General features: G+C 42.8%; 3 protein-coding genes across 7 annotated transcripts; 2 read left to right on the top strand and 1 right to left on the bottom strand.

The window, feature by feature from the left end:
• The first annotated feature begins 7,305 nt into the window (after nt 1–7,305).
• Nucleotides 7,306–71,353, top strand: MTMR2 (myotubularin related protein 2). Of its 2 annotated transcripts, XM_063394521.1 has the most exons (16): nt 7,374–7,502; nt 17,923–18,033; nt 30,280–30,385; nt 46,024–46,099; nt 49,328–49,422; nt 49,600–49,710; nt 51,714–51,815; nt 52,512–52,595; nt 59,342–59,491; nt 60,276–60,464; nt 62,515–62,700; nt 63,557–63,763; nt 65,342–65,434; nt 66,731–66,844; nt 68,241–68,417; nt 69,375–71,353. In XM_063394521.1, exons 4-16 carry the CDS (start codon nt 46,054–46,056, stop codon nt 69,534–69,536), a joined length of 1,716 nt encoding a protein of 571 aa, XP_063250591.1. In that variant the 5' UTR covers nt 7,374–7,502; nt 17,923–18,033; nt 30,280–30,385; nt 46,024–46,053; the 3' UTR covers nt 69,537–71,353. The 2 variants fall into 2 exon arrangements, with proteins under 2 accessions (XP_063250589.1, XP_063250591.1); XM_063394519.1 differs by lacking the exon at nt 17,923–18,033 and having other exon boundaries at nt 7,306–7,502.
• Nucleotides 71,354–73,966: 2,613 nt separating this feature from the next.
• CEP57 (centrosomal protein 57) lies at nt 73,967–95,919 on the bottom strand. Its single transcript, XM_063394522.1, has 11 exons — nt 95,780–95,919; nt 91,529–91,685; nt 88,262–88,441; nt 87,821–87,942; nt 86,821–86,937; nt 81,601–81,678; nt 80,379–80,483; nt 80,140–80,220; nt 79,551–79,795; nt 75,962–76,109; nt 73,967–74,581 (listed from the first exon to the last, which is right to left on the bottom strand). The coding sequence occupies exons 1-11, from the start codon at nt 95,816–95,818 to the stop codon at nt 74,345–74,347; spliced, it is 1,509 nt and encodes a 502-aa protein (XP_063250592.1). The 5' UTR covers nt 95,819–95,919; the 3' UTR covers nt 73,967–74,344.
• Nucleotides 95,920–96,109: 190 nt separating this feature from the next.
• On the top strand, nt 96,110–109,121 carry FAM76B (family with sequence similarity 76 member B). 4 transcript variants are annotated; one of them, XM_063394516.1, is made up of 10 exons: nt 96,110–96,644; nt 96,751–96,815; nt 97,296–97,350; nt 98,867–99,022; nt 99,921–100,117; nt 102,052–102,099; nt 102,299–102,379; nt 103,050–103,182; nt 105,829–105,930; nt 106,562–109,121. In XM_063394516.1, exons 1-10 carry the CDS (start codon nt 96,540–96,542, stop codon nt 106,649–106,651), a joined length of 1,032 nt encoding a protein of 343 aa, XP_063250586.1. In that variant the 5' UTR covers nt 96,110–96,539; the 3' UTR covers nt 106,652–109,121. The 4 variants fall into 4 exon arrangements, with proteins under 4 accessions (XP_063250586.1, XP_063250588.1, XP_063250587.1 ...); XM_063394515.1 differs by having other exon boundaries at nt 96,360–96,644; nt 103,047–103,182; XM_063394518.1 differs by lacking the exon at nt 102,299–102,379.
• The last annotated feature ends 19,469 nt before the right edge of the window (nt 109,122–128,590 follow it).

Genomic DNA, 128,590 nt, shown 5'->3' with positions numbered 1-128,590 from the left:
CAGCTGCTTTTGTAGCAGAGTTGGCCAAAGCAAACATGTCCCAGCCAAAGCATCAGCTTCCAAACTGTCTCTGCTCCCCAACCACCTGAGCTTGTCTGTCAGCAAGCTGAGGATGGGCTGAACCTGTTGGCAGAGCGGCAGCAGATATTGCACAGAGACTCAGCTGAGCTGCCAGAGCAGTTGCAGCTGGGAGGTGGTGGAGGACTGTGCTTCATGTCACCATCTTGTCACATCACCCTGGAGCCCCTATGACAGACTGAGGGATGCCATCCCTGAGCGGGGGAAAAAGAAGAACAGTTGCCTTAGGTTTCTTTGTTCTCTCTCCACAGCAGTGCCAACATATCCAGCACTAAAATTCACTTCTCATCCTTCTTCTTTGTCAGGGTCAAAAATTCCCCAGCTAAGAAATGAGGCTAGCATTTTCCTTCATATACTCACCACCACCAGTGTACATCCCTCTTAATGTCCCAAACTGCAGGCACCTGAGGCTCTTGTCCTTCAAGGGCAGGAAAGAGGACACTGGACTGTGCTCTCTCTCCTTATCCTTTGAGCCAAATGCATGAGACAGAAATCTTCTCAAACATCCCAGACTCCGACCATACAGAGGTGAACAAGCAGAATAAGGGTACCAAAATCAGCAAAGTCTCTGAGTTACCGTACCAAAGGTTCAGAGGTGACTCACACATAACATAACTAATGCTAATTTTGGCCTTTACAAGCTGCAGAAGGGTATATTTCAACACTGCATCAGAGCCTTGCTGTGCAGGGTAAAAGTTCTTGACATCCAAATGCTGAACTATGACCAGAAGTGGCACGTTTGGTGTTGCTTGTGAAGCCTGCACTTATGTGCAGGCATAAAACTGGTTTCTAATTGCACAGTTCCTTTACTTTTTTTGTCCTGAACCTTCCCTGCATCCAGCACTGAGATGGGATGTCTGAGTGGGGTCCCTTTATTTTATACTGGAAATTTGAGAACCAGGCATTTCCTAACTTTTTGGTACATATGGCATTGCATCCTAAATATTTCTTTCATGCATTACTTTGACGAATACAACACAGATTTCATCAATCAAACAGGTAGCAGAATGGATAAAAGTTGGCCGCTCCCTTCATGATCTAAAGCCAGCTTCAAGAGGAGGGCAGAGCTGTTCATGCCTAGGAGAACAGTAGCAGAAACTTGTGCTTTCAGCTTATGCCAAAACTAGAGTCTGAGAGCACTTCTGGGATACTGCAGGCTCCTGCAGTTGTGCACTTCCCTGACTAGCCACCCACTACCACCTTCTTGGGAGAAGCACACATTCCCCTTTCCAGCTGTCTGGTGCTCCTAGTATTGCCCAGCACCTTACTGGGTGTGTAATGGTCTTGGAGTCAAAAACAACTCCCTGGGTAGGTCCTCATTGCTAAAATAAAAAGTGGTCAGGGGGATGCTGGCCATGGAGCCAGGTGCAGCAAATTGGCTTCTGCTCACAACAGAACCAGTTCCTTCCTCCTGCCTCATCTCTGTAATATTTAGCCTGGTTCTCCTCTGGCCCCATTAAGGCCCTGTGATCTTCCTCTTTCAAATTTTAGTTCCATTGGAAATGGCAATAAGCTTCTTCTCTCATTCCATGGGGTTAATGTGTCTTCAACAGCTTCCTGAACATTTTCTACAGCTCACACACTGCAGACAGATAACTTACACAGAGCAGACAATCAAACACTCTCAAATACTTCATTTTTATTGTACTCATTGTTAAGCTCTCCAGCTCTTTCATCACTAGAGTGTAACACTTTGTTGCTTTTAAAAGAAAGTATGAGCCTTCCACATGGAAATTTGAGCCATCAAGGTAAATAAAATAGAAACCAAAAGGAATTAATTTGTACTGCGTTTTATATTCTAGAAGTGTCCTTCTCATTTTAATATCATCTGCAGATCTTACTATCAACATTTTATTGTGTTTCATTAAAAAACACAAATAGCTGCCACAAATGTGCATCTTCCTTAACAGAAGAGAAAGTCTAAATGTGATAAAATCAAGTATTCTTAACTATTTCCTTAATTGTAGATATTAAACGTAACAGCTGCAGATTAAAATCTCACTTTGAGAAGTCTCTGTGCACATAGGCAGTATAGACAGTACTATTTCAGACAATGTAGACATAAAATTACTTAATTTAAAATGAATGTTTGCTTGAAAATCAGTGTATAAATAAGGACTATAAATCAGGATCTCAATAGATTTGAGATCCAAGAGGTACAGAGACTTTTCTCCTCCATATGAACCTTTCCCCATCTCAGAGACTGCAAGTTCTGGGACTTCAGACACTCTGACAGTACCAAAGCAATTTTTGCCTCCTCATCTTTCCTTTGTGCTTGATCACCCTACAACTTCTGGAAATATATTTATTTCCATCAATAGTGGTTTACCAAGCACCAGAAATTTCAAATTTAACTCCTGTGAGTAATTTTTTCTTACTTCATGTTTGCCAAACTGGAGACCATTACAGAGAGGCCAAGGAGCTGCTGGAGTGCAGCAGCCCAAACCTGCAGACAGCCAGACAGCTGCTGTGATGTATACAGTCCTTCAGGAGAAAAGATGATTTGCATTGACACAAAAAAATTGATCTGTGTGTTCTGCAGCATGTAGAGGAAGTTCTGCCGCTAGAGCCTGATGCCCGCATCCCTGCAGGTGCCCACAGCCCTCAGGCTCCCTGTCTGCTCAGCCTGCAGTCCGTGCTGTCAGCAAACACAGGCTACAGAGCACTGCAGTACTGCACAGGCCATTGAGAATTAAAAGCATCAGGCAATTAAAAGCCAGGTGAGTTGCCTGACTCCAGCAGACTATGCACACCGAGCACACTCTGGGATGGAACCTGATGTACTCATTAGCCTGTGGCATATTTAACGCCTGAGTGTTCTGTGGGCAGCCATGAGCTGGTGGTGGGTGTGAGGACAAGAAAGCAGTACACAGACAGCAGGAAGAACAAAACAGTGTGCCATCCAAAGTGCTTCATAAACAGGTAACAAGCTATAGTGTACAGGGTTAGGTACAGGTTGAGTCCAGAGCCCCACATCTGTAGCACCTTGCATCAATACATGCATGACTGCATAAAAAATGAAAAACAAGTGACCAAAAAGGAGTGTTAAAGGATCATTGGTCATTAGCTTTTGTTTCTGTCAAACGCAGAGGGGGTGCAAGGCAAAAGCACTGTCACAGTGCACAGCCAGCAAAGAACCACGCTGTGAGTGAGCTGAGGTGACCATGCTGATCAGGTTAACCAGAAGTATAGTAACCTTGGAGGCACAGTGACAATTTAAATGTAGCCGTAAGTCCTAAGTCCCTCTCTTTGTTTTGACTAGTTTCCAACTTCAACAGCACAGGCATTATGCATCAGCAGGACCAAATCTGTGCATGTCCCCTATGACCATCTTGTAACAGATGTTCTTGCAACCACAAGCAGCTCTAGTTCCAAATCACAGCCACAGTGAGTTGTTCTTCATCAGCCTCTCTGCCTGTGCCAAAGCTCTTGCTGTTTCTGACCTCATACTTTATCAGCTGATGGGGTTTGACAAAAGGAACACATACCACCTCCAGTGTGATTTGATGATCATACATCACAGTGGGATCTTACCAGTGACAATCCGCCCTTCCCAAAGCACTGAGAATCTTTTATCAGCTGCCCACTGCCCTTAAGCTGTAGATCAAGAAGACAAGAAAATGTAATAAATCTCAGAACCACTTTAGTGAATCAAAGAAGAGACAAAGGTGTCTCTGGCTGTGTGGTTTTCAGAACAATTATGGGACTGAGTCATGCTGCAAATTTTTTTGACTCATTGATGGGGACTAGACTAGAGAAGGCACAGTGTGTGAAGCTGCCTTTGCCATGAACTGTTTAACGTGCTGTCTAAGAGGGCACAGGAATATATGAGTATAGTGGCAAAAACATGGGAGATCCATAGAGCTGCAGCAAAGAGAGCTAGTTTTAGGATGGGTAAGATTTTAATGTTGGGATTGGAGCAAAAGGGACTAGGCGATCATTTTCAGAAGGGATTAAGGCTCTGACTCCCTAATTATTTATTGGCTTTTCAACCATGGGATGAGTTGTGTGATGGGAAGAGGGAGAGAGGGGGATGTCTGATGAGCTGTACCATGTAAAGACAGGTTATCACAAAGACTGCGGCAGGGGAGCAAGCTTTCTCAGAGTGGAGCATTTGAGTACACGATCCTGCTTCATGGTCTGCCCCTTGACCCTGTAGAAGCATGATCCCTGCTCTGCTCCAGGGACATTTAGAGAAGCAGTCACAGACCATGGCCAAACATCCCCACAAGACCCCTGCAAAAGGTTGTGCCAGGATGTCTGGGATGTGTGACTGCCCCTAGCTTTGGTAAGCCCCATGCTCTCAGTGTGAGACACAACAGACCTGTGTTTGGCTGTGCAGCAGCAAAACTGAGGAACTAATCCAGGAATGAGAACATCTGGATTCATAACATCTGGCACATCGATATAGCAGATGTATGGACCACACGTACATCCAGAGCTAGAAAGCCCTTAATTCAACAGACACATAGTTTAAATACAATGGAAACAAATAGTATCTCACTTTCACCCAGGACTGAAGCAAAAGTCTTACTTCCCCTCACTTAATCATGTTTTACATGGTACATAAAATTATCCTCTTTGTGCTGTGTTCACCACAGCTTTGACAGCCTCTAAACACCTAAGAAAGCCTGGGGCTATGTATTTTTCACTTTGTATATGCTACAACTGCATACAATTTCAGGAAGTACAGGAAGATGTCTGCTTGTCTTTTACTTGGAATTAATCTTTTACACCTTTGATTCAAGGAAGTTCCTTGTCATTCTCTCAGATACCACTCAGCTGTATCAGCCACACGGCATTAAAGATGAACACAGATAATTTTATTACTTATCCATGATGTTAGTTTTATTTTACTGTTTCCTGTGTTGAAATCATAAAATGACAGAACAGTCCCTCATTAAAAAAAAAAACAAACAAACCCAAATGATGATACTTGTAAGATAATGGTACGGGATGTGACAAGCAAAAGTAGATTAACAGACTGAACTGCACTTATTTTGCATCAGTTATACAACAGTCTTGTGAATTATCCTTAATTGGTTTTGGTTATGTGAGGCCTTTATTTAATTCTCCATCACTTTTAAGAGCCCTGAGGTAACACACTTCACAGAGAGAATATTCTGACTGACTTTGAAAATGTGGCATTGTTGAGCAGAAAGACTCGCTGGGCAGACTGCTAGTTTCTTTCAGCAGCAGGAGAGATGCAGGAGGTGATTAGCTTTGTTCTCATTTACAAAGCACCAGTGGGAATTTCTAAAGGGTTTCACAGGCCCTGGGGATAAGGCCAAGAACAAAACGGGGCAGTGAAAAGCAAATAGAGCACTTCATCAATAAACTACTTAGAGATGCCACATCAATAGCAAATTAGGAAGAAAGGAAGGCACTCTAATACTTTCATATAGCAATGGAGGTTTATATATTGTTTTTATTCCTACTTGACTTTTTTAAACAGCTGCACCTCTATCAAACTAAGCTTAGCAGAGGGAATAGAGGTAATACCAACTCACCACAAGGGTATTCGATAAGATTTGGAAGGGAGACATGCACTGCTCTGTGCTAGTTCTACAGCGCTGACCTCTCCCAAGGGTTACTAACGCCAGGAACTCCAGCCCCGGAAAGGCTGGGAAGAGAGTGCACCAGAGGGAAAAGGCTACCAGGAACTGCCTGACTGCTGAGCAAAGATGCTGAAGTGCTGCTGCCACAGCACTCCCTGCCCACATGTCCCCACAGAGGACACCATCTGCTCGCCGGACACAGGCGTGGATGGAAAGCTAAACAGAAGAGACAGAGAGACACTATGCTATTCATACCTCGGGTTTTATTAATAAACATTGCTTCTAAAACTTTCATTGCCCTTACCAGAGGGGAGAAAAAAACCTGAACATTTAAAATAATTTTATAGCTGGAACAAAATCAGCACAGTTATGTGGATCTTTGAATAGTAATGATGTCGAGGCATTTTGTTTGGATTTTAATGCTGGAATAAACCACTAGCAATTAGCTTATTTTTCAAACAAGGATCTCACTTATAGCCATAAAACAGAGTTTTCATTTTTGAAAACCCCCCACCAACTCAGTTTTCTAGGCTGAAACCTTCTCTCCCCAAAACTCATTTGCCAATTTGGTAACTTTTTGCTCACAAGATCAAACGAAAAATATAAAAATAAACCCTTCTTCAACAAAGCTGCATTTTCAAGTTTAAACCAGCTTCAAAATCATCCCACATCAACCTTGCTCAACAGCAGCTGATAGGGAGCAAAGGAAGGAGCAACAGAGGCAGTTCCACAGCTGGATCATGCAGTCTCAGGTGAGGATGCTGTGAACCTGCTTCAGCATCCTGCATGACTTCTGACGATAGGAAAAAATGGGGAACAACAGAGAGAAACACACCAACTAATTTACTCCTTGGAGCATGAAGAGGGATGATGTTTCGGTAACCATTCTACAGCCACAGAGTGTACAAATGCTTAGAAGATATAGGGTTTATCCTGTTTTGAGGTAGTATTAAAACAGGAAAGTGCATCTGGACGGATGCTCCTGACATCAGACCCTCTTTACCAACAAGCAGGCCTTTCAGGAAAGCCACCAGCCTCCTAACACATCCCCAGTGGTTCATTCTTTTTGCCTCATGAGATTCTTGCCAAAACTAAACATTTGAAACACATCTGCATCCTTGATATGGGAGGCTTAAGATGCAGTCCCCTTCAGTCTTTGTGAGCAATGCCAAGAGCTTTTCCCCTGCTCTTCGATTGCTTCAGGAACTGGACGCACCACGGCTCTTCCCGCAGAACACTCGATACCGAACTGTGCCTGCAAAGCCTTCCGGACACAGATCGCCAGGGACGCTTTCGAGCTTTCCCTCGGGTAACTCGCAGAGGCTCCGTGCCAGCGCCCCGCAGCCTTGACCGTGTGACAGTGACCTGCCACCTTCACAGCCCCTGCTCCACCCCAATGTGAGGAGCACAACTGTTTTAACTGTGGGTACACAGCCCAACTGGAAAGCCTAACGCAGGTGAGCTGACTGCCAGAGGGATGCTTGAGAGAGACCATTTCTTTGCTCTTCGCAACGACCACCGCGCTCCGACGCCCGGGAGCTGCCACCTTGCCTCGGTTCCCAAGAGGACAAGAGAGACATGGCGGCCCACCCTGGCCCCTCACGGTCCGAGCCCCGCGCCCACCGCAGGGGCGGCCCGAGGGCGGCCCCGGCGCGGCCCCGCTCCCCGCCCCGCCCCGGCCCGCCCCCCGCGCGGCACGCCGGGCCAGCATGGCCGCCTCCCGCCCCGCCGGGCGCCGGCCGCGGCGCTGAGGGAGCGGGGACCCGCCCGCCGCGGGCCGCCCGCCATGGAGGGCAGCTCCAGCTGCGAGAGCCTCGGCGCCGGGCGGGCGGCGGCGCGGCCGCCCAGCGGTGACTCGCTGTCCAGGTACCGCCCGCCGCAGAGCCATCGCCCCCGCCCGCGGGCTCGGCCGCCGGGAGCGCCGCGGGGCGTGGGGGCAGAGGGAGGGAGCGGGGAGGGGCCGCCAGGGAAAGGGAGACCGAGGGGATGGGGCTGGTGCTGCTCGCTCCCTCCGGGGGCAGCAGGTTCCTGCGTTTCCCCGGGGCCGGGTCTCTCCCCCAGGGGTGTCCCTGCGCCGGGGCTGCTGCGGAGCAGGAGATGCTACCTCCACCAAGCTCTCGGTAAATCCCTGCACAGCCGAAGCAGTGCCCGTGCCCTTGGTGCCTGCGGCGGAGGGATTGGGAGATGGGCAGCACGGGTAAGCGTGGCTGGAAGGGCAGGAGCAGCACCCGCTTGGGAGCCGCCTTTCACCACGCTGCCATGGCCATGCCAGGCCTTGTCCTCTTCAGGAGCAAATTTCCTGTGGCCTGTGGTTTTGCCATCATGGTTTTTTCTGAGAGCTTGACTTTGCTGTCTGAATGGCTTGTAACGCCATATGAGTAATGTTCAAGGTCCTTAAGCCACAGAAGCTGAAAGGAGACTTTTGTGTTCTTCCCACGGTCCATGAGCTGCCAGTGAAATTTGAATTTTGTGATTGAAAGCACATCCTGCTTGGGCCTTGTGTTTAATGGAGAAGGTTGCGGTAGGGTAGCAAGGGCAGGCACTGAGAGACTGATAGGGCTGGTGGTGTATGAAGCCTCGTGTTGTGGCAGAGCCCAGGAGCAGGATATCCTGATGGCTGCTGAAAGCTGTCCTGTCCCGTTTTGTCTGCCCTTGCCATGCCCAGTTTGTAGGATCACAGGATAACTCAGGCTGAAGAGATCTCAGCATCCCTGAGTCCAACCACCTGCTCATACCAGAGACAGCTTTAAGATCAGATCAGGCTACTTCTGGCTTTTACCCAGTTTGGTATTGAAAACCTCCAAAGATGAAGTGCACACAGCCTCTCTGGACAGCCCATCAGCATCTCCTGTGTATCTTCCACTGGCACTGGGGGCACTGGGGCTGCTTTTTTGGTCCCCAAAAGCAGTAATTCCTCATGGGCAGGGTACTCCAGCTCCGCTATCCCAGTGGTGCTTCCCTGTATTCTCCCTAGTGACTTTCCTGCACTGTGGGGCCAGTACCTGGATGCAATATTCCAGAAATGCTTTACTGAAAGCTGAGTAGAGGGGGATCCTTCCCTGGATCTCCTGGCTCTGCCTCTTGGGTTCTCAGAGCCCAGGATGCTGGTGGCCACTTTGTTGCCAGCATCTCAAAACTCCCGTGCTTGGCTGTTACCCAGCTGCTCCTCAGACAGGCAGTGCCCAGTTTGCACTCGGGTTTCTTCATTCTTGAGTCCTTCGTGACTCCTGACCCTCATTTCACCCTTCTTCGTCAAATTCTTCTCTTCCCTGCTCTCTGCACTGGTTTCCTTGTGCAGTTCTACCAGTGCCCTGCCAGATGCCTGCAGGCTTCTTTCCCCATACTTAACTGACCCAATATATTTATTCTTCTTTTTATCTCCGCATCAGCTCAGGCAGCTTGGACCCATCTGGAGGTCATTCACTGTAAGAGGCCTATGGACACTAAAGAGAGCTTAACTGAGAAGAGCCAGTGGCTACAAGGAAGCTCCTGTTGAGCCTCTCGGCAGCATGCCCTGCACAAATGGAACCGTGGGGAAATTGAGATGATAAATCTGTTTCTGTTGAGCATGCACAAAGCTGTGTCCTACAAGCCCTGGAAAGGCCCAGACTCTAACAGATTTCTTGGGATGTGAAGAAAGCTTATCCCAAGGCTTTCAGAATCTCAGGTCTCTGCTTGAACATCTAGCACCCATAGAAGAAAGCTGGCCAGTTGGGGGGGTTTAATGTATTCCAAACAAAATACAGGTATTTGAAACAGATTGATGTTTTTCATCTGTAATTATTAATAAAAATACCCTCATCTTGAGTTGGTGTATGCTGTGAAACTTTTTAGTTGAAATGCTTCAAGGTTAGGGCAAAATTACAAGAAAATAAAACTAGGGTCTTGTAATGAGAGATGCCTGGTGGCATTCAGAATGTTTATTATCAGTTTCCCTTGCCAATCTACTGATGCATATGCACAAATAAATAATTGTCTATGAATTGGACAGTAGATTGATTATCATCAGGTTTTTTTTTATTAAAGCTGTATTGCAATTTTATTTTATACATCAGACTAACTCTCTGAAGCTAATTGGACTATTTGTATGCATTGAAATATACTTGTTTTAATCTCTGTGATTGTGATCTAACAGCTAGACCAGCTTCAAATTGTAACCTATGACACATTTTCACCAAATGATTTTGTTTAAAAAGAAGAAGTTAGCTTTGGGGGTGATGTGAGGAGCACAATGAATCATGAGGATGCTGTCATCAGTTTTGATAATCCATTTTATTTGAAAGGAACAAAAACCAAAAAATGACTCAAAGGTCACTCATCCCAGAATCACCATTACCTAGCCATGTGAAGCCTTACTGAGTTGTAGTTACTGAATTGTTTTATGCAAGATTTAGAAGACTTGGAAAGGTGCTAATATGAAATACATACAGCAGTGCATTCTTGGAGTCTCTCAGCTCCTGGTTAGAAGTGTTATTATTTCTAGAGGTACTTAAGATCTAGCTCCTCAAGTAGACATGCTTGATAGAGTTTACTTATACATAAGGCTGCTCACATTTGAATAAGTGTCTTGAAGAACATTATAGCTTGGTCTTTTGATAAAGCACTTCAGATATGGCAGTAAGGGCATTTTAACAGAGAAAGTTGCTTTGATATTTTAGTATACCCTAGTAATGTGCAATACCTGTGGTCCTTGAGGAAAGATGTGGGAATAATTAAATGTTACCTACTTTCTGTCCCAACTAGAAAAACATTTGAAAAACCCCTAATGAGACTTCCAGTGTAGTTGTTTGTACAGGGTAAAAAATCGCCATCTCTCTGTGAAAACACCGAGTTAGTTTCAGATGAGCAGATCACAGCGAATTAACTCAGCTGCCCCCATAGTTGTGCTGAAGCAGCTGTTCTGCTTTTCAAGGCTCAGCCGTCTCACCCAGTGCTGGCTTTGTGTGGCACAGCACCGGGTTCTGCCGCTCTCTGTGGTTTCCAAAGGTCAGTACTTAGGATGGATATTCCACTTCCATCCTGTCATCCTGGAAGACACATGACCATGAGCCAGCTATTCATGAAGAGCTGTGGTGGTATTTGACTAGCAGCTTGCAAGAAGTGTTTGTGTGTCTGCAGTGTCTGTCCAGGAACAACCCGTGAGACAGGAGGAGTGAGGTAAAACACTGATTCGAACATTTGATGAGCTACAGTATTGGTTATATCCAGAAGAGCAAGGTTTGCTCGGGGTTATGGACTGCTTTTATAGCTCTAGAATGGCTTGAGGATCCTAGGTGAGTGAGTGATAAACACAGTTCAGCTGTGCCGGTTATTCAGACTTCTTCCAAGACCATTCTTAAAATGAATTTGTGGGTGGGTTTATTGTATTGTTGTTTTTGCAGGTTTGAGGTTGCATATGCACCCTCTGACCTCTGGAATTCAAAGGAACAGCCTACAAAATTCCACCATAAGCTTTTCCTCTTGTGAAAGGAAAGCCAGACAGAGTTGTGTACGACTTTAGCAGAACACATGACTTTAGGGAAAACAGTGGTGGCAAACTTCATATATTTACTTTGCATGAGAAGTGATTAGGCATTTTGTTCATGCAGTCTGTGTGGTTATGTTCTGTAGTTTCTGAATGAGCGTACATCTCTCTGTGTTCCTCAGGAAGAGCATATCACAGTTCAGTCTGAGCAATGGTCCAGCAAGATATCTAAGAGGCTTTCTGTTAGGTCTGCCGAAGATAAATTTGTATTGCCTGTGCAAAAGTGTGGAGGTGATTGTACTGTAAAAGAGCTGCTATAGGAGATGTCAGTGATATTTCAACATCAGTATAAAATGAGAGAAAGATAAGGCAGTGGGTAGATGTTTCCTACCAGCATGACTGTAGCAATGCTTGATGTTACCGCTTTCTTGGTTGCTTTTTATCACCTTTGTTCTGGTGTTTATCATCCCCAGAGGTCTGCAGACATGATGGATCCTATGCGCTGCACTTTTACTGAAGCATATGAGAGCAATCATGCTCCTTGTCTGTATGTTTGCAGGGATAACTCTGAAAACATAAACTTGGTGTAAATCAGTGCAGCAAGGTCTGTTGAACCAGTAACTCCATGAGGTATGAACTCCCCTCTTGTCTCAAATAAGGCCCTGTCAATACCTGGTCTGATTTAGGTCTATGTTGAAGGAATTCTTTCCCCATGGGTGAGAGTGATACTGGAAAGAGTTCATTCTGAGAGCTGTTGGCTGAGGAGGACTTGAGCTGTAGCACCACATTGCTACCAGATGTATGAGCTTTGCTGATTGAGTTGTTTTGTGATGAGTCATTGAAGTTAGAGTTTGAAAGGGAAGATTTTTGCCAGTTTTGGTGTTCGGTGAAATGCGAGTAGCTTTCATTTTCCTCATGGGCTTTGAGAGCATTTCTTGCATTTGATTTCTTGTAAGTGCAAAGCAAGATTTCTCAAGAGTTGTTACCATTAAAGACAAGTACATTGCTGGCTGAGTGTTGATAATGAACTGGTTTTGCACCTCAGGAACTTGACACTATGCCTACAACCAATTAGCAGCTCCAGATGGGCTCATTATCATTGATTTTAATAAATGAGTGATAATTTCTAACACTTACTTGCAACTGAAGTCCATTCTGAGACAGGGATGTTTTTTCTGGTGTACTGTGTATTGTGAAGATAAATAGCAGTTGTGCCTGCATATAGATTTGCAAAATGAGGAGAATCTTTTTCATAGGATTTGGGGCAGAAAATAGTGAAAATAACTTTAGTGGAAAAGACTTTGGAGCGTTTAATTTATAGCAGTGAAGAGAAACCATTACCTCTAAAGAATTCACAAATTATTTTTACTAGAGGTCTTTGTCATGCACATTTCTGCTCCTGCATTCTGTAGAAACCATTTCTACTTGTCTCACAGTGCGAGACCTTCAGCTTAAAAGTTTTCCTCTGTCAGGCACGTGCACATCTCTTGGTCCCAGTTCTGACCGTTCAGTAAAATGCTTTTTACTGATGACAGAAATATTCGGGTTTAAGCATATTTTCCATTTGAGAAAATAAGATACGATTGACACTCACCTGTTCATTGTACTGTAATTAAGGTTACACTGATGTTTAAAAGCCTCACAGGAATTTGCAGTCTTGTAGTTCTAGCTGCTGTACAGATGGTGATGCTTTCTGTGTTGACGAGATGGGGACCAGCTATTCAACTGTGCCTAAGCCAGGACTATATTTTTAATAATGCCTGGTGGGTAATTTTACTAAGCTCTTGGAAGTGCAGTTGAGTACTGGGACTCCTTGCAGGGAGATTGGGCACAGAGTGAGAAAGTCTAAGGATGAGATGAGAAACTGCAGTGGAGACATGAGGCAAGATCTGACAACTGGCGAGGAGTGCAGCTAGGCTCAGAACACGACTCTCTTGGGTCCCATCAAGCACTGCCTTCTCCAAGGAGAGATGGTAATGCTATGTTGACTAGCAGTCTGTTTGCTAGACAGTGCTGAGTTGTACACGTAGTTCCTTAACTACAGGCTATTTACAGCATGGGCGCAATTGCAGAACCTGAATTTTAAGATTGTGGATGACCTGACAGTGTCAAATCACACAATTCCTATCTGTTGCATGACTGTACTCCTGGTAGGTTAACACCTGTCTCGAACATATTTTGTTACTTATTTCTGATGATTTATCATCTGCCTTCCTTTTCTAATTCTTTTACACCTCATGCGTACAGGCAAGAACTGCATTTGGAAAGGTCATAACACCTCTTTAATGGCTCAGCAGATCGATTGTCCACATCTTCTTTTTCATTACTCTTTTCCTGATGACCTGCTTTACTGTTATTGGGTTTTCAGTGCCGAGGGTATCAGCAGCATAAAAAGAGACCTGATCCATACACCAAAGGGCTTTTGTTGACTCAGGAGTTGGACTCAGTGATCCTTGTGGGCCCCTTCCAGTTCAGGATATTCTGTGTTACCAGAAAGCTTAGTCAAGGAAAACAAACAACAGGCCCTCATTAGAAATTAAGGAAAATGTCCAGAGGTCACCTTGATGTATGGGTGTTATGTACAAGTGTAGTTGTAATACAGCACATGGAAAAGTCTTTTTATTTGTCCATGGGAAGCCCATTCCACCACGAGAGAAGAGTGTGACAGGAAGGGGATGAAGTGCTTGGTTTGTAGAGATGTCTGGGATAACCCAGGGAAGTGAGAATACAGGAGAGACACTGCCACAGTAATTACCCCATTTTCATTCTAAATTGAAATAACGTCTGGCTTTTTTATTGCCCCAGTAACTGTGAGCTAATTGAAGAAAAAATCAGTGGAAGACAACAAAAAAATCAGTGGAACTTTTCAAGTATTTGCTTTTCCCTTTCCTACCATCTGTAGTTACTTTTGCCAGAGAATGTTCTCACTCAGTAATTTTCCAGTGATTGCAAGGTAGCTTTTTTTTTTTTTCTCTCTTGCCTCTCTGCTACGTGAATTCTTTGTCTGTGCTTTCTTTCTTTCTCTTTGCTACGTGAATTCTTTGTCTTTGCTGATATATTTGATGAAGAGAAAGTGTTAGCAGTTTTTAAGTCCATAACCCCTTCAAGGTTATTTTCTAGTAATTTTGTTAGTAGTCTTCTGGCCATGGGTCCAGAATCATTAATGCTGGGTCACCCAATGATACAAATTTGATCTGGGTCAGGTGTGGGTGTGTGATCATATTTCTGCTGAACTATTTGGAAAAACAGAAGTTTATGTGGTTTTTTGCCTTTTTTTTTTTTCTTTGTTCTGGGAAGACTGGCAACACCTGTTTAGAATAAAAAAACATTTTTATCTGGATTTATTTACTGTGATGTGGAGACTGCATGTCCAGACAAAGTGTTACACTCAAAACCTTGTTCACAGCCAAAAAGGCAGCATGTTTTTATATAGCAAAGAATTTATTCTTAGCGTAACTGAATTTTTTGAATTTTAATCATCATTAGTCCAGATGCAATTCTTACAGGAAAAACAAAGAATAATAATGCAATTCAAGCTGTGGTACCTTTAGTTCTTGGTTTCTCTCCTTCTTCATGCTGTTATGTTCACTCCTCTTCTGCTCCTCTGGGTTCCAATGTCGCTGATTTATTCTGGTAGTAGCGAATGTTAGAGCAAATTGTCAGCATCTGGAGTCCTTTCCTGGGAGAAGTATGAGTTTCATCATCATCTTCCCTCCTTCCCTCCTTCCCCACCTGGGGTCATTTTAGTACATTTGGTGAAACTTTACACCCATCTCTTTTCTTCATTGGTCTGCAGTTCCACATTGCATCTGAGTTTTTGCTACATATAGTTGCTTTTATGGGTATCAGATACTGTTTCTTTGTTATGTTTGAAGCCAGTTTTGTCCAGCCCCAGGTCTGCATTTCTTTGGTTGACGATTGCTGAGTTGTTTATGGCCATGGTCTCAGGTACCAAGCCTGTGTCCTGTTTCTCATCCTGTGCCTCTACTCTTCCATGCCACATCCTGTGTCTCCACTTCTCCAGTCCTCTGCTGTGGAACCAGGCAGTTGTATTTCTCTCTACAGAGTTACTACATTAGTGGTAAATATTCTGTGTAGAATAGCTGCTTTTTACTGCTGTCTGTGCAAAACTGTGGTTGTACCACACACAAACAAAAATATATCAGAGGGGATATACATACCTGACCAGTTACAGAAATTGTAGTCACATCCAAACCAGTTAAACCAAATCTACAAGCAGGCCTAGAAAAGTCAAGGCACAGCAAAAGTGACATGTCCTGAGGCCTTGAAAATTCACTACAAAGCTTATGGCCTATGAAGAACAGTGACAGTACTGAATGACAGAGCTAAAGGTTAACCCAAATATTTTTTTCTGTACAAAATATAACTGCTGGAGTGAATATACTGTGATCATTGCTTGCTGTTTTGTGATCAAAGTTTTACCCCACTATGAAATGAACTGGTATATGAATTACTGACCCTCATTCGTACCTTCTGCCTTTAGTGAAAATAAAGCATTCGTGCTGGTTGTATTGCTGTTTTAATAAATCCTATTGTTGGCTTCAGTTGATGTCACTGCTCAGTGGTCTTCTTGAAGAGAAAGATTGCACACATTGGTAGTGGGATTACCTTCCTGAGCAGATTCAGCTAAATCTGCCCAGGAAAGGGCTGGAGGCTGGGAATGGGTTTGGTGCAGTTGTGAGATTGAAGGGCCTGTCTGCCTGCTGTGGAGATGTCATGGGTTGGCACTGGCCAGATGTTAATGCACCCATGAATATATGTTTTTTCTCTAACAACTACTGTGGGATGTGATCAGGAACAGAGCAGAGCAGGCTTAAATCTTGAAAACAAAAAAACCCACTAAAACTTTATTACATTACATAAGAACAGAGACAGAAAAACTCTTAAACACACACAGAGACAGAAATAAAAACTTCTCAGAACATTTCTTCTCTTCTCCCAGTTTCTACCCCCCACACATTACTCTTCACAGACCAAACCTTTGGGTTTTAAATCAAACAATCACCACTCAAAAAAACCCCCAATCTTCAATTCAGCAAGGGAGAGAGGAGTCTCTCTCACCCCACAGACTGTTCCTCAGAAAACACGGGTCCACCCCTTATGTGTTCCCATGTCACCCCTGGCACCGCCCGGAGCAGTCTGCCAGGGTGACACTCTCTTTTTCCTATGTCCAGCGCTCTCACCGCTGTCCATAGTTTAAAGCTGCATACAGGGCTCTTTTAAGGATACTTGCATGCCGAGCTCTCCCCTTTTTACCTAGGGGCCGAGGTTCTGAGAGCAGGGCTCCCCTGAGGGCAGAGGGCACCACCTCACCCTCCCCCTCTCTTCTCTGCTCCTCCACTCTTCAAGTGCCAGTCACTGTAGCAAAAGCAAGGGCAGCTGTATCTACCCAAAATGCAGTTTATGTTCAAAAGAGACTTAAGTTCAGTCCATGGCTGACATTATGCAAGAAAAGTCTAGCTCAGAAAGCTACTCCTCTCATTCTTTGCCCATCAGGTTCCTTCTAATCGTGCTTTATCATCTCGGTCCCAGGCCGCTTCCCTCTCTCCTCTGAAACCACCAGTCATGAGAATCAATGTCTAAGAAAAGTTTCTTTCTGCCAAGCAAGGGTTAACAGTTTCTATCTCCCAGCAGGGTGCAGGCTCAGGCACTCCCAGGCTCGGCAACCCCCATGTGGCTGGGCACCTTCTCCCCGAGTTTGGGGGGGAGGGGGGTGAGCACACACAGAAGGCACTTCCACAGTTTTCCACCCCTCCATCCTGGACGGGGCAGCTCAGTTCCAGTCCTGTCCCTTCTCTTCTCCCCCCCCCCTTGGGGCTCCGGCTTACCTGAGCCCGACCACGTGTTTCCCCTCCCCCACCCGGCCTCGTGGCTGGGCAGGGGAAGGAGGCCTGAGACATCTGTCCGCTTAAACCAGAATCCAAAAGAGACTGAACCCCCCTGGAGTCCTGCTTTTAACTCTTGTGTCCTCAGAGGCGTGTCCAAACCTCTGAGTGACCAATCCAGGTGCCAGCAGAAAAGCTGATCACTGATTGGCTTGCCTACATCCCCCTGGAAAAATTCACCTCCCCCCGCAGATGATGAAGGTCATTGGGCAGGTCACTGGGACCTGTAGTACCAGAAATGAACTGCTTAAGGATGACTGTAAAAATCAGTTGATTTAACTAGCAGATGGATGGATACTTTTAACAAATCAAAATTGATCAGCATCTCACTTGTAAGTAGAACCTCTCCGAAAAAAATATTTAAAATGTGTGATCTTCTGCTCATATTTTACCCAAGCTGACTTTTGGAGTAGACTGTTCTTGAAAATTCAGGCTGTGTCTTCCAGTCTTAGAATTGATATCTCACTCCCACACTGAAAATGAGCCTCCACACCTTATGAGGGAGCACTTCCCAAGTCTTCTTCCTCAGAGGTGAAGCAACATGCTAGCAGAGTAGTCTTTAAACACTGGCGTGTGAGAAGGAGGATGTGGGGGAACTATTGGTGGATGTGTTCAGGATTTGTGCCAGCAGAGCAGTCTTGGGCCTTCAGTATTCCCACCTGTTTGGGTACACCTTCTACTGATCGCTGCTGTCTAGAGCACCACAGAAAAACAGAGTTCACCTTTTTTTGTTGAAACATACTCTAATTCTGGATTCCACATTCTGATTCCACTTCCTGCTTCCACCTTACATACAGAAAAATACAGGCATCCTGCATGAGATTTTTCTCATCTGATTCAATTGATACAGTGTTCTGGTAGTCCCTGGGTTGGTGTGTTTTCTTTTATTTCTTTTATTTTATTTTTATTTTTTTAGACAATGAGGAAGAATGAGTCATCTCAGTTTCTCCACAGTGACTCTAAGTAGAGCCTGCAGTGAGTAACTCAGATGTGACCACCTACACAGAACTCCCTCCCCATCATTGTGGTAAGGGCAAAGAGAGCATTGAATTTGGGTTGTTCTCGACTCCAAAAAAGGAAGGAGCTATTTCTTAACTCACAGCATTCCTCTTTTTTGCATGTTAACTAAATATATTTATAACTGAGAAGAGAGCAGAGATTTGTAGTCTGGTTTCCTAAGCCCCATTTCTCCATGTGTGTGTATGTATCTGTCTGGTTTGTCCACTAATAATTTTTCTAACATTTGGACAGTTTTAGCCATATTTGACAGAGGAGTGAAAATAGTAACTTGTGACAAGTTTTGCATTTAAGCAAAAATGGAGATAGAAAGGGAGGGCACAGTAGTTCTTCCATTACAGAAAAAAATTTGTTTGATTTTCAACACAAGGGAATACCTAGATGAGAAGGATGTCATGAATATGCGCAGATTGTTTTGGACAAGGCTTCTCTCAAGTTGGAGAAATACATTATATTCTCTCATTTTTGCATTTCCTTCTTTCCTTTGCATTCTCTGGCGTCTGCAAAAGACCACTTTCAGCTAAACACACAACAAATGCAAACTACTCTGCCACAAGACACTGATCTTCAGGAAACCAGGGTAGGATCTGGTTCAGATTGCTATGGCTCCATGGGAAGTAGGTATCTAAAACCTCTCTACCCTCAGCAGAATCAATGCACTCCACAAGTAATTCAGCAGAGCAAAGATAAGGGGCCACTCCAGGAAGGCTGAATAGTTATGTGAACTCCGCTGCCTGGGTTTCCCTTGGCTAAGTAGAAGCAAGGACACCCGTGTTATCCACCAGCCAGAGGCAAACCGTTCTGACCTCGTTGATCCCACTCCCTTTTGAGTTACTTGGTTTTTCACATGCACTGATTTCTGCTTGAGGAAGCAGAAGTGGCAGGAGGAAGTGGCTGTGGGTGATCTTAGATTAGCCCTCATTTCAGATGAATGAGAACTGATGAACACAAAATCTTCAGATGAGCCTGTGTAGTTTGTATTCCTCGTTTCACTGCAAGGCAGAAGAATTTGAAAGACCTTTATTTTCAACATGTACCCTAGAAGTTCTTCCTCATGTTGAGATGGAACTTCTTGTATTTTAGTTTATGGCTATTGCTCCTCATCCTGTTGCTCAGCACTACCAAAATGAGTCTGGCACCATCCTCTCGGCTCCCACCTTGGAGATACTGATGAGATCCCTTTGCAGTGTTCACTTTTCACACAAGTGCTCTTGTGTTTCTGGAAACATCTTGTGTTGTCTTAGGTGAAATCTCTGGAAATAAAGCCCCTAAATTATTGAATATTTGTCTGACTTGAGCCTTGAGATTTTCCTAGGGGCCAATTTCACACGGGGGCTTGAACTGTCAACAGAACAAAGGTGTTCCCAGTCTTTTTTTCTGAGCTGAATGTGGCAGAGCACATGGCTGCGTAGTGTCTGTGAAAGCTTAGCAAGGTGTTACAGTTTTGCTAGGTGATACAAGACTCTCCACATTGGCTATATTTATACATCCTTTCCTCCTTCTTTTGATTTTTCCCAGGATGGAACAAGTAACGTCATTGATTAGTAAATCGCTGGTATTTGTTAATTCCTGTGGGTGTTAAGTGTGTTGGGGTGAGGGGGTTGTGTGCTATGTGTTTTAAAGAAAATCAGAAAGTTTAACAATATGTGTTATGTTCTAACAAAGGTGTTTCTTAAATAGAGACATAGGAAGGAAGCTAAAGAAAACTGAGACAGCACATGAACGGTGAGAAGTACACGTATATTTGGTTAATCTAAACACAACGTGTTCTCAGTACATAGTACATAGAAATTGAGGCACTGCCAGAATACAAATTGTAAAAGAGAAGTTATGTCTGTCTTTTTATTCAGTTCTTTTTTCTGTCCTAAGGTAAGTACTTATTAATACAATTCTTTTCCTTTCCTTGATCAAGTTTTTAGATTTTTCATAAAAAATAAAAATTGACAAGCAAGTGAAAGATTTGATGTTCTATGTTTCCATTTTTTTTTTTTCCAGTTCTCCTTGCTCTCCGGTTCTGGACGAATTTTTTTAACTTGATATGGGAATGTCTGAATTTGCATCAAAATCCTCATAGTTTTTTATTTGTATGTCTTTCTCTGGCTTGGTAGGCTTTTGAAGGAAGGATGTCAAGGTTTATAAGATACATAAAAATATCAACTGCAAGGGTGATTTTAAATTGTATGTAGGATTTCCCTCATGGCTTTTGTCTTTATTCAAAGTACTTGTGAAGACAGTTAGATGTTGCCAGCTCTCTTTCTCCTGTGGGATGCAGTGGGAAATCCAAGTTTGCTCAGGTGTAGGACATAGCAGCACCACCCAGGTATCTTAGTTCCCTGCCACAGGACACCCTAAACCCTGAAATCAGCATTTTCCACACGCAGGGCTAGGAGACAGTGGGTGTCCTTGTAGCACCAGGAGACCCTTGAAGTTAGATTTGTGAGTTCCCATTTTGCCAGAGCTGTCATGCAGCATGGAGATTCCCTTGTCTGGGGTGGCTGCCTGGGCTGTCAGGGGGAGAAAGCTGCAGGTCAGGACTTGTGCTGGTTCATCACAGCCCAGGAGATCTCTTGCCAGACATCTTGTCAGTCAGCAGTCTCCCTGATGGCATTCTGTCTGTCCCTGTGCAGCACTGCTTCAGCCATCTGAAGCCTGAGGTGCTGGAATGTCTGCACCTCAGCCATATTTTTTTGACCCAGAAATAGTTTTCTCAGGGCAGGCAAGATCTTCTTCACTTTTAGTTTAGTCCTGCTCTCTGTAGCATCTGATATTTGAAAACAAAGGCTCTAGCTTCATCTGAACAATACCAGAGATGCCAAAAAGCATAGCAATAACCCAGGGTGTAGGAAGGCACAGACAAGAGCAGGTGGGAGCACTGTTCTAGCCGACAACTTGTTTATGTTTGCAGTAAACAGGGTTGTGTTTTGAACCTCTCTTCATCTTATAATCTTGATATATCTTCCATAAAGGGCCTGTCCTGGTGATTGGAAACCCCTGAGTTTTGGAGCACAGACCCAGATGTGTGCAGCATCTCTAGGAGATCTGTCAAACTTTTCTCCCAAGGCCTAGGGCAGAGGCAGATGGACAGGGCTGCCTTTCCATTGTGTGCCACCTGGGGAAGGTGGGATGCCTGCCTTGCCTGCCACTCCCTGCCCAAACTCCTAATGGTGCAAGCAAAAGTGCTCGTGCTGGGGTGGATCTTGCAATCCAAACATTTCCATTAGGAACTGGAATCAGACCAAAATACTGGATTATCAGCCTGTTTTCAGAAGGTAGGAACTAACTTTGCATTCTGTGGTATGGGCTGAAATTAAATTGGTGGAGCAGAGTCAAAATGTCAGTTCCCTGCAGAAGTCTAAAAACTTCTTGAATTTTTTTTTCTTCTTTTCTCTCGTAGCTGAGCATCATCCCATACCAGCTGGGAGCTTGTTAGAAACTGAACTTCACTTTTGTTCCTCTCTTGAATACAGATCATTTTGTAGTTATCTTTCTTGTGCTGATCAGAGAATATTGGTTCAGGGGTCTCATAGCTCCTGTTCTTCCTGGTTTTTACCTTCTGGATTGTTGACTCATGAGAGCATGATACTGTGGGCTCCTTGCTGTTATTAATTACATGATGCCTATTGGTTTATCTTTGGGCGTTGGTCTTTATTCTTGGAATCTTGCAAATATTTTAAACAATCAGCCTGTTGTCTAGCAAGTGCTCTACACACACTGTAGGCCTTTTGTGAATTTCAGTTTAAAAAAATAATAAAAGAATGACTAATGGAGCACGAATGGTGCTTGTGACACTGTAGTCCATTGTGTAACTACTGAGAGCAAAATTTGCATTCCTAGAAAAGCTTGTTCACAGTCAAAATATAGGACATTCTCTTTATGGCTCATGGGAAAAGATGTACTGTATATTCAGCTCAGGATGCTGCTTGGAAGGATTAACTTTTAAAAAATGTCATTTTCCTGCCTTGGAGCATTGAAGTCAGACTGAGACCCGACTTTGCTTGGCAACAGAAGTGACTTTTTCATTCAGGCAAGTGGCATGGGGGGGCTACTTTAGGTCTGTCACATACATGCACCATGATTTGTTTGCTAAACTGGCTTCTCTTTTAGGTGATGGTAAACTTTGACGTTGATGGTGCTTTTGAATAGCAAGAGTACATTATTATATAATATAAATGTCTGCCTTCTCTGAATTCCAGAGGCAGCCTGGCAGTCTATGCTTTTCTTTCCTTCAAAAGCATATTTGTTTATGGTTTTTAGTTCTCCCCCTCTAAGGTTGTCACAGGTCAAGTAGAGGTTCAACTGGGATCTTTAAATGTTTCGAAAAATTGTGAGTTCCAGTCAATTCACCTGAAACTTATAGCTGTCTGTCCTGCATGTGCCTCAAAAGATGGTACTGGGTGCTCAGAGGGGTCAGGCTGCATCTTGTATATGCTATAGGTAGTTTCCTGTGGCATTTGTTGCCTAGGTGGAATTAGTCTGTTTTGACTTTCTATTTTGCTATAAAGAATTAAGATCCAGTCACTGCTCACTGGAGATACCACTGCTTTGTCTGTCAGTGAAATCTCTTTGACAAAGACTTGCCTGTTATAATGGGCACACTTAGTGCCAATCACTGTGGGATTCCTGTCCTGGGAGGGGCAATATTGAAATGCTAAAACTTAATTTCCAGCAGCAGAGCCTGTTCTGACTCCATGGCAGAGTGGAGACCAGCACAGAGTGCCCAGCTCCTCCTGCAAGGCCCTGGTTCTGTCAAGATGCCAACTGAGCTTTCGAGTGCTTGCCTGGAGAGGGATTGTATGAGGCCCTTCTGAGGACCCTTAGAAGTTTGTGTGTATGCACAGATAAGGACTGTGGGGCCACTTAGCCTTAGCACAGATCCACAGAGAGCTGCTGCAAATGGGAGAGTCTGATGTGGGCAACAGCTGCGTGTCCCAGGCCAGTTCAGCCAGCACTGACTAAGACAGAGCCATATTCATGGGGAACAAGCGCCAGTTTGTCTCCCTCTGCTTTGATGTGACCCAGGAGGTTTTTCAGTATTACCTTTTTCTTCTCTTGAGGAAACAGGAGTGTTGGAAGTATTGTGGAGGGAGTGCTGTCAGTCTGAATTTGGGACGTGAGTGGGGAGCGCTCACTATCTCTGCAGCATTATGTTTGTTAAAGAATGCCCAAGTGCTTCTATCCATGGCCCTGCTTTAAATTCAAATCAATTGGACCCATCTCTCTTGGCATCTGAAGCTTCCAAATTAAATTGTATTTTCCACTCATCATCATTCATTTGCAGTTTTCACCTTGATTAATTTTTAGGAATGTACATAATGAGAAACTTTTAAAAAAACAGCAAGAGAGGAAATGGAAATTTGCCCTCTACAGTGTTTTTCTCATTTGTGACCTCTGTGTCTGAAACTGTATTGCTCAGTGGTGCATTTTGTCACGTGTTTGCTGTGTCAGTTCAGTGACTATTGAAACAAAATATTCTGTTTGATACAGAAGAAATGGTGTGAGCAGCTCATGCCAATTAGTGTCTGAGTAATTGGCACATCTTTGTGAGAAATGAAGCAGCTGCTTGTTGTGCTGACAGGGAAAGAATACTTATAAAGAAGGTGCTGGAAAGGTGGCTTTATCATCACTGTCTACTGATTTTGGTTGTGTTATTTATAGGAGTGAGCCAGGTTTGTATTTTAAGACACTGGTACAAAAAATAGGTGTCCTCAAGCCCTGAGCATGTACTGCAACTCAAAGTGGGTTTATTTTCCAGTGGTGTGTTTCCCTTCTGTTCCATGACAAGACAAGAGTATCTTTTTAATTTTTCAGTCTGAACAAGTGTCAGAGAACAATAGAATGGTTTGGGTTGAAAGGGACCTTAAAGATCATCTAGTTACAACCCCCCTACCATGGGCAGAGACATCTTCCACTAGACCAGGTTGCTCAGAACCCCATCCAGCCTGGCCTTGCAGACTTCCAGGAACGCAACATCCACAACCTCTCTGGGCAACCTGTGCCAGTGTCTCACGTGTGCCAGTGTCTTCTTCTGAACAATGTCAGAGATGCCAAAAAGCATGGCAATAACCATGTGTGTAGGAAGGCACAGACAAGACCAGGTGGGAGCACTCATCATACCCAGTCCCTTTGTGCATAGGATCTACTTGTCTTAGGGAAGGTGTATATAATTTATGTTCTTGCTTATCAGAAGTATAGTGACTATGTGTGTAGTCTGTTTTTGCTGAATGTGAATGTTGTTTTGAAGTGTGAACAAGGCACACTTCTAAGAGCTTACTCAGAAAACACCATTCTCAGTCATTACAGGCTGAGATGGTTTAGCCAGATCACAGCTCATATTCATTTTGTGACTACTGTCTGAGATTTTGCCAGAAGTTGTTGTTTGGTTTTAAGTGATACATGAAATTGGTTTTTGTGACTTTTTTTCTTGAGTCCCACGACCTAAGAGAAGAGGTTGTATGGAGTGGTCATCCTTAGGCCTGATGTTCACAGAAGGCTTTTCATTGAGATTTAGTAGGAGTTTTTCTTTCCTCTGGAGTATGGAGAGAGCAAAGTAAAATGTCCTGGGTTTGAAGTATGAAGGATGTTATATCAAGTTCCTGACAACAGGTGTAAGAACACGGGTAGGAGAGCTCAGTCCTGCAGAAATGGTGCGTTTGTCTGCATCAGGTTAAAGCTTCAGGGCTTCGTGGTTTGATTCTGGCAGTTTCTTTGCATCTTTGTGCTTATCTTCTACCTGACTTGAGTTCACTGTCATCATGCTTAGATCCTCACAAGGTTAAATCACCCTCTTCAGAAGCTTGTACTTGTGCTTTCTACTTCCAGGGAATACTGTTGCTTCTCTGTGCTAGGACAAAAAGAACTTCATAGTCAAACTCTTAGTGTAACAGTTGCCAAAACAATGGCAACTATGAGTTTTGTTTCTTTTCCTGGGCTTTCTTATACATCACGTTTTTTACGCTGCAGGGAGATTGCCTTGAGTCATTAATGGCAAATGACATTTAATGATACTTTTTGAAGTGGCTTAAGACTTTATCACCAGTTTCACCCAAAATATTTCCCCTGCATGTCCACAGTTTAACAGGTCAAGTTTGTGCATCACAGACACTTCTGTTTGGAGCTTCTTTCCGTCTTTGTTGACGGTTTAAGCTCAGCATGCGGGCATACCTTCAATTCTGTTACGGGTGCAGCAATGCCTTTCATTTGCCTGAGCAGGAACCACCGGAGGGCATCTGTCGGAGCCTGAATTATGTTTGAAAACCATCTGGTGTATTGTGGGATAGTCCTAATAATAATAATGAACACTTTATCAGGAGTTGAGTCACTGTACTTGGTTTCCAGTGCAATACTCTTATTAGTTGTATGTATGTATTCCATATAGCCAAAGGGTTACTACTGCATGCAGACATTGTGTAAGACCATTGTGCCGACAGCTCGCATTTGGACTCATTTATCATTCAAAATCTGGCTATAAAGAAGAACATTTAAATAATAAAAATAATTACCAAGATGAAAGACAAAGGTCAGTGTTAGTTACATCCTAGACCCATTTACTGCTTCTGCGTGTGGGAGGAGCAAGGAGAGGAGTAAATAGGGATGGCAGTCACAGGAGTAAGCTGCTTTCCCTGAAGGTGCTTTTGACCTGTTGAAGGGGTCTCTTTTAACACAGACATCCATCAACAAGGACAATGAAGAGCTGCCTGGGTCTGAAGCATGTGGAAGAGGAAAGCTGCAGGAGGTCCTTGGTCTTCCGTGGTTCCTCACAGGAGCTCTCTTATTTTCCTGTAGGCAGAGCTCTAAGTATTTTGTGAATCTGAGTATACGTTGTTTCCCAGAACCTTAATGAGGTTCAGAGACAATATCATAATTCTGCATGTTTAATTACTATTGCAGCTAGCAGCGACTGGCACAGCTCTTGTGATTTTTAACCCTGGCTGAGATCTGTCCAAACCTACCTGTGTTCTCGGATGTTTGTCAGGTCCCCCCCAGCCCTGCCCTTACATGTTCCTGCAGTGCCCTGGCCATCCCTCAGGTCTGCTCTGTGTTGCCTTGCTGGAGAAATGCAGCTCTTGGGGGTTTGTGCCTGTGAGAACGGAATGTCCTCAGTGGGGTCCTCGGCACATTAAACTGATGCCAGACATACCCGTCAGGCTGCCAAAGTACCGCACGAGACGGCTTTAACTTTACATTGGCAAAAGCTGGGATAATGTGCAGAAGCTGTGACAGAAGCACGAGTAAATGATTTGCCTGAGATGATGCAGAAGGGCTGGTGGCAAAGCCTGGAGGGAGCTCTGGTGTCCTCGCTCGGAGTTTGCGTGCCAGTCCTGGGATGCTCTCCTGCTCTCCCCCACCCAAAGGCATATGAAACTGTGGTTTGGGGATCTTTGCTGTTGTGTTGGCAGCAAAGGGGAGCTAAGATTGATTAAACCACTGAAACTAATAAACTTCTCATGTGCATGCGAGGACATCAGATTAATTAGTTTGCTAAGCAGTGGAGCTGGAGCTGTGCAGCTGCCTGGCAATGATAAGAGGAGGGAACCACAAACCAGGGCCTTTCTGCTGTCTGCTCCTTCCTTCCATCTCAGCTCCCTGGAAATGGCAGATGAGGAGAACAGAGATAGCGAGCCAAACATATGCAACCTATGCATCCTGTGCTCAGCTGCATAATCCGGGGATATTGTTTGCTGTGTCTGCAGGCTTTGCTTCCCACAAGCTCCCACTGCTGTCACTGGAGGGAGGCTTCACTGGTGGTTTCTGCAGGAGCACAGGGACATTGGTGTGGGGAGCTTTTGAAAATTCACTTCTAAAATGCAAATGCTTTCGTTCTTTAACAGCCACTTGAAGCCCAGCCTGATCAACAAACACGAAACACTTTCACAGCTCAGACATGCTGTGGATTATGGTTCTCCTACCCTCTCCTTTTTCCTTTTCTTTTTCCCCTGCATAATGCTGTTTACCCCTTAGTTTGGCAAAGTGAAATTAATTAACAGTTTCATAAAAATCTTTGGTCTAAAATGATTAGATAATCACGCTTGTGTATTAAGCAATCACTGGGCATATACCCGGGCATACAAGTTGTGTCAGCAGAAAAACTGGTGACATTTTGATCCTTTTGTTAGCACTCTCCCTCCCTGGGAACTGTTCAGAGCAGGTTAGACAGACAGCTCTTGGGAGCTGTTTGGGTCTAGCTTGTCCTAACTTTGAGGCAGAGAGACTAGCACGCCACACTAAATCCGTCCAGTCTTTCCAGCTTCCTTTTCTGTCTCTAAAGGGCGTTAAATTTTTGATGCAAATGCTAGTAGGGTACTGTGATTTTGCAGTGGTTGCTTGGTTGAGTAAGCTGTCCTGCATGGGGTACAGGGTCGGCTGCTGGTGTGCCCTGCCTTAGGTACTTAGACCTGTGCTAAGGGATTTGTAAACACAGCAGAGCTGCTGACCTTTGAGATGCATTTAAATACAAAAAGTGTGGGTCTTGAAAGGGGAGGGAGCTAGAAGGCATGGCTTCTGGAGACTTAACCTGAGCCTCTGGCTCCCCTGGCTGGAGCTGGTATGGGAGAAGGCACAGTGGGGACTCGGGGACAGGAGTCAGGCTTGTCACCCAACCATAAAGGCATCTGCTGTATCTGCTTGTTCTTCACTGACAACTTTAAGTACCTTTGAGTACCTTAAAGTACACTGTAAGTGCCATCTCCTTACAGGAGATTTGCTCTACAGTAAATAGGTGCTGCTCTGTGGAATGATTAAATTGTTTCTTTTTTTTTTAACATGCTTTTAAAAATCAAGTTAATTAAACGGGTGCAAACGCGAGGGTGAACACTTGGAAAATGAAGACTGACCGTGCAGAAACCAGGCTGAAAGAAGTTTCAAGGGAACACATAAGGGGTCTGAGCTCGTTTAAGTAAAGTAATGTAAAAATGTGGTTTAGTGCTAAGCCTAATTTAGCATGCCTGCAGGCTGCTGTGCGCAAAGTGTTCTCAGCCTTCCTCATCATCTCCAGATACAGATTCTTTCCCTGTGTGCTGCGTCTGATGATTTATATAGCCATGTAATGAATCCAATCAGCCTTGTTACCCAACAGAAGACTCTCTTCATGTTTATTAATAGTTTACTGCCCCGTCAGATCAGCAGATTGAACTGTGCATCCCCTGATGCCCATCCAGCACAATGGAGATGGCAGCCGTGTGCAGTCTGGGTTGAGAGGAGGGGGGAATGTGAGGAGCCCGTCAGCAGCAGCAGACACTTTATGTCAATTTTGTTGTAATGTGGAACTAAACACAAATACAGTGCTTATATGAGGCCTTTTCACTCACAAGAATGGGAGGTTTTGTAAATTCAGTTCTTGCTGTTTTAGTGTAAGATAATTTTCCGCCTGAGCAGAGACTGTAGGGTTGCTGTGGCATGAGTTGTATGCAGAAGTGCCACTGGCCATCCGGAATTATGTGAGTTTACCTGGCAATACTGCAGGAGTTGAGCAGGTTGGAAAGCTGAGTGATTAGCTGTTGAACCTTGTACAACAACTGCATTCAGTGGAATTGTGCCAATCGATTGGCACACCAGTGTCATTTCTTTAAAATAACTTTCTACTGTTCCTAAAGATTTCGTTTTGAAGTTTTTACTTCATAGGATGAAAGAGGTGCCAGTGCTCTTTAATTCTTGAACAGACAGGACTAACTCCCAGCAAGAGCCCAATTTTTCTGTGGTCCTTTTTGTTTTTAACACTCCCTGTGCAATACTTTGCCAAACTCCAAAGAATAGAAATAAAAATGGAACATTCTGGCCTTTTGGTGCCGTTTATCAGCAGCAAAGCAATTTTCAGACAATAACCAAATCTCCAGGCCCTTTGGAAGCTCAGATACAGCTATTTCTAGGTTGTCACATGTTTAATTAATATAAGTAGTAACAGTAATACTCCTGCTGGTATTCTGCTTCGGCCAAGGCTAGGCTTCCAAGTCTGATAGCTGGTCCTTAGAAGTGTCTTTACATCCAGCTAAACCCTTTCCGGGGTTGATAAGAGTGTGGGAATTAATTGGCACAGGTAGCTTTTATTGCTTACTCCCAGAGACTTCAGGGAGTAACACATAGGATCTTTCTTTATAGTCATCTGGGGCTTAAAAGCCTTAGTATCAAATGCTAATTTTAAGCAGCTAGAGTTCTAGGAAAGGTTGCAGCATAAAAATGCTGCAAAATATAAGCTTATTTTGATTGTTTACAGCTATATTAGGAAAACTGTATAGAAAAGGAAAATTTTTGTTTTGCTTTGTTATTTAGCGAATCACATTATATCACCAGAGACGTATGCTGGGAGAGTCTTTTTATTTCTGCTGAGCTTTGTATGCACATATCCTTGAAGAGGAAAAGTGTGTGATGAAAAGAGTTTTAATTCTGAATTTCTTCCACCACTGTACAGCTGCGGTTGGAGCTGTGCTGGCGTGTGTTCAGGAGTCTGTCTGTTTTTGTCCCCTTGCAGCGCACTAATATCTCCCATCTGAAGAGCTGAAATGGAGGCCCTTAGTTTCTGTAATTTAGGATTTGATCCAGTGCTGAGGAAGCCTCCCCGTCCAACCATCCAGGAGCCAGTCTGACAGTCGCTCTCTCACTACCTGGGCTGGGACCAAAGCCCCTTTGCAGCTGCACACCCCACACTCACAGACAGACCAGGCTTCTGTGCCGTCTCGACCACAGGTTTCCATAGCAGAGTCTTGACAGCCCAACTCTTCAAATAATTTAATCATTGTACAATAACTAATTAGCAAAATAGCAGCTTGAGCTGGTGTCTTCAAGGAGGAGCCCCAAACAAAGGAAACCCTGGGCTTTGATACCCTGACAGTCTAAATGCAGGAAGGTCTGGGGGTCATTGGCTCCTGCTGTGTCTCTGGGTGTCTGGTCACCTGGCCGGGCCACAGGTCCCCAGGCCCTTGGCTGTGCAAAAGGTTGGCAATTCTGGCCTCTTGGCTCAGGCTCTCACCACACACAGCTCAAGCTGCAGCTCCACTGCAGCTGCTCACCCAGCTTCAGGCTCTGAGCGTGTTCCTCAGCACAGGCTGTTGGTTGTGTTAGTGTTGGCTCGCTCTGAGCTGGGTTTCAGTAATGAGTTGTGTATGCTTTGGTAATCCTTGGTAATGGCAAGTAGACCAGGTTCTCTTAAAGCACTGCAGAGGGCTGAATAACTGAGAGTGGAAAGGGTAGGAATAGTGGCTGGACTTACCAGCTTTTGAACTTCCTTAAGCGGAGTTTTGATACACTCTGGTGTTTTTCTTTATAGCGCTTCCACGTCGCAGTCGGACCATTCCACTCACACCAAATCTGCTTCTGCTTTGTCGTCTGACTCCATCTCCACCTCAGCAGACAACTTCTCTCCAGATTTAAGGGTATGTATGTTTTGCCTTAAAAAAGAAAAAAATCCAGAAGTGTTACCTCCTCCAAAGAACCTCTTGCTTCTGTGAGTTGGCTGTGGTAAAATAATGTCAGCTTTCAGTAATGCCAAAATATATTTAGCCAAATTACTGAAAGGACCTGAAGTCAAACAGGTGAAATTAAAGTTTAATCTCTACTGTGGGATGTCCTTCTTTGTAAAGTTGTTTAATCTTGAAAAAGCTGACTCTGCAATCCTCACTTGGAGATGAATTTTCAAAGCTGTTCCATTTTGTTTCAGGTGCTTTAAGTAAGTGAGATCCTCAACCTATCAGCTGTATATACTTTTTCTTCCTGTTATGTGAGTGTGTATATATATATATATATATATATATATACACATACACACACAAAGTGTTTTGTCTTGAGAGCTTCTGCTTGTTTGTAAACACTGAGTCCTTGGAAATACCTTCCTTCAGAGAAAGATTGCAATCTCCAAGCTGATAAAAATAATCTTCTGTCACTTTGAATTGCTCTGACATAAAAAAGGTCCAAACAGGGCTCTTTCAAGTCTGCTATTAGATTAGTTAATTATAAATTCAGAGTTCTAGTTCGTTGTCAGGAGTTTTGAAAGCTATCTCTATGTTCCTCTTATGAAACCAAGGGGTTTGTTGCTATATCTTAGCTTTAAAATAAAAAGTCCCTGAGTATGAAACTGTTGGTACTGGTACATTCTAGTAACAACTTGAGTATAACCCAGCTGTGGTTGAGAATCTTTGTAAAATGTAAACACAGTAAAATTCCATAAAAATCTCTTGAGTACAAAGCTAATTCCTTTGACAACCGTAATGATTTTTCATCCCATGAGTGTTGTCTCAGTCATCCATAATTAGTAACAGAGAGTCCACCTGTTTGTAAGTGACAAGAATATGAATGTTTCTTTCTAAAGGCAGCTTATTAGCCAATTTTAAGCTAACATTTGGAAATTAATCAGAAGTTTATGTGCATTGTGATAGTTTGCACCTTTTGCCTATGGGTATGAGAGGTTGTCTTCTGAACACGCCTGGGTATGGAAATTGTAATATGTCTGAAATTTTTCCCCTGTGAAGTCAGGGTGTTCAGTCACTCTAACATATAGAAAACATCATTTTTAGGCTGAGGCTAAGTGGCTTATTGGTATGAACAAGATTGCAAATTCTGCTACAGCTCTAACTGTATAATATTATATACATAATATTATATAAAAAAATAAACTTACTTTCTTATTTAATTTTTTACTGAGGTTTGTGTATGTGGAATTCCTTTTTCAGTTTTGATGTGCAACTCGTCTTCTCACAGTTTTTGTGACATTTGAGGACTGCTTTTAGAAGTAGATTACAAACCAATATTTCCTGTTTAGAGCTGAAGTTGTCTTTCCCTTCCGGTGGTTAAGGTGGCTCAACATGTTTTCTTTGCAATCCTGATTGTGTCTTGTGACTCTTTCCTCCCTTTTGTCACCTTATCTGTGTGAACCGTAAGCTGTCTGGGTAGGGATTCCAGCTCTCCTCAGCTTGTCTGGTTTCCCATTCAACAGGGCCTCTGTACTCACTAGCAATCAAAAACAGTGTCCGCAGAGGAATGTTCACTTAGCTGCATGAGAGATTTTTTTCAAGCAGAAGATGCCTATGTGTTCCTGGAGGCCATTAGGAGCCCATAATTTCATGCTGTGCCACAGTTCCTGTAATATGCAGGAGTGATTTCTTCACAGCCTGCCTGCTTTTTCTATTTCTAAGCAATCTAAAGTTCTGCCTTGGCTGGAACACATGCTGCTCCTCTTTTTGTTTTAGGGCAGTGTTTCAGGAGAGATGGTGAAGCAGAAGATTACTTACTTATTTACAATTATGCCACTGCAGGCTAAGTGTGAGCCCCTGCTTCTGCTGGCAGAACGCTTCTTGCTCTTCACCTGCATCAAGTCTGTGTGAACACAGTTTGGCACATGTCTCCTGTGCTTCACCTGAAGCTGGCTCTTGCAGAGGTGGTGTGAGTGGCTGCAGTGCAGCTGTGTGGGGGTGTAAAGCTGGGTCATTCCCTTACACTTGAGGGGCTGCTTGTCCGTGGTAGGCAGACCTGGAGAAAATGCATTCCCATGCTCCTAGAGTATGGGGAGAAAAGGGCAGTTTCCACTGCTATGGGTTGACTTAATTCTCCTAGAGGAACTCATGCATTCATCATTTCACTCCTCACTCCTGGGAGTGTCTTATGCTGGAGAGCTGTTCTTGGGGGTCACACGTTCTCTACCTGTGTACAGCCTCTTGTGTTGGTATTGCCAGTGCAACTGCAGACCCACCATCTGTCCTCAAATTATCACTGTCAGTGCTGGTGTGTTAGTGTCGGCTCCCTGAGCTTCCTCTTGCTGCCTGGTGCCAGCTCCCAGAGGGAGTAGCGATTATGAGTGGTGGGCAGCTAATGCTGATTTCTTTCAGGTCTTAAATCAAAGACAACGGATGTTCTTTCCCAAGGCTTGTAATTCTTTGTCTGGTTTTCTTCAAATTGACATCTCTATCTTGTGAGAGTTCCACGAGTTTTGAAAGTCAATTATATGAGAGATTTTTAAGGTCATGATTGTTTTTGCTATTTTCTTTGAACTTTCTGAGATGTGGCCTTGCCTTGGATGTCGCAAATGGGGCAGTGTCATTTACTGATGCTGTGGCACGAGCATGTTCTCTGCTCTAGCTCTTTCCTTGCAAGCCTGAGCACCTTGTGCAGCTTTCATGGGCACAAGACAGCATGAACCCCCAAGTGTTACCAGGTACTGAGATTTGAGCTGAGCATCTCATTACTGTGGGACAAAAAGAGGTCCCACGCTGTTCCTGAAAGAATGTAAGAGAACAAGCCCTGAAGAGGCAACTGATGCATTTTGTGGTAACTCTGTGGTATGGGTGGCAAGTGCCTGGGCTATGCAATGTTCTCACAGGAAGGTGTTGCATCAGTTAGCTTTAAGAGGCTGAAAATAAGCTTCTCAAGATTTTGAAGTGGATATGCCAGTTATGGGATTATGATCTTGTTGTGTGTTTAAATTTTTGCTGCTAGAGTGAATTGCTATGTGGATTCATCATCACTCCTACCTCTATTTGGTCTCTGCCTCTGCGTGTGCATCGGCTCAAATTTAGGAATTAAATTTCTGTGACGATGGAAAAACACTTTGTGATAGCTACAATTAGCACTCTCTTTTTCTGTGGGGAATTTTTAGAAGAATAGTAGGCGTCCATTGGGAGGAGGGAACCAGGGGAAGGACCCACTTAATTTCTTGCAGTCTGTGCCTGCAGTTTTCTTTTGGAGTGCAATTAACACTCTGTGTGTGTGTGTGCACATGTGGGTAATGAGGTAAATGAGAGAACCACTGGGGATTCCTACTGAATGCATGTGCAGTATTTTTCCTAAATCTTTCTCCAAAGTATTTAATAACAACCTTTATGAAGGTTTGGGTTTGTTTTTTTTTAATGTATATTGAGCATGTTAGTATCTGGAACTGAGATTAAATTGCCTTTCCAGTAGAAAGTTTACAGAATTTTCACTTCATAAACTAACTCTAGATAACTTTTGGCTGCTTCAGTTAGTTTCATAGGAGAAAAAAAGAAAAAAAAGAAAGAAAGAAAAAACTAACACAGCAAAACCCCAACAGAAAAACAACAAAGTGGTCTTAGGTTCTCCTTCCACCCCCTTCCTGATCTCAAATCCGAAGCTGTTTAGAAATGATTTAGAGTATATACTCTTGGAGGGATTTTTTAGCAAATACACTGCCATATGTTTTAACATAAGTTATAGATCAGGCAGGAACAGGATTGAAGTAGTTGAAAGTGAAAATGGAGTTGGAAATCCATAGATACTTTGTAATTTGGGTTGAGATGTTAAAAACACCTTAAATCCATCTTTGCCAATGGGATTGGAGTGTATAAATAGCTGTTATAGATCTGGGAAGTAGGTGGTTAATAAAGTACAGTGAGTTTCTTGCTCCTAAGTCCTGTAGGCAGTATTTTCTCCTGTGCATATAAGGAGATGTGTCTGGGCATTTTATAATGCTTAAGTCTTCTTGCTGATGCTCTATCTTTTATCAGTAGGGACTTTCATTTATAGGTAGCTGTTGCTTTATAGGATAATGCCTGAAGTTTATCGTGTTCAAGGCTTTGGAGTAGCTTTTATAAAAGGGTTGGATCCTGTTCATTTGCAGTTGAGAAGCAGTGGATATGGCCAGCAGAGCCTGCTGCCACTTCCCTTAAGAACAGTACCTTTGCCTGATAATTTCTTATCAGGCCTGTTGTGTTTGTTTTTGGATTGTGTGCAGTAAAAGCTTAAACCAAAGGATGGAAACTCATATGTTGTTTTCTTTATATTGCTTCTTGCACCTAGAAAGAAGGAAACCACAGCAAATCCATATGTCACCTGCTTAGCTGTGCAGCCTTCAGAAAAAGTTGTTCAAATCTTTGTTGTGAGCGCTGCTGTTGTGACTGCTAAACTGTTTTGCCCTTTGAGAGCAACAGGAAGATCCACAATTCCTGATACTCCTCTAAAGGCCAGACAAAATACTGTACAAGCATCTGACCCATCCTTCATGACTGTTTGTTCCCTGTGCAGTGATTTTCTTCTTTAATATATGAGGAATTGTTGGATTCACAGTAGGTTTATGCATGACATGCAAGAATATTATTGTAGCATTCCCAGGACTTGCAGGTTTGAAATGGGAAGGAACAGAGTGGCTTGTGTAACCTTAATTTGTTATCTGTTACGTGTATGGTCAGAGACTGTAGACAAGCCCATGTGGTTTATTTTGTAAGATACATAACTGGTGCATGACAAAAGGTATATGAAGGAGTATTTCCTTCCAAGACAGTAAATGGATACTGTTGCTGTCTCCTTAGGTTTCGTGGATTAAATCTGTTGGGGCAAGCCTGCATTCAAGCTGGCCAACCAGAATTCCTTTGCGCTCAATAGAAGGACATAGATCATTTGTGATCTGATCTATCTCATCTTTAAGGATATGCCCATGTTAGGTGAGAATGTCGTGGAGCTGAGCTAGAGAAGTCCTTGGTGCAGATGTTGAAACATACTTTGAGGAGCAGCAAGTGATTTCTGTGGATCCCAGCTTGAACTGGGCTTGAGTAAAGGCACATTTTTATCTGTTTTGAGAACCTAATGTGTTTCTCTTCTGACTATGGAGAGAGTGCAGAGTAATATCTCCAGATACAGACTTCTAAAACTGAGGTAAATCCTGTCCCCCAGATGATACTGGGCAGGATTAATTCAAGTGCCAGTCACTGACTTTGCCACCTTTGTCTTGCTTTATTCTAGCTTTAGTGCAAAGTAGCTTAGACTAGTTTTATGTAGAACACGTATATTGTTAGTAGGAAAACATATTGAAGAAAGATGTGATTCTCCCCCCACCTCCATCCTTTGCTGTAAATCACTAAAACTAGCCTCAGTGAGCTTTTCCATTACTATCTCCCTGCCAATGCAGGAAGCATGTCAGGCTTTGGTTATGTGTAACACATGTTCAACAAGAGCTGGGTTTAGAGAGTGACATAACGTTTTAAACTCTAAGCACTCATTTAAGCAATGTTTTTCAGTTTTGATTTTAAGCGACTTTTCAGTCAGTGAGTGATGCTGGCTTGGAAGCACTAAATCATGACAAAACCTCTGCCTAAGCTCCTCCATGGTAGTTGAAGACTTTCTGCCCTGCCAGTGGGCTCTGTGATAATATATGGAGATAAATATTCCTGTTTCAGACTAGCCCTTGACTCTTTGCATGGGACTGCTGGTAAGCAGCCTGGTTCATAGCAAATACAAAGATGTTTTCCGTGTTGGGAGCTTTCCTTCCCGGTGCACCGGACTGTGACTGCTATTCAGTTACAGACTGTATTGCACAAGGCACCAGATGGTGAAGATAATTGACCTGTGGTCACAAAACACTTGGCTAGATGTGAGCTGGTGATGCAGCAGTGAAATTGAATAAACTGTTCATCTTTTTACTGTCACTGTATGAAGACCTGACTGTATATTTCTCTGCATCATTGCTTGGTTCTGTTCTTACATAGAGGTGCACTTCACATTTCTGTGTGTCTGTACAGGAGTGGAAGTTCTGCAGGCAGAAGTGGCCTTTACCTGACCTGCCAGCAGTATTTCCATAGGTCCCTTAGTACACAGGGATGAAGTCCAAAGGCCAAATCCAAGAAGAGGTAGTGCTTTACGTTATCAAAGGTGTCAAACAGAGGGACTTAAAGAGCAGCAGAAGAGAAATAAGGAAGTCTTACAAGGAAACATATTTTAACTATCTTGAAATTCTGATTTTGACCATACGAACTCTGTGTGTGTGCCTGAGGGAAATGGGCTTCCTTTCTTTGGAGCATTAAGCTGTTGATGAACAAAGGCACAAAGGACTGGTTCTGGAGAATGAATGATGCTCTTGTCCATAATCATGGTCATTCCAGGACAGCCCTGTCAGTGACTGGAATTTAGCCCCTGCCATTGCCATATTTTTCAAGGACTCCAGTTTCTAGTAAATGCTGCATATTTCATAAGAATTACAGTAATTTTCATTTTGTAGTATTCCAAGAGATGGAAAATCTTGGTCCCCTCCTTGCACCTCTCCCCAGTAAGTCCTTTTCTGTACCTCTCCCTTTCAAGGAAACAAACCCACAGAGTAGCCAACCTCTGGGTTGAAAAATATTGATTTCATGCAAATTAGATAGGGAAAAAAGCCAGATGTAGTCAATTTTCTGTCTCCTTTACATGGAAATAATACTCCCTAAGTGCTCATCTAGTTAAAAAAGGGGAAAGCAGCAAACATTGCTAATTCTTCTTATACAGAGGTACCTAAATGTTTGAATATGGAGTAATGCACAGTGAAAGAAATCTCTGGAAGCATTTATTATTGCCATCTATTAGGAATGGAAAGCCAAGGAAAATGAGCAAATGGCCTTCATATGCTCTCAAAAATATTTTCAGCTCTTCCTAATCGACTGCCATATTTCTCCTAGCTACAAAGTGCAAGAATTTTCTTTTTGTTGAGTAAAACCAGGTAAGAGGTGGCTTCCCCCCCTGCCCCCTGTTAGTTACAGTTTTGTGAACGGAAGGACAGATCAGGCAGGAATGAACAAGCATGGTATTTAAAGGGAGTACATGGATTTGTGATTGCATGCAGTGCTTGCCAAGATTTGATTTTCTGTAGATGTTTTTGCACAGAATGAAACATCTTTGTTCCCTTCTGTATGATTGTTTGCTCATTATAAATATGTAATTATCTATATCAAAAATCAAAAGTGAAATTCTTAGTAATGGAGACAGTATTCTGTGACTTATTTTAGTTGGTAGTCATAGCTCTGAGTTATGACTGTTTTTGGTCAGAGTGTTTTTCTGTCACTTAAGACTGTTGATATGAAATTCACTGAACTGGTTTAATGGTTTCCTTGAAAATTTTAATGTTCTTGCATGTAAGTTTTTTGCTAAACAAAATTCAGTAAAAATAAAGGGATAGAGTCGAGCTAATGTACTGTGCAAAGTTTTCGAGCAGCCCATGAAGAACAGAGGCGTTGTGGTTTGAGACATATGTGGAACCCTTGGCAGTGAAGAGGGTTCTGTATTAAAAAATGTTGGACTTGTCTGAATAGATAATATCTGCAACCTTCTGTGCCAGGGAGTGTTGCTGAGTTGAGTCAATGATGACTTTCTGTCAGAGCCTAATGAGAGAATTGTCTTGAGGCACCAAGCCATACAAACTTGAAGAGACAAGCCAGCCGTGGTTGAACGAGTGGCCCTCAACAATGCATTCCTTTGAGCTTCTAAGCTTTGCCTCGTAGTTGTGCAGCGAAGGCCCAGGAGATTCACCAGCCCAGGGAACCCAGAGAGGCTGCTCTTCATCACTGGACATTCAGGACTGAGTGGAGAAGAACATCGTGGAAAAAGCAAAGCAGAAAACCCCAGGAAAACACTGCATGGTGGCTGCTTCCTCCTGCAGAGGGGTCCCTTTGTATTACTTTGGGGACTGTATTTCTTTTTTTTAAATACAATAATAATCAGCTTCCTTTTAAGAATTTTCAAGACAGTGGTAAGTAAGCAAGTGATTTCTCAAGCACTTTTATGCTTTCTCCAAACATGTATGGTAGGTAGAGATCACAGTTTGTGATTTGTTTTTTTACTTGTGTCAGGAAGGTGTAGTTAAAAGGCACTTGCAGTGTACTTTGTATGTTGTTGCTGTCTTTAGAGTAGTGTAATACGTGATCTGTTGTCAGAACATTTTTTGATAACTTAAGTACTTCTTGTGTTTTTTCTTTTTAACCAAGCTAGGAGGCTGTCTTTGGCCAAGTGCTCTCTTTGTGAGCTAAATGGGCTTAACGTGGTCTTTGGATGGTACATTTGATTCTTTGTGTACTCTTCTGAAATGATCCATGTATCCATGATGTTTTGTCTTTTCCCCCTTGAACTTTTAATATCCCAAAGGAATAAGACATAAAGCATTTCCCTGCAATTAATATCTTGCAGCTCTGAATGCCTCTAACATAGTTTTTCAAGCCATCTGGTCATAATCCTCAGAAAAGTCCCTGTGCCTCAGTGAGGCAGAGATATTTCTGTTCTTTCCCATTGCCTTTCTGCTGTGGTATTCTTAATGATTTAAAAATAATCAACAAAGTCCATTTACTTGCTCAATTTATGTTTTATTGCATTTCCAGTAGGATTCTTAGCACACAAATCTTCTCCAAGTACACTTGAAATAGCCATAAATGGCAGCTGAAGTTCTCCTCAAAGTAGTGCAGTGTTTGCAGTCAAGTAAGCATGGCTTCTGTTCTGGTCCTGATGGTTGAGCACTGAGAGGAAGGAAGCACCTTAGCAGTAAAATGCTAGGAAAAATGTGCCCCTTTTCCTGCTGTAAGAAATGTTTCATTTAGAGAAGAAATCTATCCACCTGTGAAAAACTGTCCTAAAGAAGCATACTCATCTTGTTTCTGCACAGATTTGTGTCAGTTCTGCAGCTGCTGTCAATGTGAGCTGGACAGAATTAGAGCTCTGTGGGGATCTTTCCCTGGCATGAATGGAAAGAGCTTCTCTGTCGGTTTTGTTTCAGGCATTTTTACACCATCATTGGAGTAATCATAAATCTTGATGCACCTGCCAGAGTGGCACTGTCCTTTGTTGATTGACTGATGGAAACAGCCATTAAAGAGGAAAGGGATGGAGTGGTAGGGAAATTCAGGGGAAGGAATAGGTAAACGTGGTTTGAGATCCCCAAAAGGCACTTAAAGCACAGAAGCATTAGTTATGTAAGTGTATATGTTTTGCTATTAATTTACAAACAAAGGTAATAAATGAATCAAGTATGTAAAATAATCCTATGGCTAAGTCTTTGCAGGAAGGCTGACTTCCCTTATGTGGTTCTTTGTGACAGCAAATGAGAGCCAGCTCTGACACAAAAGCTGTCTTATACCTCAGCTAAGACAACCTGTCCTACAAGCTTTGGAGTCATGCCTTTCTAAATCAAATCCATGCAGTATTTGTATCTGACATGGCTCGTTCCCTGCTGCCTCTCTGCACACAGCGCATTTGTACTTCTCTGAAAAGCATAGGAGATGACTGCTCAGTTGTTTATGGATGTCCAGGAGATTGGGTTTTGCTATGCTGACCACAAGGAAGGACCAGAATTGGGTTTTACCCTTCCAGATCTGCACTGACATTCCTTTTCCCCAGTTCTTAGCCTTCAGTGGGAAGAAGGGTACCTGTCCTAAAGGTGCATCTCCTACCCTGCTTTCCACTGACTGGTGCAGTGCCTAGGGGACCAGCGCAGATGTAGATCTCCAGTTTCAGGTGAATTCCTGCAGCTCACTGACTACCCTGCCTGCAAAGTGGCAAAAATGGTGATTAAGGAGGGCATTTAATAATTTTCCATTTCTTAAGACAAAGACATTAGAAAAAAGGGAGCAAAGGAAAGTTTAGCTATGTTAAGTACAACCAGAATATTCCCAGGTAGTCCTTTAAATGTAAAGTATCAGAGTGATATTTTCTTATAGGAGATTAAACTTCTCACTTGGCTGTTGAGTTTAGATTGCATATGTCACATGTGATTTGAAAAGATACATCTTTTTTAAACTCTACTCTTTCTCTCTGTATGTTTTTGTACACGTACAACATGCACATTCTTGTCCCTGCAGCATGTCTTTCACCCGTTGCATGCTCAAAAGATAGACAGAGACATGCCAAATCCAAGTTGAGGGGCTGCAGAAGCACGGAGACACACGGGGTGTGTGTGTGCAATGTTTGTCTGTACAGACAGGTTATATATGTTTATGTCAAGGGACCAGTTAAGCGACCGCCCTCCTGCTGTAGGAAACATAAAACAGGACTCTGTAGCTGGAACAAAAGCAGTTCCCAGTTTGGAGAGCTGGTCTTCTCAGTAGATGCAGCAGACATGATTTTGGGGAAAGGAGTAATCCAGGAGCAAGGTGTTCATGCTGTCAGGTTGAACGTGTCGTACCAGTGCTGTGGCTTTATGCACAACAACTCTGTTCAAAATGTGCAAAGTGACTTGGAGTGTGTAGGAGGTTACCAAGGAGAGATTAACTCAGAGGAAAAAAAAATTACAAAAAGGGTACATTTTAATATTGTCTAAGCCAAAAAAGATTCCTTTTGCTCATTTTTTTAATTGTGATTCAGGATAGAAGAATCTCTGCAGACTTAGGAAAACTGTTACACAACAATTTGGTAACACAAATCTGTCTCCCCTTAAGTTGCATGAAGCCAAACAATCTGACCTTTGTGGGTTTCAGGACTCAAATATTCAGGAGAAAGTAAAAAAATAATAACTCATAAATGGCTAGGAGAGACGTCAGGTGCTCTCCTCATGTATCTGTGTTATCAGGAGGCTTGTTCAGTGTCCAGGAATAAAATTACCCTCTCCCTGTTTGGTTCAAGCTGCTCTCTCTCTCTTGCTCGGGTTTTGCTTGCCTTCACTCCTGCAGTCACACCCTAAGCTAGTCCTGGCAAAATGATCCAGGTTATGGAAAAACTTCTATTATAAAAGCCATAAAGTGGACCCAGGCATCTTGACTGACCTAGACACTGAAGCAATGACAGCCCTGGCAGGCCGGGCAGGAGGAGGCAGTCCTGGCTTGGCCTCAGGCAGCGCTGGGCAGGGGCTGTCAGCCAGGCGGTGCAGCATCGGCGGTAGGCAAGTACAGCAGGAAAGCACATCAGCTGTTTTGGTCACGGTCAAATATCAAACCCTGAATTTAGAGTGTCATGCACCCTCTCAGCTCCTTCTGGAACAGTGCTCAGTGGTGCACAGAGCTCTATGACCCTGTGCATAGAGTGTGCTTGCAATTCAACTCTGTACCACCCCGGGTGGGCTGCAGGTGCTCCGGATGAGCTGTGTGCATGAGTTCTCCGTACACATCGTCCAGGAGAGGGATTTTTGTAGCACATGCTGGCTGCTGTGTTAGGAGGCAGTGTGAACAAGTGGTTGGAGACACTTGCCAGAACTGCAGTACCCTGAATGGCAGCAGTCTTACCTTTTTAGCAGACCTGAATTTCTTTCCCTGACCCCATACATGCAAGCAAAGGAGATGATGATTTTGTTGCTCAGTTCTGGAGGTTGCCTCAATGAAACAGCAGTTCCTTTGTCTTGGGGGCAGTAGTTGGGAAGGCATGAGAAGGCTCTGCACCTTCAGCTGGGGGTGACTGTGCTGGAGCTGCACAAGGTGGGATCCTGGAGTAGAGAAGTGGTTTTTGAATGTAGCAGTGTGGGTTTGTTCTGCCAAGTCGCTGCTTGAGCAGAGGACAAAGGTAGGTGGTGGCACGAAGTTCTCACACCCTCTGAGCTGAGCCAGGACTTGTGTTTAGGTTCTAAGGTACTCCCATTCTCAGACACTTAGAGAGCTGTTTCATCTAGAGGGAGAGCTGCTGACAGGTGGGATGCGTAGATGATGTTACTTGGTAAAAGAAGACAGAAATGAAGGCTGTTCTGGTGCGTAACAGGACTTCATTCCTCTAGAGATTCAGTTACCAAGCATAACATTTTTGTGGGGAAAAGATAATAAAGAACTTTTTCAACTTAGAGGCAAGGCAGAGTATTCCACTGGTTTTTGGTCATTGTGTCTGTTTCTTACAGGAGCTATTTTAGTGGTGATTGTGACAGAAAGAGCCGTGTGTGACTGTATGTCATTGTGGTCCTATTCCTAAGTAATAATGGTTTGCCCAGCTCTGAGTGTGTTCTTCGTTGCAGATCTCTAAGAATTCTTTGGTTTTATTCCCACTGAACAATTTAAAAGGCTGAGGCACACGGAGGTGGCACATTTCAGCTGCAGGCTGTGTGTGTGGTACCTGCCTCAATGGCATTTGTGTATCAGCAGCTGCCGTGCCCCCCCTGCAGCCAGGCTGCTGCAGTTGTGTCCCTGGCTCCTTTCCCTGCTTCCTCGCCTTACTGGTGCTCCTAATTTAATCTTGTAAGGTTTGCAGAGGGCTAAATTTGGGCCCAAGAGTGTTATTTTTAGAGTCTTGAAAATAGGCTAATGTACAAAAAAAGATTTTTCTCACAGTTTAATGAACCATTTTTGGATTTTGAGGGGGAGAGGAGGATTGGCAGTAAGATGGAAGGGCTTTTCATGTCATCTCCTTAGTCATATAAGGAGCAAAGGGCCCATTTATAACACTGACGTCATCTCAGAGCTTCATGTGCATTGTCCCATACCATTCTTTCTCCTTGATCTGTTTCCAAAACTCCTCTTCTCTTATCCACCCACTTTTCTTACCTGCTGCCAGCCCCTGTCCTTCAGTGGTGCTGTAGGTGTCTTCTCCTGCCTGCTGCCTGCATTTTCAGCCCCATACAGACTGCATTTCCCCGAATCAATTTTTAGGAGCCATTAGTGGAGGTGGGTCTCAGGAAAGTGCCTACCATTCATTTCTTGGTTTCTGCCAGGATGGGGTTCAAGTGCCCATGTTCCAACTAGAGGCTCATTCAAAATCTAGTGCTGAGCAGACAGTGCATGGACTGGCACAACAGAGAAGTGTTTGCCCTGGGTTTTCTGACCATGTCTGTCTCAGCCTCGTGGGAAGGATGACTTGTCCAGGGGTTATGTGCTTGCACCAACTTTGAAATAATCGTGCAGTCGGTGCTTTGTGACCTGAGATAGGTACTGTGCTGAAGTCACTTGAGGGGTGGTGAAAATTAGTTTAGTTCTCCAGACTGTAGCAAAAAAAAAAAAAAAAAAGAAAGAATAAGAGGGGAGGCAAGGAGGCTGACCTTGAAGTGCTGTGCTTCCTGGAAGCCAGCCCTCTGCTGCCCTGTGTTGAAGTGAGCTCGGGTTTGGATTGCTAACCCTTTCCTCTGATCCTGGGGACATTTCAGAGAAGTGTGAGTGAGCAGATGGACTTCATTAGATTTAGAAGAGACACTTTTTAAATTGAAAAGGCTTTCAACCTTGTCTTTAGAGAATGGTGTTGACATGGAGGTCTTTGTCTTTCATACTGCTTACCTATTCCCTTCTTCTTTCACCTACTTGCAGGACAGGTTTAAAACCCACCTGAGCACTGCCCACCTCTGCCGCCTCAGCAGATGTTTGTCACACCAAGTGCTTTCTGTGTGTCTTACCTCATGTTTGTTTTGGCTTAAGATACAACCCAGTCCCCAAATGTTTACTGCTGGACGTGCTCCCGCTGACATCTGCAGGATGGAGAGCAGCGAGTCCAGCTGTTGACCGAAGTGGTCCTGGCAGCAGCTGCTGCCCGCGTGGGGTACGGACCTTCTCAAAGAAGCTGTGATCATGTTCTGAACACAGAGTGGATTTTCACTAATGTCCTTCCAAGATAAAAGGCCAAAAAGATGACCACCACTTAAGGGCTAATTAGCCAGAAGCTCCATTTCATTTATCATAATCCAGATGTTATCCTGCTAATTTCAGGGCTGTTACTCAAGCGCAAAATTGGACACACAGGAGTTGGGAGTGGGTCTACATCACAGGCTTTTGTCAGGGAGGCCCTCAGTTAGGGCTTTGATGGGGTGTGTGATCTTTGGCCAACACAGCTGTGCTGACAAGAAGTCCTCAACATCTATTTCTGCTCATTATAACAGCAAAACCTTATTTTAACTGATATTGCTGATGTGGGGGAAGAGAGCTTCCTGGCAAGTTGCTGCCAGTGTGAGTTCTGTCAATGGGGACCTCTCCTTACTCATCCTGTGGACCCCAGCCCAGCTGCTCTGGCAGCCTCCCTGGTAAAACCTGATTTAAGTGGGTGCAGTTGTGAGGTTTCTGTTAGGAAGCCGGGACTGTAATTGCTTTTATTATTAATTTTTTTTTTCTAAGAGTCTTTTGAATGCATTTTTAAAAATGTACATCTTGTTCTCAAGAAGGCTTTGATCTTGTTAATCTTTTCATCTATGCATCAATCTGTTGTGTGAAAATGCTGGAATGTGCTCTTATTGTGGCAAGGGCTTTCTTTGGGTTTGTTTCCAGTTTTTTTGCATAGTTTAGGGAATTTTTCTTCCCTGAGGCTCTCCCTCTGGCTTGATCCTACATGAAAGTTGACCACAGACGTGTCAGGTTCTAGAATGCCACTTTAGGCTATGTCTTTGAATTTTCTTTGCAGGGATTTCCTGATACCAAATTGAAGCAATTATTTTTCTCTTTCCTTGCATTATGATAAAGAAAACATTCTAGGCAAGCCTGCACATTCAGCTGTGAGGAGCAATGAGCTCCCTCTGCCTGTCTTCACCAGGTGGGACACCTCGAACAAGCACAAGGTGCCAACCTTGTGCTCAAAGTTTTGTGGTTGCTATAGCATGAGGCAGGGTCTGGAGTAACTTACCTGCTCTCCGTTTGTGTTAAGAGGTTGAGCAAACTGTACTGCTGAGGTTGTGGTCATTTGTCCAGCTGGAGGCATGGACAACATCATTAAATCCTTCTGCATTTGGCCACATAGACTTAGCCTTAATCTTGCTTTTCTTTCCTAGTTCTTATAGGTTTAGACCTCAGGTTATGCTTTCCTAGTTACAGCCACACTTTCCTAAAATGTCCATCTGCCCATGATAGCAGCTGTTCTTGTGAAAACCCTTGTGTAAATGCAATCATAGGTCTGAGAAGCCATGCCCTGTGGTATAACATGAACTCAAAGGAAAGTGAAGATGGGGTCATTTGGCAGCCAAAAAAAAAGAAAAAAAAGAAAATCAAAACTTTACCTCCTATATGTGCCTATCAAAGTAGTGTCTTTGTAACTGAGTCAAGTCAGGACTTTTGCAGTTGTGAGACCCTCACAGAGCACAGTGGAGTGACCAAGGTGTCCTTTTCAACTCTCCTCAGTGTAAACTAGAAAGTGCTCTGCTGAATAGTTGATGGCATCGTGGTAATCTCTGAGCACTTCAACTTGGAAAGGAACTGGTTCCTTTGGCTCTGTCCATAACTGTGAGAGAATTTGGCATGTGAAGGTGGCTTGTGCAAGAGGTTGGAGCATGAAAGAGCACCTGGGAAGTGTGCTGCCAAAGCACAGAGCCTGGTGTTGACCTCTGAAGAGACCCTAGGCAATACTTCATGATCTTTGAATATTTGTTGTCCTTGATACTGTAAGATTTGTTAACTTCTAAGTGCAAACTTCTTGGCTTATGAAAAATAATGAATTTCTGTTTGTGCTTGTATCTTTTGCCTAGGTCCTGAGGGAGGCTAATAAATTGGCTGAAATGGAAGAGCCACCTTTGCTGCCTGGGGAAACCATTAAAGACATGGGTACGTGAAGAAGAAATTCCTTCTTGTTTGCTGACAAACAGTAGAATATCCATAGAGCAAAGTATCTTGACAGTCACTGACCAGCAGCAGCAAACTGCAGATGTTTTGGGAACCATGATCAGGTTGTTTCATTAACTGAGCTGTTGCACATCACATGGGCCAAGGTAGCTGTGTCTTCTTTTAGCACGTAGCAGGTGCAAAGCAGTTCAATGCTCTTACCATGAGTGATGGGGTGAGTTGTACAGCTCTGCCTTTGCTGCCTCCTGAGAGGACATGGATCAACTGTTTCAGTTTGTCCTTGCCACGCGGTGACTTCCTAGGCTGACACAGCACAATTATGTGTCAAATCTCTGCCATGGACTCTAGGAAAGAATACAGTGCTTTTGCAGGGAACTTGCTGTGATGGGGGATGGGTTTTTTCTTTTTTCATCCAGACGTTCAGACTTGCATCAGATTTGCTGATGCTTTCCATTCTGAAAGCTTGAGTAAGCCTCTTGATTAATTTTCTGTGAAAGATTTTGCATTCGCTTTTTTAATGTGTTGCCTTCCTCTTAGGGTGACAAGGAAGAGTGCAACTTCAGTCCTAAACATAAAAAATCAAAAAATAAAAATTGAAAATACTTCAAAAAAAAAAAAAGCACCCATCAACAACAATATAAAAACAAGCAAGAAAACCTCCAAACAACCCACCTTGATGATTAATCTTTTTCTCAACCTCTTTCCTAAGAGTTTTTGAACTCCTATTCCTACCATACACTAACTCCCTCCACATGTGCAATTAGCTCTGACAGTGAGGCAGTATTTTTAAGGGTTCTTAGGGAATGGTTTAAGAGATGAGAGTTACTAGTGTTTTATCTGTTGGCAAATGGTGTGATAAGCCACATAAATCTGTAAGACTGGGTGGCTTTTGGAATAGCCCAGAGAGCTGCTGCCTGTTCTAGCAAGAAGCTAAAGGCAGCAAAAAGGAAATCTTTGTTATTCATCAGCAATAATTGTTTCCTGTTAAAAGTGTCAAGAAAGGCAAATGTAATTCTCCTTGTATTTTACAGGGAAGGGAAGAAAAAGTATTTTCAGCCAGCCCAATAATCTAGGGTAAGATTGGCCTGTAAAAGACAGGAATTCCACAAGCAGGGGAATTAGTAAATCTGGTTTCCAGTTTCTTTCTCCCATATGTATTCTCTTATACATACCAAAGGCTGCGCTCATTAGGCTTTCCTGTGGTGATAGCACCACTACAACCTCACTGTTATACCTGGCATTCGTTCTCACAAACAGTGAAGGACTCTAATGCCTTGGAGATGCCTGTTTATCAAGTAGGCACTGCTGAAATCATACAGCTGTGGCAGGGTTAAGGTCAGACAAGCAATGTGTGGAGGTACGTTTGTACATGCGCAGTGTAATTAAGTAAAATTGTTTCCTTAGGAAACCAGGCTAATAAAATGCAAATGTGAAAGGTGGTGTGGCTTACAAGCTGGCAAGGCTGATGTTTGAGATCGTGCCTGGGGTTCCTTACCTGGAAAACATTTTTCTAGCACCTTCCCTCTTTACCCAGAAATCCTGTTCCTTTTGAGATGTAAATGCACGCTTTTCTTATTAGTGGATTTTGCTGGGGTTTTTTTAAGCATTTCAAAATTACATTTCGAATAATGGGAGCTCCAGTGGAAAACTAGGCAGGCTGCCCTCACCCTTGTTATGCTTCCTGAGTCTGCTTTCAAACCTCTGTCAAAGTAGTCTTTGAAAAGAAGTGATTAATAATCGGACACTAATGAAACACTTGGTTTAATTAGAAATGGGTATAAGCATTTTGTGTTTAATGGTCCTTCAAACAAATACATGTAAATTTATATAAATAAATAAATAATGGAATTTATAGCGTGCTTTTTATAGATATGTATATTTTTGTTCTTTTTAGCCAGATATTGTTCACTACATATTTTGCTCCGAGTTATTCACTTCTGATATTTTAAGGATCTTTCTCCACATCCAGATCTTGAGAGTCAATGAAGACAATGCAGAAGCAAAGCTGACTTGAGGATGATTTAGTTACATGAGTTGCCAGTGCCCTGGAATAAAGCAGACTAAGCAGACTTCTTCTCTCTCCCCCTCTGGGTTAAATCTCATGGATGGAAGAAATTTAGGTTCCCATTCTGACAGCCCAGTAGCCTCACACCTCATGTTCATGGTGGCTGTCTCCTGGGTGGGAGGTGAGCCGCCCTCCTGACACAGCCCTTGCAAAATAGGGCCCCTAGGGCTTAGAGACTTGAGGTTATTAAGATGATCCAGGGAGGTTTTTCATGGATCTGGCAGCTCTGGTCAGTGGGTCTCCTCGGTGTTTTTGAGGGGTGTCATTACTTGTTGGTGATAGTGCAAACCATTGCCATGACACAGCCACTCGACTGCTTCAGTGGCAGAAGGCGTGATAGGCAGCAGAGGTGGGGAGGCAACAACTTAAATCTTGGCATTTTTAATTGATGTAAAACAGAAGGGCAGTTAGGAGAGGTGTTTGCAGTGGAAAGCCAGCAGCACCTCTTGCCTTTTGCTGGAGCAAGTGAGAAACATTTGAGGCCTTTTAAGAAGGGGACTGTTTAGAGTCACCGTCACTCAGGCTCAAAAATAATTGAATTGTGCAGAGTAACTTGATCATTGACTTCAGACCTCAGATCCCTGGCAGCTGGGTGTTTCATGGCTCCTGCAAATCACGGTAGCTCTGCTGGCTTTTAGCATGAGGGCCTTCATCCCAGGGCTGACTCCACGTGCAGAGGTGTACAGAAGGACCCAGGCACCCTAAAAACCACATGTACAAGAACTGCCTTCTCCTGCCCCTGCTGGCACAAACCATCTTGAGCACAGTCCTTAGCTTTTATGCAGATTGCTGTCAGCTTCCAATGTGTGCCTCCAAGCAGGAGTGGTCTCCTCTTTCCATGCATGATGTTCTCAGCAACTGGCAGTGTGAGCACACAGTTTGCACCAGACACTGGCCTGTTGACAGGGGTAGCAGTTTTGTGCAAAGGTAGGATTCTGGGTGGTGGTACTATCTCTACCCAAACTCTTAGCCTCTCCACAGAACTGAAACTTGCAAGTTAGCCTTAGGATCTAGGGTAGAACCACAGATTAAGATTGTTTTATTTCATGATCTGCAAGGTAGAGTCCATAAATATTGTTGCAGGCATAATTTTTCTCCCATAAATTAACTGTGAAATTTACAACTTTTTTTTTTTTTTTCTTAAGCTAAGGATGTGACTTACATCTGCCCCTTCACTGGAGCAATCAGAGGAACCCTTACTGTTACCAATTATAGACTGTATTTTAAAAGCATGGAACGGGTAAGCTTTTGAAATAATCTGCTTTTGCTACCTTTTCAGTCTTTGGACCTAGGTGTTGTTTGAGAGTATTTCTGTGTGAAATGTGGCTATATGTTTGGGAATATAGACATAAGGGAGCAGGAGCTGGGGTTTTTTCCCCCTCCCCTTTTTAAACTCACAAATTTCAACTGTCTACAGGACCCTCCTTTTGTCCTAGATGCATCTTTAGGTGTAATCAACAGAGTGGAGAAAATTGGAGGTGCTTCCAGTCGCGGTGAAAATTCATACGGACTGGAGATTGTATGCAAGGTAAACTTTTATCTGTGTTTTACAATAGGGGAAGGGGAACATATGTTTTTAAAGGTTTTCTCTGTAGTTCTGTAGGAAGTTCTGCAAAATGTTTCAGTCAGTATGGTTTCACAGTTGTCAAAAAGCGTAATTCCAAAATTAATTTTCAGTATTCTGAATCTCCACTTATTTGATAAGAGGTCCAAACCTTTTTTTTAGGCTTTGTGCTGGGCAATGGCTTTTCTTCATCATGGAAGTGTAGGCCTTCATCCTCAGTTCTCAGCATTGCCCACCAGACTTATTCTAGGTAGACTCCAGTTACTGGGAATTCAGTAGGCCTTTCACTCATTTACATTTCAAGAGCAAGAAAGGGGCACATTTCTCCCTAAATCATTAGCTCGTGTCCCTCTGCTGCTGTGCCTTGCCATGAGGGACTGGTGAGTGGCCTTCAGTCCTTGTCAAGGCTGTTTTTTCATTTCTTTCCAGGCATTACATATTTCACATGTGCCTCTCAAGAGCCCTTGGAATAACTGGTAATACAAACTGCAGTAGAAATGAACAATTTGCCTCCTCATGCCTGCTTACCGTAGACCCAGGAAGTAGATAAAGCCTAAATCCATCTCTGGATGGCATGGCCCTTCTGCTTCCCCTAGTGACCACACAGGAAGAGCTGGATTCAGAACCTTACAGGTCTTGGGCTGCTTAGGGCTTGTCAGAGCCCCTCAATGCTAAAAGGATGTCACTTGCTGGATAAGAGCAGGTGGAGGAATGAAAAGGAATCCCAAACTGCTCTGGTCACTGCTGTGATTTTTGAGGCACCAGGAAGCTAAGCTGACTGTCAAGCTGTGGGTGTGCTGAGTCAAGACCAGTTACTGCAATCTGTAATCAAATCATCCTGCTGCTCCTTTGTCCTACGGCACTCTTAATCCACCCTGGCTAACATAGGGTGGGTGCTTGTGTTGGCAAGCTAATTTGTCCCTTGTTTTGATTTGGATTCCTAGTTCTCAGCCATTTTGTCCATAAGGACACTTGGTCAGGTTTGAAGTGAACTGTATCATTTCCCTGTGTGGGAAACTTAGGCACAAACTATAGGATGGGTGTTTTGGCCCTTTATAGCATATTTATACATGTCAGCCTGCTTCACCAGGATATGCACAGCAGCTTAGTGCAATATCAAAGTGGTACAGATACATGTTATGCCTCCTGAAAAGTCCTCTTTCTGAGACCAGTCATGTAATCCCTGTGAGGAAGTGAAGTCTTCAGCTGTTTATCTCATTCTCTGACATGCTCTACCATCTTCATGTACTTGAACTTTATAGTCGTTTCCTGTTAATGGATTTTAGATTTTACTGCAAGCATTTTAGTTGCAAGCTTGGCAGGAGAAACTTAGAGTTGCTTTATTTACTTCCCAAATTCGGTTTTGTAGGTGACTATGGAGAGGAGGTCCTGAATGATCACTTTTTGTCTAAATGGTGCTGCTGTGCAAAGTGGAGGAGTTCTTGGTTTCAAGACATCCTCTTGAGTGCATCTTGTGAGACTGAAGCTTTAAAGGGAGATGGCTGTGGATGCTTTGCACCCAACTGGCTGTTCTTGGGCGCCCTGTGTGCAGTAGCTCTGTGGAGGTACTCGGTCAGGCCACCCCTTCTGGTGGTCTTGCGGTACTGCTTGGCATGAGAGCTCAGTGCGAGCCAAGGAGGTCTGTCTCACCAAGTCCTGCTGGTCACACATAGCTTTTTCCTGAGCAGACACTCCTCAAGACTTTCAGCTTCCTGTGAAGGCAAGATGCTGTGGTCAGGCACAGCTGTGCCCTCCCTTGGCAGCCCTGCTGTTGTTGGAGGCTGTAGACAGCCCCTGAACCAAGCCCAATGTTGCAACTGAACAACATTGTTCAAAGTACAGTATTAAATCAGTGCTAGAAAGAGCACTGTCATGTGACCCCATTTTGAATTCTGGCTTTTGGATTTTCCTTGAATTTTGAAGTGGTTCAGAAATTTGCAACTTGATTTCCCTCTTTTTTCCCCTAGGATATTCGAAACTTGCGGTTTGCTCATAAGCCTGAAGGGAGAACGAGACGATCCATATTTGAGAACCTTATGAAATATGCTTTTCCAGTTTCAAATAATCTGGTAAGTGTTTTCTGTTCAGCTTTTTTCAAAAGACACAGAATAGCAGTAAACTGTTCTATTCTGTCCCATCTACTTAATACTTAATAAGCATTCATGTGACATGCATTTTCACGAAGGATGAGAAGTGCTGGTTTTCAAATCTGTTTTAAACTTAATTCTGTAGGAGTTTAGATCATACAGGAAACAGGAAAAGTTTATTAGAGTGCCTTCTTTCAAGCATGGGCAATGACTTACTGATAAAGCCTTGTAACAGAGGGAAAGTACTCAAATCACAGTGACATCCATCAGAGGTTTGCAGCTAATGGTGGCTGCACTGCCCCAAATCTGGAATGCAGCCCCCCTGTTCTCTAATGTTATGACACTGCAATTGTTGTTTCAAATGCTGGTTGAAAGAATCTGATTGTTAATCTGTAAGAGCATTCTTGCCTAAGTAGTTTTATCTTCTCTCTTTAATAACGAATTCCTTTTGTCCTTGAAGTACTAGGTAATAGCCAAGCAAGATCAGGGACATATTGGAAAGTATATTGTACTAATTACCTGCTACAGTGAGAGTGTTCATCTTTTTTATAAAGCCTTGAAAGAAAAGTGATGCAGTGGGGAAAAAGAAGGGTCAGTCGTAAATTACTATTTGAGATATCAAGCATGCTGTAAATGGGCTCGGAGTGGGCTCTCAATGGTAAATTTTCTTTCTTTCAGCCACTTTTTGCCTTTGAGTATAAAGAGGTTTTCCCAGAAAATGGATGGAAAGTGTATGACCCAACTTGGGAGTACAGAAGACAGGTGGGTATTGTGCCACATCCTTCCTCATCCTCTACTCTTCAGGAATGAGGGTCTGTGCAGTAATACAACTACAGGTTACATGGAGCAGAGAATGATTCTGCTGACAAATGCCGTGCAGGCTTGGTTCTGATGTTGTTCTCCACACTGTAGTGCTTGTTGAGAGCAGTACAGCTTTAGAGATAGAGGCATCTACTGATGGATGTTAGCTCAGGTGGCAGACAGCTTGCTTCAGGCTGGGATAGAAAAAACTAATGCTCTGGCTTGGTGATCAGGTGCTGCTGGCAGTGAGGAATGGTGCCTGTTCCAGGTACAGGCATCTCACTGTTGAGTTTCACACCTCAGTGCTTGCTTGTATTAGTTAAAAATTCCAGGTTTTCCTGTCTTAAACAGCAAATTGGGGAGGGGGAGGAAATTAAATATGGAATGCCCTCACTACTTTAGGCATGGTTTCTCAGCATAGGGATCAGCCTAGAGAGTACTGTGATTTACCATGGTTTACAACACACAGTTGTAGTGTGGTCAGAGTAGACGGATCAAAGGTATTCATGATTATGAAGCGACAGGCTGTCGATCAGGAATACTGTGGTAAAAACTTGAGTAGTCCCTCTCCGGAGTAAAAGATGGGAGAATTTAGATTTTTATTATGAAATCACTCCTGTCATAAAATCCTCAAGTAGAAGAAGGGCATGATTTGGTGACACGTTTGTCCTGGACACAATAAGCTTCTGTCTCCTCCAGATCCACCAGAATAAAAACAATTTTCCATTGTAAAGTTAAGAGATTTTAAGCCATGCAATTTAAAGATTTTTTTGGTCTTTCTCATCAAATTAAACAAAAACAGACCTCTGTCCCAGCCTAGTTGTTCATCTGATTCCTGGAATCCAAAACCTAAGGACTAATTTTTCTAGCTCCAGTCTTCTAAAAGCTGGTCATGCCTTCTAAATTGGTTATCTAGGGCTGTCATTAACAGATGGGAGAGAGCGCTTCGCTGTTGGGGGTGATTTGTTCTCTCCTAAAATAGCTGCCTAAGATAGATCGCTGGCTTCCAGGCTGCTAATGGGAAGTGAGATGTCTCTTACTGCATCTTACTGTGTGCTGCCTTCATTGCAAAGAAGTGTATGTTTTGCAGTCAGATGCCACAGTCCAAAATCCTGGTCAAGACAAACTCCAGTTGTTCGGAATCACTTTGTTTCTAAGGTCATCTTGATCATAAGATCAGATAATGCAGCGATTAGTGCTTTGTTTAGAATTACCTCCTTCTTGGTAGTTATTTTATGGGAAGATCTGCTTGTAGAGAAGGATTTGCAGCCCAAGCTATTTGAGCAAGGTGCTTCTTTGTAGGCCTGAGAATTTTGAAGTAACAACTGAGACGTACCTGTGCTATCAAAATAATCTCCACTGGAAAGCACAGCATTCACTCAGCCAAGCATCAGTCAAAACAGGTGAAGAACAAAAGACATTTTTAAAACACCTGGAAAGAAGAAAGGGTGACCTTAGATAATTTCAGTATAGATTATTTCACTTTCTAAATCTTGACATGTCAGTTTTTATGATAGAAGCTTTTCTGTCCATATTAGTTTTTATTCTGTAATTTGGTGCACCTTAAATTTCTCAGGAATTATGTTACATGGTGAAAGGATAGATGTGTTTGCATGCCTGTGATTTGCAGCTCTTCATGGCCTTTCCATAAAGAAAATGGGTATAAAACATGAGACAGCTGAGGCATTAGTGCAATGTGCACTCGTGCTGTGGCCTGGTTTTGTGTTGTTTGTGAGTGGGAAGGACAAACTTGCCTGACAGCTTCTGTGTCAAGAAACCAAACTATTGTCCACGTGCTGAAGCCCACGGTCATTTCCTTACACTGGTAACTGCAAAAGAGAATCCAAACCAGGATTTTTTGCAGCCACAGCCTTTCTGAGTTTTACTCATGATGAGGCACAGTCACTACCATTCCAGATCACCCAATCCATCTGTCCAGTTCCTTATCTCCAAAAGTGACCAACACCAGCTGCTGAAGAAGAGGCAAACCATACTGCAGTAGATGTCTATGTTGTGATCTGGCCAGGAGGAGAATTTCATCCCTTTTGTTAGATTGATTTAGGTCCTGCAGCATGATGCTTTATGTCCCCTCCAAAATCTTTAGGTATTTCAGTCTGTTTATTCAATTCCAGCATTTGTAACTATGGATGTTCAATTTATCTGTGTGAATGTCGTAACCTTTTTTCTTAATCCAACCAGGTTCTGCTAAAGCAATAACAAACACTACAGTAAATCAGGATTATGTCTTGAAATGGCAGCAGGGCTTCGTTAACAGTGAAAGAAAACTGGCATCATCAAATCAGATAATGGGATTACCTGTCTCTGACTCTATGAATTGTGATCAGAAATAGAAAAGCAGGACATATGCACTGTCAGCAGGACCTTCTGGAATTGGTTTAAAAACTGTGAGAGAAGAGCTGGCCTAGGGCATCAGCAGCCCAGCAGGATGGCCAGGCATTCACTTGCTGTGTCTTAGGCCAGATCAGTCTTCTCCCTGTGGGAGCAGGGACACACGGAGAGGGGAATGGGGCAAAAGTAAACTCCAACTACCAGGCATCCAGAAAAGACTTCTAGACCAGGATCCATGGTGAGATCTATGTCCACACTGGTAGACATGGCAGGTTTGAGTGTGGTATTGTTTATTAATTATATTTTTTATTAAGATTAATAGAAATATGTTGAGATGATAGCAATTGTAGCAATTTGGAAAGATACTCAGTAAACCCCTAACTTCCCTGTTAGCGTTCTTGGGAAGGATGGAAATATGTAACTTATTAAAAATCTGTGATTGTGTAAAACTATGGGGAGTCATAAACAACCTGTAGAGAACAAAAGGAACTCAGAGAGGTTTGAGATTTAGTTGGTAAATGGAATCACATGTGGCAAATGAAATTTAAAACCGAAATTGCTCCCTGATTTTTATTACACATGGGCTGGCAGAATATAAAACAGAATTGCGAAGTGAATAAGACTCACTTGAAACCAAAAGTCCTTAAGATGCCTTTGGAGTAACTTAAAGCTTTATTTTCCTTAATAAGGTGGGGGGCATTTGGAAAATATTACAAGAGGCTGTGAAGTTGTGTGATGTTTCCCTACAAAAGTCATTCTTGTCTAATATCCTTTGCTCTGGTCATATCTGCTGGGGAGCCACAGTGTAGGGCTGTGGTTGCTGCTTTCAGAGAAAACATGCAGAAACTAATAACTCAGAAGAACTGACCTATTCTGAGGATAAAATAAGTGGCCAGCATTAGCATACAAGCAGAGTAGGAAAGGTAGAGCTGAATAACACCATCCTCCAGAGGACTGTTGGGTGTAACTTAGGGGAGCAAAGTGAGGATTGAACTGTTAAATGTCCCGTGGTTTAACTGAGGTCCTGCTTATGCTGGTGCTTATGCTGGTCTCTACTGTAGAACAGATCACAGCTCTCTGGTGCTGAGGGGACACAGCCTGGGCTCAGTGAATGGCAGAGGGACCAGCTTGGCTCTGCAGCTGTGCCCTGTGTTGCCTGCTGCAGATCAAGGTGTACTTACGTATCTAAGCTCAGAGTGGATCTGCGTGATCCCATGGAGAGGTGTGACTGTGTGTAAATACAATGTGGAAATTACTTTTTTCCTGCCATCCTGGAAGGATCCTCATGAGCTTAACCTTAACCATGTGCTTTGCAAGGTGGTGGTGTCAGTGCTCTGCTGGTGTGGCTTCAACAGTTTTTCCCTGCAGAGAAACACCATCTTCTACAACATCAAGTGTCAATCAAGTGATAACCAAACCCAAGTCATTACAGAAAGGCATGAATGTCTGTCTAGAGGGAAACCAAGTCTAGTTTGTGTGTGGAGAGGACACAAAAGCTGTGTCTCTGTGATTAAATGATACAGTTGTAAGAAGCGTTCTCAAGCACAGGGGCAAGTTTCAGGCATAGCTACAGACCAGGCTGTTACCATCCATCTTTTGAATGAGTGTGTTTGAGCATCTTTAGCCATGCACAAAGGTACTGTGATGCAAGTCAAGGATCACCAGTGGCAGTTCAGATAAAATGTCCTGTTTGGAGAATAAATGAGTTTATCAGTAGGGATGTGAGGTGCGTTGGCTCAGCTGGGCTCAGTGAGAACGATCGTGGGTATGTTTAATTTACGACTATACATGTGGCTTTGCTGCCTTCCTCAGTTTGCCCTCTGGCAGCCACCAGAGATATGAATTCCCCTAGAATCAGGGGCTGCTAGCAGCATTAATTTACCTGGAAGAAGACAGACCTGTGCAGAAGTCTCAGGTCACTAATGTCGACATCCCATGTGCCCTGGCAGCCTCAGGATGATCACAGCCTGCTTTTAGCGAGGCATGCCTGAGTTCCTCCTGCAGGTGCACAGGCAGGCAGCACCCAGCGCCACTCCTGAGCCTGCAGAGGCTTATTGAGTTACATCTGTAACAGTTTGGTTTCATAGTAGGCTTTTGGGTGCTTACAACTTACCAGGAAATAGTGAAATGCATCTTATGTGAGGAAATGCCAGTGTGCTTTATATCACGTTTAGCTTTTTCTATTGATTCCAGCTGGAGAAAGGGCAAATCTGAAGGAGCACGAATAAATGCAGAAGCTACACTGCATTATGGCAAACGTCCAGGGAAGATGCAAATTCAGCTTCTCTTCTAGCCCACTTGGCTTATTTCTGTTTGCTTCCAGTCCTTAAAGTCACGATCCGAATCCAAGGCGTTCTGGGTGGTTCTGTGATTCAAGGCTCCCGGGCCAGGGAAAAGGAGACATTCCCCACGAGGCAAAAGAATTTTGAATGCTGACACACAGCATCTTTTCTTTCTTTGAGAGTTTGTCATGGATTTTTCTAGTCTGGGCAATTGCAGAATAATGATTTCCTTCAAATTTGTCAGTGTGGCAGCTGGAAGAGCTTTGGAGAGCTTTAGAGCTCAGTTCTGGCCCAGGCAGTGTGTTCTGAAGCCACACTGCCCAGCACTGTGAAGAGGGTGCTTTCCAGTGCCCACTCCTCAGTCTTCTCCATGAGCATTGGTAGAGTTGCTGGGTAAAATGAAAAGGAACCTTTCTTCCATGTAGCTGCTTGTTAGCTCCCATTTTTCTTGCCAAGACTGTGCTGACAGCATAATTTTCATTGAGATTTTGGGGAAGTGAAATTTTCATCATTTATGGACCATTTTATGTGCTTATTAGGACAGGACTGACAACTAATTTGCCATTAGTCCACTTGCAGGTAGTGAGCAGATTGGTCACTGGCAAGAGTCTAGCTGTTCCCTGGCTGGCAACAGAGCTGGTGGGCCCAGCAGATTCCGTCCTTGCTGTGTACAGCAGGTACACCTCTGAGCGTGTTTTGCCCATCAGTAAGCTTGAACTGTGTATACACACTGCTTGATATCTGGTTCTGCCAATTCTTTGGCTTCACAGTGCCAAAAATAGCTTTCCTTTGGGCTTTTGGGGTGATCCTTGCAGTAACCTTTCCTTCCCAGGGAGGGCCAAAGCACAGCAGTGGTTCACAAAGCAGGGTGTGTGACTGATACTAGACAGAAGGTCTGGCCTCCCCTGATGTTTCTAACCATGACCTCTTTTGGCAGCATGACTCACCACTGGGCTGGGGAACCAGCTACAGTCTGTGTGGGTCAGCCATAACTATCACAGCTCGTCTGATGGTGTGAGATGTGTCGTTTGTTTCCTGTGGGAGCCACGACAGTGGCAATCAGTGTCCCAGCACCCTCCTTTAAAAGGAAGTAGTGTTCACTAGAACAGAGGCATGCATTGTGTACAGAGCTGATGTTCCCTAAAACACACTCGGGGCTTCACAGCCTGGCCGTGTTTGATGCAGCAGATGTGTCTTCCCCACAGGGATGCTTTGTGGCAGTGCTCACCCCTGCTGCAGTAGGGGTCTGTTTAAACCTCCCCTTGCAGGCAGCTGCACCAGCCACTCCCTGTTGGTCTGTTCTCTCCCACGTCTGCAGGTTGTCAGGGTTGTCCCCATTGTGCTTCAGGTGTCACTTGGAGATTGTTTGCAGGGAAGCTGTTGAGTGGCTTCCTCCTTATGGCATGCTGAGCTCTGTGATGTGTGTGTGCAGATTCCCTGCTCTCCCAGCCCAATCAAAGAGCTCAGTGTGATGGAAACAAGGGAGTTGCACATCCCATACAGTCACCCAAACAGAGACATACAATTTAATTTTTGATGCTTTTGGGTTTTGCACAGTTGTGCCACAAACACTGAACTAAGCCCAAATCAGGCTGATTTTTTGGAGTGTTTTACTGCCTGTTCTCCCTTCTCCCCCTCCCCCCAATTCTGTCCGGTACCTCCGCTTTGTATCCCCAGTTTTCACCCAACACATTTGAACTAAGTGCCTGAGGGGACTGAGTTGGTCACCATTCTGTTCTGTTCCTGGCTCTCCTGTAAGCCCATGATGAGACCAGGAGGCGTCTTAAAGATGGGCTCAGGGGGACCACATGTGGTGCTACATCTGTAGCCTCCACTGTTCCTTTGCCACAGGTGACCCTGCTTGAAGCTCAGTGTCCCTGCTCATCAGTGACTTGAGCAAAACATCCACTTCTCTGGGGAGAGACATGAAATACAAGTTTCCAAGATAATGTATTCCCAGGTGCCAGCCCTAATTGTCCTTCATTAACAAAATTTGCCTTGAATTTCAGGTCTGGGGTTTTGTCTGTGCTGAGGTCTCAGAGCAACTCATTTGCTAACCTGCAGTTTCCTCTTTAGGGAATTCCCAATGAGAGCTGGAGGCTGACCAAGATTAATGAGCGCTATGAGCTGTGTGATACATACCCTGCCATTCTCGCTGTGCCTGTAAACATTCCCGACGAGGAATTAAAGAGAGTGGCATCCTTCAGATCCAGAGGACGCATACCAGTGAGTGGGACAGAAGAAGGCCCTTTGATGTGGTTTTGTTACGCATACCTTTGGGCAATAAGTAATACCAAGATCAGGCTGAGTGGATTCCAGGGAGGAAATAAATGGTCAGCGGATAATAAAAGTGACAACAACATGTTTGAGGACATAGAAAACAACAGTATCTGCTGAAACTACTGTTGAGAAAGAGATGTAGACTAAACCAAAACTCGAAGATAAGATAATTGAGCACAACTCCGACCAAGTCTCAGTTCAGCTCCTGGGAAACACAAGGCAGCCCTGTTTGGCTGTTTACAATTGTCTGGCCTAATCTGACTTTCAGAACAGAGAAATACGTAATGATAGTCTTGATGAGAGCACTTACTTAATGAAATTAAGACAAAGCACATTGTTATGATTATTTCAGAGTTAAATGAAAAGATACGGGTTTACTCCTCAAATCTATAGTCAGTCTGTTCCTAAAGTGCTTAACTTCTACATAGTGTAACATAAAGTAAGACATAGCCCACATACTGACACATCACAGCCAGAAAAACAGTCTGTATCATATTTAAAAGTCAGACTTAAACAATTTGATCACCTTTTATTTGTTCAAACTTTGGGAATGCTACCAGAATGAATAAGAACAGAAGAGTTCTTTCTTTCATTCAGTTGTAATTTGATAGAATCCAGCCTTCTGAAACCCACTGATATAGGATCCCAGAGCAAGCCATTACAGGTAATTCACTTCACTGGTTTAATGAACCCCATTTTTCCTTTATTTATTTCCCATTTGTTTCCAAAGGTCTTGTCGTGGATTCACCCAGAAAGTCAAGCAACGATCACTCGCTGCAGCCAGCCCATGGTGGGAGTGAGTGGCAAGAGAAGCAAGGAAGATGAAAAGTACCTTCAAGCCATCATGGATTCTAATGCCCAGTCTCATAAAATCTTCATATTTGATGCAAGGCCTAGTGTGAATGCTGTAGCAAATAAGGTTGGGTACTTTTTTCTCTGTCTAAAACTGGGAATGTAATAATTTAGAGCACATCTTCCCACCACCATTTCATATTATTCTTAAGGATCACAAAAGGGTTTTCCATTGCAGAGGAAGTCTGCATGCAATGGTCTGATTCTCTAGACAGACTTTTATAACTGCATTGGTATTTGTAAGATATCAGTGTGACTGCTAGCAATCCATTGTATTACTTTACAATGGGAAATTAGATTGGAAGGGAAAAAAAATGAACTAGTACTGAGGTCAGACTCTAGCACCCTGGACCTTGTGTTATCAGCATTTTTCAATTCACATGGTTGGAAGACTGCTCCTCTAACAGGACTCAGAGCCCTGTCCAGCCTGACCTTGAATGTTTCCAAGAATGAGGTATCTACCACTGTTCTGGGAAAGCTGCTCCTGTGTTTTACCACCCTTACTGTGAAAAATTTCTTCTTTATGTCTAGTCTGAATTTACCCTCTGTTACTTTCAAACCATTACCCCTTGGCCTATCACAACAGGCCCAACTAAACAGCTGTCCCCATCTTTCTTAGAAGGCTCCTAAGTACTGGAAGGTTTCTGTAAGGTCTCTCCAAGGCCTTCCATTCTCAAGGTTTCCTCACAGGATAGATGCTCCAGACCTCTGATCATCTTTGTGGATTTGATCCAACAAGTTCTTGTCTTTGCTGTGCTGGGATCCCAGAGCTGGACACAGCACTGCAGGTGGGGTCTCTCCAGAGCAGAGGGACAGAATTCCCTCCCTGCCCTGCTGCCCACTCTGCTTTGGATGCAGCCCAGGACACATTTGGCATTCTGGGCTGGGAGTGCCCATGGCTGGGTCATGTCCAGCCTCTCATCACCAGCACCCCCAAGTCCTTCTGGGCAGGGCTGCTCTGATCTGTTCATCCCCAGCCTGTGCTGATACCAGGGGTTGCTCCAACCCAGGTGCAGCACCTGGCATCTGGTCTTGTTAAACTTCCTGAGGTTCCTGTGGACCCATTGCTTGAGCTTGTCCAGATCCCTCTGGATGGCATCACACCCTTCAGGAGTGTCAGCTGTACCACTCAGCTTGGTGTCATCTGCACACCTGATGAGGGTGCACTTGATGCTTCTGCTTGTGTCACAGATGAAGATAGCACTAGTCCCAGTAGGAGCTCCTCAGGGACCCCACTTGTCACTGCCTGGACTTTGAGCGATTGGCTGTTATCCTCTGGCTGTGACTGTCCAACTTCTCATCCATCAAACTGTCTGCCCATCATCTCCAGTCCAGAGAGAAGGATGTTTTGGGGAACTGTGTCAAAGGCTTTACACAAGTGCAGGTAGATGACACCCACAGCCCTTCCCTTGTCCGCTGCTGCAATCTCTCTATCATAGGAGGCCACTGGGCTGGTCAGGCAGGATTTACCTTGGTAAAACCGTGCTGGCTGTCCCAAATCCCCTTCCTGTCCTCCACGTGTCCTAGCACATCTTCTAGATGGATCTGTTCCATGATCTTGGCAGGCACAGAGGTGAGGCTGACAGGTCAGTAGTTCCCAGGGTCCATATTCTGCCCTTTTAAAAACTGTGTTCCATGCCATCACTTTAAGCTTTGTTTTAATGGTGGAGCTGCTTTGTTGCAGTAGAGATTTTTTTTCTTTTTTTTTCTTTTTTTTTTTAAATCTGCCTTTCCCATTACTTAGGAAAGGCAATTAGTGTGTGGGTTATCCTCCTCTGTAATAGTATGGTAAATTTTTAAATGATAGATTAGCAAATGTAATGAGTTAACAGCTTGAATGGGGATAAATTATAATTACAGAGGAAAAGAAGGGTTGTAATGTGATATTCTTTGGTAAAAATTATAGCATTCATTAGGTATTGCAGAAGAGAGGAACCAAGTGTGTGCCTGTACATGTTTGCTCCCAGCTGTAAGATAAAGCCAGGGGTTTTTGCCTGCTTTAGATAGCCCAGCCATTGTGGTATTTTGTCAGCTGCTATTTGCTCAGGACAAATGACTGGGATAAAGTACACAATATGGTTTTGCTTAATGATTTTTACGTGAATTTTGTTCTTCAGGCTAAAGGAGGGGGCTATGAGAGTGAGGATGCCTATCAGAATGCAGAATTGGTGTTCCTGGATATTCACAACATTCATGTTATGAGAGAGTCGCTGAGAAAACTGAAAGAAATTGTGTATCCCAATATCGAGGAGACTCACTGGCTGTCTAATTTAGAGTCAACTCACTGGCTAGAGCATATCAAGGTATGCATGTCTGCATCCACTGCATGTGGCTGAGCAGACACAGTCCTTACCAGTCTGGGAAAGATGTCTGGAGTTAACTCCAGGATTCTCAATTACTGTAAATTTAAAGACTTAGAATTTGTTTTCCATTTATAAGCAGTTAAAACCATAATTTCTTGGAGTGAGGAATCTTAAGGGGATGAGAAGTGGGACAAGAGAGGGGGCTGAAATACTGAAAGATGGTGTTTTGGAAGTGAAGGATGTTCTTGGGTGATGTGTAATTGTGAAAGCTCTGCTTAGAACTCAGGAGTCACAGAGTTTCCAAGTTCTTGACTTGGCTCATTGACATCCTGGCATTATTGCCTGGTCCAAATAAGCAAGTGCTGGGAGTTTGGGCCCTTTCAGCCTTTCAAGAATCTAAGCAGAGTCAGAATAAGGAGGCAAAATATTTTGGCTTCTCCAGATGCTGTTTTTCAAATAATTTTCTTTCTGTTCCAAAAATGTCCAGCTTAGATTGTTGCTCTGCTGATGCAGACGGGGACAGATCTGCTCCTAGAGAAGCTGCAAGGTGATGGCAATTCCTAATCAGGCACAAAATGCTCCTGCATTTAAATCTTGGCTTGTCCAAGGACTGAGCTTTATGCAAGGGCTCTTCTAGGGTTGTGCTTACACTACAGTTTAGATGTGTCGTCATCTTGCTGGAACAGAAAATGTGTTCACCAGTTCGCTGACCTAGTTATAAAGTAGTTGGAACTGATTTACCATTCTCCTTGAGGCAAGCAGAGCCCTTGGTTTGTCCTGTGCTGTCACTAGCCATTTTTCATTTATCGTTTCTGTTCCAAAGAGATTTTGTAATCTGTTTTCTCCCTTGTCCCAGCTCATTCTTGCTGGAGCCCTTCGGATTGCTGACAAGGTGGAGTCGGGGAAGACATCAGTGGTTGTGCACTGCAGCGACGGCTGGGACCGCACGGCGCAGCTCACCTCTCTGGCACTGCTCATGTTGGACAGCTACTACCGAACCATCCGCGGCTTTGAGGTGCTCGTGGAGAAGGAGTGGCTGAGCTTCGGCCACAGATTTCAGCTGGTGAGTCACTCGCCCATGGAAGGCACTGAGCAGAATGTTATGGTCCCTCTTGAAGGATTTCAGAGGAGTTTACCATTTCCCGTGAGAAGTTTACTGGCCGAACTCACAGAAGAGAGGTGAATGCTGATGTTACTGTTTTCTACCTATGGTTCCATTAATCTCTTAACCTCCTTGGGATTGTATTGGTTAGGTACAAGGAACAGGTGATATTTAAATGTCTCAGGTGTCTGACTGATAATGTCATGCTCCTATGCTTAGGCCTAAACTAGCAGTGTGCTTTGGGTTCAGTGCTGGCATTTCTGCTGGGAGCTGGCAGAGACCACTGGGGTATTTTTTGTCTTTCTTTCCCATGCAGTTCATTTTCTCAGACGGCTTGGGCACCATCATCTAAGAAATGCTTTGGTATTGAAGAGGTTGGGGAATTTGTTTATAGCCTTGACCTCTCATTTTCTTCAGGCACACTTTATTTTTGGACAGGCTTCTAATTATTTAGGTAGAATAGCAGCAGTTTGAGCTTGGACCAAGAGTAGTTTGTGGTTGTGCCCTTGCACTTGGCAGAGAGGCACCTTTGTGGGCTTGTGACCCAGCAGTTTGTTGTGGTTTGCACTGGGATGGGAATTGAGAGAGCCTTTCAGTAGTATCCTTTCAGTCTTTGTTCCTGTTGTGCTTTGCTCATAGCTGTTCTCTAGTATTTGTTAATTTTGCAAGGGCTAGAACAAGGTCTGTGTACAGCACTTGCAGTGCTGGGTTGCACTGTCAAATGCTCTGAGGAAGGTGGGGAAACTGAGGCACTAAAGCAACTGAGGTTCTACTGCAGCAAAACTTGTTATCTGGTGTTTGAACAAGGAGTGTTTTAGCTTCTTCACTGTCTAGACAAGGAAGATACTGACAGTGATTTCCTTTGGTGAGGGGAGAACAGTATTAGGGGTCTCTGTTACTTACATGTTCTTGCTGTGTCTTTGTACGGTACCTGGGGCTCCGGGGTAGTCCATAACCATTAACGTACTCGGCCAGCTCTGAGCAGTCACGCCTCACACGTGTTGGCCACACAGCACGGTCGGGGCTGGAGGCCTGCTTCTGGGAATAGTGTCACTGCAGCCTCTCTGGGGGTGGCGGGAGATGGGCTGGGCTGGTGTTTGTACAGCTCTTGGAAGGCGCGAGGTGTCGCGTGACGCTTATCGCCGCATGCCGTGCCTGTAGGTAGTGTCTGCATCCAGCACCCTCTACTACTGAAGTAGCCAGGACAACAGCTGCAACCGAAGCAAAAAGCATGCTCATTTTTTTCCTTCTGAACTTTAGCTATTAACTGAAATCAGTGCCAGCATAGCATCTGGAGCCTCTACTCAAGCAACTCTTGTTTCAACTTAGCATGAAAATATCCCCATAAAGAATTTTCACTTCAAAGACAAAGAAAGTATCTGTCCTTTACTCCTTTACCCACTGATATGGACAAAGCAATATCAGGACTCATTTGAAGTTTTTTAAAGCTGTTGGTAAAGGTTTGGTGACCGAGAGCAGACCCCAGCAGTTCCCCCATGAAGCCCCGTGTGACTCGTGCCCTTTGTGCTGCTGTTTCAGAGGGTCGGCCACGGGGACAAGAATCACGCGGATGCGGATCGCTCTCCCGTCTTCCTGCAGTTCATCGACTGTGTGTGGCAAATGACAAGACAGGTAACCTGCTGGGTGGCACAGAGCCAGTGCACCCAGACGTGGCACAGAGTCTGGACACGGGAATACTTTCCAAGCTAACCTGTGCAGTCTCTCCTTCCTGGGCTAGTGCTCTTGCCTTGATGCTGGCAGCAGGCTTTTTGGGAGTCTGTTTAGCAAAGAGCCTGAAAGCACTTGCTAATGCAAGTCCCCAGCACAGGGGGTACAGCAGATCCCTGTTGCCTCTGCTCAAGCTGATCCTGCAACATGCTCCATTTTAACTTCTTCTGAAGGCAAATGTACTGCCCCTTCATAATGTGAGGTAGAGAGCTGAGTGCCTCACTTCAGACCAGGCATGGCAGAGTACAGCCCAGGAGAGATCCCCTCTGTCTGGGAGGTTTTTCCCCAGGCACGTGGAACCTGGAAGGTTTTTTGTATCTTCTGTGACACAAAAGTCTGCTATGGTCAGGCAGTTCACTGAAAAAAGCTAGGCTCACCCTGGGTTAAACCAGGAGAAATGGAAGAGAAGGATGGCACTGCATATGACACTGTACCACACCCATGCAGAGAGAAGAAGAGGCTTTACCATCACTGAAAGTCACTTTCATTGTGGTCTCCTTGGAATGCTCCTACAGCTGGGCATCCTGACCTGCAGCTGGTGAGGTCAGATGTGACAACTGGGTCAGCCTGGGAAGAGAAGAGTGGTTGTGAGGAAGAAAGGCCTCCTGCTCTTCTCTCCATCACCCCTGCCCATCATTGCAGTTCACTGCATTTATTCTCACTGACCCTTTGTGGAGTTGCAGTTGTCCCTGTCCCAGGTCCATGCCTGTGCCCATAGAGCTTTTGCTCCTGCTGACCTCTGTCACAAGGTGCCTCGCTGCTGTTCCCTCTGGGAAGTGCTGTGTCAGGCACCCGGGTGATTTCCATTTGGCCCTGGGAAATTTCCACTTTTTGAATGTATTTATTTCACGTCTGCCTTTTGTTCACAGTCTGGCTGCATGGCTTGTCTGAGGGACAGGCATAGCAGAGCAAGCTTCAGTTTGAAGCATCACTGAGTGTGTATAAACAGAGTGCTCTAACCCCTCAGACCTCTGGCTTTTGCTCAAAATTCCTCTCTGCACATGCAAAGCAGCTTTCCAAGAGGGAAACTCTTGCTCCTGGAAGGAGCAAATATGACCCTGAATATCCAGCCAGGCAGGGAACAGGGACAGATCCTGTTCTAGAAATCCAGAGGCCAACTCCTTACCAAGACCACAGTGAGGGAGAAAGTTTATTTTCCTGTTTTAAAATCCCAACCTAATTTTCTGTTTCTGCCCAAAGTTTCCTACAGCATTTGAGTTCAATGAGTACTTCCTGATCACCATCCTGGATCACCTGTACAGCTGTTTGTTTGGGACCTTCCTGTGCAGCAGTGAGCAGCAGAGAGTGAAGGAGGTAAGACAGCTTCTCTCCAAGGTAAAAGCCTGTTCCTGATTGCTTTAGCTGGCCAGGTACTGCTACAGAAACTGGTTCCTCGCTCACAGATGGTTGCATATGTGACTTTGGGAAATGCCAAGCCCCCTTCTCAACAGCTGGGACTTGGGGGATTTTCCTTTTTGCATAAAGTGCTGTCTGTTGGAGGCTTCATGTTTCAGAGCAGCACCATCTCCCTCCTGGACACTAGTTCCAGTTAGTCACTAGTGTTTGAATAGCTCCTGGTGTCTCCCAGGTAGTGGAAATGCAGTTTTGCTTTGAATTTCAGTTTACTGTAACCTTCTCTGTGGGAACTGGTACTTTTTTGTCATGCCTTTTCTTTGAAGTGGCCCCTTTAGGGTGCTTTTAACTACCTCGTGTATGCTGTCATTGTGCACACACAGGTTACAGCAGGTAACTGCTCTTTATGTGTGTTCTTGCTGTGCTTGCATCTTCTGGGAGAGGACAACTCCTACTCTTATTAAGGACGTGCCTTTCTGTCCTGCCACAAGCCAGCTCTGCCCTGCAGTCTGGCCAAGGTTTGTTTGCCCAGGGAGGAGTGTAGAGATGGGTACATCCAGACCCAGTCTGGAATCAGAGGGGAACAGTGGCACTCATTCTGTCTCACCTACCTGATGGTGAAGCATTCTGTCACCAAAGGCTGCAGCCTAGCAGCACAGAGGTACACAAGGGCAGTGCTTGCTGTGTGGACCTGATGTGATTACATTTGATAGAACATCAGTTAAAAATAATCATAACAACTAGCTGGAAAATAAAAGTGATAGCATTTTACTATAGTGTCCCTGTTTCTCCTGGAGTCTACAGTGATTGAATAACTGTCATTTCCATGGAAGAAAATCTGCATGCTGTTTGCACGTGGGCTTGGGGTTTTCTTTTAAAGGCCTCAGCCTAGTGAAGTACTTAATCTAGAAAGTACTTCAGCACTGGTTTCAGTGGGAGTATTCACAGGCATAATTATTCCACTAGATCAGGGCCTAAGTCAAATGTTTTCTTTGCTTCCTTTGCAATTAAATACTCCAGCAAGTCCTCCAGGAGCACTTCAGGGAAATGAAGTTTAACTAAAGCACTGGGAGTTGGCATGCCAGTGTCCCCTGGCTGTAGCAATGGTGATTCCTGGTCTGTGCTGACAGCTGGGTGGGTCAGAGGGGTTGTTCTGTGCCAAGGTGTGTGTGCCTGCCTGCATCCATGTGCTTTGAGTACAATAACCACATCAAAAGAACAGTTTTGGGGGTTTTTTTAAGCTACAAAAAACAACCAGCTCCATATTAATGACAGGCATATGTCTATGCTGCTACAGTTTGTAGATAGCCAGGATTCGTGTGGCAAATAAAGCCTCCTCCACCCCCTTCCCTTTCAGAGCCTTCCAAAAAAGACTGTATCACTTTGGTCTTACATCAACAGCCAACTGGAAGACTTTACTAACCCACTGTACGTGAGCTACTCCAACCACGTCCTGTATCCCGTGGCCAGCATGCGCCACCTCGAGCTGTGGGTCGGCTACTACATCCGCTGGAACCCCAGGATGAAGCCTCAGGTACGCCTCTTGCTGCTCCTGCCTCCCCCTCTGCCACTACCAACACTGGCACTTTGGGGCTCAAGGCCTTTAGGTAGTGTACAAACTTGTGCCACTGCTGCTTAAATCTGAAAACAAACCTCAATTCAAATGCCAGCAAGAGCAAGCACCACCTAGAGCTGCCTAGTGCAGGTGCCCAGCTGGACATCACCACCTTGTGAAACCTGCAGGAGCTGAAGATTCTCAGCAGTGTGGGAAATTTCTCACTTAGAATGTGGGAAAAATGATCTGAATTCTCTTTACAAAAGATTTTAAACCCCCTAAGACTTCTCTGGATGTAGGATAGGAATTTTGGGGCTGTGTTTAAATTACTAGTGATGGGAACATGCCTGAGGCACAAGGGTCTGCCCTGGCCAGCAGGGAAGCTGGCTTGTCCAGGGCAGGCACCTCTAACAAGCAGTCTGAGCGTGATCCTGAATGCTGACATCACTTTTTAGTAGGAAGGGACAAAAATTCCCAATGGTCTCAGTGCCCATCTGCAGGTTACAGTTTTGCAGATCTGCAGCATTAGAGACAGGAACCCTGCACACACTTTGTACTACTGACTGTTAAACCGTCAGAACTATGTGAAAATATTTAGAAGAATCTGGCTGGCTATTTTTCCTCCCAAGCCCCTGAAATTATGTCCAGACTGAGATGCCATGGCCAGTGTCCCTCAGAAACGTCAGACATTAGAGTTTGGTAACTCATCTTCCAAAATACGTACAGACTGATTTGTTTAGCCATGCACTGTGCATGCTGCAACCTAAGGAGCAGCCCAGAGCCAGAGCAACCACTCAGGTACCTACAGGCTGGAGACTGATGACACTCACGTACCTCCTTCCCTCATAGCTGTCCCTAAGGTCAGCAACAGTTTTGTGCTTCAGGCTCCCACTTCCATGCTGACCTTCCAGTGCTCAGCTACACCTTTCCTTGCAGGAACCTGTTCACAATCGCTACAAGGAGCTTCTGGCCAAGCGGGCTGAGCTGCAGAAGAAAGTGGAGGAGCTGCAGCGAGAAATCACCAACCGTTCCACCTCGTCCTCGGAGCGAGCCGGCTCTCCCGCACAGTGCGTCGCTCCCGTTCAGACAGTTGTATAATACAGACTCCTTTTTGCTGACTGCCTTCCCAGGACCGGGGGGAAGCTTTTCTGAAACCTCCTGCATTTCCAGCATGGTGCCTGGGAGATGCCAACCTATTTATTTATTTCTCTCCAGGGTAATTTATTAGTACTGTAGCACTAGAGAAAGCTTAAAGCAAAAGCCAACACAGACAAGGCCCCCTATGCAATTATCACCCTTCTCAGTGGCTAGCTTGTAACACAAGCCAATTGCACTTGCCACCTGTAAGGAGCCTGGAGCGAGCTCTTTGTTCACTGATGTGCTGGAAATCACTTGGCTTGAAAGAGTCTGTGCACAAGCATGAGGAGGAAAAACGCCTGCTCAGAAGTTTGAAAGGCCAAACCTGACTTTGTATTGGAGCCTCAGATGCAGCTGTGCCATCACCCACCCTCCTGCACAGCAGAGTGAATGAGGGCGTTTGCCAGCACACCTGGAAACAAGCAACAGCAGTGTCTGAAACAAGTCATTCCCTTCACCTCAGCCTAGGTCATAGGAAGCCATGTCAATGATGCCTTATTTAAGGAAAGGGCAGCTTCTCCCAGTGAAACACTGCAGTAGAGGAGCAACAGTACAGGACTTGATTTCGTAGGACAACTTTTATTTCCATCTCTGCAACTTTAGAATTTCACTTACAGTTTACAGTGGCTGTGCCAGGATGCCACTTAAGCACCTTTCTTTCAGAGGGGGGAGCAGAGAGTGGCTCTCCTGGGCTTTCCACAGCTCCTCTGGCCTCCAGTGCCTCATAGCCATCAGGGGAAAAGGTAGTGGAATACCAAGGGGCACGTGTGAACTGCTGGGATCAGCCATTACATTTTGCTTGGGTAAGCCTAATTAGCAATTTTAATGCTTCTGTGCAGGGTTGTAGTGGTGTACTTATAGTATTTCAGCTTTCTGCTAACTAATGGAAGCAACTGTGCATCGACCAAAGACGCCTTTCTGCCTGCATTGCAACTGCTGCTTTAGGTTTTTCTGGCAGACTGAACAGCTTAGCCCGTTTCTAAACCCTACCTTTTTCCTCATAGTCTGCTTCAAGAACTGGTGTCACTCAACTGAACTCAAGCTGAAATTCGATTTTAATACAAAAATTTACTGTAGGAGATACAACACACACTTGGTGCAACCATGACTGCCCCCTTGCTTGTCCAAACAGGTCGGCACAGGGCTGCAGAGGAAGGGCCTTAGAGCAAAGGCAGTTAAGTATGTGCAAGGTCTTCAGGCTGCTTCTCCACCTCTCTGCTGAGAAGTGGTACTGTTTGGGGTGGGTTCCTGTGTTGCTCTTTTAGGACTGGATCCCAGACTGTGGTCACCTGTTTAAGATACCTGTCAGCTGCTATTCCACTAGAGAAGGATTTTTGGAGGGAGTGTAAGAGTAGACTCATTTCCACCTAAGAAACAGCCTTTCAAAAGCCACATTCCTTCCAAGGCCGTTAGCAGTCATGTCCTCCTGCAGTCTCCAGTTCCGCCTGCTCTTCTGCTGCAATCACCACACCGTGCTTACGGAGAAATCCACAGCCACCTTCTGACAGGATGAGTAACAGGGGCCACAGTAGCCACCAGATTTGTTGTAGGGTGGCCTGACACGTTATGGTTCAATAGTGCAAAGAATCCACACAAAATACTTTCTAAGGACTTGGATTTGCTTTGAGGTTAAAGGGCAGGTCTGCTCTCACGTACAATCACTATATAAGATGGTTTAAAGCATTATTCTGTATTAGCAAACTGACTGTGTGTGTATATTTTGTTTCTTGATGAAGGCTGTTTGGTTTCCTTAACACTAATAAAAATTGATAAATGGATCAAGTTCCTGTGCTCCTATTTTCAACTCTGTGGTTTTCCAAAGGACTTGCAGGACACGTAGACATTAAATAAACAGCACTGCAAGTTCAGTGTATGAAATCCAAATCTCTCTCATTCTTCTGTAGAGGGTCTTTCAAGTTGTTGATGTTGAAACTCTTAAGTCTAGAATGATAGAAAATCAAGATGCATCTCTGGACAAGTTTCATTTATCCTGTACAGACCAGTATACAGATACAGTGCTTAGCTGCTCAGTATTATAAAACAGAATCACAGAATGGGACCTTTAAAGACCATCCAGTTCCAACACCCCTGATCGGTAGAGACACCTTCCACTAGCCCAGGTTGCTTAAAGCCCCATCCAGCCTGGCCTTGAACACTGCCAGGGGTGGGGCATCCACAGCTTCTCTGGGCAACGTGTGCCAGTGCCTCACCACCCTCACAGTAAAGAATTTCTTCCTGATACCTAATCCGCTGGAGTCCAGGGTACGTGGAGAACCCCTTGGGCTGCCCTGGGGGATCTGAGGCCCTGGCTGGGGCCCCAGGAAGGCACTGCCTTTGACCTTAGTCCATGGGAAAAACTTCCAAGACTCAGAGATGAACTACAAACAAAGATTTGAAATAAACAGTAGTTTAATTTGTCACAGGGTGAAAATGTGTAGTTTAGGGTTTTTAGAATGGCAGTTGATGAGAGCAAGATGGAGAATTTTGGGGGGGGTATCTCATGTTCTTGTTCATCTCCTGTGACAGTGGCACAGATACATTGGTAGAATGGGTTTGAGGCAGAAATTGTCTAAAATAAGTGGTGATTATTGGCACAAAATTGTAAATATAGTACGTTCTAAGAGTTAATGGACTAGAGACCTTTAAGAGACCTTGAATTTTCCATCTAGGGGGGCTTTCTGGCTGTGTTTCTTCAGTGCATTGTGCTTGCGGCCAGCGGCGCACAGACCTTGAGAGAAGAAACTGAATAAACACCTCAGAAAACTGAAGCTGCAAGTTCCATCCATCCTTTCAAACCCTGGCACAGGACTTTCAGAAGGAAAAACCCTAATTAGGGTATCTTGGAAGGGAAATTCCAAGACTAATCCAAACCCGCCCCCTTTCAGTTTAAAGCCATTCCCCCTTGTGCTATCAGTACATGCCTTCTCCAGCTCTTATAACCCTTCCAGGTGCCAGGTCTGCCCAGAGCCACCTCCTCTCCAGGTTAAACAACCCCAGCTCTCACACAAGCTACTGTCTAACACACTGTGAGAAGTACAGAATTTTTTTAATTGTGAAAGTATTTCACTCAAAGTATTCTGAAATAATGTTCACAACTAGACAAAACACAATTTCTGCACCTTACAGTGCACTGGCACAGTAACTTCTGTGTAAAAGACTCACATTTTTGCAGGTAACTTATGCCTAAATTCACTAGGATGATTTGTGATCAACTCAGTGGATGGTCCCTGATGCTCTCAACCCCAGTGGGCTTACCTCCAACTTGGGCACCTCATTCATTCACTGTAAGCAGCATGGGTGGAGCCATGGATACTCCTGAGCCCTCCACCAGATGCATGAGGACAGCCTGAGGTCCTGCTGACATTAACCCATCTTTGAGCAAGCTCATCTCCAGAGGTCCTTCCCCAGTAACATGACCAAGTGTAAGGTTCAGCTACTGATTTTTCAGGACCCCTGGCATGAACTGCTCTTTAAGTGGTTACTCCAATACCTGGTTAGCAGCATCTGACAGCAGCTAACACCTTACAAGCAAGGAGACAAGCTCGGTGGATCACATACACTACAGGCAACAAACTCAAGCCCTTCTGCCTGTGTTGACCCTGCAGTTTGCTGCCTGTTCAGCTACAGCAAAGGTGGACTGCTCTTACCTTACCTGCAGCTCTCATTCATCACCTTGACCAGGGAGAAGTCACCTTGTCATGAAAAGCCCACGGGCTGTGGCACAGTGCTGCAGCAAACACCCAGCTAATACAGAGCAAGTGCAGCTTTCCCACAATTCATTCATCAGGCAAGCTGGCTTTATTATTTTTCAACTGTATATACAAGTAATCTGGGTCTTCTGTGCATTCCATTAATAGGAAATTATTTAAATTATTAACATAATAAATAACATTTAATCAGCTGTGCAAGTCAGAGCACAAACTTAACTGCACTACTACCAAAGTTGATAGCTCATCAAAGCACATACTTCAAGTTAAAAGCAAGATGCCAGGACCAAATGGCACAATTGAGGCACTTGCAGTTTAAAACACTTGTGGTTTCTCTCATTCATTTACCACCCAAAGCTGTCAGCTAGAGACAGGGTGTTACCCCCCATCCTACAGCTTTTCCCTAAGGCCAGATTTCTATTAAAAAAAAAAATCACTTGATCATTAAGCAACATAATTCATAAGTTACTTTGTTCCTTTTCTAGTACTGAAACATCCACTGCCACTGATGCTAATGCAAGGTAGCAGAACAAGAGCCAGGGACATCTCTGGAAGAGATCCCCACAGAACACCTTTGAAGGGGTCTACCTGTTTTCCCTCAGACACTCCCAGCGATGGAGTCATTGCAGCTGCACACAGCACTGACAAAAGCCCTCACCACCCAGGGCTGCAGCTCTGTTTTCACAAGATGCATCCTGAGAGGCCTCCCAGATCAACAGCATGGAATGGCACTGGCACATCACACACACCAACCCACGTAAACGTGCAGTGCTTGGTGTGCTGGAACAACACAGGGGGGCTGCTGGAACCATAACAGCAGGAACTGGGGGAGCCCTATTGTTGAGATTCCCTGGCCACGTACCTTGAAAATGGAATGTGATTTAAGCTAGACCATAATACATACAATCAAATGCAGGGATGGAGAGCCAAGAGCCTGTAAGCCTGTATTTCAAAAGTGCACTTAGCATACAGTAGTCCTTCCACACAGCAAAAAAGGCAGCTGCTTTAGATCCAGAATGTAAGTTTGGCCAGGATGGTTGAAGAACATCTCCTGCAGGAGAGTCAGTAGTCCCAGCTGATGTCATCTTTCTGTAGGGAAGTCTGTATGGTCTGCATGTCTCTCAGCAACTGAAGATTTTTCCGACTCTTCTCTCCAGGCTTCACTTTGATGGGACCTGCATTCTTTCCTTTTGTGGTTACCGTAGTTGTTACTTTAACCTCATTGATTGGGAACCTGCTGTCTTTTGTTTGTTTAGCAGAAGTCTTTCTGGGCTTGTATTCTCTCTTAAGTCTCTCAAGCTGAAAGAGAAGCCCAAAGAAAAACATTAAGAAGTGATCTTGTTTCAGTTTTATGTTCAGCAATTCTTTCAATCAGCTGAAATATCCCACCACTCATCTCAACCAGGTAAGCAAATGGTTGTTTCCAAGTCACACTGGACAAAACATATTTTATTTTCGTTACAAAGCATTGTTATATTTGCCTCTTTAGAGCTGTGTTTAGCTTAGAGTGATCTACCATCTCTCTAAAAACTGAGAAGTTCATTATGGGGGAACACTGCCATAAGAATGTAACATAAAAAGACACAGATGAAAAAAGTTGATTTATCACAGTTACCATTCAGTGATTAAAAAAGAAAACAAAAAAAGGGGTTTTTTACATACATACTAGTAATTTTAATAGCTAGTAACTGTCAGAGATGTGGCTTTGAAAGACTACCAGAGCTGCTGGGGTGAAAAGATGGTATTCACACACAGCTCTGTAAAATCACAGCATGTGAGTCTCAGTACTCCCCAGCAAAGACTGAATGGGGAACTGGACAGTCTGAGGTTCAGACACGTTCATACACCCAAACCACAACATGGGTGGCTTCTGTAGCTCCCCTCTCTGCAGGTGGTGGTGCTCCCTCCTCCTAGATGACAGCATGCAGCAATCTTCCTAAACATCAGCTCCTAAAACTTTTGCCAATAGCACACGCAGCATCATTACTGCTGGGAACTACAGCACATCTGCTTCTCTGCAGCAGCTCCTCTGAAGATATCAAAAGTGAGTAATGCTTCTAACAGCAAGCATTTCACAGGTCTGCCCTGGATGTCAGGTCCTGGCATGTGTTTTGTGTCTAAGTTACATCAGGTGAGAGTGAATCGTGGTTTGTATGAACTGAACCAGATTAAACACACGCGGTTAAGCTCTTGGAAAGAAATTCACTAAAATTAATGAAGACAAAAGGGAACAGAGAACCAGTATGTTTTATAGCTTTGAATGAAAAGGACATATCCAAAACATTCCGGAAGTTATAAAATAAGCAAAACAGGTATTTTGAGTCTTAAAAAATGCAAATCAAAATACAAATAGGTCATTACTCCAAGGAAAGGAAAACTGTTCAATAATGTTCAAGGGACAAGAGGAGTATAAAATGTAATGCTGCAGCATATGTGAAAGCTCTGTCCAGGACAGGGTGAAGAGTGGGCACAAGGGTGACAGAAAGGATGTTTCTGCAAAAATACTGGGCTAGATGGAGGTATACTGACTAACTTTGGGACATCAAAGGAAGAATTAGACACAGCTACTCTATTTATTTCTGCTTTATGCAATTGCTGCTAGATTAGGATTTAATATTAAAAAACTCTGCTTAAGTCAGCAACTCGACATGAGCATGAACACAGGCAAAAGAAACTCACCTGCCTCGAACGATGCCTCCGAACTTTGCTGATTTGGTCTGCCTTTGCTTCCATCTTTGCCACCAGTGCCTCAAGTTCCTTCTCCAGCTCTTCCCTCACTGCAACAGTTGGGGCTTCCTCAATGAGCTTTGACAGCTGCTGGTGATCACTAGCACACAATTCAGACAGAACAAGGCTTGCATCAGGCTCCATTGGTTTCTACATCTTGTACCCAGTTCAGAAATAACACTTCTGGGAAACCATAGCATCAGCAGACAGACAAGTTCAACACACCACAATAAACCAGTAAGAAAAGTTTTGCTCGTTTGCAGCATCATTACAGTAGCATGTCATGGTGGCAGGCTGCTGCATTATTGAGTCTCAATAATCTAAGTAGCTTCCAACTTCAAAATGCATATTCAAAATGACCAAATAACCCCTTGAGAGCTTGATCTCAGCACTCATCCAGTTAATATTTTGTGTATCTGTACCTACTGCAGCTGTGCAGTACAGTAACAATTCATGTTCTGTTAACCAGGACAAGCAAAACACCCAGCAAAGCTGTCCTTTAACAGACTATTTGTCCAGATCCTGCTTTTGGCTAGGACAGTTTTCATCTTTAGTAGCTGTTACATTGCTGCATTTTGGATTCAGTGCAAAAATAGTGTTGATAACACTGATGTTTTCATTGTTGCTGAGCAGTACTTACCCTAAGCCAAGGGCTTTTCAGTGTCTCCTGCTTTGCCAGTGAGCAGGAGCACAAGAAGCTGGGACAGGGAGATATCTGGGATAGCTGATTCAAACTGGCCAAGGGGATATTCCATACCACAGAACATCATGCCCGGTATACAAACTAGGGGGAGTTAGCCATGAGGGGACAATTGCTGCTGGGGACAAGCACCAGTCAGCAGGTGGGGAACAACTGTACTGTGCATCACATACTTTTTTGGATTTTATTTCTCTTCCCTTTTCATTACTATATCATTACATTTTACTTTATTTCAGTTACTAGGCTGTCCTTGTTTCAGCCCATGGGGTTTCTCTTCCTGATTTCCCTCCCCATCCCACCAGAGCAGAGAGGCGGGAAAGCAGCTCCGTGGTGCTTAGCTGCCAGCTGGGGTTGAACCAAGACAGTATTTCCTGGCACTCACCGTGGGCCATGAGGGGTTAATGACAGGTCTGACCAGCGTGAGCAAAAACAGATCTTTTCTAGGCATCGCTGTACTGGTTTAATAGTGGCGGGTTGCAATGCTGGTTTATGGTGCCATGGAATCCCTGGCCATGAAATCCCAGGGGGGATGGGTGTCCCCGCGCACTGCGGGAGCCATCTACTGGGGAATCGCTGTAATTACATCTTTCTCCTTCCCTGCTCGGCCAGCCAGCCCAGAGAGACATGGGCCCACACCGTCCCCTTCTTCTCCAGGCTCATTACAGCAGCCTTTGGGAACTGGCAATATCCCAATGGAGTTAAAGCCAGCGTGGTCCCAGTGCTAGGATCCAGCATGGTGCTGAATGGGGTTCAGATCAGGCGAGGATTTGTGTCTGGGGCAGTGAGCGAGCAGCTGCGTGGGAATGAGTTGCTGGTTAAACCACAACAGAGTAAGCTACCTTCTGCACAAAAGGCAGGATACGGAGAGGGTACACACCCAGGGAATCCCGAGTTTCACCTGTGGGACCACATGAAGAACATGAAGTGGGATGGAAAACCTATACCTCAACCCGAGAGGCACAGGTATGTGAATTGCAGGAAGAAAACAAGCACAAATAGGAATTTTTAATGGAAAGTTGCTGCTTAAGTCTTCAGTGAGCAGTTCCCAGGCAGAGTGGCAGGGCTGATCTTATTCCTGATCCTATGGAAAGGCATTCTAATTCTTTTTTACAGGAAATGGAGAATCCTAGGACCAGTATTAGAGGAGCCGTGTCTCCAGCTAAGTGCAGGAGAGGTTTAGTGGACTTGTGGATCAGACGGCCTGCGCACATCAGCCCCATGGGAGTACAGGGCTTTAGCAGACCCTGGTGCCCAGTGGACCCCAATGCCATCAAGCTGCACAGGGGCTGAATCCATTTGGAGTGACAGGGCCATCCCAAGAGCTGATGGTCTTGGAGGCTGAAACCAGCCTGACAAAATGACTGGCAAAAGCACCCCATGGTGAGTGGCCCAGAGGCTCTGCGCACCCTTGGCAGAGACTGTCTCAGACAAGGGCATTTGATGGACTCAGAAGGGTACTGGTGGGCTTTCCATATGGCTGTCTTGGACACAAAGGAAATGAAGCATTCTGTCTACCCTGCCTTGTTTCTCAGAGGACCCTTCTGATGAGGGACTGCTGAATATCGAAGAACAAGAGGTGACAAAGATTTGGGTGGGAAGAGACCTTAAAAAAACCATTAAGTTCCAAACTCCCTACCATAGGCAGGGACATTTTCAACTAGAACATGCTGCCCAGAGCCCCAGCCAACCTGGCCTTGAATGTTTTCAGGAATGGGAATCCACACCTTCACTCACTGTACAACCTGTTTAAGTGCTCCAACAACCTCACAGTAAAGAATTTCCTCCTAATGTCTAATCTAGGTCTGCCCTCTTTCAGTTTAAAGCCATTACCCCTCATGCAAACACTACACAGCCTTGTAAAAAGTCCTTCTCCAGCTCTTTTGTAGCCTCCTTTGAGCCCTGAAAGGCCACAATGAAGTCTCCCTGGAGCCTTCTCTTCTCCAGGCTGAACAACCTCAGCTCTCAGCCCATCTTCAAAGGAGAGGTGCTCCTGCACGCTGATTGTCTTTGTTGGCCTCCTCTGGACTCACTCAAACATGCCCACATCCTTCTTACGGTTTGGGGTTCCAGAGCTGGCTGCAGCACTGCAGGTGGGGTCTCTCCAGAGCAGAGCAGAGGGGCAGAATCCCCTCCCTGCCCTGCTGCCCACTCTGCTTTGGATGCAGCCCAGCACACATTTGGCTTTCTGGGCTGGGAGTGCCCATGGCTGGGTCATGTCCAGCCTCTCATCACCAGCACCCCCAAGTCACTTCAGCCATGCAGCTGCCCACCCACCTTTTTCCTGCCCTGAAAGATTTTTACGACATTGAATCCAAAGTCATGGACTAAATTAACTCAATGGACTAGCACAGGGATAGTCCATGAACTACAGGAATGATATCCATCTGTATCTAATTCAATAGACTGGAAAAGTGATGGTGGTTAACTGGGACATATTGGAAAGTGTGGGGATTGGGCAGGACTAAAATGGTACAATGTAAGGGGTGAATACTGCCCGTCCCAGCATGGGGGAGGGATGGGTCTGAGAATGGCAGCAGGGTCCTGTGCTGGCTGGGTCCACACCACAACAGTCCACTGCATTGGGGCAGTGACCACACTTCTCCCTTGCCTCTTCTGAAATTAATACTGCTGCACATAAGCAATGGTTTGGTGTCCAGACTGTTTAGCAGAGCCTCTGCAAGGAGAATTGATAGCCTCTGCAGCCAGCAGGACAAAGATTACATTCTACAGATTTCCTAAATTAAGAATTTTCTCAGGCAAAACCTACCAAGTTCAAAGCAACAAGGCAAAATATGAAACATCAGCATTCATAACCTGTAGAAGAAAATATACCACACTCACTAATTCATCTGTCCAAATTCATCTTGTAAAGTCAGCAACACTTCTGAGAGCTCCTCCTGAGACGAGGACGAGTCCATCTGCTGGAATGGCCTTCTGCTTCTGCTGGCAGGACGACTCGTGCTGGTGGATCTTGCTAGTGGAGTATCATTTACCACACGTCTGTTACACAAAGCCTTCGAGTGATGCTTCATCAGATGCAGCACGTGCTGCACGTTGGCAGCAACCGAATGACTGGGACTGGTAGACTGCAAGGAAAAGAGACTTCTTTTAAATGGCATTCTCAACAACCTGATAATACTGGAGAGCATTTAAAAACAGCCACTTTTGTTTCTCTGACAAGAACGTAATTTTTCTTTTAATTAATATGCGCTAACAAGAACATCTTGTCAAGCAGCACAGTGCAGACCCATTTTTGGAAATAACAGCTCAGCTAGTTGTCAATATCCAACAAGTATTTTGAAGACAATCTATATGAACATGTCAGAGAAAATTAACTGATCTGACCACTGGGTGTCAGGAGTGCACCAAGCCAAAGTCCCTTAACGAGCTGCAGCTACTGAGCTATAAGCTCTGGAATTAATCAGCTCACCTTCCCAGCCACAAAGGGTACGTCACCCAGACACAATCTATAATGGGGCTGCACAGTGGAATGTCGTACAGGAGAGCCTTTCTGGAAAGAAAGAAGAGACAAGTATTTAGCAAAAATTGTACAACAGCAAACCCATTTTTCCTTTACTTGGTAATAAAAAAGGCAACCTGCTCCCTGATCACACACACACAACCTTATTTGACTCCTCAGTAACTGCCCTTCTCTTCCCCACACCTTACCTTCTGTGGCTGTTTAGCTTTTTTCCTGGGTTGTCTTGCTTTTGGAGAAAGCAGCGGTGATGCTGCTTGAATCAGGAGTCTGTTGGTTTCCAGGCCTGTCTGAAGCTACAATTGAAGGAATAAAGGGAGTTACTGAAATTATATTAATAAATAATCAGAGACAGTGCAAGCAGAAAACTCAAAGAATTTTTAAAACACAGGCTCTCCAGAAGCAAGGGCTGCAAATTTTTAGGATATTTTTGCAGTCTAAGGTCAACTTAAACATTAAATATTTTCCTTGTTAGCACTACTCATCAGTAATCCCAGTAAATTAGAGAATTAGCCTTAGTCCATTAGTCTCATGCAGGCAAGTTCCAAAACATCAGCTGTGCTTTACACTTGGCAAGGTATTGGGGAGCTCAAGCCACCCAACCACGAGCAATTGATCCCATTACATATATAGTTACTAGGCAGCTACTCCTGTTCTATTAAATTTGACAGTAAAAAAAACCTCCAAACAAAGCACAATAAAAAACTAACCACCAAAGCACTTACTGAAAGAGTTAAGTTTAGAACTTCCTGTCAACAGTGAGAATCCTAACATGTTTTGCTGTTCAAGGGGAAGATATGGCACAGCTTTAGAAATCATCTTGTGAAGCAGCATTCACAGCACGATATTTCATTATTTATTTGAGATAGCCCCTTCCCCACCACACCAAACTCTTGGCAAAGGTTAACGTTAGAGCCTGACACACTACCTATATAATTCTCCATAATTCTCCAGCATACAATGAATTCTTAATGAAAACCACACTTTCAGCTTAGCCAGCATCCTTGAGGGCTCATAATCAAGAGTATATTGCTTTTTTTTTGCTTCCTTCTACAATATTTTAATTACAGTTATGAACAAGGGAGCCCATTTGTTGACTTTGATACATTGAGAGGTTCCCATGCATACTCAATTATGGATTAGTCTGTATTTCTATTCCTCTTTTCCAACTTTTAGTGAAGAAATCAAAGCTCCAGTGCACAAGTGGTGATAGAAGAAGGTTTCCAAAAAGCTCAGAGAACTTCAGAACATTTAGTACCTCAGGCAGGAGGAAAAAAAAAAAGACTAAAACCAGGATTTCACTATTCTGTGAGACAGATGGGGGCACTTTCAGTTAGCCAAGCTGAAAAGTTGATAAAAAGGAAAAGCTAATTACAGTGCATACCAGTACAAAAGAAATTTCCTGTTGGTTACCTCAGCTGCTTTTTCCTGAACAAGCTTCCTTGCATGTTCTTCCTCATGAAGCTTCTGTTCCAGCTCTTTCATTTTTTTCTAGGCAAAGTTGAATAAAAATAATAGCATTACTAATGAAATATTTTTTTTCTTCCTAAAGCCTACAATACTAAGAGCTTGCACAAAACTATGAGTTCATCTTATGACTTAAGGATAAATTAAGACTTGAGCATTAGGATGATTGCTGATACTTCATCTGTATAGGCATAAATACAACAGTCAAAACATTTAAATTGATTTTTCCATTCTTACTTTCACAACTGGTATCTGAAATTATGTCACAGCCAAATACACACAGAGCAATACACAAGGCTCTTTCATTTCAATTGTAAAACACCCTAGACAGTAGGTTGCTTTGTGTACGTTATCTTCCAAGATTCCTACAAAAGAGCTAACAAAGGCATGTCATTATAAGGCAAGAGAAGACTTGCTTTATTTAGACCACTAATGATATTTTTGCTGAAATCTGTAACTTACACTCTTACAAGAAAAGAATTTTTGAACATCTAGCCACCTTCCTAATAAAGAAGAGGGAGGAAAGGTTGTATGATGCCCCTGAGATACCTTTAAATAAAACTGAGGTAATTTCATCTTTTTATTACAAAAGCATGTAAGAACTCTTTTGAAACTCCTTTTCAAAGGAAAAGGTTAAGGGGGAAGACACACATTTCTCTGTAAATCTTGAGCAAGATGAACACATTGTTTAAACAAGATACACTGAAATTCCCAATGTGAAAGTTATTTGATAACTTTCTGGCTTCATAGAGCAGTGAAAAATCAATCCAGAGTCACAGTACCCAAAACAATTTCCCTTTTCTTCCCCCAAAGACTGATAATTCATGGAGCCACTAATCAAATTTAAGGCAGAAAAGCATGCTATACAGAGTGACACCTTATTTGTACACTTCTTTGTTTATAAACTCACTACACTTAGGTACTAGATTTTTCAATTCTGACTTACTGAAATATTAACTGCAAGAATAATGTAACAAGCTGTTATACAAAAGTGTCAGAAGGCAAAAGCCCAGATAACACTGAGGACAAGGGCACTCTGTAAAGGAACCAACTTTTTCTTTTGAAGGAAAGAATCGTTCTGATGATTTTTTTTCACTCAAAACAAAGGTATTCCAGGTAACCTTGAATCATCTTCTGCCCTTTACAGTTATTGGCACAACTCTTGATATCCATGTGGTCAGTCTCAAAGACTTTTATTAACCTCTTAAGTCTGACAGAATTTTTAGTATGAAAATATTGAGGAAAATATTCTGCTTAAACTAAAGATTGACATGAATCTGGGCCAAGGCTTTTATTCTGAAATGAATGAGTATTCCCTCAGCCACCTGTTCAGCTGCAGCCTGCAGCTCAAACTGCACGACAAGAATGTATCTTACTGTAACATCTGTGACAGACCCTCTTAGAAATCACATACTCAACTTAGGTTCCCCAAATCATTTTTTTCTTGTTTATAGAAGAAGGTATTATGCAGATTACTGGATTGTCACTAAGAGAGAGGCCACAGAGCCAAGCAAACAGACCCTGCCCAGCAGTGCTGCCCATCATGTAAGACAGCACTGCAAGACTCCAGGTCAGCACTGGGCTGCCTGAACATCCACTCAATCACCAGGAGCCACTGCAAAAAATTTTATTGACAAAATAGAAATGAAATCTTTCAATGTCTATTTTTGACCTGTTTTCTTACAGAAAATGAATTTCATGCAACCAGCTACTCAAAGAATCCCAGAATCATAGGATGGTTTAGGTTGAAAGGGACCTTTAAAGGTCACCTAAGTCCAAGGGACACTTTCCACTAAACCAAGCGGTTGCTAAGAGCCTTGTCCAAACTCATCTTGAACGCTTCCAGGAACAGGGTGTCTATGGCCTCTGTGGACAATCTGTTCCAGTGTTTTGCCCACCCCACAGAATTGGGGGTGGGGGGAGTGGTGTGGTTTTAAGTCTCTTTGTTAGCATTCAGATCAACTACTATGAACTACAGTTGTTGAAAATGTCATCCACACACATTCAAATTCTGGCCATCTGGCTACACAAGACCCCAGCCCAAACTTCAGATTTAGGGCACAGCCATGTTTCTTGACTCCATCTCCAGACACAGACATGTTCAGATCTTTTCAGTCAACTGTCCAGAGAGTGCACTGCAGGACTACAGTTAAAATAAAGATGCCTCAAAAGCAGGTCCAGGGTAAATACTCCACAGAAATAGGAATCACAGCATTTCCTTTTCACTGCCACTACTGACATTAACAAATTACTTCAAGACAATACTTATAGCACCAGGTAGTTGCTCTGGGGAGATTAAATGCTCTCAGTAAGACTCCCACACAATTTGTGCTCTGACAGTGTCTGAATTCAGAGGCAGATACATCACTGCTCACTCATGAGCCATCCCCTCACCACTTTCCATTTCAGCACACCATGTACAAAACAGTCTCTTATTTCTTGCTTCAAATTCAACTTGAAAATGCTCTTACGATCTTGCCACATTTACAGCAGAGATCAAAGAGGGAACAGATGCAACACTTCTGAGTAGAGTGCAGTCACTCTCTGAAGATATTCAGGTAACACCTCACATAAGATGCTCACATAGGAACATAGCCTGTAACGACAGAGGCAGGCAGACCTGCCAACCAGAAAATGGCTCAGGACTACAAGCTGATCACAAGGAAAATGACTTCTCATCACAGCTAAATCCAGATTTATTTCAGGTCCTAGAACTGCTTCAAAATTGTGTGAACTTAACACTAAATTCCTCTAAAACAAATTTCACTGTGACAGTGCCATGGGTTAACACAACTTGGTTTTTAGTTATAGGGAAATAGTTCCCTGTAAAGACCTTAGGATTTCCTTTGGAAAGGATAGGGACCTATCAGAGGCCAATTTCTAGATATTGACACATTGTATAACCACTGAGGAAATTGGATGAGACTTTGTGAATACCCATAAAAAACGCTGAGCTGGGAGCAGGACGCTGTATTTCCCTTTCGGTTTGCCGGCAGCGAACCACGGCCGTGCAGCGGCCGGGCGGGCCGAGCCAGGCCCCGCCGCTCCGCCGGGCCCCGGCAGCCGCCGCCGGCGGGGGCGGAAGGGGAGGCCGTAGCTGCGAACATCCAGCTGGCTCTGAGGCCTGGCCCGCCGCCGGCCGCGCCGAGGGAGCTGTTCCGGGGCCGGGCCCGCCCCGTGAGAGCGAGGGGCGGCGGGGCAGCAGCACAGCCAGGGCACAGAGCGCGGGCCGCGCTCCGCCATGGCCGCGGGAGGCACCGGCCGCCGCCCGGCACGGCCCACGTGACCGCCGGCCGGCCGGCCGCGTTAACCCCTTGGTGCCCGGCGGGACTGCTGAGGAGGGCAGAGACCGAACCGCAGCGAGACACGGCACGAAACCAACGCCAGCGACGGGACGGTAAAAGTACTAACTGGAGGAAGACTGAGGAGCTGCCTGCTTGGGCTGGACTTCTCTTACGAGGCCACGGAGAATGGACTAGGATTTCCCTGTAACACAGAGAATACTTTCTAGGGGTACGCAAAGTTCTAGTCATAGTCGTGGATATAATTGAGATTTAATGGAGAATTTTGAACAGAGGAAGATAAAGCGATATGAAGCCCTTTGCTCCCAGGGGAAAAAGAGACCTCTGCTTCTTGAGATGAAGATGATTTTGGAGGTAGATGAAGGGAACCTTCATTATATACTAGAAGAGTCATCCTTAAACTGTACCCTAAATAATCTGATATGGCCCATGAGTGCAGCTCACCACAGCAGGGTGTCAAGATCTTAAAATGCTTGTTGCAGCTGCCTTGGCTCTGGGACTTCTAAGAACAGTTGTAGCATCTAAATGTCCTGCAGCAAGCTGAGCAGCTAAAGACTGACTACCAAACATCTCCTTACATCCTTCTGCAGAAACACCATCTACTTCACCACTGAAGTAAGGGCTGGTGTGCATGGTGGCAAGACCGTGGTTTTGATAGAATCCAGAGCTGCCATGCACAATGCCACAGTCTAATCATGTACTACTACCTGGTCCTTTGGGGCAAGAGGGAAGAAATTTGCAGCAGGAAGCCTCTCCCTGGTTAAGCTCTCCGTAGTTTCCAGGCTTGGGAGACTTGTGGTCTCTCACAGCAGCAGAGAGAGGTGTGTGGATGGGATGCCATAGGCCAACACCACCGAGGGTACACAGAGATGTGTGGGGTTTGTGTGGTAAGGCATTGGCAGCCATGGGGCTACAGGGGTGGCTTCTCTGAGGAGCTGCCAGAAACTTCCCCATGTCAACAGAACCAGTGCCAACAGAGCCAATGCCAGCTGGCTCCAGGACAGACCAGCCTCTGGCCAAGGCTGAGCCCAGTAGCAATGGTGGTACGCCTCTGGGATTACAGACTTAAGGAAGGGAAAAAAACCTGCTGGGGAACAGCAGCCAGAAGCAAGGAGTGAGAATATTTGAAAGCAGAAGCCTTGCAGACCCTAAAGTCAACAAGGGAGGAGGAGGAAGTATTCCACATGCCAGAGCAGAGACTCGCCTGCAGCCCATGGTGAGACTGAGTCTTATTTCTCACCATAAAATTACAAAAATTATAAAAATTCAAAGGTGAACCCACCACAAACGGAATATGACTAAACATAGTCATGTTGAGTTTGTAGGAGCTACTGATTCAAGTAGAGTCCTGAAAAGGCAGACTGACTCAAATCTACAGGGAGTCACCAGTGCTAGAGGCCTTGCAACACACGGCTCCAGAAGTCTGCATACAAAATTACTAGTAATAATTGTGGTTCTTACAAAGGAAGGCTAAAAGAAAAAAAAATACCTCAAATTCATATAAGTCAAGGTAAATCCAGATAGTAACAGCAAATAACAGTTAGCATTCAGTAGCATGCAGAGCAAGTCAAGATCTTAGGAACAGCTGCAATCCTACAATGCCTAAGCACCGAGCACAAAAGAGGAACACCAACAAACCACTAAGGAATAACAGAACTCCAACTCTTGCAGAGTACAGTGACCCAAAGCCTACCTGGACATGTAGACTTTCAGCAATAACCTCAAGTTTTCACAACACCTCAGTTTTAAGTTTAGTTGCTGTCTTACTCTAAAGCACAAAGTTTTGCTCATCAGCATTGCCATACAGCTACAGATTACAATAAACAAGGCAAATCTGATCTAGTATCCAAGACAAATGACAGACCTCAGCTATGGACTGCATCATAGTTAGTCTGCTATACTCTTTTTCCAGGATATCCAGCTTTTCCAATTTAGACTGAACATGTGATTGGTCCAGAAGCCGATCTCTCTCCAAGGAGCCCTTGAAGGAAGAGGTGAAAAGGAAAAGAATTATAAGCACAAAAAGCAAGACCATCTATAGTAAGGCTTGTGTCTGGAGCACAAAGGAGGCCCATAAACAGTCCAAAGGAACTGCTGCTTCTGTGCAAATTTAGATGGTGCCACCATCAGGGAACAAACTGCACCACTGCATGCTGTCCACCAGTGTACAGAAACCGCACTTTTAACCACATCTGCGAGAGGATTCTGCAGTGTCTCCTTCCTCCCAACCCAACACAGTGAAAAAAGAAAAAATTGTGCAGAAAATAGAAATAGCTTTCTCGATTTTTTTTCTTCAGTAAATATTTAACAGGCTGAAACAGAATAGCAACAGAGACCGATTAACAGACAGCTCTAGGTGACCCATAAGCCTATAAAACAAAATTCAAATTTACTTTAGATACAGGCCAAATCCCAATCACTGATGGTGGGAAATAGAAATTTTACTGCTATTTCTACAGAATCAGTATTTCAGCCCCAATTTAGCAAGAGCAGTGCTAGTAAAGAAAATCCCCAAAGACCTGAAAGACTGTAAACACTAAAGGAAGGGTTTTTCCCAGTGGCACGCAGGTATAACACTGGAGGATAAGGATGCGCTACAGCAGTAAGCCAATCATGCAGAAGCAAACAATTCATATTAATCCCAGAGCCTGCTATTGCCTTAGAAACAGGTGCACAAAGAAAATACCAGGCTCCTGAGAAGACTGGGAAATTTAAGTGGGGAAGCTATCCATACCTAAGTATATGAAGGCCAGCTGAATTAGGCACCCACACTTAGAGGTATTAAAATTACAGTAACTATGAAAAATCATGACATAATTAATTGATTTTTATGCTTTAACCCTGAGATAGTTTTGGGAACACACCTGTTTCTCCAAGAGATGCGACTTCTCATTTTCTGCATGCTGGATCATTTTTCTCATGTAGTCCAGCTGTTTCTCTAGAAGGCTGCATCGAGACTCAGCAGCTGCCAGCTGAGAAGACAGTTCTGAAGGTAACAGAAGGCAAAAAGTAGAAATCATGCATTGCTTGTTCCTGGGATTTTTTTTGTTGTTGTTTTCAGGACAGTTTCAAAGCAAACAAAAAGACCTATGTAAGAAACTTGTATATTAAGCCTAATAAACTTTTGCAGGCATAAAAATCCCTAAAACAAAGAATGCCTTAAGATTACTTTTTTGTAATTCCCCATGTCATTGCAAATTAAAAGATGCTGAACAAAGTAAATTAAAATTGGTTTATACATTGATAGGAATCAAGTTTCATCCACATCAGTATTCTACAGTATCTATATATGGTTTGCAAACAACCTTGATTTTTCTTTGCCACTTCAGTCTTGTCATGTTCTTCGTGTTGCATTTGTTCACTCAGTACTTTTTTATAGTCTGCTGTTTCCCTGCTGAGGTGTTTTACATTCTCCTCCGCCTGAAACCGCTCCAACTCCAGTCGATGAATTTTTTCCTGGAGATTCTTCAGAGCAGAAAATATTGCTGCAGTTGAACAAGTACCTTTTGTTAGATACCATTAAATCACGACTTCGAGACAACACTGAACGTGAAATGTTATTATAAAAGCACGTTATGTAAGAAGGGCAGAGTGTTCTTTACCAGCATCCAAGAGTGCTTCCAGGAATTAAGATCTGTTTCCCTTTAAACCATAACTGATTCTAAAACTAGCCTCAAACAAACAGATGCCCTTAGTGCACACCCTTCACCTGACACATTTGGGAAAGATACAACTGTTTCCCAGAATAAGGCATATAAATATTGTTGACTAAGAACAAACAGCGCATCCTCTGACCCTTTATCAAAAGGAAATGAAAAGTCACAACTAGATAGTTAAAACAGTGGGAATTCTCCATATTAATATTATTCCTACCACACCAAATACACAGCGTGTTCCCATGAATGGCCACACAGCATAATAAAGGTTAGCTATGAGAAGAGCTATAGAAGTGCTTATAAATAAGTGGGCTTCTTTTTGAATTATTCTGGATCTGCACTTGTGTTCCCCTCCCCCACCTAAAGACATACACCTCTTTTGTGCTGAACCATTTTCCCTTTCTGCTGCACTCCCAGCTTCAGCAGTTATTAAACAAAGCCTTTCTATATTCTTCACCACAAAAAGAAAAGCAGCTGTAACAGAACTCGCATCACCTTGCAATTAGACCATCTGCTGGTAATCTGCTGTATTACCAGTCTCTGAGCTGGGCTGTTGAATTCTGTGAAGGCAACCATAACCCTTTCCCCCATACAGTGCTGCTGAAGTTAAACACAACAACACCTGTACACAAGCTCACATAGCAGACTGATCTGCAAGGCCACGTTAGCCCACTCCTCTGTGCTTAAATCCACCCCAGAGAAAGAATGGACCTTTAATACAGAATGCCTGAGCACTGGAAGAGCTGGGACTGCATATTGGTTTCTGTATCAAAAATTACCAGATTGCCAAAATAAAGATTACCAAAAATAACATTAAAAAAAAAATAAAAATTTAAAATATGAAAAATAATTATCAGAATGAAGATTCCAGAGTAAAAATTCATCAAATCTTGACATTAATAACAGCACTTGAGAGTATCATCAATGCAACCAGTTAAGTATATAAGTAGCAACAGCAGTAACAGTTAAGAGGAAGTTATTGATCATTTGGCCCTTTTTGCCATATCACAATCACCAATTGCACCCTCTTCTCTATTTAAATTCCTAGGATTCAGTTGAAATGGGCATGGCTGAAACAATAAACAGATTTGTTACTATTACTGTTAAAAGCTACATTGAAATCTCTGCACATGCACAATAATGACTAACAAAATACAGCAATGAAGCAAGTCAAGCAGTGACTAGGTAAAGGTGAAACCCAACAGGCCAAGTATCATTCAGTCATTCCTGTTAAGAGTATTAAAGCCAACTGTGCGTGCTGACACATATATACAACACAAAGACATTAAACCTACAATAAACAGAATTTACCATACTCAATTTCAGGATTTTTCAGTAAGATTTTTTTTAATATGGGGAATAGGAAGATCAATAAGAACCCTTAAGAACAATCAAATCAAATTTTCCATTTGAAATTAATTCCCATATCCTTAAATTTACTAAAATATATACTCCATAACATTTCTGCATTTTTAAAAACTATACAAAAAGAGAAACATACTGGATCATCCATGTGTTGGATTCAATTTTCAGTATGTATTCACATTCACTTGCACTTCATTTAAACATTTTTTGAAAATAAAAACATTTCCTAGTTTTTAAAAGGAGATATCATTTATCTGATTGTCTTTCACCACCCATCCTTATTTCAGAGTTGGCAGAGTCACCGTTAGAAAAAAAATTGCCAAGTGAAAACTTGGAAGTCAAAACTTTATTGCTAATGCAACATGTAGCACACTCTACAAAAACACATCTGCATCAGTAATTCATAAGGAAGCTCCTTCCTGCACATCTGATTTTTCATCTGTAAAGATTGTTTTAGTTTTGTGTCAACAGCACTCTCAAAACTGATGGCCTTGAGAGTATATAGTGCATTTTAAATAGCACTGCAAGAACTGAGATTTCACCTCTAGGTCATTAACATGCAAGTCCCTAGTAACTCAGACATGAATTGTTATTGGAACAGAGACTTGAGGCTATCATCCTGATTTTTTACTTAGTTTGGGTAATATTAGGATTCATCCTAAACATTTCCCACTTTTCTCCATATAAGAAAAAATATCAAATAGTTCATACCCTTAAGACTCCGTAACACTCCAGTCTTAGAGGGTGCATTTCTGCAATGACCCTGAGCCAAACAGCTCTTCAGAGGATGGGTCCTGTCTGGTCTTCCAGCTCCCCATGATTCACCCACCCTGTATGTGCCCCAAGGCAGCTCTGGAGAAAGTCTCACTACATGACAAGCTAGTTCACTGAAACAACAGAAAATGAACCAAGAATAGGTTTTTTGTTCATGTCCAGTCACACAAGACAAATCTGTTTACATGGAAATGTGCATCAGAGTGGGAAAGGAGGGAGAAGGAACAGCCTAGAAACAAGAGTAAATGGGAGTAAAATTGCCTCCCTTCTTGGTGTTGTGAGCTCTCAGTTCAGCACTTTGCTGAAACCTTCTCTGTATCCTTTAAGTCTTGACTGATACAATAAAAACTCACAACACATCCTTCCTCCATGACAAGCCTTCCAATTCTAACACGAGCAAACCTCTTCCTTTGCTCCAAACCATTCTGGGGACTAAAGTCTCCTTATTTCTAACTCAGCTATCAGCTCAGGAGAGGAAAGGTTGAAGGAGAGGAAGACTGAAAAGGGGACAAAGAAAACACATCAGTACAACTTCACAAAGTACTCAGACAATCTTTCAGTTCTCTACTGCCGAAGAGGAGCATCTTTTTCCATCTGTGCAATGACTTTTATCATCAGGTGCCCTTTGGAAAGAGAAACGCCAAGGACCTACAGAACAGGCAACCTGGACACCACTGGGAATTGATAAAAGGGTAAAAAGACTGCAACCTTCATAGATGTGAAGTATTTGACAATGATTTGGACACACGTAAGAAAACAACTTTGCTGAACTATTACCTCTGCTGTTACTTTCAGGATATGGAATTACTGGTTTCCACGGGGAACGCTGCAAATCCGAATTAATAAATGGCTTGTGCTTTGGATATTCTATAAATGAAGCTGAAGAGAGTCCATCTGTGGCTGATGTAGAGTTATGAATTTTGTGCAGATCATCCTGAAAACAAAATAAAGCTGTTATTCAGCATCTTTGTTTCTCTGTCAAAAAAACAAAAATAAAGAAAAGCAAGATCCTATCAGATGATGTACAGAAGTACTGCTACAGGAGACTCGTATCTCAAAAGCTATGCTTCCTTCTTTACAGCCTTAGGATGTGTCATTTTTACATCCAACTCCCCCTCCACTAAAAAGAGTGGCAAACAGAAGAACATCTTTGCCATACTAGTTTCTGATTTACACTTTTGTTTTCCATTTACTTGTACTGTCTACTGCTTATTGGGAGACGGCAATCCACAATCAGCTGGAGAACAACCGCCCTCTTATCTGGTTACACCCATACTACACGAGATACTGCACTGAGGTGGCAAAACCTGACAAGGCACACCCAGGACCACGGTTCTACAGCCCCTGATCTAACACAGGGGCTCACTCACTGCACACGGGCCACAGGACACACTGCAGAGCCAGCTGAGAGTCCCAGCCCCTCTAACTCCACTTGCTTCAATTCACCTTCCCATTAGGAAATGGAGCTTCACAAGACGCATCCAGACGACTTTATGCTACACTTGATTAGTGGTATCAGCACAGGAAAACCAGCAGCAGATTTCCAGTCAGGAAAGCTCTCCTGCCTCTAAGCAGTAATGTACTCTTACATCAGCTTCAGGCTGTTCTGAAAAACGTGGCTGTAGAGATCATGGATTTCCCAGCAGTCTGCATCGATTTTGCAAACACCAGCTGTGCTTTGGATGTTGCAATGACCTGAAAGGACCACCTAGCTGGGAAGATGCTCTTCTAAATAGAGCAGACATGGCAGAACAGTGTGTTTATGGTCTCAACTCAAAAACTGTTCACCTGGCCTAAGCTTTACAATTTGTATATGCAAATTAAATGAAATACTTAGTTTTAACTTCTCTCAACTACACCCATCACTAAACATTTCAGTGACAGAATTCAAAGGCAGCCTAAGAAAGACGGGCTGCAGGCAGATACAAAGCTCCTACAGCTTCCCCCTTCAATCAGTAAATCAAATGAACAACTGCTGGTCTTGGCAGGGTGTTTTTATGCTTTTGCAAATACTAATCATTGGGAGCATATCATGACCAAAATAAAAATACAGAAAGTATTAAGTATCTCATAACAAATTACACAACAGCCCAAAATTCATTGCAAGGAGCCAAATATAGGGAAAAATTAAGAAAATCTTGAAGTTATTTAAAATCCATACACAGCTGATTTCCTGTTATAAACAAAGTGATTCATTATGGGCAAGAAAATTAGGATCCTAACTACTCTGAATGTACCAATTGGTGTTTCCAAGCACAGTTTTATGACTGCTTTGCAATTTGCATTTGTAACATTTTCTTACACAACATAATGGCTTTTTTAAAAATAATTGCATTTGCACACACATTTGCTACCACAGAAAGTGACTTTAAACACTAATCCCTAATTAAGAATATTTTAATAAAACTATTTTGAACAGGTGTTTTATGCATAAACACACTGTTTTACACTCAGCAGCCTCACTAGTCTAACCAGAACACAGGAATCCACCTGCTCAAAAGTCTGTTAGGTGCTAACATCAAAAATGCCATTGGCGTTACAGGATATGGCATTGGTGAGCACAGAACACTAAGACCAAATGACGGAGTAAAAATGAACCAGGCAAAACACAACACTTCTGCAGCAGGCAGTACAGGAACAGCAGAGACATAAGCCTCAGCAACCCAAACAGTAACTATCATTCAAATATCCATATCCTGTCTGCTGTTGATTCAAACCAAAGGTACCCCATGAAACAGTCCAAGGAAAAAGGGGAATCAGTTTGAAACCAAAGTAGGGCTGACAGCATCACAATCCTTCTAGATGTCACTGTCATCTTTTATGTCTTTACAGGTAAAGTCTTGTCTGAGAATTAAATGTAACTATATAAAAATACTAAAGTAAAGGAATGCTTCTGTTTGTTTTTACTGACATTAGTAACATTTTTCTAGCCAACAGCAGATTAATTGAAAGAAAAAGTTGGTGTACTCAAAACCCTGAAGCACCAGAGTCACAGAAACCAAAGCAAACTGAAGCTTTTGACTAGCTACATATCCTCTAAATTCCACCTGGATGCAGGGAAAATTCAAATAGTCAGTAATTGTAACTTGTAATAGTAATTTGAATAGTGAAGTAGTCAGAACAGATACCTGCTTCAAAGAACTACTGAAAAAATGTGTGCTGGAATATCATCTATTACATAGGCAAATGTTCTTTTTTCAGTCTAAATAATAATTTGCTACTATGTATCTTTTTCTTATTTATCTTTAAGCAAAAGAGTGGCCTTTTAATACTCATTAAATATGTATTATATTTAACAAATATCATATTTCATTTTATATTCATTTTAATAAATAGAGACTTTAAAGAATTTGACTGAATACTTTAGGAAAGCTTACAAAACAACATCAAGAGTTCTCTCATCACAAAGCTCAAACATCACAGCAATTCTCTGCTCTTCTCCCCTACTTCTCCAGTCATTAAAAATCATTTGAATTTGTTCCTGCTCTCAAAAAGTCTCACAGAGAATATCATGCTCTGATGCTCAAAAAAATTGTGAAATATAAAAAAAAAAAAAAAATCAGGGAACTCTATATATTTGCTCTGAACCTCAGCTAGGTCATGTTTGCTAACGACATCTCCTCTCTTTCAGGGTACTCCTCAGTCTTCCCTTCCTTAAGCCACACTAAAGCCTCAGAGTAGTAAATGCAGGAGATTAACAGACCCACAAGGAGCCAAGTGCTCCCCATTACATAACAGTGAGCTAAATACGTTTTATCTCCACAGGTCTGAGAACTCTGCCTTCCACAACTCATGGCTTCCACCACTGCGTATCAGCTGCCTACTCATGCAGAAAGAAGGGAATACTAAAAACACAGACCAGGAATGACTTAACACATCACCAGCACACAGGGACCCCCAAAACCTGTCAAAGGCTGAACACAGCAGGGAAAAAAAAAAAAAAGACTCAAACTCATACAGAAAGATTTTTAAAAGGAGATTACATTAGAATGGGTGCTATTGCCAGTTCTCATCTGGGTGCTCACAACCAAAAAAAAAAAAAAGAGAAAAATAGATTGATACCTGGCAATGCTTTAAGTGGCATACAGTAGTCTTTGCACTTAGTTTAAAAAAGCAAACCCAGGAAAATTATGTAGGGAACGAACAAAAAGCCCAAATAATAAGATACTGAATGTAGTGATTATAAAACATCCAAGCACCCAGTTATTTCAAACTTTCATAGTAATTTTGGAGGGACTATCTCAAGTAGCAGACTACCCTCCCTCATTACTGCAGTACTGGGAAAGTGGGGAAGGAAGGACAGCCTCTATCACCCACAGGCCAAGTTAAGTGCTGGCTGTGCCTTCCTGATATAGACTGAGTCAGGAACAGCCTACACTTCAATAACATCTCTAGTTAAAAGCAGACACAAAAAAAAAGTTAACATAGTTAAGCAATTACATCAAATGGGGAGGAAAAATTGTTGGCACAAAACAGTAACTTTTGTCAACTATCTGCCGTAGAGTGCCAGGTGTATTAAAAGCAACTACTTTCAAAGTTCAGAAAAATATAAAGTTGCCATTTACAAACAGGACCTCCAGGCACGGGGATGCGGCCAACAAGAGGGCTGGTTTCAATAACAGAGTATCTTTTCTCCTGCCGCTTTAGAAAACGTGTGTGCATGCATCACAGGTTTATACATACGTAGATATATATACACACGTACATACATATGCACACATACAAATTTATACATACACACACACGTACATACGCACACGTAAACACCTACATACAGGTGTAAATATACACACACACGCATATATACACATACATATATATACACACACACACACATATATATATACACACACACATATACACACACACACACATCACTTAACAGACAAACTTCTACAGCCTGTACGGCTCCCGGCACGCTGGGGACAGACAAGCCGCCAGCCCTGCACTGCCCGGCTGCTACCCCCGAAATTCACAAGCCTGCCGCCCGTCCAGCCCGTCACCGCGGGGACCCCCTCCGAGCCTCACCGTGTGCCGATGGCCGCGCTCAGCCGCCGCCGTCGCCATGTCGGCCGTGAGGGAACCCGCCAGCCCGTGTCACTTTAAGGCACAGCACCCGCGCGCCCGCTCGCTTGACTGCTATGCCAGCCTGCCAATGAGAAAGGAGAATCGGATGTAAGCCCCGCCCCGTTGTCCTCTCGGAGTTGAGTGACGCGATAATTATCCAATAAGAGAAGAGCGAGGGCGCCGCGTAGCCAATGGAGAGGGACGGGCGGCGGGCGGAGCCCTGAAGCCAGGCGCGCGGGCGGGGGGCGGCGCGTGGGCACGCGCGGAGGGAGGAGGGCGGAAGAGGCCGGCCTTTGTCAGAGGGAGCCCCCGCGCCTCGGCCAATCGCAGAGCAGCGGCGTCGCCGCCGCCCGGCGCAGGGCAGGGCGCCCGCGGCGGGATTGGCGGCGGCGGGGCCGGCGGGGGCGGCGATTGGGCGGCGGCGTTCGAAGGCAGGTTTGGCGCGGGACGGCGATTGGCTGCGCGGGCGCAGCGCGAGCCCGGGCCCGGGGCGGAGGGAGGGAAGGGCGGGGGGCGCGCGCGGGGTGACGCCGCTGCCGCCGACACAAGGGGGACGAGGGCGGGCGGCGCGCGGGGCCCAGGGCGGCACCGGCGGCAGCGGCACCGGGACGGCGGCGGCGGCGGCGGCTCCTCCTCGGCGGCCCCGGCGGCCGCTCCTTCCCTCGCCCCCGCGGCACCTCCCCATTCCCCTCCCTCGGCCCGCCCGTGTCCGCCCCGCCGGATGGCGGCGGCGGGCGCGGCGGCCGCCCCGGCGCTTTATGCGTGCACCAAGTGCAATCAGCGGTACCCGTTCGAGGAGCTCTCGCAGGGCCAGCAGCTGTGCAAGGTGCGGCGGCGCGGCGGCCCCGGCCGGGGCTGTTGGCGGGGCGGCGGGCGGGGGCGGAGCGCGGGCCGGGGCTCGGCCGGGCAGTAACGCGGCGCTTCCCCCGCAGGAGTGCCGCATCGCCCACCCCATCGTGAAGTGCACCTACTGCCGCTCCGAGTTCCAGCAGGAGAGGTACGGCCGGCGCCTGCCCGGGAACAGCGCGATTGCAGGGGCTGGGCCTGGCTGGTCCGGAGAAGAGCGGGCTGAGAGGGGATCTCATCAATGCATATAAATATCTCCAAGGCGGGTGCCAGCAGGGTGGTGCCAGGCTCTTGCCGGTGGTGCCCAGCGACAGGACGAGGAGCAGTGGCCGCAGACTAAAACACAAGAAGTTTCACTTCCGCATGTGGTAGAACTTATTTACACCGAGGGTGGCAGAGCACTGCAAAGGCTGCCCAGGGAGGTGATGTGGTCTCCCTCTCCGGGGACATTCTGCCTGGACACGCTCCTGTGTCACCTGCTCAAGGTGACTCTGCCTTGGCAGGGGATTGGACTGGAGCTCCCTTCCAAGCCGACTCTTCTCTGATTTTGTTTGCAAGTAACTGCATGGGGAAGAATGTCAGAGTGTGTGTTTGTCACCTAATTCAATGTTGTGCCGTTTTATCTCTTTAGCAAAACCAACACAATATGCAAGAAATGTGCCCAAAACGTGAAGCAGTTTGGAACGGTGAGTAGTCACTTGGTTCTTAATGCTGAAGTTGAGCTTGTTTGTGCTTCACACTGAAAACAAAGTTCTCTTGCAACTAATCTTCTTATTTTCTTTGGAGAAAAAAAAACCAAACCTGCACTATAGATTGCCGTCCAGAAAGGTGATGTAAAAGACTGATAGTTCTTGATTTCCTCTGTGGGTTGCCATTTCTTTTCCCAAATTGAAATCCATTTGGGTTATACATAGCTTAACAGGAGTAATTTCAGTATAGCTATTTGTGACAAAACAATGTTATTTCATGCTATGCACTTCAAAATATTCCTTGCTTATTCTCATAAGCACATGCTTCATGGCCAGAAGACCATTAGCTCTCATTGTTCCTGACCAGCAGTAAATGTGAAGATCTAGTAATACCACCTACTTTATTTTATGTAAGTCTTAAAAAATGCAGTTTTTAATCACGTTAAGCTAGTAAGTACAATAATTATCTGCGTTCATGTTACTTTGCGTTTTCTCATATTGAATTTTAGCTTCAATTCTGTTGAAAAAATGAGTTTTTCTATTATGTGAATGCACACATTGTATCTGAGCCACCCTGCAGATACAGTCTTTAGCAGGTATCAAGATAATTTGTTGCAAAACAAAAAGGCATAACTTCCCTATACTTGACATAAACCATACCAGTTGAAATTCAACTTATTTAAGAAATGTAATGGCTGTTGGTATGTAGTCAGGCACTTTGTGAATGTGTATGTGAACTGAACAAAGAAATGCTTTCAAAAGCTTAAAATGCAGCAAAATGAATTGCAGGACAGAGCCAGCAACGATTTTATCAGTAGTTCATCAAAAAACAGAACTGCATTTAAGATAAGCAGCCACTTCTAACCTATGAAAACTGACATCGATTTTATTTTTCGGTACTGTATTAGTCTAGTTGAGCGTACGATAAAAAAGTTGATAACCTGACCTGATAGTTCAGATCAGATAAATGTGAACCTCATTTTTGTTTGGTCATGGGGCTTTTTTTGTTTGTTTTGTGTTTTAAGTTTCCTGCAGAATTGCAGGGATTAGGATAATCATCTTGGAATTGTTGGGTTATTGAATCCCTGAGCTGTGCAAAGGAGAGAGATGCCATCAGAAACTTCCAGTCTAAAAAAAAAATCACTTGATTACTCTTTTTTTAAAGTTCTCTAAGTACTTTCCTAAGTAGTATAGTGAAACTGAGAGAAAATATCAACATATTTTAAAAAATAAAAAGCAGTAGGTGTAGAGGTTAATAACCAGATAAATGTGTGTGTTTCCTTTATTGTGTCTGGGTTTTCATGGAAAGTCCAGGCTGGTTTTAACCCTTGAAGAAGCATCCTTTTACAGGAAAAGCTTGGTACTGAATATAAAAATGGTAGGAAAAAGGTTCTTTCAGTTAGGTTATTTGAAGCTCTACTAGTTTGGAGGCATCATTGTGTGAATTAAAATACCTGTGTTCACTACTGAAAATACAAATGTATTGACCTCAGTTCAACCTTTTTTTTTTCAGCCCAAGCCTTGTCAGTATTGTAACATTATTGCAGCATTTATTGGCACAAAATGCCAGCGTTGCACCAACTCAGAGAAGAAGTATGGCCCGCCTCAGACCTGTGAGCAGTGCAAACAGCAATGTGCTTTTGATCGAAAAGAGGAGGGAAGAAGGAAGGTAGGCTTTGTCCCACACCTCTCATGGCTTAGACTGACAACAGTGTTCCTCCTACAGAGGAGAAAAATTAACGGGAATGTATCTTAAGTTCTATAATACTAGATCAATCTTGCTGATCTGTGCTTTACAAGGTTTGAGTTGAATTTTATAACTTGTTATTTTAGCAACTGAGCTAATTTTTAATTAAATCACTCTTTTTAAGAATAGGCATAAGTGTTAGTAGACAGTTGCAGGTGGGGAGCAGAAGTTAAGCAGCTCAACAGTTCCTCGTGTTTTGATATTTATTTTACTTTTATTTTTCTATCCATTGAATCTCACGTATGTTTATAACTTGGGTCTGTGACTTTACCTCATCTTCTTTGCCTGCCTTGCCTTTAAGTAGAGCATGAGAGATGTAGACTGCTCTGAGCAGCCCTTTGTGTTCTGTTTTGTTAAATAGCTTTGGTGAGTGGCACTTTATCATTCCAGAAGGTGCTGAGAAAATTGCCTCAAAAGCCTCTTGACTGAACCCAAGAATAATGCTGTTTTTACAGAAGAATTTACTCGGTACAAGTTACACATTGGCTGGACATCTTGATTCTGCCTGCAGTATGATATGTTGAGAGAGGGCACATGGTGTCTATTCCAAAAAAGACTCATCCTTTTAAAAAGCTGTTGTTATTTCTGCGATGTAGAGCAGGTCCAAAAACTGCCAGGACTCTTTGTAGCATAACTTTTAAGTGACAAGTGGAATAAGATTCACTTCACTAAAAGAAACTTGCATATATTAGAGATACAATAGTGATATTTCATACCAAAGATGTCTGTTTTTCTTAAAGATAATGGATGACGTGAAACAAAATCTCCTTGCACATATTGCAATGTACTTGGAAATAAAACTTGAATTATTTCTCAAAAGGTTGATGGAAAGTTGTTGTGTTGGCTCTGCACACTGTCCTACAAGAGAGTGCTACAGAAGACAAAAGAACAGAGGAAAAGCCTGGGATCTTCACATTCTAACTCCTCATCCTCATCTCTTACTGAGAAAGACCAGCATCATTCAAAACACCACCACCATCACCACCATCATCATCGTCACAGCAGCAGTCATCATAAGTAAGTATTTCAAAAATTGAAATAGTTGTTGGTAGCTCTTCATCTTCTGTGTTCTGTTTGTATGGAGACAGTAAGAAAAACTATTTAAAACATGGTGTCAAAAGCACTAGCAGAGAATTGCTCTTCCTGGTCTGTCAAAATTCTTGGATTCTTAGAGTTTGAATGAAGGCGGTTCATAAAAAAACCCGGAATTCTTGGTGATTGTCAAACTAGTTGATGTTAAAATTGGTAACAAGTCTGGGAAAAAGGCTCGTAGAATGGCTACAGAAACGAGTTACTTGAGGGTAAACTTGTATCTGGGTTACTACACAGCAGGTGCTGTGAGATAACTGCTATTTTACATGCATTTGCCAAAGGTGTGTATTAGCAGTGAGAATCTTCATCCTGACTTGCTTCACCCTGACTTATTTGTGTACAATACTCACAATTAAGAGGAGTGTGGGATTACCTTTAGTCTAGGTCCAGTTTGTACCCCTTTGCTAGCTTTTATAATCGAGTTCTGCTGGAGTAGGCAGCGTGGGAGTGGCTGTGGTACAGACACAGGCACATAAGAGTGTCGGTTCAGTTACTGTCACTCTCATAGCATTTCACATAGTTTTGTCCCATTTTCTTCAACTTTTTTCAGCACATCATCTCTGGCCATGGCATAAACAGCCTGCCAAGCTTAATGGACATACCAAATGTGTTTAGTCATAAATCCCAGAATTCATTTGGGATTTTGTGCTGCTATAATAGCAGTCATAATTCTTATTTTCATTGATAGATTTGTGGCAGCGTACCTTCAGAACTACTTAATTTTTTGTGTTTGATAATAAATACTATGTCTGCAATGGTAATGACCCTGATCCCAGACACACAGACACTTTCCTTCTAAACTTCACTTTTCTAGTGCTTATAATTTTTCATCTTGTCTGAAATTTGACTAATTGTGACTTAAAGATAGAAGCAAACTAAGATGAAATTATACTGGTAATGAGTAATAGAGAAACGCCCATGCTTTCACTTTAAAAAAGAGAAAAGTAAGATTTGGTGTTTTAAGAATTTGAAGAAAAAATTATTCTTGTCATGAATAGAGTTATTGTACTGTTCCTGTTCTTTCAAGTCTCTGCTGAAAATTGAATTACAGAAAGTTAAATCTAATGTAATGCATTTGGCACAAGTACAGTAAGGATTAAATTTTTAAAAATTAGGTCTTTACTATGAAACAGAGCTTTTGATATACTCAGGAGTTATAACAGTACACATACCGATACAGACCACAATGTTCCTGGTTTCCCACCTTTTTTTTCTGTAGACTGCCATGGGTCCATTGCTTCTGGTCCAATTAGTATGACTTTTCCCTGTCCATTTCAGTTATTGTTGAGATCAGACAATAGAGACAATGAGGTAGAAATACAGATTCTTTGGACTGTTCCACTCAGTGCAATCTTCTACAGTGTTCTTTATTAGTTCCTTTTGAAACGATTCAAAGCAAATGGTTACACCTGAGAAGCAGTTCTTTTCAGGGATCCAAAACTTCACTTTACTCTTATGGCACCAAATGAGCACCAAATGAGCACCACTTCAGGCCGTGTTCATATGGCAGTGTGAGAATCCCAGGAGAGCTGCTTAAGAGCAGCTTGCAGAGTACAAGATTAACAAGACAAAGTTCACAAAAATTGGGAGGTATCAGCAAAAAGGTTTAGCCATCAGTCTTGAGGTCTACCCCTTGTGATTTGTAATTAGTGGAAATATTTAGCCAAGAAATACCTTTATAGCATCCTGACATACTAAAGCATGGTCAGGAACGTCAGCATCCAACTAAAAATTCATAAATGCTCACTGTATTAGGAAAAAAAAAGGGGGAAGTATTTTACTCAAGTATTTGTACTTCACATAAACTTACAAATAATGGCGTGTTTGATCAGTTACCAAGTACATTTCACATATTTCAGAATCAGCAATCTGAGTCCAGAACAAGATCAGGGACTATGGAAACAGAGGTAAATATGATATCATTTATTATTTTTATTTTCATTTATCTTGCAGTTTTCATTTAAAGAATTTCTTTTTTCTTGCATTTCTGGCTAGTCTCTAGCATTCCACCTAGGAGCATGAGTTAGTTTTTTTACATGTACCAAATGGTGATATTAGAGAGTTGCATAGTATGAGGCTTTAGGTTTACATTTTGTTTGATTTCAGCCATAAATCCTCTGCAGCTATTCAGAATGAAACTCCAAAGAAAAAACCCAAACTGGAATCCAAGCCATCAAATGGAGATAGGTAAAGTTGCATTTTTGTAAAGCTGAGCCATTTCAACCAAAGAGAGCACTGATTTGTAGCCAGTTGTATTTCTTTGCGTGAAGAATGAGGGATGTGAAACTTGTGTCCTGCCAGGTGGATTATTGGGTGGCATCTGAGTGCTGTCAGTCAGTTAAGTTACTTTATTAGCAGAAATCTAGCACTATTTTCTTGCTTTCAAGCTGTTTGGGGCAAAATTAAACAAAGCTTATGTACAATGTAGCAGATATCAACACAATGTTATTCCCTCACATCGGGAGTTGTTTTATCAGTTAGATGCAGGGTAGAACCTGCTGCTTTAAGCTGACCCAGAATCTAGAGAATTCTTTTAAACCTTAAAGTGGGAGACTGAGTCTTTATTCTGTCTCTGGCCAAATGGTCAGAATAAAAGTTAAAAGTGGCTACTTCAGTCAAAAGGCATTTGTCCCCCTCAAAGCTAATACTGAATTATATTTCTGCAGGTGTATGTAATGTGTGCCATTAGTAAGGTAATTTGCCAGTTGCATCCATTTCTGTCAGGTACATACTTTTTTTGCATTAGTCCTTAAGGATGTTTATGGAATTATTAATTATAGAATTTGAATTTTTTTAAAGTGTTTTTCTTTTTTTTCTTTTGATGCTGTAAGTAACTATTGTTTTTCATTTTTAGTAGCTCTATAAATCAGTCTGCAGACAGTGGAGGAACTGACAACTTTGTCCTCATAAGTCAGCTGAAAGAAGAAGTAATGTCACTTAAACGTCTTCTGCAGCAAAGAGATCAGACTATTCTAGAGAAAGATAAAAAGGTAAAAATTACACCTGCTTAATAAGAACTTTAAAATTTTGTTTTCTCTTTTGTAGTCTTCTAAAAATGTCAAGACAATAAGATAAAACAAAGGCAGATACAATTGTTTTATATAGCAGCTAATCAGATCTTAACATTTAAAGGAAAACTTTTAGACTGTTGAACCATGAATATATGTTGTCTCTAAGTCACAGAGTAATTGACTGTACCTCACTTCAGCCATGAAGAAATTAGCCTGTTACTCAGGCTTCTTGCCACAGGTCATGCATAAAGTGCCAAACAGTGGTGTGCATATTTTACATGCTCTTAACTGAGTCATGGCAAAGAGTAGTAACCATTCTGAGTTTAGGATAGTTTTTATTTAGTTTTAAACTAAAGCAACACTAGCCATAATAAGTCGATGTCCAAATTTACATTTGTAGTGTATGAAAATTAAGTGGTTTGTTTTTATAGGATTGGTAAGCATGTGGGTTGTCAAGTCTTTGTGTGTATTCAGAGACTAGAAAAAAGTTTGGATTAAGTGGCTGTCAGTCCACTTTAACAAAAGTTAAGTGAAATCGTCAGGCCCAAGTGGCTGCAGCAAAACACAGAAGATTCACCCTTCAAACAAACTAATGACTAACAAGAAAAGAGAAATAACAACAAATACACATTTTTATTTGCATTTACTTCATTTCTCTGTCATCTGGATAACTAGATGCTTTTAGGACACTGTAACAGTGGCTCTAGAACGTCTGTTCGGGGTTGAGTAAGTTATGGAATTGTATTCCAAACCAAGTTAGTATATTTTCAAGTAAAATTTTGATTGTGAATACATGGTGGCCTACTGAACGTTGATGGTTAAGAAAGACTCATTCATACTGAAAGGAAAATGCTTCCACTTTTAAACCATAGCTTACTATCTTCATTTCTACACATAGTTGTGTTTTGCAAAGGATATCAAACCTATTTTCATTGATGTCACTATTAAAATATACCTAGTGTTAGAAATACTTGCTATTTCAAGCCTTTAAGTGTTTAGTGTGAAAGAGCTGAACAGTCTGTCATAGATTCTCTTTACGTGTTTTCTTCAAAGGATGGACATTTGGCCCTAATTTCTCTCTTAAAAAGCCAGGAGAAAATCATGAGTCAGTAGGAAATTCACTTATCTCTTTTTATTTTTAATCTACTGGGCAAAGCTAACAAAAGTGGTAGGTAAGGAAATGTCACCTGCATAACCACTCCAGTGACTTATTTTGTGCTGTTTCCATAGGGAGAGTATCTAGTGATTTTAATATACCCACTGCTAAAACTATTTGACTTCAGAGTTCTTAGAACTTAGTCTCCTTCAGGCATGAAGTCTTCACTTTCAGAATGTGACTTGCTTTTTCAGCTGCTGCAGGGAGGAGAAAAGCTGAACATATTAAACAGTGTTTGCATAGCAGAAAAAATTACAACAGATGAACATACTGCAGATTTTTTTTAAAAATTTTGAGATAGTAAATTTGAAGACATGTACTAAGTGAAAAGCCTGAGCCATAATTGTGGGAGATTCCTGTTAAGGTCCTGTGAAGGGAAGCATTTGAACAGTTTTGAATGCTCCAAACGTGAAACCTCTGCATTGTAAAGCATGGCAACAAAAACAGCTCAGTACACCAGGTTTACAGATAGTGCTCATTCATACTTTGTTATGAGTCAGGGTATCAGCCATGTCGTTATCAGTGCTTGTTGTTTGCAGTACTATCCTTGTTTGTCTTTCTGCACAAAATGGTAGCAAGAAACCACATTACTGTGGGCCCCTGAGACTTCATTATTAGGAGAGGACCGCAATTTGCTGAATGTTCGCAGGTAGTGTGTGTGCTCATCTAGTGGCATACTTCACTGGGGTGCAACACTACCACTAGGTGTTTTTTTAATATATATTTAGTGTGACATATGTGGGTTTGCACTGGATGCTCCATAGTCTACAACAGCCATAAGTGCATGCCTTGAGCAGCAGTGTGTGTTCAGTGTGTGTTCATTGTAGTGCATCATACTTGCACTTGACCACTTGATTGACTGGTTTCTTGAGCAATATCTGTTTCACTGCATGTGATTTGATACATACTAAAGCTGGCAATAGCAGCCTTGGTAGTCACTTTAGCAGGGTATACTCTGATTTGCTATCGTAGGCATCTTTGCTAGCAAAGAGGCTTCATTTTCAATAAATCTGGAATGTATACATTGTACATATTTACCCTTCTGCTTAGACAACATGCGGCATGAAAGGACACAAAAGAATCTGCTTAATTGTCCTTGTAGGGAAGATTTTTTGGGTGTTACCTCATCATGTAACTGAAAGATGTCACTGAAGATTGTGCTAAGTATGTCACAGCTGAAAGAACAGCAAACATTATAAATGACGAGTCTTGTATTTTTTTTGTTGAGGTTTAGCTGTTTTTTCACAAAATCCTGAGCAAATAGTATGGTTATATGTTCCTTTCTCCTTATAAAGTAAGTATACAGACCTTTCAAACTGCTTCTCAAGTGCTGAGCTGTCAATACTGCAATAGTAAATAAATACAGTGTTTCCTGAGATTCCTGAGCCTTTGCTAAAGATTTCACATACTGACTACGAGATGTACCCTGTTGCAATTCAAGAAATCTTCATAGGATCTGTGTTTTTCAGTTGACAGAACTGAAGGCAGACTTCCAGTACCAAGAGTCTAACTTGAGGACAAAGATGAACAGTATGGAGAAAGCTCACAAGGAAACTGTGGAACAGTTGCAGGTGTGTAATTGCTTCTCAGTACTTGGGAAATTCTTGGGATGGAATCTTATATTCAGGCTGGGCACTCAGCTTGTTCAATCAGGATTGTTCAATACAGTAGTGCCAAGTTCGTGAGTGGTCACTGCCATGCTTAGCTTTGGATGCATTGTAGAGCAGTTCTGCAGTCAACAGACAGTCTCAATATGAGTCAAACTCACTCTTTTAACTTGAGAAGGTAAAGCCTTACCTCACATGCTTTTTCTAAGTTTATTCTGTTCTCTGACAGTTTATCAGTTGTCATTGGGCTATGGATGTGATTTAAGGACTCAGCATTAGCACATTGACAGCTAGATGTCTCTTCTAAAGCATGCTTTATTGGGAAGAAAGCCTGAATTAATTGCCTTATAAATCACAGAATAAACAGACACTTGGTGCCATAGTGGATATACTAAATTTTGCAATATGGGGAATGTGGTTATTTTCTATGTTGAAGACACAATATGCATATCAAAAAGCATACACAGATCTTTGAAAAGTGATTATTACCTTCTCTGAATGTTCTTAGCATGTACATTTTGAGAATTTGTTCATAAATGCAAAGTGCATGACACTACTATTTCAATAACTGATACTTTTTTAATCTGTATTGCAGGCCAAAAACAGAGAACTTCTCAAACAGGTCGCGGCATTGTCAAAGGGTAAAAAGTTTGATAAAAGTGGGAGTATCCTCACATCTCCTTGAGGAACTGGTTCTTTGTGGGGTTTGCTACTCAATATACATTTGAGTAATTCTGTGAAGCCCTTAAAATCCTGTGTAGTGGAAAAAATATTTTTGCACACCAGATTAGTTGGCATGTTTCCTACATGTTTTTATAATTAATATGCAGCATTTTTTAGTTACTGTTCAGATGAAATACTTCAACTGGCTTGAAGAATGTTTTTATTTTTTTGATATTGGAAACCTTTTGCCAGCAATAGTATTAAACAATTGCATAGAGAACATAGCAGTGCTCTCTCTGGAAGGACAACATGCAATAACAAACTAGGTGTACTTTTTACAAAGTAGCAAATGAGTCTTTTAAACTACACTGATGTCAGCCAAAAGTTTATGAATCTGCAGTGACACTGAACACTGGTTTCTGGCAACTGTTCTTTTACTTTGTATGAAAATATAAATTTGGAATGGAAATCATGGTGCTCCCAAGTGGAACTAAAAAGAGGCTTATATGTATGTGTAAATACAACCGTAACGGTTATATTCTTAGTTATAACAAGTAATTAGTGTTTTACATTCTTGTGTTAGGGACTGACTGAAAGATTATCTATTGTACAGTAACAGAGGCAGTGTGGTTTTTGTAAGATTTACTGTAGACTTTTCTTGCAAGTGCCTTTCTCCAACTGTTTATTTATAGGAATGTTGGTATTTTGTACATAAGGTTTTTATGTTTTAAAATCATGTTTAATAAATGTTTTATGTAAATATAAATGTGTGTACAGAGGAATCTGAAACAAAGATCAAAGTGGCTAGTGCAGTGCTCGAGGTAGCATTAAGAGCTGGCTAGCTGATTGATGGACAGTGATATTGGCTTTAGATAACCTTTGTAGCTTGTGTCTGTGAGGTGTAGAATTTTATTAGTGCTGCTCATGCCAAACACTTCCTGAACAAAAAAAAAAAAAAAGTTTTTTTACCACACTGGAGTTTTGTGGTTTGTTTATATACTTTTCCCATTTGGCACAGCACTAATTTTAATTCCATAGCAGACATTGTACTCCAATGTTACATCCTTAGCTAGTGATACACACTCAAAGTTTTAAATGCTTTTATTCCCCATTGTCTGATTTAACTGAATAATACTTGGTTGTACCTTATGGTGATTCTTCTTAATGAATTGCAAGATTCATATTCCCCACTGAAGATACACAATGAGAAAAGAGTAGCCAAAACTAATGGTCTTGAAATTAAGGGAATGGATGTGGTGTCATAGGGATGGTTTTAATGTTTGGGGTGGATTTTCATTCTAAATTACATCAGTTTAAGTTTAGCTCTGCTCCTAATGGACAAGTCATACTCAGAAATTTCTATTAAACAATAATGCAATATACCCCAAGGTATCTGTTCAGGAAGGTAAGTTATGAGTCAGTATAAAAGGAAGTAGACTCACATGGGTGAAAGTTTAATTCAGCTCTGGATACTGACAGGTAACAGGGTAGCTGTTGATATTTCAGCAAGCTTACTTGTGTAGAAACAGCTACGCATTTTTAATAAAGAACGAAAGTCTATAGACCTTTGGCTGTTCACCCATGTACTGAACTTTGAACACCTTCTCAGTAGTTCAAATGCGTTCCAGTAGTGACAGACTACTGAAAAACGTGAAAAGCTTGAGCTATCTGGTTTCATATCGTATATGTGTATTTTTATACCCTGAAATCAACTTCGTAAGTTTATAAAAATTCCTCTTTAAAGGTATTAAACTAGGGTAGAGAATGCTGCTATCTTTAGGGTTGTTACTAATTTTTTTAGTATACAAATTTATGACTTTTATTAATTCAAAATTAGTATTTGGGTCATTTTTTCTTTCCAGTTTGACAGTGACCCATATTCAGTGAAATGAGTTTTAAAATACAGAAATGCATAGCAAAATAAAATGTTTGAATTAAGATTACTTAATGATAGCAGTTCAAGCTGCAGTCAGGACATTTTAAAGAAACAAACAGAAGTTCTGTATTAGAAATAACTGACTTTATAAATCCCAATCAGAGGAATTTTTAGGGGTTTCATAGTATTTAGTTCTAATTAAATACCTGTGGGTTTTCTTACATAATTTTATCATTAATTTTTTAAAGTTAACTAGCCAGCTGAATCCCAGTTCTGAGCATTGTGTCCTGGAGCTGTAGATTATTGACATTATAAACTGATGTTCTTTAAACGTGGATCTGCAAGGAGATTGTTGTACTGTATTGTGCTTTTTAGCCTGTTTCCAGATGTTGATTAGCATTGACCAGTAATGGCCATTTTGGCTCAAGTTCTGTATTTTAAACCTGTGAATATTGCGGCCCCCTTTTAGATAGTTTCAAAATCCACGTTCTGCAGTGAAGCTGTTCAGCTGTCCACATGTATAGATTACTGAAATACTGTACTGGCACACATCTGACCGTTGACATTTTGTACCTTTTCTAAATCCAATGTTTCACAATAAAATCTTGTCAAAACATTCATCTGTCCTTTAAAAATTATTCAAAAATCCATATTTTGTGTTAATCTTTCATGTTATGTCGCTCACTAAAAATCTGTGGCCAAAAATTGGGCAGAATTTAATATTTCAATTTCTGTTAAGATTAGACACATTGGGCTGTCTACAGATTGTAACAAACAAGAGCTACAGATTACTTTATCTCGTGAAAATATTTTTTTTCTACAGCAGAATTATAATACATAGAAATATTTTCCTGTTGAGAAGAAAAACACATGAAGTGACATCGATAATTTCTTTGTTCCCTTTCTTGTGTCAGGAGGAGTTGGGTGCCCACACCAGCATCCTGCTGGCTGTCAGTCACAGTGGCTCCTGGTGTTTAGAGCACTGATGCTGCAAACTGTAGATCTCATTTTATGTTTTTCTCAGCAATCAATCTTTGTCATTCCACAGTCCAGAGGAATGCTTCTCATTCAAGAATTAAAGTTCAAAATTAGGGAAAAAAAAAGTCAAACAAGAGAGTAAGATTCTGTATCTATCTGGTCAAGGCAATTACTGAGAAGGAGAGAATCTTTGAGTTTCAGAGTATCTCAAAACTGTTGGTACTTTGTTCTAGGTATAGTAATGAACAATATGCTATTCTAATACTGGATTGTTGCTAGAGACGTTTTAATGCAAACTTGCAAGAGCAGCTTTGAAGCCATTTATTTTTAAAGCTGAGAGCAAGTCAAAACTAGGTGTGGTGTACTTATTTTAGGTGTGGCTTCCATGTGACACATGCAAAATGTGTGTAACTGGCCATGTAACCAGTTGGCTCCTGAAAAGAGATTTGCATCATTTGAATACAATTTTCTTAAAGAAGATTTAAATTGCTGTAGCCTGTGTATGGACATTCAGGCAGTTCTTAATGGTCTTTGGTACCTTCAAAAGTTCAGAATCCACACTGATTTTTATGAAAACACCAATGTTTATCATTTTATATATATATATATATATATATATATCATTATATATATCTATGCCTTTTGAAATGGAGTAGAAGCTTTTCATGTAATTTTTATTCATTCAGATGATTACTAAAATATTGGTACTGCAATAGAAGATGCATTTTCTGATATATTATGTGCAATTGCTTTAGCTTTCCTCGTGGAAGAGGTACTGATATATGAAATTATTTCTGTTGAATCCCACAGAAGAAGTAGCAGGTATCAGACAAGGGGATTATTGAGGTGAAAGGAGATGTTTGTGGTGCTCCTGGGAAAAAGAGGAGGGAAATGGAGGTGTCAGGGCTAATGGGGAAGAGAGACCTGTGAGATACCACGTTACTTGTTTATGCAATGTACTGGATCACACAGCTGGGTTTTTTTAAGAGATACATATTTTCTATCTATCTATCTATGTATCTATCAAATGCAGCATTGCCTAAGGGAGATTTCTGGGTTTGTTGGGGTTTGTTTTTAGCATTATTAGAGTCCAGCTTCTAGAAATGAACAGAATAAACAACTGAAGTTGAAATACAAAGCTGTACAGTAACATCCATCTTATAAGCAGTCATAACTCTGTAAGTCGAAAAAAACAGGTAAAACTGCTACAGACCACTGCATATCAGAACTCCAGCTGGGTAATGGTGCAAGTTTCACTGTATGATTCCAAGTGACTATCTCTGTTCTTACACATTAGACAGAAATTGTCCCTGAAGGTATGTCACTCAGCAGCACATGAATCATTGACATTTTCCCTTGCTTTAACCTAAACAAGACAAGTGTGGATTTGTCTGTTTGCCTTTGAAAATGTTCACTGCAGTACACTGCCACTGTTCTAACTGACCTTGTTGCTCCTGACAATTTCTGTTCGCTGTATCTCCTGAATGAGTAAAGTTAATTTTGCGTCTTGACTTGAAGGAGGTTTAAGAGCCATGGATGTGCTAGGCAAGCGAGGGGAGAGTAGAGATTTGTTTGTGAAGTGTCCATTTGCCTTCTGCCAAGGGTTTCTGACTTTGGAGTACTTGGGTAAGTACACTCATTTTTAATTGTCAATTGGAAAACAGGCATTCCAGTTTCTGGAGAACACTGAAGGCTAAAGTTAAACCCGCATCACCTTTGCATACAAAAGGTCAGTATTGGAGGTGTAAGCAGAAAACTACTTTTATAGGGTCTTCATTTGACTGCAGAAGGCTTGTGGACAAACGAAAATAGATTGGACTAACAAATAGGTGAGAGTTGGACCCAGGTGATCTTACTACAGGTTGGGTCAGAGTAATGTGATGTATTCCTCCTATGGCTTCTGTGGATATTAGAATTTACAAATTGATTTTTACCTCCTGTTGTAACACCTCTCCCACTTTTTTAGTACCTTAGAGCAATTTATTTTGAACGGAGAGCTGAAAGCCCTAACACATTTTCCCTTATTTGAATCAACAGATAAATGTGTTTTGCTTTATTTCAATGAAAGGTGTAGAGCATTCACAGTTTGTTCTTCATCAATTCATGGCTTCAATTTTATTTATAGAAGTTTCTTGGGAAACTTTTTACAACCTTCGAAAAGGGAAAGAGCTGTAAAGCTGTATTTGCTGGAATAACTTAAACTACTGCTGAAAGGCAAACACATTAATTCAAGCTGACTCCACTGAAGCAGTCTAGTAGTGCTCATACAACCTGTTGCAGTGCTGTAGTTGCAGAGCATATTACAAAACACAACCAGGAACAGCAATTTCAAGCATCCCTTCAGGATCTACAAGGGTTTGCTTGGTGGTCATTTACCTGACAGGGTGCAGCACCAAATAAAGTTACTATAGGCAAAAAGCCTTTATCATCCAATCATGGAGTTTAAATTTCAAAAGATCATAGAGATCCAACCATTAACCCAGCCAAGTCCACTCCCAATGCATGTCTTTAAGTATGAAATCTACACATTTTCTGAATACTTTCAGGGATGGTGATTCCACCACTTGCTTGGGTAGGCTGTTTCAATGGCTGACAGCCCTTTCCATAAGGAAATGTTTGTTAATAACAACTGTAAACCTCCCCAGTGCAATTGGAGGCTATTTCTTTTTGTCCTATAACCTCCTTTCAGTTATAGAGACCAATATTTCCCTGTCAATCCTCCTTTTCTCCAGGATAAACACCCCCAGCTCCCTCATCTGCTCCTCACAGGACTTGTGCTCCAGACCCTTCCCCAGCTCCGCTGCCCTTCTCTGGACACGCTCCAGCCCCTCAATGTCCTTTTTGCAGTGAGGCCCAGAACTGAGCACAGCATTGGAGGAGTGGCCTCAGCAGTGCCCAGCACAGGGGGACGGTCACTGCCCTGCTCCTGCTGCCCACACCATGGCTGAGCCAGGCCAGGATGCCATCGGCCTTCTTGGCCCCCTGGGCACAGCCTGGATCATGTTCAGCTGCTGTTGTCCAGCACTCCCAGGCCTTTTCAGCTGTGATCCAAGTGCAGGACCTGGTACCTGGCCTTTTTGAACCTTGTATAATTGGCCTCAACCCATCAATCCAGTCTGTTCAGCTCCCTCTGTGAACCCTTCCTGCCCTCCAGCAGATCAACAGTCACACTCAGTGTCACCTGCAAGCTGACTGAGGGCACTCAATTCCTTTCCCCTTTCCCCAAGCCATTGATAAAGACATTAAACAGGAATGGCCTCTAGGGAACCCCACCTGTGACCAGCTGCTAGCTGGATGTCACTGCATTCATCACCACTCTCTGAACTTGGCCATCCAACCAGTTTTATATCCAGTGAACCTTGCACCTGTCCAAGCCACAAGCAACCAACTTGTCCAGGGGAATGCTGTGGGAAATGGTATCAAAGGCTTTGCTAAAGTCCAGATAGACAATATCCACAGCCTTTCCCTTACCTGCTGAGTTGGTCAGTGTATAAGGAGATCAGGTTCATCGAGCAGGACCTGCCTCTCCTAAATCCATGCTTGTTGGGCCTGATCCCCTGGTTGTCCTGCATGTGCCACATGATGCACACAGGATGATCTGCTCCATGAGCTTCCCTATCACTGAGGTACGTTTCACAATGGCTGTGCACAAGTCAGCCTCCAACTCTTATAACAACTGCAGAAGCAGAGAGAGTGCTTGATACCTCCTCTTACTGGAAAGGCATGATGCTATTTTGCATAAAAACCAAATTGTCTTGTAAAATGCATTTGAAAATTATTTCTTCATTCTTTCATTGACCATACTTCGGTCTTTCTCCAGTGACAAATATGCTCCAGTTTTTAGGGTGTGATTAGTACAGTGGGTTTTTTTCCTCTTAGTTTGCTCTAAAGGTAGTGATATGTAAAGATTTTTTTAAAGCAAGCACACCTTGGGATCATGTTTATCAAAACTGATGGAATGCATCCCTTCCCTTACTTCCTGATGTGAAATATATTAAGGGAAATAGAGCTAAATGGGATGGCTGCCTACCTAAGATTAGCCACTAGATGCTGCTTAAACCCCACAGTGTACAGTTCTCTCTGCAGCAGCCAGCACCCACAGTGGATAGCTGTTCCTGTTCAAATACCACACTGAGGCTGGAGTATCCTAAGTGCTGAATATAGTACTTTGGGATGCTTTTCCTATGTGAGGATGGCTGGGCAGTGGAACAAGTTGCCCAGCTGGTGGTGAAGTCTCCATCCATGGAGATACTCAAAAGCTACCCAGTCATGGTCCTGGGCAACTGGCTCCAGGCAGCCCTGCTTGAGCAACAGGGTTGGACCAGGTGACCTCAAGAGGATACTCCCAACCTCAAGTGGCCTGTAACTCTGAAACCTAAAACCTAAAAGCATTTTTTTTTCCTTCATCTATTAAAATACAGTATTTTTGAATGAAAAAAAAATGTAAGCAATGTTTTGATGTGTTCAGTTTTTCCCTCACAGTGTTCAGTTCATTTGAATAAGACAGAAAAAAACCCCAACATTTTTTGTAATAGCCATTCACCTGCTAGGCAGAATGCTGCACTAGGGAAACACAGCAAATGATATGTATGATTGTTACTTAACCATCAAGATAGTTTGCTGAGCTTTTTAAACAAATAGCTTTGCATGAAGAAATATTTCTAGAAGCTATTTTTGGTAGCAAATTTCAGGTAAACTGAGCAAGGTGAAGTAATTTCCCATCTATTTGTTTCCTGGTAATCTGTTGCCAAGATGATATAATTCTTACACTATGTAAACTCAGAAACAAGTCTCTTGGAAAATAGTAAAGTTCCCAAGAGTACTTATCTTGCTGTCCAGATCTCTAAAGCCCTTTTGCATTGTTTTGTTTTGTGTTTAGCGACAGCATCCTAAGTAAGTTTGATGTGAAGCATGTATGAGCTCAAGAATGTGTGTAGTGTTCCTTTCCTTTCATCCATGGATTCCTGAGGCATGCAGAAATCATAGCAAAAATCAGATACCATCTTAATCCATTCATAATTCTGTCATAGTTAACATTTTGAGTAAACCAGGTGATAGCATGGGAAAAAACATAAGTATTTGAGAGCATTTTAAAAAACAGTAAATATGAATTTTACAGTGATTCAGAATGCACTCAAACTTGATTCTACTGTCAGATTGCTATCAGGCTGATAAACATGCTTTATCTTATAAAGACAAAAAATGAGTATGCTTTAGAAAACAGAACAAAAACATGCTTTTCATTCTTCCACTATAGTTAGGAGCACAGATATTGATGTATTATTTACTAAAATAGAATCGAGTTTATAAAAAGAGTAATTTATGTAGCCTAAAAGTACCTCTGCTTCTTCAGTAGAATGAAAGAATTTTTTTGGTAGTTGGCAGAAAATAATTTCTTGAAAGACAAGTTTTCTTTTTAAATCTGTTGGAAGTTTCCTCTTGCCTAACTTCTGTTTCTTAAATCTTACTAGTGTTGTAGCCATAGTCTCATTTTCTGGCAAAAAGGTCCATAAATCGATCAATTTTATCACAATTTCTTTGACGGTTTTTCTTCGTTAATACATTCATTGGCTCAGGATTTAAAGACTCTGCCCTCAAGGATCAGTGTATTCAAAGATTCTCCTAGCACTGTTATTCAAATAAACCACTTTGTTGCTAATTAGCACCATTGACTTTTCCTCTTCGCAGTAAGATTTGTTCTTCCAGGAGTCAATAAGTTAGTCATCGTACATCTGGGGAGAAAAAAGAAAAGGGCCATCAGCTCTTTAGTGTAAAATACGTTGTTGTTCTAGTGCTATTTTTTACTTTTTACCAGCAGTAAAAATGGCCAGTTTTTGGGTGCTGGCACTGGTGGAAGAGCTGTTCTGGCCCACCCCGGAGTGACTCTGTTCTCCAGTTCGTCTCACGCACTGGATGGCTGAGGTCCAGCCCATGTCCACCTACAGCCATTCCCCAAGAATGGCAGGGGCTGTACACATCGAGCCACCACGTCTTACCTCGTAGTGGAGCAGAGGTCTTCACTACTGACAGCACTGCATACCCCAGAAAGCTCAACACAGTGCTGCAGCAAGGACTCTGCGTTCTTAAACAAGAGAGAGGGAGTTGGAATTGCTGGGGGCTCATCCTGCCAGGGATTTTCTCTCTCAGTCCCTTTGAAGGGGTGTTAGAAGGTGTGCTGCCAGCCTCACAGCAACCATTGCTGATGGCCAATGTCAGAAGATGGAAGCCTTGAGAGGGAAAATATATGAGGCTCATTGGAGAAAGAAGAGGCAGCGCAGATGGTGGACCCCTGAGGGGTAGACCAGAACTTGCTCAAATTACACCTTTGCTAGCTTGTTTGAGACCAAGCTGAGATGTTTTCAATGACCAGTTCCACCGGAATTATCATCTTTGGCACTTTGGGCCACTCACACTGCCCACAAGGGGGACATTCAGTCTAGGCTGCCCATCAAGTCACCAGAGAGCAATTTAGAGTAAAAAAATTAGTTTTCATTTTTGTCTTCTGGATAAGACTATTTTACATTATTGTATATAGGTCTTAAATTCCTAACAGAGGAAGTGTGAATGACCTTAGAGTAACTTTTCCTAAAGAGGCCCCTGTTTGACTTCTTTCTAAGGGTTTTGCTGCACATGCAAATTATGGCTAGAGTATGCTAATGTATATTACCTCCTGTATCCAAGTGGGAATGCTTACTTCTTTTCATTTCTCCAGACTTTCAAGATGCAATTGCTCTCATTGATACAATTTTAAGGCTTAAAGGCAGAATTCTATGCCCTGCTGACCCTACAATTACATTGCTAAACAGACCTTAGAGGGGAAAATAAAGAAAGAAGGAATGAGTAGCTCTAATTTATATAAATTATATATATCATCTATATAAAACATAATTATGTACAACATACTATAATATTATACAATACAATGTGTTGTATAATTTTCTTTTATTTAGAATATAAATATATTTTCATATCTATATAAAATGCCTCATTATTTGTCTTTTCTCTTGCCTAATGCAAAGCTGATGGGATCAGTAGCGTGGGTCCTAGTCATGCCTTCTATCCTTTTGTAGACTTACTTTCTCTTAAAATCAGGATGTCTCTTTCCATTCAGCCCACCTGGGATCAGTTGGTAGACATCAGTAGGATTGTTCTTCAGTTTGAAACACAAATGTGTGGAATAGGGAGTGGTTTGTGGTTTGGTTTTGAAGTTGTTGTTTTGGGTTTATTTTGTAAACACCTCTTTTCCAAATACAAACCTGTCATCCAATGCCAGGTCTCTGTTCCTTTGCATGGGTGGGAAGGGACTGCAACTTGTTTATTTCCCTGATCTCTCCAACAAACCTCGCATTTATGAGTTCCCCCTCAGCACTTCCAAAGCAATCCCTTGATAAACCTCTGCAGGACACCTCCATCTCCAATTAGGGTGAAAGCTGGCAAATACTGTGAGGGCTGATATCTGAATGCACCAGCGACTGCTTAGGTAAAGTGACAAACACGTGTATAGTTTATCAAAGAGAGTAAACATGCCTCAAATTAACATTTTACAGTCAGCAGCAGCCCAAACCAAGCTCAGAACTGTAGTATGGCAAAAAGTTGATAAGACAATCCCCAAAATGGAGGAGAGAGTGCAGGCTAACCACTCTGGCACATGTAGCAAAGAGTTTTCGTTTCCTAAGTGCTGTAAGCATGGCTGTGTCACAGTTAACCCATACCTTTGCTTCTAGTGGGCTTTCACTGGATGTATCATACTGTATCCCACTCTGTCTATTCTCCTTACCTCTGCATGCTTGCCATGATTGCATCAACTTGTTTTCAATCTAAGAAACAGAAATGAGCAGCTTTTTGTTGCTGCTTTGCAGCTGCCGAGTGTGATGCTGTGGTCCTAAATAACACAAATTCAGAATCATGGTATTAGCCAGTAGCCAAGCTTGGTACTTCAGAGCATTTCTGCTTTCTGCTCTGCGATACAAAACATCATATGTGTTCTGCAGTAGTAGCATATTTCCAGCCATCTGTAATTGCCTCCTACTTGCATATGCTTAGTAACTGCATACAAACACACACCTTCTGCTGAACTTTAGGAAAGCTCATTATGTTTTTAGCCATATGGTGTTCTACAAAGGCTCTTTTTGACAATAGTAGAACTCAGTAGCACTAAATTACCTCCAAGGAGGCCAGAGGAGATAATTTAACCAAATCAGTATTGTAAGTATTTACTTTTTCATATGATCCAGTGACATTTTGACAGAACTTTTGTTGTCATCACTTTTGCTAAGTAAATGGAAACATACTAGTATGAAAAATAAATAACAAACTTATTACTGTTGGAGCTAAAACATCACAGGAATACTCTGCACCAACACAATTTAATAACTCTTTTACTTCCCCAGTGCTTTTAATAGGTCTTAAATAACCCTTCATGCTATTGGTAAGTTAATACTTATCAAAATCAAGGAGTACTCAAAGGTGTAATTAGCCCTTCCCTCATATCACCAGCTGGAACCAAAATTGGTTGCCTGTTGTTATCTTGTCTCTGAGTCTGGGATGGAGCTAAATGCCAGGTTGGTGTACTTTGGGAAACCTATGTCTCCTAAACAGATGGCTTCCTGAGATTCCAACCAACATTTGGAATTGGGCAGTCTTATCCTGAAGCAGGCATGAAATGGGGATGATGTTAGTCTTCTAACAAAAACTAGTTGTTTTTGGGGACAGAGAACGCATCTTAGAAGGTTGTCCTACTTCCTGCCAAGACAGGATTCCAGAAGAGGAACAAGATACTGATAGCCAAGGTATTTTTTCCTTAATCATAGCTACCTGGAAATCTCAGAGTGGTGAAAAATGTCAGGCTGCAAACCACCTTAAAGATTTAAGGATCTTTTCTCTCATACAGTTTGATAGCATGAAGCTTTTTAAAAGAACTTTCTTTCACCTCAAATTACTTTTTTATCATTTCCATATTTTTTCCCAGCTATGACATTTTATAATAGCTGAACTATTCCTGACATTTCAATCTGTGTTGCTGCATAAGCTCTCCCAGTCTCATTTCTATAGGGCTGAGATTGCAGAGGGCTGAAGTGCCAGCTAAGCAACCAGAACTGCTGTCCTGGGGTATCCTGAGAGGACATCATGAGATCACTGCTGTGTAATCTTTCTCCTCTTTCCTGCTTCTGGCAATAAACTAGAATAAATAGCCAAGTCCACAACTGGTTCTGTCAAAGAGTGCAAAGAGGCTTAGTAACCTGGTTAAGAATGTACAGTACCTGTTCATGACAAAGAGGAGATCTATTGCTGCTTGCTGCTCCTGTTTGATCTGCATCCTGATATAGTGAGAAAGATCCTTGTTGGCTTGTTGCCTTGTTGCCAGCTTGTTGCCAATATCCAAAATGAATTGGCAGACTTCTCCAGGAGAGAGCCATGCATCCTTCTAGTAGAGAAATATTATTGCATGCCACATCTTGCAGGCTGAACTAAATTCTGTGGAAAAGAAATGAATCCCTGTCAAATTACAACCACTTCACAAGACAGAATTTTAGAAGCTGTTTTCATAAGAATCGGTTGGGTTGCAGGGACCTTAACAATTGTCTGGCTCCAGATCCTGTCATAGGCAGGGAGGGACACCTCTGAGTTGACCAGACTGCTCAAAGCCTCAGCCATGCTTTATGTAACAAAAGGGTTCACCAGGCAGACGTATGTGGCCCTGATGCCTGGGGAAAAGCAGCTGGAATTCAGTGGCTGGTGAGCCTGGCTGGCTGCACTGTGTCAGAGCTGGTGCTGGCACAAGGAACCTGGCAGCATCCTGGGCTGGGTGTGTGGGGAGAAAAGCTCAACCCCCATCAGCAGTGCAAATCTGGATCTGTTTGTTCTTTCGATGAACTCTCCAACTTTGCTTCAGTTCTCTGTCCAGGAAAATAGCTCTGCCCTATGAAAATACCTTAAGCAACATTAGATGGTCAAACACACAAGTATTGGGGAAGACCAAAGCACTTACCTGGATAAATGGAGAATGTTGTAGTTAAGATCTAGATTTTATGTTGGTATTTATATAAAACACTCTAATTATGTTGTGAATCGATTAAAATACAAGTCCTTCAGGAAGAACAAGAACAAAACTTCTTGTCTCTACACTGAGGCTGTAAAAATAATTCTCAAGATGAAAAATATTAAATGCTTTTCATAAAACAACAATATAATCAGTTGGATAAAATAATGAGCTGTTTTGAGAAATTATCAATGGACAAAGCAATCCTAAGGGAAAAGAGGCAATAATTAACAGAGAAATTAATGCCATGCATGACAGTAGAGGGAGTTTCTGCTTATCCTTCTCTAGGTTTGCATTCATGAATTGCACCTTAATTTGGCCGTGGATATTAATTTTGGTTTTGCTTTCACATAGTGAGCCTAGAAAAGCACAAGGATCAGACAAAGAGAAAAGATAATACTTTGAAAAAAGCCCCAGTAACTACATATATTTTAATAAAATACAGGTCCTTATAATAGCTACATGGACTGAGAAGCATAGGAAGAAAAATGAATAAATCTCACTAAATATTTGACATTAGATGTAGGAAATCTGATAAAAGAAGGAAATTAGAGAGGCTTTTAAAACATGGCTGAGCTACCTGCTGAATTTTGGTTGTTAGACACATGCTTAATTTCTTTGTATTAAATCTAAAATATTGCAAATAAGATTTGAGCTTGTTACTGCATTACTTTTAGGAGAGATGGATTGCTTTTCTGGTTCCTCTGCCAGCTTTCTCAAAACTTCACCTCTGCTTTTAGTTTCCCATTTACAGATGGAATTCAGGTTACTTTTTCCCATGCTCTTTTTGTCTTCCTTGACTGTTTAGACTACAGATGTTCACACTTTTTCAGGTTCTCCTTTTCCTTTTGGTTTTCTCCTGTTCTTTGTGGACAGTAAGAGCAGGATGCTTATCCCCTCCTCTCACAGGGTGCATTGTGGAGAAGATGTTTCCAAAAAGCCTCTAGGAGCAGGACAGTAGGTGCAGGCTGAAGGGTCCTATGGAGGCAGGATTATGGCTGTGGGAAGGATTGATGGTTACAAAGGAGCTGGGGTACAAAGAAGAGAATCAGCAGAAGGAATCTTGTGCTTTCCAGCATGTGTCAATGCCTCCACAGGAGTGAGGGATATTGCAGGTCTCCCAGCCTCTTTTTCTGCAGATATTTCTCAGTGTGCCTCTGTCCTATGGCCTCACTTCTGCCCTTCCCAGTGCCTCCCAGCCTGGCTTTGGTTGACCTGAATGGCTGAGAGATTGGGTTTGGTTTTCTTGAAAGGCATAGTTGGCCCACCTTTGCCTGCTTGTCTAATTATAGTCCTGAATGATTAGAGTTTACTGCAGGGATGACTAACATCATGCCCTGGAGTCTATGACAGAGGAAAGATTTGAGTGTATACAAGACCTTTTCTGTTCTTATTGCCTGTGTATGTGTAAAGGTTGGCCTTATAGGAAGTGGTGGTGCTGTTGTAAGGGTAGTTCTGGAATCTGCTTCATGTCCCACTGGGTAAGGGCATGCTATCTTCATTTCAAATGGAATTAACTTTCTTTGGGCTAGTCTTCTGTGGTCTCAAATTGGCTGGTGTCTATCCTGCTCCTTGCCTGTGAGCATTGCACAACAGATCTGCTATCATCCTTGATTTCCTGATTCCAAAGCACTGGCACCATTTAAGTTAACACTGATATATCACAAGGGATAAGCTGTGCACATAAACTGTGTGCATAAGATGTGTACATCTCCAGAAGTATGTCAACAAGATCAGAGGAAAATGGAGGCACCAACACAACTTTCCTTTAAGGTGTTTATCATCTGGTTTTTATTTTAAAATATTTTTCATATTTTACCACTCTTTGCAAAGCAGTTATTTGGCATCTCTTTGTACTTACTAGTGTGCAGAGTTAATTTTGCTTGGTATTAATGTTTTGAGTCTGTACTGCCAGTTTACATTATGTGTATCTATGCCAATATCACTAATGGCTCATAGTTTCTAGCCTTTCAGTGACTACTCTCAGGACACTCCTTCTCCCAGATAAGCCAAGGATTTGCATGTTTCTGTGCCTCCTGGGCACTTGAAGCTGTTATGTATAGTCTGAAAAACTGAAGATTATTTTCATTTCAGAAACTGAGATCAAAGACAGGGAAAATACTCCAAACTTACCAAAATGTGCATGAAACCTAGAAACATAGAATACCCTGAGTTGGGACAGGCCCACAAGGATCATTAAGTCCAACATCAACCTCTGGCCCAGAAGCTGATTTGAAAAACGCCTCTAAATAAACTCAGCACTTTTTTTCTTGCCCCAAACCTTCTGCTTCTAGTCATTAGGGTTGGCACAGGAAGCTAAATTCAGTCCATTGAGAGAAGCCATTATAAGGCTTTTCCATTATGTCCAACTTAAGTCTTCAAAACAAGCTGGCCTTTTCTTCAGAAGCAAATTTTACGCAGCAAGAGTCACTGTTTTGTCCCACTGTGCAACCATGAGTTGCTCACACAGACAGGTCCCCATAACAGTATTTATAAGCTCTTCTACCTCTAACATAATAGTTTGTTCTCCACGTTCTCCTGGGTTGTTGCCCCCCTTCTCCTTGACCTGTACACTGCTGAGTAAGTTGCCTTGGACACTGCAGTGCCTGGGACAGTTTGTGAACCTGGAAGTTCTGATGGATGGCTTTGGAAGATGTGGCCTCCCAAGCCTTGTCCAGATGTTGCTGTTTTGCCTGGGAAGTGTTACTGCTGAGGCCTCCTAGGCATTTGCTGTTCAGTTTTGACAAAACAAGGTTCATGCTTCTTTGTCCTTATCATTTTCAATTGTTTTTCTAATTCCATTTGATGCAGAGCTCAACTTTCCCGCATATCATGTAATTGTTTTTAATCATTAGTGTGTGTGGAAGTTACAGCAGTTTCTATTGCAGGACTTTGAGTCATGCATGAGTTTTCCAGTATTTAGTTTATTGTTCATTTTTGTTTCCTGCTTTTCTTAAAACTTGAAATCTGATCTTTAATCTTCCAAAATCTTTTCATCTCCAAGATAATAGATTTTGTACTTAGTCATTAAATTACCAACATAATGCACTTACTGGAACTGTGTAGAAATGATGTTTTGCTATGTGAGTGTTTTCCTTGTAGGTATCTGAAAGGTAGTCTGATCTCATTTATACTCACTTAAATTGCTTAAATACAGAAAGACTATGCTGAAGGCAGAGGAGACACTCTCCTCCTAAATTCATGTGTTTAGAATAAGAATTTGAGCCCACCTTGTTTTCACTTAAGTCTTTTTTTTTTTGGAGTGGTAGAACTCACCTCCTTGTACAGTGGTGATTAATAATTCATACATCTCAAAACATTTGAACAAAAGCAGTCCTTGCTCTTGTTATTATTTTTTAGAGGTGATAATTTGTTTCAAATGTATGTATTTCTCATAAAGCATCTCTGCAATGGAAACCATAATAGAATGAACTTTGTTGCTGCAAAATAGCAAGATTAGATGCTGATATTAGATGCTGAGTACTTTGTTTGCATATTAAAAAAAATTGACTTCCACTACAAATCTGCACACCCTGAACTTGGTGTGGAAAATGATGTTTGTTTTCTTGGGAATGCACATTGTCAATAAAGCCATTTTAGAACTAATTTCTATCTTCATGACTCTCCTATCAGAAAGTGCAGAAGAATCTTCCAATTAGTGCCTTATCTCTCTGTTATCTTGAGACTTCAGGTCTCATGGAACTACAATCCTTTAAGTGTTTTTAAAAGTCTGTGCCTGTCTTTCATTTGGAAAAACACTTTAAACACTCTTGTGATAATGGCATCAAAGGCCAGGCTCAAAGGCTAAAGAATCAGTTTTGAACAATAGATAGAAGCACAGAATTTAAAAGTATCCCCACATATGGAAATAGAGCAAAATGCTTCTTCATACATGTTCACAAACAGTGTGGAGATGATTATGTTGATTAGGTGAGCTGTGGAAGAGGATGGAGGCAGAGTGCTCTCAGTCACTGCCAGTATGAGAGCATACTCATGCCAAGCCCTGCTTATAGCAGCTCAGATCAGAAGGGTTGCATGTAGTTAATTGTTCATGTGTCTTTACTCTTCCACTCTGTGTTGCTCAAAGCTTCTCCTTCTACCAGTATTGTATTCTGCTTCACCCATGCCTCTCATTTTCTTACAGCAGCCATCCTTTATGGTTTGCCAGTGGCATCAGCCTTGACATGTCATTTGTCCTCATCTCCCAGAAACCACCTTTGCCTGTTCCTACTCACTCTCTATCCATGTGGCCTCTGCCTGTTTTCCATGGATGTCCTTCCATGGTTATGGGCTGAGTACAAGGCTGTGGATAGGCCTTGACTAGTAAAATAATCTTATTTTTTATTTAAATTCATGCTGCATTATGTCACTAAGACTGTATAGCATTGAAGCATAGGTAGTTATCATATAATTTCAAGTTTGCTTTTCTTTTTGTCAAGGCTACACTTCCCTGTCTGTGGGCCAGACCTCTGGAAGCAGACACTGTGTAATATTGAGTTCCCAGTTCAGCAAAGTACTTGGCCATACGATTAACTTAAAGCATCTACTTAAGACACATGCTTATGTGCTTTGATGAAATTGCTTTCCTAATTTCTATGTCTTGCTGGGAAAAATTACAACAATAATGTGCCAAGAATTTGATTATCAGAGAGTTGTTAATGAATATACCAACCTGGAACATTTGCTTTTCCAAATAAACTTTTGCTGTACCTTCTCTTTTTTGCATGGAATTTCATAACAAGGAAATTTAAGTGATTAGTAACTGCTGAACTTAGTTATGGTAGCTAATAGTCATAAGACAGATCTCTAAATAATTGCAAAGGAATAAACTGTGGAGAAAGACAATCAAGGATGGAGCAATAATAAAGTGAGATGACTTTTCCACTTTGATTGACATCACTCCAGCATAGCCAGTGCCAAACCTCTGTAACTGAGGAGAATCCAAATAACATTATTTAGAATTTTGGAGTCCAAGCCGAACAAACGTGCAGATTTTGTTCCAGCAAAGACTTTTGGAATGCAAGTATTTCCATCAGAAGATACTGCAGGAAAAGAGAGAAATTAAATTTATCCACTTTCTTACAGAGAGGAAGAAAGTGAGAAGAAATTTCCATTTTTTCCTTTGCATGGGTTACCTGTGGGGCTAGGTTGGTGGGAGTGTTGTGCTCTTGATGAAAAGCTGGATCCTCACTCGAGCCCTGCTCCTGCTAAATTCACATCTACATGGGAATATTGGTGATGCTTCCTCCCTTTTTCCCATGAACCAGCCCACAGAATATAGCAATGATAAAGAGCAGGTACTTTTTCAGTAGAAAAAAGATGCAAACTGAATAAAGATGATAAAGAACTGAACTTTTTTCAGTCTGGGCTGGCTGCTGCTTGTCACTGTTGTGGGAGAAGGGAGAAGTCAGAGTCAGCTGGGCCCTGTGAAGAGCCTTGTGCCACAGCTGCTTCTGGGACCATTCCTCTAGCTCAGACTGCCTGTTCCAGTGTCCTCCAGAGGAACATGGATATTTCTGTCTTTCACTGATCTTTGCTTGAACAATCAATGCTCTAAATGAACGGCACATACAAAATGCTCATCTTTTATGTTCTCCCCAGTGCATGGGAAAGACATCAACAAAAGGAAAGCACTGCAGTGTCACTGAGAATATTGTCCTCGCCAGAATATCAGATGGAAAACGGAATCCCCTGGGCATACAAACTAAGGCAAGCAAGTGCAAACTTCAAATGCAGGAGAAAAAAGGGAATTATGTAATCATGACAGACCTGAATCCTAGCAGATACTCTTCCATGGTGGTGATTGCCTAGAGCAATGTATGGTAGAGTGATAGGAGTGGTGGCAGCACTGGTAACACATCTACAGAAGGCAACGTAATAAGTCTCTTGGTGTTATGAGTGCCTGCAGACCCTAAAAGGAATCTGTGGGCAAGAAAAAAACCCTGAACCACTGGATGTCTAGATATTATTACCTAGGAAGCATCAGTTTTCCCTAAGGGTCTTTAATTTTTTTTTTTTTTTTTTTTTTTGTAGAAAATATGAGGAAATTAGGTGCAAAAAGGTCTTGCAACAGAGGTAACTAAGCAGCTTTCCGTCACAGAAATGGTGAAAAAGATGTGCAAGAGAAGATTAAATTATATTAAATTATAGAATTCAGCAAAGGTACAGACTTTGGCATTAAATCTAGGAAAGTGTATTTTTTTAAAAATCTCTGGTACAGGAGTGTTAATTCTTAGAGGTCCTCTGAGGTGACATCCAACCTCCTCCATACTGTGTACAAATTTAGGAGTGCTGGGGAGGTCTGTATCAGAAATTGGTGTGGTGATTCACTCAAGTTGGAGAACTGTGTATTTTCCTTTAGGATGCACAGAGCACCCCACTGCTGTCATCTCTCTCCAGAACACTGACGCAATACATCCCAAAGAAGCGACGTAGTTCAGTTTCACAGGGTGGATCAGAAAAAAACCTGAAAGGTCTGAAAAACTGAGTATGATAATGATTTGGGCCCAAGGCAAGATAACCAATCTGCATCCCTGATGACCTCTTTTGACTCTGGGCATCTGAAGGTTCCTTTCCAGGTGCTGCCAGTTATGGAGAAGTCTTGTCCTTGTGTATAGCAAGCCCACCAGAGAACATCTTTTCTCTTAGTTTTCAATATGGGTCTAAGCTCTTTCTGAAAGGGCTGGTCAGGGCACCTGTTAATGCAAAGGGCAACAGGAGAAGACCCAGGAAATACTACAAAATGTTTCTTATTGAAGAGTGGAAAGCTTGAAAGCCCTCTCCTATTCAGGTTGTTTGAGACCTTGATGTTTCTGCATTGCAAGCATCTGGCATGTAGCAGGCTTTTAGAAATATCATGATTCTTGCAGGTGGCCTGCAAGACTTGAATCCAAGATGTGAATTCTGAAACCTAACCTAGGTTTCTCAGATGTTTTTTCAATAAATGAGAGAGGAATCAGAATAGCAGGATGAATGCTGGCAGAAACATGGCTGGGCTGCCTGAAAAGCAGACTGGCCAGCAGGCCCAGGGAGGGGATTCTCCTCCTCTCTGGTGACACCCCAGCTGGAGTGCTGTGTCCAGATCTGCACAAGAAGGATGTGGACCTGTTGCAGTAGAGCCAGAGGAGGTCACAGAGTTGTTTAGAAAGCTGGAGCTGCTCTCCTGTGAGGAAAGGCTGAGAGAGTTGGGGATGCTCAACCTGGAGAACAGGAGGCTCCAGGGAGAGACAAATTGGGCCCTTCAATACTTAAGGGTGGTCTATAAGAAAGATGGGGATCAAGGAGAATATTTTCACTCTCTAATTACAAAATTTGTCTGCAGGGAGAGAAGGAAGAAGGATTTTACTCTGTTGGAGATTGGTGATGCTTTGGTGCCGTGTTTCAGTGCAGGTATTTTGCTGTATCTCAGAAGCCTGGTTTTACTCATTTACCTAATTCTCCAGTATTATGATTTGGGATGAGAAATTTGCTTTCACCTCAGATTGTCAATTGCTCAAGGGAGAAGAGTTCCCTTCCTTTATAGCATGAGGCATTGTTTGCTTAGAAGAGCTAGCCTGATTTTTATGTAACATATGTTACATACCTTTGGAGGGACACACCATTTATTTGTCCTGCTGCCTCACTCTGACCAACAAGACCTGGCCTTTCACTAGGACTAAAATTTGGCTGCAATGGCTTGCTCCATGGCTTGCAGTGTGGCTTGCAGTGTGGGTGCACACAGATCTGTGATTGATGGGTTGGTCTGGTCTGGGTGTGATTACACCCATGCAAGAGCCCTCACAGGGAGCTGAGGAACATAACAGGCTGCAGGACTGATCCATTCACAGGCTACACAGGAAATTTGTGCTGCTGCCACTTCTCCCTGAACATCTCCATAGCTTCATAGACTTCTACAGCAGCCTGTCTCTCTGTAGTACAAAGCTCACAATGGAAACCTGACTGAACAAAATAAATATGTCCTAGGGAAGAGATTTCTCTGGAAGTTTTCTGACAGACAAATATGAAGGTAAAATCCTGGAGTCATGCCTTTACTGAAAAATAATCCTGACTGCCGATAGTAACTGCATAAATCTGCTTAAATTAGAGGACAGTGAAGCATCTTTATTTTTCTCTCTTTCATAACAGAACATTTAGGCATAACCCCCCACAATTTTCAAGTGAGTCACTGGAACAGAGCAGCTTTCAAAGGAACCACCGTGAAGTTTGCAGCATGTGAAAGCAGCCAAAAATGAGATAAGGGTGAGGCATTTCGTGCTCATAACACAGTCAAGCACCTCAGTCCAGTCAGCTCGTGTTCATGTTGTGTTCATGTGGGAGACTATAAAACATAGTGTGGTTTTATGAATTGAATGAAACAAGAGGCTTTAGAACTATACACAGGCTCTGAGCCTCTTAGCTCATAACTTTTTCCTTCAAAAATATTCCTTTTTAAAAGTACACAGTTATTAGCTGGTTTTGTCAAAGCATACTCTACCAGTCTGGACAAATTTAAAAAGAAAACATCAATAATTTTTTACAGTTTGAGTCAATAACTGAATGAGAAAAAGTGAGGAGAACGCTTCATCCTTGTACTTTTTGCATCAAAATGGTACACCTCCTTAAAACAAATTATCTAATTACTCCAATGAATATTTATATCACAATATATGATTAAAAATAATAAATAAAGCCCTTTGCCATGTTTTAGCCTGCAGCTTGGATTTGATAGTTTTACCTTACCTTTTAAATCCTATAATTTTTACAGCAGGACAAGATCCCCCAGCATGCTTTGAATACCAACCTGAGTGAGACTGGATCCAAATCTCACTTAAATTAGTGATTTCAATGACTTTGGTACTCTAGGGAAGAGGCCCTCACACTAAGAACATGATCCTCAACCTCTTTCATCTTTATAGAGTTAAGAGGATGATCAATATCAAGGAATCTTACTCAGGCTAGTCTTGGCACCAGTTCTGTGAGTGCCCTGAGAAAACCAGTCTCAGTAGTCTCAGTGCCTACCTGCCAGAAAGAGCAGGGGCTGCAGCAAGTGCTGCAAAGGCTCCGATGAAAGGTGTTGACAGCATCATCCA

The sequence above is a fragment of the Prinia subflava genome, chromosome 3 (genome assembly GCF_021018805.1).
Source record: "Prinia subflava isolate CZ2003 ecotype Zambia chromosome 3, Cam_Psub_1.2, whole genome shotgun sequence".
NCBI lineage: Eukaryota > Metazoa > Chordata > Aves > Passeriformes > Cisticolidae > Prinia > Prinia subflava.
This window is presented reverse-complemented; position numbering and strand designations above follow the sequence as displayed.

What these genes read in the sequence shown, in the direction of transcription:
- CEP57 (XM_063394522.1), bottom strand. Translation starts at nt 95,818, where the DNA reads ATGGCGACGGCGGCGGCTGAGCGCGGCCATCGGCACACG. An exon ending in AGTGGCAAAGAAAAATCAAG is followed by an intron (nt 87,943 to 88,261) that starts GTTGTTTGCAAA and finishes TGTTACCTTCAG; the next exon opens with AACTGTCTTCTCAGCTGGCA. An exon ending in CGCATCTCTTGGAGAAACAG is followed by an intron (nt 86,938 to 87,820) that starts GTGTGTTCCCAA and finishes TCTTCCTTCAAG; the next exon opens with GGCTCCTTGGAGAGAGATCG.
- MTMR2 (XM_063394519.1), top strand. Translation starts at nt 7,423, where the DNA reads ATGGAGGGCAGCTCCAGCTGCGAGAGCCTCGGCGCCGGGCGGGCGGCG. An exon ending in GACTGGAGATTGTATGCAAG is followed by an intron (nt 49,711 to 51,713) that starts GTAAACTTTTAT and finishes TTTTTCCCCTAG; the next exon opens with GATATTCGAAACTTGCGGTT. An exon ending in TTCCAGTTTCAAATAATCTG is followed by an intron (nt 51,816 to 52,511) that starts GTAAGTGTTTTC and finishes TCTTTCTTTCAG; the next exon opens with CCACTTTTTGCCTTTGAGTA.
- FAM76B (XM_063394515.1), top strand. Translation starts at nt 96,540, where the DNA reads ATGGCGGCGGCGGGCGCGGCGGCCGCCCCGGCGCTTTATGCGTGCACC. An exon ending in ACGTGAAGCAGTTTGGAACG is followed by an intron (nt 97,351 to 98,866) that starts GTGAGTAGTCAC and finishes TTTTTTTTTCAG; the next exon opens with CCCAAGCCTTGTCAGTATTG. An exon ending in CAGGGACTATGGAAACAGAG is followed by an intron (nt 102,100 to 102,298) that starts GTAAATATGATA and finishes GTTTGATTTCAG; the next exon opens with CCATAAATCCTCTGCAGCTA.